Source organism: Gorilla gorilla, chromosome 10, assembly GCF_029281585.2.
Source record: "Gorilla gorilla gorilla isolate KB3781 chromosome 10, NHGRI_mGorGor1-v2.1_pri, whole genome shotgun sequence".
Classification (NCBI taxonomy): Eukaryota; Metazoa; Chordata; class Mammalia; order Primates; family Hominidae; genus Gorilla; species Gorilla gorilla.
The window spans coordinates 22,152,377-22,268,960 of record NC_073234.2 but is presented as its reverse complement, the minus strand read 5'-3'; the positions used below and the strand labels follow the sequence as shown (position 1 = coordinate 22,268,960).

At 49.6% G+C, this 116,584-nt stretch overlaps 6 protein-coding genes and 2 non-coding genes across 53 annotated transcripts; 5 read left to right on the top strand and 3 right to left on the bottom strand.

Annotated features, from left to right (window-relative positions):
• Positions 1–1,728: 1,728 nt before the first annotated feature.
• Positions 1,729–38,001, top strand: CHD4 (chromodomain helicase DNA binding protein 4). Of its 32 annotated transcripts, none has more exons than XM_055358498.2 (40): positions 1,729–2,001; positions 2,852–3,029; positions 6,811–6,932; positions 7,154–7,348; positions 7,542–7,660; positions 7,780–8,021; positions 8,257–8,384; positions 8,641–8,776; positions 8,915–9,093; positions 9,298–9,537; positions 10,888–11,091; positions 11,214–11,419; positions 13,427–13,558; positions 14,128–14,224; positions 14,909–15,100; positions 15,943–16,143; positions 16,331–16,468; positions 16,742–16,863; positions 16,994–17,167; positions 17,503–17,644; positions 17,735–17,866; positions 17,977–18,094; positions 19,718–19,842; positions 20,191–20,428; positions 20,581–20,756; positions 24,739–24,919; positions 25,004–25,090; positions 25,180–25,268; positions 25,368–25,501; positions 25,835–25,979; positions 26,302–26,467; positions 26,729–26,826; positions 26,946–27,075; positions 29,183–29,254; positions 29,555–29,692; positions 29,964–30,072; positions 30,184–30,316; positions 34,802–35,000; positions 37,055–37,218; positions 37,394–38,001. In XM_055358498.2, exons 2-40 carry the CDS (start codon positions 2,930–2,932, stop codon positions 37,409–37,411), a joined length of 5,721 nt encoding a protein of 1,906 aa, XP_055214473.1. In that variant the 5' UTR covers positions 1,729–2,001; positions 2,852–2,929; the 3' UTR covers positions 37,412–38,001. The 32 variants fall into 32 exon arrangements, with proteins under 32 accessions (XP_055214473.1, XP_018893674.2, XP_030863102.2 ...); XM_019038129.4 differs by having other exon boundaries at positions 1,817–2,001; positions 34,802–34,997; XM_031007242.3 differs by having other exon boundaries at positions 1,837–2,001; positions 26,946–27,081.
• LOC115933385 (small Cajal body-specific RNA 11) lies at positions 26,507–26,643 on the top strand. The gene has a single exon (XR_004069234.1).
• A 1,660-nt stretch (positions 38,002–39,661) lies between the features above and the next one.
• On the top strand, positions 39,662–51,230 carry NOP2 (NOP2 nucleolar protein). Of its 2 annotated transcripts, none has more exons than XM_063693768.1 (16): positions 39,662–39,911; positions 40,128–40,234; positions 41,221–41,266; positions 41,426–41,514; positions 41,718–41,941; positions 44,126–44,181; positions 44,301–44,460; positions 44,560–44,757; positions 44,902–44,991; positions 46,102–46,189; positions 46,269–46,409; positions 47,004–47,143; positions 47,287–47,376; positions 47,505–47,627; positions 47,748–47,976; positions 50,459–51,230. In XM_063693768.1, exons 2-16 carry the CDS (start codon positions 40,132–40,134, stop codon positions 51,106–51,108), a joined length of 2,427 nt encoding a protein of 808 aa, XP_063549838.1. In that variant the 5' UTR covers positions 39,662–39,911; positions 40,128–40,131; the 3' UTR covers positions 51,109–51,230. The 2 variants fall into 2 exon arrangements, with proteins under 2 accessions (XP_063549838.1, XP_063549837.1); XM_063693767.1 differs by having other exon boundaries at positions 41,706–41,941.
• Positions 51,231–51,999: 769 nt separating this feature from the next.
• Positions 52,000–68,575, top strand: IFFO1 (intermediate filament family orphan 1). 12 transcript variants are annotated; one of them, XM_019038112.4, is made up of 10 exons: positions 52,009–52,844; positions 57,103–57,163; positions 57,314–57,409; positions 58,208–58,348; positions 58,620–58,628; positions 59,264–59,445; positions 59,568–59,688; positions 59,953–60,048; positions 66,481–66,611; positions 67,510–68,575. In XM_019038112.4, exons 1-10 carry the CDS (start codon positions 52,072–52,074, stop codon positions 67,613–67,615), a joined length of 1,716 nt encoding a protein of 571 aa, XP_018893657.1. In that variant the 5' UTR covers positions 52,009–52,071; the 3' UTR covers positions 67,616–68,575. The 12 variants fall into 12 exon arrangements, with proteins under 12 accessions (XP_055214466.1, XP_063549844.1, XP_063549841.1 ...); XM_063693773.1 differs by lacking the exon at positions 58,620–58,628 and having other exon boundaries at positions 52,007–52,844; positions 59,288–59,445; positions 59,956–60,048; positions 67,514–68,575; XM_063693772.1 differs by lacking the exon at positions 58,620–58,628 and having other exon boundaries at positions 52,008–52,844; positions 59,288–59,445; positions 67,514–68,575.
• Positions 68,576–69,732: 1,157 nt separating this feature from the next.
• GAPDH (glyceraldehyde-3-phosphate dehydrogenase) lies at positions 69,733–74,062 on the bottom strand. Of its 2 annotated transcripts, none has more exons than XM_004052561.5 (9): positions 73,574–74,062; positions 73,283–73,334; positions 71,535–71,634; positions 71,320–71,426; positions 71,100–71,190; positions 70,894–71,009; positions 70,720–70,801; positions 70,110–70,522; positions 69,733–70,004 (listed from the first exon to the last, which is right to left on the bottom strand). In XM_004052561.5, exons 2-9 carry the CDS (start codon positions 73,309–73,311, stop codon positions 69,935–69,937), a joined length of 1,008 nt encoding a protein of 335 aa, XP_004052609.1. In that variant the 5' UTR covers positions 73,312–73,334; positions 73,574–74,062; the 3' UTR covers positions 69,733–69,934. The 2 variants fall into 2 exon arrangements, with proteins under 2 accessions (XP_004052609.1, XP_063549845.1); XM_063693775.1 differs by having other exon boundaries at positions 73,483–73,627.
• A 2,123-nt stretch (positions 74,063–76,185) lies between these two features.
• NCAPD2 (non-SMC condensin I complex subunit D2) lies at positions 76,186–113,910 on the bottom strand. 2 transcript variants are annotated; one of them, XM_004052556.5, is made up of 32 exons: positions 113,693–113,910; positions 112,623–112,772; positions 98,095–98,170; positions 97,758–97,816; positions 97,085–97,266; positions 96,643–96,785; positions 93,513–93,640; positions 93,318–93,441; positions 92,985–93,132; positions 90,577–90,774; positions 90,103–90,237; positions 89,919–90,006; positions 89,643–89,823; positions 86,466–86,590; positions 85,537–85,776; positions 84,570–84,744; positions 84,226–84,310; positions 82,428–82,561; positions 81,948–82,080; positions 81,777–81,861; positions 81,533–81,700; positions 81,085–81,257; positions 80,260–80,371; positions 80,057–80,180; positions 79,820–79,975; positions 79,292–79,469; positions 79,109–79,203; positions 78,566–78,646; positions 78,201–78,384; positions 77,342–77,468; positions 77,083–77,238; positions 76,186–76,832 (listed from the first exon to the last, which is right to left on the bottom strand). In XM_004052556.5, exons 2-32 carry the CDS (start codon positions 112,747–112,749, stop codon positions 76,747–76,749), a joined length of 4,206 nt encoding a protein of 1,401 aa, XP_004052604.3. In that variant the 5' UTR covers positions 112,750–112,772; positions 113,693–113,910; the 3' UTR covers positions 76,186–76,746. The 2 variants fall into 2 exon arrangements, with proteins under 2 accessions (XP_004052604.3, XP_063549836.1); XM_063693766.1 differs by lacking the exons at positions 112,623–112,772; positions 113,693–113,910 and adding an exon at positions 105,703–105,965.
• LOC115933387 (small nucleolar RNA U85) lies at positions 97,344–97,673 on the bottom strand. Its single transcript, XR_004069236.1, has one exon. It is a non-coding gene; the product is annotated as a small nucleolar RNA U85 (small nucleolar RNA).
• A 586-nt stretch (positions 113,911–114,496) lies between the features above and the next one.
• On the top strand, positions 114,497–115,684 carry MRPL51 (mitochondrial ribosomal protein L51). The gene is made up of 3 exons (XM_004052563.5): positions 114,497–114,776; positions 114,862–114,972; positions 115,367–115,684. Exons 1-3 carry the CDS (start codon positions 114,698–114,700, stop codon positions 115,561–115,563), a joined length of 387 nt encoding a protein of 128 aa, XP_004052611.1. The 5' UTR covers positions 114,497–114,697; the 3' UTR covers positions 115,564–115,684.
• Positions 115,685–116,584: the final 900 nt, after the last annotated feature.

The following is a 116,584-nucleotide window of genomic DNA, read 5'->3' as shown; positions in this document are numbered from 1 at the left end:
GCCTCTAGAAGGACCACGATAAATCTTATTGGGATATGTTCTCTCTTGGAACCAGTGGGATTTTATTTTCTGTAACAGGAAATTGGGAAACAGTGCTCAGCAGTTCTCCCTTGGCACCATTCTGTCGTGTATCATAGTTTGCTTGGTTGCTTATGCTTTTTGAAGGGAGGCCTCCTGGTCTTCCTTGCTTCTCCATGGTGCGGAGCTCAGCCTTGCTAGGTACTCTGTCAACACAGGTTGAATGAACATGAGTAGTGGTGAGTAGCGGGAGGGCAGGCCTTCACTCTTGGTGTGTATAGAGCAGGAACCTGAGTTCACATCGTGATGGGATGTCCATCCCCAGGAGTGGCCTGGGGGTGTTGGTGAAAGATCCCTGACCTGGGGGTGTGGTGAGGGGGAGGTTTGCTAGAATGTTGAGAGATAGTCTTTGGATGGGAGTTGGTAATTATTATGGGATGCTGTAGGGTGAATTAGACTTCATGTAAATGTTTCATCTGTCAGCTTGGTATTTTGGTTGGTTGGTGTTCCTCAAAACTTAGGAGCTGGAGGTAAGCATCTGGAAAATACCTAGATTTTGGTGGGACTGGGTGGGGCCCTAGGTGGGCTCCCAGCCCCCGAGTGTCTGGAAATGATGGTATGAGGGAAGCTGGGGTCCCAGACATCAGGAGGCTTTTTGCCAGGATACTACTTTGGCCCAGAAAGGGATTAAGGTGTGTGCAAGTGGGGGCGGGGACAAGGAAGCGTGGGTAGCCTGCCTGGCCCTCCCTGCTCTGGGTGTTAGAATAGACTGACAGCGCCTGGAGATGGGGGTGGGAAGAATATGAATATTATGGGATGCCTGGCTCGAAGGGTATAGGGGTGGTAGAGTGGAGATGAAGCATTATGGGATGTGACACTGGGTTGTGTTGGGAGTATTATGGTATGTTTGGTTGACCACGGGCTCCTTGCAATTATTATGGGATGTCAGGATGTGGGTAGGAGAGTAAAATTATTATGGGATAGCTTTCCAGTGTTAGAGGAAAAGAGATTAGATGTCCATCTGTGGGGCGACAGTAGGGCTGTTGATCATTATGGGTTATCTTTTTGATAGAGGAGGGGTACTTACTATAGGCTGTGGAGCTAGAAGAGGGAAGGCTGGGGGTGATGTGAGCCTCTAGACCCTGGCCTGCAGGGACTGAGGGCAGCTCTAGGGGGTCAGTTATTATGGGATGTCAGTATAGAAAGTGGGAGACTGATTATTACGGGATGTGTGTGGGAGGAGGCCGAGTGTCCGTTGTTGTAGTATGGGGGGGGTGAGTTTCTGACTATTATGGGATATCAAACTGGGGGTGGATGAAGGATGGTTATTATGGGATGTCTGTGGGGGATGGGGCTGAATATTATGGGATATGAGGCATAAGTGCTGCGAGGGGTGCTTATTATGGGATGGCCATGGGGAGGGAGGGGTGATGAATTATTATGGGATGTTAGCATTAGGGCCAAGAGTGAAGAAGTTGGCAAAGGATGGCTATTATGGGATGTCTAAGAGGGTTAGTTGCAAAAGGTCTGCAATATTATGAGATGTCAGCAGCCCCTGGCATATGTGTATGAAATGTGGGGGGGCAGGGTGTGTGTGTGTTGTTTGTGTGTGTGTGTGTGTGGGGGGGTCCGTGTGTATTATGGGATGGCCAGGAGGTGGGCGGTTGCCCAGGTGACGCGCGCGCGCGCTCGAAGGGGGCGTGGCCAGTGGTTGCCTGAGCGACGAGGGGGCGGGGGTTGCCCGGGAGACCTGGGGAGGAGGGTGGCGGTAGTGGAAGGGGGGGGTTGGAGTTGGTTGAGGTTATTATGGGCTGTCCGTGGGGGGGCGGGGCCTGTGCGGTGGGATTTCCCGGCCGGTGTTTCAGGCCCTTTAAGAGGCGACGCTGGAGCCGGAGCCATTTTCCCCCCTTCGGCCGCGGCGAGGAGGAGCCGGAGCGGGAGTGACACCGAGCCGGACCCAGCGCGACCTGCGGCGGCTCCGGGGTGAGGAGAGCGCGGGGTTCCCAAAGAGACGCCCCTCACGGCCCTAACCAGCCCCGAGGGTCATCCCGTCACCCGCCCCTTCCTCAGGCGTCTCCGGACCCGCGGACCGCCCCTTGCCCAGAGGAGCCGACCCTTCCTTTCCTGGCCCTGCAGGCGGCCCGGCCTCCTCCCCAGCCCCCGCCCTAACCCTGCCGGAGTCTTGCTCCCCGCGACCCCCCGCCTCCGGCTTGGTCTCCCACAATGCCCGGCGCCCACCCCCTCGCCCTTTGATCACTTGCCCCCCGGGACACGTGGCCCGGCCCCCTTCCCGGTGGGACGCTTTCGCCCCCCGCGTCCCTGCCTCCGGCCCCCCGCAGCGCCCGAGCCTCCACGCCCCCTCGTCCCCGCAGCTCTTGAGGAGAACCTGAGTTGTCCCAGAGGACAGCCTTTGGAGAGCTGCCCTGTCTGGGGACTGGCCCCTCCCCGGGCGCAGGGAGGCGCCCCCCCCACCCCCAAGTGACCTTGTGTCCCCGAGCGCCTCGCCGCCTGCGGCCTCCCCTGGCCCCCCCGCGCCGCTGCCACTCGGACCCCCTCCCCCGTCACACCCCGCTCGGTCCAGCCCGGCGTCTCCCCTCCCCGCGCTTGCACCAGCCTGCCCTCGGAGGCGTCGCTCCCTCGCTCCGTGGGGGCGCCTGCCGGGGAGCCGGCTTCCGGGCTGCCCCCGAGGAGTGTGGAACTAAGTTCAGCCTGAGCGGTTCGGATGCCCTGCTAGGGTGGCTGGGGTGGGGGGCGGAAAGAGCGGGTGGGTGTGGGGGAGGGGGACAGTGCGCGTCACTGACTGTTCTGTGTTTCTCCCCCCTCCCCCGCACAGTGACTCGGGCCAGTGTAGAGGGCCCCAGGCCGCCGGCAGGAGCAGCTGGGCCAATTCCCTGGCCGGGAGCGGAAGGGGATGGCGTCGGGCCTGGGCTCCCCGTCCCCCTGCTCGGCGGGCAGTGAGGAGGAGGATATGGATGCACTTTTGAACAACAGCCTGCCCCCACCCCACCCAGGTAACATCTTCCCCAAGGGCCCATGGCGGGAAGGAGGCATCTGGGGCTCTCCCGAGTGACTCCTCTGGTGAGGCAGGGCTGTGTTGCTCCGCTGTCTCTGTGCAGAGCCGGAGGTGGAGGGTATCCGAAGGGAGTGGTTCCCTTCTGCGGAGCTCTGGTGTGAGGGGGGTGGAAGCCATGTGCCTCCTGGGCACGGAGATGCCAGCTTGCTGCACTCTGTCTTGAGGAATGCTCTGCAGTTCCCAGTTGAGGGAGCTCTCTGGGCTGGCAGGCATTACCTGGTGTATGGGTCCTCGGAGGAATGCAGGTAGCTGGGACCCCTGGAGGCTTGTGGTGGTGGTGGTGGAGGGGGGCGTTGAGGATTCTGTTTGAAAGACCAGCCGGGCATCTGTGCTAGTAGGATCTTGTGGTTGCTGCTGTGGAAAGGAAAGAGGGAGGAGTGCTGGTTACACTCTATCTGATTATTTTTAGCTTCTGATCGGTTACCGGTTTTCTGTGCTGTCTGAACTGTGTGAAGTTTGAATCGCGCTCCTCAGCAGGATCTGGAGTGCTTTTAGCCAGGCAGATTGCTGGAGTGTTTTGAGTAGGGAAGTGATGGGGGCTCGGGGAGGATGTAATAGCCTAGTGAAGAGGGGCAAAAGAAGGGAGGGCACTCCTCCTCCTGGTGAGTGGACATAATTTTGGCTTTTTTCCTAGTGGCTTCTGCCTGTATGAGGTAGCCTGCGGTTTAGGCTGGCAGTGTGAAGTGTCTGTGTAGGTGTGCTAGGGGTTGCGCTATCTGTGTTTTGGGGTGGCTTCATGAACTGGCCAAACCCGTTTGGTTGTAACCACCCTGCCTGATTGGGGGAACTGTTGTCTATCCTCAAATGATGGTTGATGTCATGCTCCTAAGCAGATGTCTTTCTCTTCTGTGTTCTTTTTCAGAGCCCCTAGCTATGTCACCTACTCGTTTCCTTGACCTTCATGTTTTCTAGTTTAATTTTTTTTTCTGCATGTCATTTCTTCATTCCTTCTGCTTCTACTTTTCTTCTCATTCTGGAGCCTGCTGATCCTGTTTTTGTTTCTCATCCAGCATCATTCACTTCTGCCTTCTCTCTTCTTAGCTTCAGTGGAAGTTGAGGTGGTCTGGGAGAGACGCTTTCACATTTGGCACTTTTTAAGTTGGAATTCTTCACTTCAACCTGAGGCCATTTAGGAGAGGGGTTAGTGTTGTCATGGAGTCTGGGCTGTTGGGATGAGAAACTTGGTTTCATCCTTGTGTAGAGTAGGGGGTAGATTTCCATGCCCTTGCCCAAGGTGAGGGCAGAGTTGTGGTGCTGGTAAGGGGACCCTGTCCTTCTGAGAGAGGCATGAGAAACAGTAGTGCTGCCTAAACATTCTGGGTTCCACATCTTGGCCTCCTATTGGCCCCTTGGGCTGGGGCTGCCTTTCATGTTGACCGGGAGCTGCGCAGGAGCTATGAACTCTGTCCTGAGCTGTAGCATGACCCACTTTTTCCACTTGCCACACCCCATTCCTGTCCCTTTCCTAAATCTTCTCTATATCTCAGTCAGTTTGTGGTTTGCCATTTCAGCATATTATTTGCCTGAGAAGTTTGGGGGCTCCATGTGCATGGAAGGATGTCCCCTTTGCCTCCATGGGTTGTCTTTGTCTCCACTTCCAGCTTTTATGGGGGTGGTGAGATGTAGCTGATGGGGGTTGGGGGTTGACTTGGGGATTGGTGGGGAAAAGTCCTTAAGAAAATGATTCTTTCTGGTGAAATCCAGGCTGATGTTCCATTCCCAAGGGGGAATGGGAGGGGCTTTCTTGTGCCTGGTCTTATTCTGGGCTGAGAAGCAGGGAGGCTGATGGTGCTTTGTCCAGCCTAATGTCTCATTCCCTAGTATCTGTCTAGCTCAGGAAGTGGGGAGCCAGAGACATTTTAGGGCTAATTTTGGGGGTTAAGAGCTAAGAACATGTCAGGGATTGAAGGAGGGATATTACTTTCTCTTTTATTTTTGAGACGGGGTCTCACTCTGTCTCCCAGGTTGGAGTGCAGTGGTGCGATCTTGGCTCACTGCAACGTCCGCCTCCCGGGCTCAAGCGATTCTCCTGCCTCAGCCTCCTGAGTAGCTGGGATTACAGGCACCCACCACCATGCCTGGCTAATTTTTGTTTTTTTAGTAGAGACAGGGTTTCACCATGTTGGCCAAGCTGGTTTCGAACTGACCTCAAATGATCTGCCCGCCTCAGCCTCCCAGAGTGCTGCAATTACAGGCATGAGCCATTGCACCCGGCTGGGATATTCTCTTCTACCACTGTCTAGGTCCTGCTCTGTTTTTTTGTGCAGACATTCCCATATGTTGGATAGGAATCTGGGTGGGAGTGGTGAGGAAGCTGAGCTTCAGAGACTTCTTGTGGGCCTCCATTCCTCAGACTAAATCTTTTGGGTATCAGAAATTTGGGGAGAAGGTTGTATGCGCTGACCACAGGTCCACTGAGCCTTTGTTAAATCTCAGCTCTGATGATTGAAAAAATAATTATAATTGAGGGAGTGATCGAGTTCTTCTCTTAGTATTACCTTCATGTTTGTCTCGCTTTCTTTGGGTTTCCTTGCTTAGGATGTTAAGGTGGGCTCTTGTGAACTGTAGTCATCCCAGAGTAGGTGGCATTTGGACCTGGGGCCAGGTAATAATTTGGGGAGGCTTCTATGAGGGCAGTCTCCCCCCCCGCCGCCCCACCTCTCTCAAACCCACCGCCTCCCCTGCCACTTCCTGTCTGTCCTATGTTGGCAGCTGGGTGCCCTGGGCTGGCTTCTGCGGTCAGGAGCCATTTTCCCTCTCCTCAGTGGGTGAGGCACTCCCTTCTTCTCTCCACTCCTTTCTCTACCCACCCCACTTTGGGCGGGGGTGGCTTGGGAAGAGGGAGAGAGGAGGGAGGAGGGAGTCGGAGCTGGTGTGAATGTCTGTTACAAAGGAAGCTGCCTCCTGGCCTTCTCTGTGTCCCTTCCCACCTATCCTTGCCCAGGAGCTTTCAGTCTTACCCCAGGCTTTGTGTGTGCTTCCAGCCAGGGGAGGAGGTGGAGCCAGATGGGAGGAGGCTTGCTGGGGGGCGGGCGCAGGGGGAGATGGTGACAGCTGGGCTGATTTGGGCCCCTAGGGAGCAGAGGCTGCTGACCCAGGAGAAGCTGAGGAGGAACATTAGGGTTGGAGATGGGGAAAGGAAATTGTATTGTAGAAGTGGGCATGAGATTGGGCTGGCACCTGAACCTAGGACTTGGAGGTTCTGGTTAATTTGAGCAGTGATGACTTCAAAGTGGTTAGAGAAGGGTGTGGTTTCCGAGACCCCTGAACTGATCCTGTTCTGGGAGGGTATATTCTATAGTTTTTGCCTTCTGAGTAGGATCTTTCATTCTCATTCCCTGGTTTATAGAATAACTTGGTGGCCAGTTACAGGAAGCCTAAACCTAGTTCTCTTACTTGGTGAACTCTGAGCAGCTCAGTTCAGCTGTACTGGTGAACATCTAGAGGACTGGTAGGAGCGGGAGAGAGGAGGCAGGGGTCTGGACAGCTGCCCGAGGTGGGCCTGGTCTGGCCTGGCAGGCCTATTTTGGGTATATACAGCTCTCTCTTTGTCTGTTTTTGTGCTGGGTATCAGCTTCCTTCTGTACAGAGTATAGCAGTTCTCTTCAGAGGAATCTGGGACAAGAGGTGGGGAATAAAGTCTAAAGCCTCTGGATTAGGGCCTAACCTTTTGCTATTGATCTTTTCCCTGCCTACCACTCTTTGCCAAATATATGTAGAAAATGAAGAGGACCCAGAAGAGGATTTGTCAGAAACAGAGACTCCAAAGCTCAAGAAGAAGAAAAAGCCTAAGAAACCTCGGGACCCTAAAATCCCTAAGAGCAAGCGCCAAAAAAAGGAGGTGAGTGGGTGACTGAATGTTACGGGGAATCAGAGGAAGAAGGGAGGAGCTCTGAGAAGGGTTGAAGGGCTGAGGGCATTTGTTTCTTTCTCAAGAGTGGTGGGCCAGGTTCTGGGGATGAGCCTCAGGGCTGTCCTGAGGTCAGCATGTGTGTAGCATGTGTGTGTCTGTCTCCCTCTTCCCCCCTTTCCCTGCTCCAGCGTATGCTCTTATGCCGGCAGCTGGGGGACAGCTCTGGGGAGGGGCCAGAGTTTGTGGAGGAGGAGGAAGAGGTGGCTCTGCGCTCAGACAGTGAGGGCAGCGACTATACTCCTGGCAAGAAGAAGAAGAAGAAGCTTGGACCTAAGAAAGAGAAGAAGAGCAAATCCAAGCGGAAGGAGGAGGAGGAGGAGGATGATGATGATGATGATTCAAAGGTGCCTGGACCTCCATCCTCTTCTTTGTACTGTTAAACTTTTGTCCTTCTGTTTCCTAGACACCTTACTGCCCTTTAGAACACTTTCTCTTCTTTTCCTCTTAACTCTGTTACTCTGGTTTTTCCACACAAATTTGCTTAGCAAGTGTGGGCACTAGGTGGCAGGTACTTACTTGACTTTGCTCTTTCTGCAGGAGCCTAAATCATCTGCTCAGCTCCTGGAAGACTGGGGCATGGAAGACATTGACCACGTGTTCTCAGAGGAGGATTATCGAACCCTCACCAACTACAAGGCCTTCAGCCAGTTTGTCAGGTAAAACAGAAGGGGTTTGGGGAAGGGGGAGGAGAATCTTTCTGTTATCTCTTCTTACTTCTCTTTCTTTCTTTTATTCTTAAACCTTTCCCTCTGCTCTTGTGCATTTCTCCCCCCAGACCCCTCATTGCTGCCAAAAATCCCAAGATTGCTGTCTCCAAGATGATGATGGTTTTGGGTGCAAAATGGCGGGAGTTCAGTACCAATAACCCCTTCAAAGGCAGTTCTGGGGCGTCAGTGGCAGCTGCGGCAGCAGCAGCGGTAGCTGTGGTGGAGAGCATGGTGACAGCCACTGAGGTTGCACCACCACCTCCCCCTGTGGAGGTGCCTATCCGCAAGGCCAAGACCAAGGAGGGCAAAGGTGAAATGGGGTTCAAATGGGAGTGGGGGTGTCTAGTGTGGGCTTAAGATGTCAAAGACAGCATGGGAATGCTGGTCTGTCAGCCCTAAGGTAGGAGATAGGAGGGAGGAATGAGTCTTGGATTTTGGAGGGAAATTTGGGAATCTGAATGTGGGGAAGCAAGCTTAGGTGGGGAAGATTTTATTTGCCCCATCTTTGGTCTTATGGTATATATTTGGATATATCCTGATTTTAGGTCCCAATGCTCGGAGGAAGCCCAAGGGCAGCCCTCGTGTACCTGATGCCAAGAAGCCTAAACCCAAGAAAGTAGCTCCCCTGAAAATCAAGCTGGGAGGTTTTGGTTCCAAGCGTAAGAGATCCTCGGTGAGAGCCCAGCCCATCGCTTTAGGGAGGATGCCATGTCTAATAGAAAGGATGTGACCTTCTATCAGAACCTGTCCTTCATAGTAGGCATGTAAGAATGTGGGGCGTTTCCCACAGAACAAGATGAGACTAGGCTCCCTGTATAATGGTGCTTGCTGGGATTCTGGTGTCCCCAGTGAGAGAGTACTCCCCTCTCTGCCACTCTGTCCTTCCCCTTGGCTTGAACGTCTAACCTTATTCTTTTTCATCCTGCCAGAGTGAGGATGATGACTTAGATGTGGAATCTGACTTCGATGATGCCAGTATCAATAGCTATTCTGTTTCTGATGGTTCCACCAGCCGTAGTAGCCGCAGCCGCAAGAAACTCCGAACCACTAAAAAGAAAAAGAAAGGTGTGTTTCTCTTCTGTATATTTGTGATGGGATGAGGTGGGAGTGATTGGGGAAGAATCTCCCTAAGGAGATAGGGGTCGGGGGGTGGGGGGAGGTAGTTTTTTTCCAATAACTGGGCTTTCCCTCTTCCTTGCCCAGGCGAGGAGGAGGTGACTGCTGTGGATGGTTATGAGACAGACCACCAGGACTATTGCGAGGTGTGCCAGCAAGGCGGTGAGATCATCCTGTGTGATACCTGTCCCCGTGCTTACCACATGGTCTGCCTGGATCCCGACATGGAGAAGGCTCCCGAGGGCAAGTGGAGCTGCCCACACTGCGTGAGTGTCTGGCCATTGTGGCCCCTTGGAACCCATGAGAAGAAGGGTGGGACAGTAAAGCTCTTCGGTGCCTGGATGGAAATGGAAATGCTGGTGCTGCGGGTTGTGAGCTTTGGGAAGCGTTCAAAGGAATGATGGGCACTGGCTTCAGACTGCGGTGGGCGGGTGGGGGTAATAATCTGAATCTGTGGTCCTTTACTGCAGGAGAAGGAAGGCATCCAGTGGGAAGCTAAAGAGGACAATTCGGAGGGTGAGGAGATCCTGGAAGAGGTTGGGGGAGACCTCGAAGAGGAGGATGACCACCATATGGAATTCTGTCGGGTCTGCAAGGATGGTGGGGAACTGCTCTGCTGTGATACCTGTCCTTCTTCCTACCACATCCACTGCCTGAATCCCCCACTTCCAGAGATCCCCAACGGTGAATGGCTCTGTCCCCGTTGTACGGTGAGTGACTGATCTCAGCCGGGGCAAAAAATGTGGAAAGTGTAGTCTTTTCTGTGTAGGCTATTGTGAGGCTGGGGTGCAGGAGAGAGGAACTATGAGCTTTTCAGCCCTGAGAAAGGTATTTTCCTTCATCCTACAGTGTTGGGATACTTTTGTCCTGGGAAAATATAGGACTAACTTCAAACTGAGGAGTTGATGTTTTGCCAGCTCTCTTAAGAGGAGATGAAGCAATGTTCTTCTAGCTGAGAACATTTGTCCCTGTGTTGACACCCTGCCTCAGGGTCTTGGTAGCTAACAATGTTTTCAATTTTTTTGTTAAAAAAATTTTTTTTTTGGAGACAGGGTCTCATTCTGTCATCCAGGCTAGAGTGCAGTGGTGCAGTCATAGCTCATTGCAGCCTCCAACTCTTGGGCTCAAGTGATCCTCCTATCTCAGCCTCTTGCTGAGTAGCTAGGAGTACTGGTGCATGCCACCACATCCAGCTAATTAAAAAAAAAAAATCTCTGTTGAGACAGGGTCTCACTATGTTGCCCAGGCTGGTCTTGAACTCCTGGTCTGAAACCATTCTGCTCCCTTGTCCTCCCTAAGTGCTGGCATTACAGGTGTTTACCACCATGCCAGCCAGTTTAGAATGTTTAATAGGGCCACTTACTGCTTTTAGATTGCTTAAGGGAGGAATTCTGTGCTCTAAGTCTGTTGATTTCCTGATTGTTCTGGCTTATTGTTAAAGTCTAACTACTGGCTCTGTTAAGCAGATAGGAGTGATGGTGGCACGCAAATCCTGGACGATGTCCAGAAATGGAGAGGGAATTCTATTACAGGTTGAGCACCCTAATCCAAAAATGTGAAATCCAAAATACTTCTGGTCCCAAGCATTTCACATGAGGGGTCCTCAACCTGTATTTTCTCCCTGGAGGAGTCCTGGGATTAGATTTTATTTGAAATGAGATTTTTTTTTATTTTTTTGAGATGGAGTGTTGCTCTGTCCCCCAGGCTGGAGTGCAGTGGGGCAATCTTGGCTCACTGCAAGCTCTGCCTCCCAGGTTCAAGTGATTCTCCTGCCTCAGCCTCCTGAGTAGCTGGGACTACAGGCGCGTGCCACCACGCCCAGCTAATTTTTGTATTTTTAGTAGAGACGGGGTTTCACCATATTAGCTAGGATGGTCTCGATCTCTTGACCTCGTGATCTGCCCACCTCGGCCTCCCAGGGTGCTGGGATTTCAGGCATGAGCCACTGCTCCAGGTCTGAAATGAGATCTGAATCGTCCTTTGATGAAGTTGAGACTGTGGGCTGTCCCTTCTCCTCCCATGGTTATGATTTGAAATTAAGTTGTCTCTTTTTCTCTCAGTGTCCAGCTCTGAAGGGCAAAGTGCAGAAGATCCTAATCTGGAAGTGGGGTCAGCCACCATCTCCCACACCAGTGCCTCGGCCTCCAGATGCTGATCCCAACACACCCTCCCCAAAGCCCTTGGAGGGGCGGCCAGAGCGGCAGTTCTTTGTGAAATGGCAAGGCATGTCTTACTGGCACTGCTCCTGGGTTTCTGAACTGCAGGTAAGTTTAGGATAGGCTGGAGATGTAGGGGCTACGATGAAGAGGATAGTGACAAAAGAGCCTTGTGGATAGAAAGAATGAACACAGCTTCTTGGTGGCTGATTTTCTCTTTCCGCTCAAAGCTGGAGCTGCACTGTCAGGTGATGTTCCGAAACTATCAGCGGAAGAATGATATGGATGAGCCACCTTCTGGGGACTTTGGTGGTGATGAAGAGAAAAGCCGAAAGCGAAAGAACAAGGACCCTAAATTTGCAGAGATGGAGGAACGCTTCTATCGCTATGGGATAAAACCTGAGTGGATGATGATCCACCGAATCCTCAACCACAGGTACCAGCTGAGCACACGGGAGACAGGCAGTCTCCGTGGGAGAGTCCTGCTAAAGGGATTGGGAAAATGGCTGTCACCAGTAACTTAGACTTGGAAGACACTGTTTTGTTTTTTTTTGTTTTTTGTTTTTGAGACAGAGTCTCACTCTGTGCCCAGGCTGGAGTGCAGTGGCGTGATCTCGGCTCACTGCAACCTCTGCCTCCCAGATTCAAGTGATTATCCTGCCTCAGCCTCCTGAGAAGCTGGGACTACAGGCGCAAGCCACCATGCCCAGCTAATTTTTTGTATTTTTAGTAGAGACGGGTTTTCGCCACATTGGCCAGGATGGTCTGGATCTCTTGACCTCAGGTGAAAGTGTTGGGATTACAGACGTGAGCCGCCACACCCCGTTGTTTGTTTTTTTGAGATGGAGTCTTGCTCTGTTGCCCAGGCTGGAGTGTAGTGGTGCAACCTCGGGCTCCTGGGCTCAAGTGAATCTCCTGCCTCAGCATCCCCAGTAGCTGGGCATAGGCACCCACCACCATTCCCGGCTAATGTTTGTATTTTTAGTAGAGACGGGGTTTTCACTATGTTGGCCAGGCTGGTCTTGAACTCCTGACCTCAGGTGATCTGCCTGCCTTGGCCTCCCTAAGTGCTGGGATTAACAGGCATGAGCCACCACACTCAGCCTTATATATTTATTTATTTTGAGACAAAGTCTAGCTGTGTTGCCCAGGCTTGAGTGCAGTGTCGTGATCACTGCTCATAGCTGTCCCAAACTCCTGGGCTCAAGCAATCTGTCTACTTCAGCTTCCCAAAGTGTTAGGATTACAGGCGTGAGCTACTGTGCCTGACACTTTATGTTATTGTTTTTATTTATTTATTTTATTATTATTTTTTTTTTGAGACAGACATGTCACCCAGGCTGGAGTGCGGTGGCATGATCTTGGCTCACTGCAAGCTCTGCCTCCTGGGTTCACGCCATTTTCCTGCCTCAGCCTCCCGAGTAGCTGGGACTACAGGCCATCGCCACCACGCCTGGCTAATTTTTTTTTTTTTTGTATTTTTAGTAGAGACAGGATTTCACTGTGTTAGCCAGGATGGTCTTGATCGCCTGACCTTGTGATCCGCTCGCCTCCTCCTTCCAAAGTGCTGGGATTACAGGCGTGAGCCGCCGCACTCGGCCTATTTATTTATTATATTTTTTGAGACAGAGTCTTGCTCTGTGGCCCAGCCTGGAGTGCAGTGGTATGATCTAAGCTCACTGCAACCTCCGCCTCTCAGGCTCAAGTGATTCTCTGCCTCAGCCTCCAGAGTAGCTGGGATTACAGGCGTGTGCCACCACGCCTGCCTAATTTTTTTTTTTTGAAATGGAGTCTCGCTCTGTCGCCCAGGCTGGAGTGCAGCGGCGCAATCTCAGCTTGCTGCAACCTCCGCCGCCCGGGTTCAAGCAATTCTCCTGCTTCAGCTTCCCGAGTAGCTGGGATTACAGGCACCTGCCACCACGCCCGGCTAATTTTTGCATTTTTAGTAGAGACGGGGTTTCACCATGCTGGCCAGACTGGTCTCAAACTCCCGACCTCAGGTGATCCGCCTGCTTTGGCCTCCCAAAGTGCTGGGATTATAGGCGTGAGCCACCGCGCCCGGCCTGACGCCTGGCTAATTTTTTTTTTTTTTTTAGTAGAGACGGGTTTCGCCATGTTGGCCTGGCTGGTCTTGAGCTCCTGGCCTCAAGCGATCTGCCTGCCTCAGCTTCCCAAAGTGCTGGGATTACAGGCATGAGCCACTGCACCTGGCCAACATTCTATGTTAATTATTAACTGACTGAATTCTGGTGTTTGAGCTCTAGGAAAGTATAAATTAGAGATAATTTTTGGTCAAAGACTGGTATAGTAGAGGCTCTGAAAACGTGTGATCTGTGGCATACCTAGAGGTCTGGTGTGAAACAAACGGTATTGCCAGTTTTTGAGAGGAAGTGAGGAGAGTTGCCTTTTCTGGCTCTGAGGGTTTTCTCTCCTGGACTTGCAGTGTGGACAAGAAGGGCCATGTCCACTACTTGATCAAGTGGCGGGACTTACCTTACGATCAGGCTTCTTGGGAGAGTGAGGATGTGGAGATCCAGGATTACGACCTGTTCAAGCAGAGCTATTGGAATCACAGGTGAGTGATTTTGGGTGAGTAGTAGAGTTGTTTCTTTTTTTTTTTTGAGATGGAGTCTTGCTCTGTCACCAAGCTGTAGTGCAGTGGTGTGATCTTGACTCACTGCAACCTCCGACTTCCTGGTTCAAACGATTCTCCTGCCTTAGCCTCCTGAGTAGCTGGGATTATTTGCATACGCCACCACACCTAGCTGATTTTTTTTTTTTTTTTTGAGACGAAGTCTTGCTCTTGTCCCCCAGGCTGGAGTGCAATGGTGCGATCTTGGCTCGCTGCAGCCTCCGCCTGCTGGGTTCAAGCGATTCTCCTGCCTCATTCTCCCGAGTAGCTGAGATTACAGGCGTCTGCCACCATGCCCAGCTAATTTTTGTATTTTTAGTAGAGACGGGGTTTCACCATGTTGGCCAGGCTGGTCTCGATCTCCTGACCTCAGGTGATCCGCCCGTCTCAGCCTCCCGAAGTGCTGGCCTCCCAAAATGCTGGGATTACAGGTGTGAGCCACTGCGCCTGGCCAAGTTGTTTCTTCTATAGAAAAGGATTTTGGGCAGCTATGTGATGTCTTTCTTCTTTAGGGAGTTAATGAGGGGTGAGGAAGGCCGACCAGGCAAGAAGCTCAAGAAGGTGAAGCTTCGGAAGTTGGAGAGGCCTCCAGAAACGCCAACAGTTGATGTGAGTGGGGGTGGAAGGGACTGTAGAGTAGTTTGTTGGGTAGGACAATGTATCTTTGCTGCAGTCTAATGATGGTACTCTTAAGTAATGAAATGCAGATAGTAACTTTGTAGCTGAGATTACTTCACAAAGTCGGCTTCCCCACTTCTCCACATCTCTATATATCAGAAAGCACTAGGATTACTTTCTTCTTTTGTCATCAGAAAAAAAAGAGGTATATTTTGAATGCCTGAAGAAGTGTTATCTGGGGGGAGGGGCCACATAGCCTAGCTTTTATGAACTTACATTGGAATCTGGCTTAATTCAGGCTCAGTTCCTCTGGGTTTTGTTTGTACAGTGTAATTTGAGGGTGATTAAAGTTAAAAAGATGAATCTAAGAGGGACGTAAAGATTATTTACCTGGTGGATCCTGACTAGTAGAATTATTGTATTGGTAGGGAGTCTGTGATGTGCTTTTCCTCAGTGATCTGTAGGATCAAAATCAGGTCTGGTTAAGCCCTGTTTCCTGGAGGACCCTAAACTGAACATGAAATTGCAGTAATCATAGGGGATCTCTTCCCTCAGAATTTTTTGTAGCTCTTCCCCAAGAGGATCCGTGAAGACTAGTGAGGAGGAAGCAGCTGCTGTATTAGGGGAGGAGGGGAGTTCCTTGCCAGCTCTTGACTTCTCTGTTTCATCCTCCAGCCAACAGTGAAGTACGAGCGACAGCCAGAGTACCTGGATGCTACAGGTGGAACCCTGCACCCCTATCAAATGGAGGGCCTGAATTGGTTGCGCTTCTCCTGGGCTCAGGGCACTGACACCATCTTGGCTGATGAGATGGGCCTTGGGAAAACTGTACAGACAGCAGTCTTCCTGTATTCCCTTTACAAGGAGGTAAGGAAATCTGGGGCGGATAGTTTTTTGTGTGGGTGTTTTGTGTTTGAAGCCTTCACTTACACTGAGTAGAGAGATAAGGGAATAAAAAAATTGGTCTCTGACCTTCAAGAACACTGTGGATAATAGATAAACACATGTACACATGTGTTTAGTAGATAGTAGATAAATGTGATAGTGGATAAACACAGGTACACAGCAGAAGATTTGAGGGCATGGAGCCCTGGGTAGGATTAGTAGTGGGTCCATAGAGTGTCAGTTCTAGGGGAATGATTGTGTGTTGAGGGAAGTAGAATTATGAGTAGAATTAGTATGGAAAGGCTTGGCTGGACACAGTGGCTCATACCTGTAATCCCAGCACTTTGAAAGCCCGAGGTTGGTGGATCACCTGAGGTCAGGAGTTCGAGACCAGCCTGACCAACATGGCGAAACCCCGTCTCTACTAAAAATACAAAATTAGCCAGATGTGGTGGTGCACGCCTGTAATCCCAGCTACTTGGGAGGCTGAGGCAGGAGAATCGCTTGAACCCGGGAGGTGGAGGTTGCAGTGAGCCGAGATTGCACCATTGCACTCCAGCCTGGGCAACAAGAGTGAAACTCCGTCTCAGAAAAAAAGTATATAAAGACTTAATGGGAGAGGTAAGACTTGTAGTTATGGTGGGACCTTGGGTTTTTGGAAAGGAGTGGGCTGGGCACTTGTATAGAGGAAGGTGAGAGCAGGAGCAGCAGCACAGGTGTGTCAGTCCTTGGCTTAGCTTGAGGGGGCAGCAGGGTGGTGGGTGTTCGCTGGGGTTGCAGTGTGCTGGGGCCCTCAGTCCTGACTCTCCTCTTTTTCCTCAAAGGGTCATTCCAAAGGCCCCTTCCTAGTGAGCGCCCCTCTTTCTACCATCATCAACTGGGAGCGGGAGTTTGAAATGTGGGCTCCAGACATGTATGTCGTAACCTATGTGGGTGACAAGGACAGCCGTGCCATCATCCGAGAGAATGAGTTCTCCTTTGAAGACAATGCCATTCGTGGTGGCAAGAAGGCCTCCCGCATGAAGGTATCTCAGGGGAGGGAAGCCACCCTAGAGAAAGAGTTGTGGCTTCTGGCTTAGTTTACCTCCTTGTGATCTGGTCCCTGGTGAGGCAAAAGGGTAACCCTGGGAGGAGGAAAACATTCCATCAGTCTCCTGGTTGTGCTTACACAGAGGAACTGACTAGTAGTGACCAAGTTGCCTTCATGTGCAGAAAGAGGCATCTGTGAAATTCCATGTGCTGCTGACATCCTATGAATTGATCACCATTGACATGGCTATTTTGGGCTCTATTGATTGGGCCTGCCTCATCGTGGATGAAGCCCATCGGCTGAAGAACAATCAGTCTAAGGTGAGGGCTGAGGGAGGGATGTTGGAGCCCCCACTTTGGGTTTTTTCTAGTACTACCAATTCATTAGGGGGAAAACTTGTAGATGGAGAGGAGAGGGAAAAATTGTCTCTGCCTTCCTTCCTTGTATGTGACAGCCCTTGGTGGCCAGGCCTTTAAAAAGAATGTGAGGAGTGGGATGCTTAACTCTTGGGCAGTGAAAAACTTGAAATTTAGTAGAGATTTGCTAGAGCTCTGTTTTCATTGGATTTCACCTTTCTCCATCTGCTTCACCAGTTCTTCCGGGTATTGAATGGTTACTCACTCCAGCACAAGCTGTTGCTGACTGGGACACCATTACAAAACAATCTTGAAGAGTTGTTTCATCTGCTCAACTTTCTCACCCCCGAGAGGTTCCAGTAAGTATGTGTTTATCTGTAATCGGCTCATAATTGTGCTTCTCATTCTTCCTGTTGCCCATTTCCTGTATCACTTTTCTTTCTTCCTTTCTCCTTCTCCAATAACTTTTTCTCCTTTTTCTTTCTGAAGCAATTTGGAAGGTTTTTTGGAGGAGTTTGCTGACATTGCCAAGGAGGACCAGATAAAAAAACTGCATGACATGCTGGGGCCGCACATGTTGCGGCGGCTCAAAGCCGATGTGTTCAAGAACATGCCCTCCAAGACAGAACTAATTGTGCGTGTGGAGCTGAGCCCTATGCAGAAGTGAGTTGGGAGGGACAGAAGCAGACTCCATTTAGACATCTGCCAGTCTGCAGAGTGTTTCCTATTCCTCCCCCACTCAGCTTCAAGGCATCTGGTGACAGGAGCAAGCAAGGCCTGAAGAAACCTGATGCTAGGGCACTGGAGCGCATAGTTCTTACTTGTTTTAGGTTATACCTTTCCTTATTTAAAATGGTGGTGGTGGTAGTGCTTGTGCGTTAGGTGTCCTTAGTTCCAAAGTGGGATGTGTTGGAAGAAGGATCTCAGTTGTTGGCACTGCATCATTAGTCATTGAAAGGCTCTCAAGTCTAACCTGTCTTTCTACCTTGCCCATGTAGGAAATACTACAAGTACATCCTCACTCGAAATTTTGAAGCACTCAATGCCCGAGGTGGTGGCAACCAGGTGTCTCTGCTGAATGTGGTGATGGATCTTAAGAAGTGCTGCAACCATCCATACCTCTTCCCTGTGGCTGCAATGGTATGTAGTGCCATCTCCTGTTCCTCCCTGGGTTGGGTCTTCTCCATGTGGGCTTTCTTTTAATACTTTTTTCTTTGCATTTGTTCTCAGGAAGCCCCTAAGATGCCTAATGGCATGTATGATGGCAGTGCCCTAATCAGAGCATCAGGGAAATTATTGCTGCTGCAGAAAATGCTCAAGAACCTTAAGGAGGGTGGGCATCGTGTACTCATCTTTTCCCAGGTATCATGTGGACTGGGAGCTTTAGGGAACAGTCATAGACAACCCTTAGTGACCTAAGGAAAGGGATTACCATCTGACTCTTCCATAATTAAACCGTGCTTCTTTTACAGATGACCAAGATGCTAGACCTGCTAGAGGATTTCTTGGAACATGAAGGTTATAAATACGAACGCATCGATGGTGGAATCACTGGGAACATGCGGCAAGAGGCCATTGACCGCTTCAATGGTGAGAGAGAAGGAGTTGTTTAGTTTCAGGAATCCTCATTTGCTTATATCTTTGGACTGTAACTTCTTGTGCATCTCCTTTTCTGTGTAGTTCTTTTGGGACTTTGTCATTTGAGATGGAGTAAAGCTTTTGAATGTCTCAATTGGACGAATGTATTGGACTATTCCTAGGAGATTTTTTTCTTTTGGGGTATTTGTTCTTTCTGCTAGAAAGAAGAAAGCATTGTATCTCGAGGGCAAGCAAAGGGTCAGGACTTGTTCAAGCTCAAATAGCAAGTTACTAGCAGACTTGTCTGCCTCAGTAGACGCTACTAGGTTTTGTTTTGTTTTGTTTTGTTTTGTTTTGAGATGGAGTCTTGCTCTGTCACCCGGGCTGGAGTGCAGCGGCACGATCTCGGCTCATTGCAACCTCCGCCTCCCGGGTTCAAGCAGTTCTCCTGCCTCAGCCTCCCAAGTAGCTGGGACTACAGGCGTGTGCCACCACGCCCAGCTAATTTTTGTATTTTTAGTAGAGATGGGGTTTCACCATGTTGGCCAAGATGGTCTCGATCTCCTGACCTCATGATCCACCCACCTTGGCCTCCCAAAGCGCTGGGATTACAGGCACGAGCCACCACGCCCAGCCTGTTTTGTTTTGTTTATTTGAGATAGGGTCTCACTCTGTTGCCGAGGCTGGAGAGCAGTGGCACAATCATGGCTTACTACAGCCTGGACCCACCCCCAGGCTCAAGTGATCCTGCTGCTTCAGCCTCCCAACTAGCTGGGGCTATAGGCTTGATCCACTGTACCTAGCTAACTAAAAAAATTTTTTTGTAGAGATGGGGTCTTGCCATGTTGCCCAGGCTGATCACAAAGTTCTGGGCTCAAGCAATCCTCCTGCCTTGGCCTCCCAAAGTATTGAGATTATAGGTATAAGCCACTGTGCTCAGTATCACTACTCCTTGTTTAAAAAAAAAAAAAAAACTTATTTTAATTTTAGACTTAGAAAAAAGTTGCAAAACAGCAGAGAGAGTTCATATATACTGTTCAACTAGCTAGCTTCTCTTAATAATAACGTAACTGCAGTACAATGATCAAAACTAGGAAATTAACATTGGTATTGTACTATAAATGACAGAACTTCAATGAATGTCACCAATTTTTCTTGATGTCTGTTTTCTGTTTCAGGATCCAATCCCAGGTCCCATGTTCCATTTAGTTATTGTGCTTCCTGCTATCTGTGACATTTCTTTATTTTCTTATATGATACAGATTTTTTTTTTTCTTTGGGATGGAGTCTCACTCTGTTGCCCAGATTGGAGTGCAGTGGCGCGATCTTGACTCATTGCAACCTATGCCTCCTGGGTTCAAGCAATACTCATGTCTCAGCCTCCTGAGTAGCTGAGATTACGGGTGTGCGCCACCACGGGCCCAGCAGATTTTTGTATTTTTAGTAGAGACAGGGTTTCACCATGTTGGCCAGGCTGGTCTCGAACTCCTGATGTCAAATGATCCACCTGCCTCTGCCTCCCAAAGTGCTGAGATTACAGGCATGAGCCACTGCCCCCGGCTTAATTTTTTAAACTACATTTATGAATTGGAATTTAGGAGACACTTCTAATGGTGTTTTTGGTTCCTTTATTAGCACCGGGTGCTCAGCAGTTCTGCTTCTTGCTTTCCACTCGAGCTGGGGGCCTTGGAATCAATCTGGCCACTGCTGACACAGTTATTATCTATGACTCTGACTGGAACCCCCATAATGACATTCAGGTGAGCAGAGGCAGCAGGCAGCCTTAATAAGTAACATGTTATGCTAGAAAGGCATAGTGGCCTCTATGAGGGCTCCACCATCTGGAATTAGGTTTTTAAGTGAGAAACAACAGATTCTTTTTGTGTTATTTACCTTATTGTAAGCCAGAGTTTGGTTAGCTGTGATCCTGTTTTGGGTAACATGATAATAGAGGGTGGTGTCTGGAGGCAGGGGTGCAAAAGGAAGTTTCCTGTGAATGTAGGCTGTGGACCTTGCCCTGTACTGAATTTAGAATATTCTGTGGAAGTCAGGATAAGAGTGGCACCAGGAAAATACAATTTCTGGCTTTATTTCCTGTTCAACTCCAGGCCTTTAGCAGAGCTCACCGGATTGGGCAAAATAAAAAGGTAATGATCTACCGCTTTGTGACCCGTGCGTCAGTGGAGGAGCGCATCACGCAGGTGGCAAAGAAGAAAATGATGCTGACCCATCTAGTGGTGCGGCCTGGGCTGGGCTCCAAGACTGGCTCTATGTCCAAACAGGAGCTTGATGATATCCTCAAATTTGGCACTGAGGAACTATTCAAGGATGAAGCCACTGATGGAGGTGAGGTAGTCAGGAACTTACGTTTTGGTGTGGGGCTTGGCCTCTCTAAAGGTTAGGGAGAATCTTTGATACCAAGGGTCTTGTGGGACCTGCTTTTTCCACTGCAGCTGCTGAAACTGACTTTGGGGATGTGGGCCCTTGATTTTTTACAGGAGGAGACAACAAAGAGGGAGAAGATAGCAGTGTTATCCACTACGATGATAAGGCCATTGAACGGCTGCTAGACCGTAACCAGGATGAGACTGAAGACACAGAATTGCAGGGCATGAATGAATATTTGAGCTCATTCAAAGTGGCCCAGTATGTGGTACGGGAAGAAGAAATGGGGGTGAGTATGAATCCAAGGCAATCCTGTGCTTGGTAATTGGTCTGAAAATTGGAATTGAGACCAAGGTGGTATTTGAGACAAGAGGAAAATATCTGTAGGCAAATTCTTATGTTGATGAATTGATCCTCTTCCTTTGAAAACAAAGCTGATAACATGACTAATCAGATTTTCATCTTTGCCTTGGTTGTCAGAAAACTTACAACCAAATATCATGCTCACAACAGTTATTTTGGCTCTTTACCAGAATGTCATTTTCTCTTATGTGTTTTATTAAACCTTAACAAATAAAATTTTGAATGCTACCTCATCTCTCTAGAGAAAAGGCAGAAGATCCTAGGTAATCTATCTCTTTGTGTTTTCTGGTTTTTATTTAAGAGACAGGGTCTCTACCAGGTGCAGTGGCTCACATCTGTAATCCCAGCACTTTGGGAGGCCGAGGCAGGCAGATCACTTGAGGCCAGGAGTTTGAGACCAGCCCGGCCAACACGGTGAAACCCCGTTTCTACTAAAAATAAAAAAATTAGCCAGGCACGATGAAGCACACCTGTAGTCCCAGCTACCCGGGAGCTGAGGCAGGAGAATTGCTTGAACCCAGGAGGCGGAGGTTGCAATGAGCTGAGATTGTGCCACTGCATTCCAGCCTAATGACAGAGCCAGACTGTGTTTGAAGAAAAAAAACAACAAAAAAAGAGACAGGGTCTTGCTCTGTCACCCAGGCTAGAGTGCAGTGGCACAATCATAGCTGAGTGCAACCTTAAACTTCTGGGCTGAAGAGTGACCCTAGTAAATGTGTGCTACCACACCTGGTTAATTTTTTAAATGTTTTTAGAGATGTCTTGCTATGTTGCCCAGGATGGTCTTGAACTCCTGGCCTTAAGCAGTCCTCCAAAGTGCTGGAATTACAGGTGTTAGCCACCACACCAGGCCTCCTTGTGTTTTTATTTATTTATTTATTTATTTATTTTGAGATGGAGTCTCACTCTCTCCCCCAGGCTGGAGTGCAGTGGTGCGATCTTGGCTCACTGCAAGCTCCGCCTTCCGGATTCATGCCATTCTCCTGCCTCAGCCTCCCGAGTAGCTGGGACTACAGGCGCCTGCCACCACACCTGGCTAATTTTTTTTGTATTTTTAGTAGAGATGGAGTTTCACTGTGTTAGCCAGGATGGTCTCGATCTCCTGACCTTGTGATCCACCCACCTCTGCCTCCCAAAGTGCTGGGATTACAGGTGTGAGCCACTGCCCCTGGCCTTATGTATTTTTTTTTGAGACGGAGTCTTGCTCTGTTGCCCAGGCTGGAGTTCAGTGGTGCGATCACAGCCTACTGCAACCTCCACTTCCTGGGTTCAAGCAATTCTCCTGCCTCAGACTCCCAAGTAGCTGAGATTACAGGTACGCACCACCATGCCCGGCTAATTTTTTTATAGTTTTAGTAGAAACGGAGTTTCACCATGTTGGCCAGGATACTCTAGAACTCCTGACCTCAAGTGATCCGCCTGCCTCGGGCTTCCCAAAGTGGTGGGATTACAGGCATGAGCCATTACGCCTGGCCTCTTTGTGTGTCTTTTTTTTTTTTTTTTTGAGACAGAGTCTTGCTCTCCCGCCCAGGCTGGAGTGCAGTGGCATGATCTCGGCTCACTGCAACCTCCGCCTCCCGGGTTCAAGCAGTTCTCTTGCCTCAGCCTCCTGAATAGCTGGGACTACAGGCACGTGCCACCACACCCAGCTAATTTTTTGTATTTTTAGTAGAGATGGGGTTTCACCATGTTTTTTTAAAGATTAGAATTGGGCCGGACGCGGTGGCTCACACCTGTAATCCCAGCACTTTGGGAGGCCAAGGCGGGTGGATCACGAGGTCAAGAGATCGAGCCCATCCTGGCTAACACGATGAAACCCCGTCTCTACTAAAAATACAAAAATTAGCTGGGTGTGGTGGCGGGCGCCTGTAGTCCCAGCTATTCGGGAGGCTGAGGCAGAGAATCACTTGTACCTGGGAGGCAGAGCTTGCAGTGAGCCAAGATTGCCCCACTGCACTCCAGCCTGGGGGACAGAGCCAGACTCCATCTCAAAAAGATTAGAATCGGTATATACCTTTTTATTCTCCTCCCTTCTTTTTCTTGGTCTTTTATAGTAAAAAAAGAAAATAGTATGTGAGGAATGTGTGTGTGGCTTGTTTTAATGTTTTTCTCTCCTAAATGATATAGAGGGGTATGAAATGGAAAAATAAAATTTCCTTTTTCTTGTCTTCTGTAAACCACTCAGCTCCGGGTTCTTTCAGTTGGCATTGGTTCTGGTGGTCATTGTCATCTTATTCTTCCACCTCAGAACCATCCCCCTTGCTGTGTTTGCCTGATGCTTACCTGTGATTTTGTTCTCGAAGGTAATGCGTCCAACCTCAGTTTATATGTAAGTGTGGCTGAATGGTCTGACATAGGTCTGTGTACCGTAGTGTTCAATCAGAAACAACCCTATTGATAGAATGCTCACATTCCTTTCAGTGGCAGTGAATGTAATAGAAGTGATTGATGGGAGAGCACATGCTAAGTGGATCATCCTTGCTGGTGACTACATAAGTATACACATTGTTCTTTGATTAGTGACTACAGCTGCTGTTGACTTCTTTTAAAATATTTTTAAGTTTTATTTTTAATAGATAGAATTTACATAGTTCAAAATACACAAAAGGGCCAGACACGGTGGGTCATGCCTAGAATCCCAGTACTTTGGGAGGCTGAGGCAGGAGGGTCGCTTGAGCCCAGGAGTTGGAGACCAACTTGGGCAACATGGTAAAATTCCGTCTCTAAATAATAAAAACATTAGCCGAGTGTGGTTGCTTACGCTTGTGGTCCCAGCTGCGTGGGAGGATCGCTTAAACCTGGCAGTCGAGGCTGCAGTGAGCCGTAATGACGCCACTCTACTCCAGCCTGGGCAACACAGCTAGACCCTCTCTCAAAAAAAAAATATATATTTACATGTACACACACGTATCTCTTTTCTCTCCTGTCCTCTAACAATTTAGTTCCCTTCTTGGGGACAACTAATGTTTTCAGTTCCTTTTATATATTTCCAAAAATATTTTATGTGTATACAAATTATACATATATTCATACACATATATGTACACTCACATATATGTACCCAAAGACTTTTTTTTCCTTGTAAACATAAAAGTAATACCAATGCAATGTAAATGCTACATTGGTTAGGGAATAATGACAAGAAAAAAGTCTGTACATGTTGAATACAGACATAATTTTGTTTTTTCTCTGAATGTTTTCCATCTATGGTTGTTTGAATCCACAGGTGCGGAACCCGTGGATACAGAGGGCCGATTGTAATTTAATTAGTTCCATAATGATGGGCTTTTAGGTTGTTTCTAATGTTATGCTATTAGCAGCTGTTTAATTCCAATATAAGGGATGTGGAATCAGTGAGTGGTCCTCAAGTGTCTGAAAAAAATTCACTTTTAGAGGAGTATCAACATTTTTGGGACATAAGAGGCTATATATAATTCTTTTCGTTTTGCAGACAGTTGGTAAGCTTTTATGAAGTTTATGAAGAATAGAAAGGCTTATAGTCATCCTCTCCTTCCTTCTCTCTTATGAAAATCTTTTACAGTACTTCAGAAGCTTCTCCATTCTGCCTTGCTAAGGCTCTGACCTCTTTTCTTTTTGCTATCTTTCAATTGTATATGCATCAGTGCAAGGGGTTAGAAGAAAGCATTCTGTCTCTTCATCCTTACCTGTGATAATAGCTCTATCCCATGTTTTTCTTGAGTTATGCTGACTGCTAATCTATACGTAATTATGAGGAGCTGTGTACTCTCAATTAAATTTCTTCTAAGTTCTTAGATCCAAACAGGCACACCAAGTATTTAAGAGTCCAGTCATGAAAAGGAGCTAGCAGAGTGGGAACTGTGAGGACCAGGGGTAGCTGGTGGTGCTGACTTCAGCACTCCTGAGTCCTGGCCCTCCCTCTGTCCCAGGAGGAAGAGGAGGTAGAACGGGAAATCATTAAACAGGAAGAAAGTGTGGATCCTGACTACTGGGAGAAATTGCTGCGGCACCATTATGAGCAGCAGCAAGAAGATCTAGCCCGAAATCTGGGCAAAGGAAAAAGAATCCGTAAACAGGTCAACTACAATGATGGCTCCCAGGAGGACCGAGGTGTGTGTGGCCGGCCCCGCCCCCCACCCATGGGCCGTTCCACTAGAGCAGTGGGCCCCGCTCATCTGCCCTCTCTCCCTCCAGATTGGCAGGACGACCAGTCCGACAACCAGTCCGATTACTCAGTGGCTTCAGAGGAAGGTGATGAAGACTTTGATGAACGTTCAGAAGGTGAGGGCCGTGCTTTTTTGTTGCTTTTCTAAATGTTGCTTTGTTTAATATCCTACCTGTGTGACTCATTCATCTTTTTCTTCTTGCAGCTCCCCGTAGGCCCAGTCGTAAGGGCCTGCGGAATGATAAAGATAAGCCATTGCCTCCTCTGTTGGCCCGTGTTGGTGGGAATATTGAAGTAAGTGCCATACGATTCTAAGGAGGGGTGAGTGTCAGATATTGCATCTTTGGTGGAATGCGACCTGCTGCCTCTCACCTGGGTTTCTTCTTCCCCTAGGTACTTGGTTTTAATGCTCGCCAGCGAAAAGCCTTTCTTAATGCAATTATGCGATATGGTATGCCACCTCAGGATGCTTTTACTACCCAGTGGCTTGTAAGAGACCTGCGAGGCAAATCAGAGAAAGAGTTCAAGTGAGTTGAGGGCTGGAGTGGACTGATCTAGAGCAAGGGCTTCTGCTCTCTATCTGGTCACTCCATGGTTCTAGGCCCAGCCATGCAGGGAAGTGGGCTATTTTCTTTGTTGAAGTTGGCAGGTGAAGCTGTTAGTAATGTGTTCCTAGCTTCCCTGGAAGAGAACCTGGGTCTTCTTGTGGGGTCTAGAGATCAGCCTTCCCGTGCAGCGGTGGTTTTTACCTCAAGGTGGAGCCATAGTTATTGCCTGTGATAATGCCTCACGAAGGGATGGAAAAGAATCTAAGAGTCAGCATGATCCCTATTTAACTCTTTCTCTGCTTCTTTACACAGGGCATATGTCTCTCTTTTCATGCGGCATTTATGTGAGCCGGGGGCAGATGGGGCTGAGACCTTTGCTGATGGTGTCCCCCGAGAAGGCCTGTCTCGCCAGCATGTCCTTACTAGAATTGGTGTTATGTCTTTGATTCGCAAGAAGGTGAGCCCTGAGCCTCTTGCCATTGTTTCTAGGGGGCCAGGCGCAGTGGCTCACACCTGTAATCCCAGCACTTTGGGAGGCCAAGGCGGGTGGATCACTTGAGGTCAGGAGTTAGAGACTAGCCTGGTCAACATGGCGAAACCCCATCTCTACTAAAAATACAAAAATTAGCTGCATGTGGTGGCGGGCACCTGTATTCCCAGCTACTCAGGAGGCTGAGGCAGGAGAACTGCTTGAACCCGGGAGGCGGAGACTGGAAGGCCAGTAGGAAAGGAGCCTGTAGCTGGAATTGGGTCTTCAACTTCTTGTCCCATTGCTACAGGTTCAGGAGTTTGAACATGTTAATGGGCGCTGGAGCATGCCTGAACTGGCTGAGGTAGAGGAAAACAAGAAAATGTCCCAGCCAGGGTCACCCTCCCCAAAAACCCCTACACCCTCCACTCCAGGGGACACGCAGCCCAACACTCCTGCACCTGTCCCACCTGCTGGTAAGTCTGCCTGTCCTATCATTTTCTGTCCCTCTCTTTTTGTCCTGGCCTATTTTTCTGCTCCCCTGTGCTCAGTTCTAACAGGGTAGTCTGGCAGGACACACAGCAATTTCCCTCTCAGTTTAGGAGGGCCGTCCTAAGAATAGGGCTGGCTCTTAAAGGCACGAGAGGACAATTTAAGATGAGACAAACTGGGAAGAAATGACCTTCTCTCTGATCTAGTACCTTCTTCCTAATTGATTGTCTCTTATTGTTCTGCAGAAGATGGGATAAAAATAGAGGAAAATAGCCTCAAAGAAGAAGAGAGCATAGAAGGAGAAAAGGAGGTTAAATCTACAGCCCCTGAGACTGCCATTGAGGTAAGAGATGAGGGTGACTGAATGCGATACTAAAGACAAATGTGTAAGTCCAGTCTTCCTTTTAGTTGCTGGCCTGTCTGCTTCATCTGTTTTGTTTTTGTTTTTTTTTTCCTTTGAAGTGTACACAGGCCCCTGCCCCTGCCTCAGAGGATGAAAAGGTCGTTGTTGAACCCCCTGAGGGAGAGGAGAAAGTGGAAAAGGCAGAGGTGAAGGAGAGGACAGAGGAACCTATAGAGACAGAGCCCAAAGGTAAAGGTATCCACGTTTTTTTGTTTGTTTGTTCTGAGACAGTCTAGTGCTGCCGCCAGGCTGGAGTGCTGTGGCGCGATCTTGGCTTACTGCAACCTCCACCTCCCAGGTTCGAGCGATTCTCCTGCCTCACCCTCCCGAGTAGCTGGGATTACAGACAGACGCCATCATGCCCAGCTAATTTTTGTATTTTTAGTAGAGACAGGGTTTCACCATGTTGGCCAGGCTGGTCTAAATCTCCTGACCTCATGATCCACCTGCTTTCGCCTCCCAGATTGCTGGGATTACAGGCATGAGCCACTGTGCCTGGCTTTTTTTTTTTTTTTTTTTTTTTAAAAAAGGAGTTTCACTCGTTGCCCAGGCTGGAGTGCAATGGTGCGATCTCGGCTTACTGCAACCTCCGCCTCCTGAGTTCAAGCGATTCTCCTGCCTCAGCCTCCTGAGTAGCTGGGATTACAGGCATGCACCACCATGCCCAGCTAATTTTGTATTTTTTAGTAGAGAGGGGGTTTCTCCATATTGGTCAGGCCAGTCTCCAACTCCTAACCTCAGGTGATCCACCTGCCTTGGCCTCTCAAGGTGCTGGGATTACAGGCGTGAGCTACCATGCCTGGCTGGTATCCATATTAAGCACTACAGATCCCTGTGTGAACCATGGTCACTCGTGAATTTTCGCTGGGGCTGTAGAGATATCAGGAGGAAGCGACACACTGAAGAATCCTGCACCCTTGATTTTAGGTGGCAGGTTTTCCCCTAACTTAAGGTATCTCTTATGACTTTATTTGTTGTTGTTGTTGTTGTTGTTGTTTTTCGAGATGGAGTCTCACTCTGTCACCCAGGCAGGAGTGCAGTGGCACGATCTCTGCTCACTGCAACTCCCACCTCCTGGGTTCAAGTGATTCTCCTGCCTCAGCCTCTGAGTAGCTGGGATTGCAGGCGTGCCACAACCATGCCCAGCTAATTTTTTTTGTTTTGTTTTGAGATGGAGTCTTGCTTTGTCGCCCAGGCTGGAGTGCAGTGGCGCCATCTCGGCTCACTGCAAACTCCGCCTCCCGGGTTCACACCATTCTCCTGCCTCAGCCTCCCGAGTAGCTGGGACTACAGGCGCCTGCCACCACGCCCGGCTAATTTTTTGTATTTTTAGTAGAGACGGGGTTTCACCGTGTTAGCCAGGATGGTCTCCACCTCCTGACCTCGTGATCCGCCCGCTTTGGCCTCCCAAAGTGCTGGGATTACAGGCGTGAGCCACCGCGCCTGGCCAAAATTTTTTTTTTTTTTTTTTTGAGACGGAGTCTCACTCTGTCACCCAGGCTGGAGTGCAGTGGCACCATCTTGGCTCACTGCAACCTCCGCCTCCTGGGTTCAAGTGATTCTCCTGCCTCAGTCTGCTGAATAGCCACCATGCCTGGCTAATCTTTTTTTTTTTTTTTTTTTTTGAGATGGAGTCTTGCTCCGTCGCCCAGGCTGATGTGCAGTGCAGTGGTGTGCTCTTGGCTCACTGCAACCTCCACCTCCTGGGTTCAAACAATTCTCCTGCCTCAGCCTCCTGAGTAGCTGGGATTACAGGCATGCGCCACCACACCCGGCTAATTTTTGTATTTTTGTAGAGATGGGGTTTCACCATGTTGGCCAGGCTGGTCACGAACTCCTGACCTCAAGAGATCCACCCATCTCGGCCTCCCATAGTGCTGGGATTACAGGTGTGAGCCACCACGCCTGGCTAATTTTTGTACTTTTAGTAGAGACAGGGTTTCACCATGTTGGCCAGGCTGGTTTCTAACTCCTGACCTCAGGTGATCCACCCACCTTGGCCTCCCCAAGTGCTGGGATTACAGGCATGAGCCACCGCACCCAGCTAATTTTTGTATTTTTAATAGAGATTGGGGTTCACCTTGTTGGCCAGGCTGGTCTTGAACTCCTGACCTCAAGTGATCTGCCTGCTGCTGTCTCCCAAAATGCTGGGATTACAGGCATGAGCCACCGTGCCCAGCTGACATTACTGTAATTGCAGACATTTAGATGTGGGTCTATCCAATTGGATAATAGTGTGCAACAGAGGAGAATGTTCTTCCTTTAGGTATAGTCTCAATAACATTTCTTCCCCTAGGTGCTGCTGACGTAGAGAAAGTGGAGGAAAAGTCAGCAATAGATCTGACCCCTATTGTGGTAGAAGACAAAGGTGGGTGTTTGGAGAAGTTGATTGTGGTTTAGAAGAACTCTAAAACCAGAAGCAAGGACTGTTATCTGCCCTGCCTCCCTGTCCATACTCATCCAGCCATTTTATCCCAAGATAAAAGACTGCACCTGTCCCCACATTTAGTTATCAGTGGGCCAATGGCACCATTTTCTGGGTCTGAGAGACACCCAGGTGGAGAAGGGGTGTAGGTGGATGGATTCTTGTAGCATACAGTGTTCTGGGTAAGGGCGATGGTGCTGGGCTTTGGCTGGAGCTGACATTTTTCTTCCCCATATTCTGTAGAAGAGAAGAAAGAAGAAGAAGAGAAAAAAGAGGTGATGCTTCAGAATGGAGAGACCCCCAAGGACCTGAATGATGAGAAACAGAAGAAAAATATTAAACAACGTTTCATGTTTAACATTGCAGATGGTGGTTTTACTGGTATGGAAATGAGGGGCCCACCAGGGTTAGAAGGATCTGATGTGAAATTGGGGTTCTTGTCAGAAACCACGGTACAGGGACTTTACCTCTTTACCTCTGTTTGATGAAGGAATGCCAAACTGATAGTGGGTTCTGTGGAGAAAGCCAGAAGCAAATTATATGAAATGGATCCAGGGGTAGGGGATGGTGGGGGACAAGAATAAGTAGCTTTTTCAATTCTCACAGATGTTTGCTTCCCCCCACCCCCAACCTTCCCTAAATTCCTCCTCAGAGTTGCACTCCCTTTGGCAGAATGAAGAGCGGGCAGCCACAGTTACCAAGAAGACTTATGAGATCTGGCATCGACGGCATGACTACTGGCTGCTAGCCGGCATTATAAAGTATCCTTTGCCTGAATCTGTACTGAGGCTTTTGGTGAAAGGTTCTGAAGGTCTTTTAGTTTGAGGTTCTTACTTCCCTTGTTTTGTTTTTCCTGAGCACTTTTCCAATAGCCATGGCTATGCCCGGTGGCAAGACATCCAGAATGACCCACGCTATGCCATCCTCAATGAGCCTTTCAAGGGTGAAATGAACCGTGGCAATTTCTTAGAGATCAAGAATAAATTTCTAGCTCGAAGGTTTAAGGTGAGCGGTTGGGGAGGAATATATTGCTTAAGTGACAAACTTGAAAGTGCATAACGTCCTGCAGCAGAGGGAGTCTCCATCCAGCGCACTGTTCTCACTTTCTTCATTCTATGGAAGGCTTTGCTCCCAAGTAACTTACACATTAGGGTTGAAGACACACAGAATTGAAAGTTAACTAACTGTACATGAGCTGTAGGTGACTATGTGTCCAATCAGTGACACAGTAGTGCAGAGGGGTTTGTTTGGGGAACACTGCAGATTGGAGTATTCAGGAAAGATATAGAGGTGGGATTGAATTGCATCTCTGAAGATGTAGAGCTATTAGTCAGTGGGCTGCTGGTTCTTTTTTTTTTTTTGAGCAGAATCTCTGTCGCCCAGGCTGGAATGCAGTGATGCAGCCTCTGCTCACTACAACCTCTGTGTCCTGGGTTTAAGTGATTCTCCCACCTCAGCCTCCTGAGTAGCTGAGATTACAGGCGCCTGCCACCACACCCAGCTCTTTTTTTTGTATTTTTAGTAGAGATGGGGTTTCACCATGTTGGCTAGGCTGGTCTCAAACTCCTGACCTCGAAGTGATCCACCTGCCTTGGCCACCCAGATTGCTGGGATTATAGGCATGAGCCACCATGCCTGGCCTGGTTCTTTTTTCTGGGCTAAAAAGTGCCTGTGTGGGCCAGGTGCGGTGGCTCACGCCTGCAATCCCAGCACTTTGGGAGGCTGATGCAGGAGAATCGCTTGAAGTCGGGAGGTAGAGATTTCAGTGAGCTGAGATCGTGCTACGGCACTCCAGCCTGCGCAACGGAGTGAGACTCTGTCTCAAAAAAAAAAGACGTGTCTGTTGTCTCATACGCTGAGTATAATCGGGGAAGAAATGGTACACTAATAAGCCTTCAGGTATTATGTACTAAGCAATGATGTGCCCAGGGATAAAAAGACAAAGCATGGTATCTGTTTTCAGGGAGCTTTCAGTTTCAAGTAGGAGCACATGTGTAATCAAATGAATGCCATTCTGCGTATCAGGAGAGAGACTGCTGATTGGCATAAGAAAGTTCTCCAGAATCGCTTGAACCCGGGAGGCGGAGGTTGCAGTGAGCCGAGATCGCACCACTGCATGCCAGTCTGGCGACAGAGCGAGACTCACCTCAAAAAAGACAAGAAAAGAAAGTTCTCAGAGAGGTAGACACAGTGGCTAATCCCAGCATTTAAAAGAGCTGATTGCTTGAGTCCAGGAGTTCAAGACTAGCTTGGGCAACATGGCAAAACCCCATGTCTACAAAAAATACAAAAATTAGCCAGTTCTGGTGGCGTGCACCTGTAGTTCCAGCTACTTGGGAGGCTGCAGTGAGCCTAGATTGTGCCATTGCACTCCAGCCTAGGCATTGGAGTGAGACCCTGTTTTGTTTTGTTTTTTCCTGAGACAGTGTCTTGATGTGTTGCCAGGCTGGAGTGCAGTGGCAAGATCTCTGCTCACTGCAACCTCTGCCTCCCGGTTTCAAGTGATTCTCCTGCCTCAGCCTCCTGAGTAGCTGGGACAACAGGCGTGTGCCACCACGCCCAGCTAATTTTTGTATTTTTAGTAGAGACAGGGTTTCAGCATGTTGGCCAGGATGGTCTCAATCTCTTGACCTCATGTTCTGCCCGCCTCGGCCTCCCAAAGTGCTGAGATTACAGGCGTGAGCCACTGTGCCCATCCAAGACCCTGTCTTAAAAAAAAAAAAAGTTCTCGAGAGGGAATTGGAGTAGGGAGGGAACTCACAAATGGCTTTATGGAGAAGATGGCATTGGAATGAAGTTCTGAAGAATGCGACGGAGATTTTTTTGGTAGAAACAGAAGGGTATCTGAACAAAAGGATTAGGTTGGGCAAAGATGTGAGGCAGCAAAGCTTAGTATGTCTGGAAACAGCAGATAGCCCAGTTGAGCTGTAGGGAAACATTTGTGTTGGGTGATGGTGGGAGGTAGGTTGGAAAGAGAAAGGTGAACGGGCTAGAGGTCAGTAGGTGGGTTCTTGGCACCAGATAAGAGAGTTTGGACTTTACCCTATCGTTAATGGGCAGCCACTGAAAGTTTGTGAGCAGTTTTGATAGGACCAAGGGAAATGGAAACAGCATTCATAAGATTATAAAACTGTCATATAATCATGAGGTGTTAAGGGTCTGGGCTGTGATGCTGGTTGTGGAAAATGAAAAGGGTAAAGATAAAGGAAACAACACCAAAGAATTTATTGGACTTAGTGACTTACTGTAGGGGTCAGCAAACCTTTTTTTCTCCCCCCAAACCAAAAACGGTTAATAAAACCCTTTTTTTTTTTTTCTGAGACAAAGTCTTACTCAGTTGCCCAGGCTGGAGTGCAGTGGCGACATCTCCTGGCTCACTGCACCCTCTGCCTCCTGGCTTCAACCGATTCTCCTGCCTCAGCGTCCTAAGTAGGTGGGATTACAGGCATGTACCACCATGCCTGACTAATTTTTGTATTTTTAGTAGAGATGGGGTTTTGCCATATTGGCCAGGCTGGTCTCAAATTCTGGACCTCAGGTGATCTGCCCGCCTTGTCCTCTCAAAGTGCTGGGATTACAAGTGTGAGCCACTGCACCCAACCACACCTTTTCTGTTAAAGGGCCAGATAGTCCCTTTGTGGGACATGTAGTCTCTGTTGCATATACTCAACTCCATCTTTGTTGTGTGAAAGCAGCCACAGGGGATACATAAATGAATAAGTTAGGATGTGTTTCAGTGTTTCATCTATGGATATTACAATTTGAATTTTGTATAATTCTCATGAAGTGGCATGAAATAGTCTTGTTTTGACTTTTTGCCAACCATTTTAAAATGTAAAACCCATTCTTAGCTCTTGAGCCATATAAAAACAGGTGGTGGGGCAGATCTGGCCCACAGGCTGTAGCTTGCCAACTCCTGACTTACTGGATTTGAGGTACAGAGTGAGTGAGACTGAAAATAACATTTTGAGCCTGAGTCACTGAGAAAGTTAAATTGTCATTTAAGAAGAGAGGGAGCAGTTTGTAGAATGATATCGAATTTTAGACAAGTCTTTTGGTATTTCTCACAAATCAGCACCCCTCCCACTACCTACCCCCATCACCATACACTAGTGGGATCAGAACCAGTGCTGAAGGCACATGTTTGAGAAGCATCAAATCATCTGCATAGAAGTGCTGGCTGACACTAGGAGAGGAGAAGGGTATGAGAAATCTTCTCTTATGTTGAGTCATATGTTTTATGAATATATTTTTTAAGTAATTAAAATCTTTTCATAAATTAAGAACCAACATTCTGCCTCTTGGGATATATTTCAAAGAATCTTTAATACAGCTCCATCAGATGACATGTGCATGAGTGTTTTTGCAGTATGATTTTTGGTGGTGGGGGCCTAGAGGCAACATAAATGTTCAGCATTAGGAGAATGCATAGGTGAAACATGTATTCATATCATGGGGCATTAAACAACAGAAGCAACAAAATTCATGTGCATACAGCATAAGAGTACCTTTTAAAAAGTATGTAGTGGGAGAAGAAAAAGCATTTTATAGATACAGAAAACATCATTCTGTAACTTAGAAACATACATATGAAACAGAAACAGTTTTTAAAAACCTACACAAAAAGCCACAGTATTACTATATTAGAAAAGTTGCTTTTCAGAGGAATGGGAGTGAGATGGCGATAAGAGGAAATAAAAAACAAAAATATTTTAAAATAGCAAAATAACCCCTTTTTTTTGAGACAGTTTCCCTCTCACTCAGGCTGGAGTGTAGTGGCGCGATCCTGGCTCACTGCAACCTTTGCCTCCCGGGTTCAAGCATTCTTCTGCCTCAACCTCTTGAGTAGCTGCAGTTACAGGTGCGCACTACCATACCTGGCTAATTTTTGTGTTTTTAGTGGAGACGGGGTTTCATCATGTTGGCCAGGCTGGTCTTGAACTCCTGACCTCAAGTAATCTGCCCGCCTCAGCCTCCCAAAGTGCTGGGATTACAGGTGTGAGCCACCGTGCCCAGCCAAAACATGTTTTTGAAGAGTAGTTGATAAAGAGTAGATGATAAAAAGGAAGATGCTTAACTGTGTAACTAAGTGAAAACATAATATGGGTATGTATATAGTATGATCTCAGTTATGTAAAAAACTATGCACAAAAAAACCTAAAAAGAAAAATATCAGGATGTATTTCTAGAAGGTGGGATTATCTGTTGTTAAAAATTTTTGATATTCTATTTTCTAAATTGAGTTTTTATTGCTTTTGTATAAGAGAACCTAAAGGGTAAAGAGTTTTAAAAATGAGGACATTGAAAAAGGGATAGAAAAAAGTTACAAGGCAAAGTTAAACTACTTGGGTGTGGGAATGAGCTGTCCATGAAGTTCTTCATAGGTTCTTATTACCATCTGAAACAATGAGAGGTGAGCTGAGAGGCCAGTCAGAAGTGAGCAAAGTGAGTTATCAGTCGAACTCCCGTTTCCTCTTATCCCTTGTCCAGCTCTTAGAACAAGCTCTGGTGATTGAGGAACAGCTGCGCCGGGCTGCTTACTTGAACATGTCAGAAGACCCTTCTCACCCTTCCATGGCCCTCAACACCCGCTTTGCTGAGGTGGAGTGTTTGGCGGAAAGTCATCAGCACCTGTCCAAGGAGTCAATGGCAGGAAACAAGCCAGCCAATGCAGTCCTGCACAAAGGTAGCCAGTGGCTCCCCTGCCTCCTGCCGATTCGGCCTCCCTGATCTGACTGCATCCTAATGTACATATATTTGTTTTCAAACTTTCAGAGCTCCTTTGTCTGGGAGTTTAGGAGGTGCTAGGGATCTTTGCCATCCTTGGGAAGTTAGTATCTTAGAGGCAGTCAAGGACAGTAGTTCTTTGCCTTTTTTTTTTTTTTTTTTTTAAAGAGATGGACTCCTGGCCGGGCGCGGTGGCTCACGCCTCTAATCCCAGCACTTTGGGAGGCCAAGGCAGGTGGATCACGAGGTCAGGAGTTCGAGACCAGCCTGGCCAACATGGTGAAACCCTGTCTCTACTAAAAATAGAAAAATTAGCTGGGCATATGGCGCACGCCTATAATCCTAGCTGCTCAGGAGGCTGAGGCAGGAGAATCGCTTGAACCCGGGAGGCGGAGTTTGCAGTGAGCCAAGATCGTGCCATTGCACGGGCTATCAGCCTGGGCAACATAGTGAGACTCCAGAAAAAAAAAAGAGATGGGCTCTCACCATTTTGCCCAGGTGGGTCTTGAACTCCTGGACTCAAGTGATCCTCCTGCCTCAGCCTCCTGAGTAGCTGGGACTACAAATATGTGCCACTGTACCTGGCCACCTCTTTTTTTTTTTTTTTTTCTGAGATAGTGTCTAGCTCTGTTGCCCAGGCTGGAGTGCAGTGGTGTGATCTTGGCCCACTGCAACCTCTGCCTCCTGGGTTCAAGCAATTCTCCTGCCTCAGCCTCCCGAGTAGCTGGGACTACAGGCATGCGCCACCACTTGTGGCTAATTTTTGTATTTTTAGTAGAGATGGAGTTTCACCATGTTGGCAAGGCTGGTCTCAAACTGACTTCAAGTGATCCACCCGCCTCCGTCTCCCAAAGTGCTGGGATTATAGGTATGAGCCACTGTGCTCCGCCCTGGCCACCTTTTTTTTTTTGGAGGTGGAATTTTGCTCTTGTTGCCCAGGCTGGGGTGCAATGGCGTGATCTCGGCTCACTGCACCCTCCACCTCCTGTGTTCAAGCGATTCTCCTGCCTCAGCCTCCTGAGTAGCTGGGACTACAGGCATGCCCGGCTAATTTTGTTTTTTTTTTGTTTGTTTTTTGAGATGGAGTTTTGCTCTTGTTGCCCAGGCTGGAGAGCAATGGCGCGATCTCAGTTCACCACAACCTCCGCCTCCCGGGTTCAAGCGATTCTCCTGCCTCAGCTTCCCAAGTTGCTGGGATTACAGGCGCCTGCCACCATGCCCAGCTAATTCTTTGTATTTTTAGTAGAGATGGGGTTTCACCATGTTGGCCAGGCTGGTCTTGAACTCCTGATCTCAGGTGATCCACCCGCCTCTGCCTCCCAAAGTGCTGGGATTATAGGCATGAGCCACCGCGCCCCAGCTAATTTTGTATTTTTAGTAGAGATGGGGTTTCTCCATGTTGGTTAGCCTAGTCTTGTACTCCCGACCTCAGGTGATCCGCCTGCCTTGGCCTCCCAAAGTGCTGGGATTACAGGTGTGAGCCACTGCACCCGGCCACCTCTTTTAACTTTAAACATATTCAGGTTCTTGAGATGGAAAGCAAAGCAGAATAATACAGTGTCATTTGCGATACTTTAGAGGTAACTTCAGGTGATAAAAGATCCCTTCAAATTCTAGACCCCTTTCAACATTTTGTTTCTAATTAAAGTAAAAGGTTATGAGGAGGCGGAGGGTGAAATAAGGAAAAGAATGCTGTTATAATGGAGGTGGGAGACAGATTCTGAAGGTAGAGAAGTAAGAGAAAAAACAGGAATAAGCTTCTCAAGAAGAGGAAATACAGTAATAGTAAGGGATAGTGAAGGTTTAGGTGACTTTAAAAGGCACAAAATCATGGACAGTTGGAACTGGAATATGAGGAGTAGGAATTTGAACATGGTGGAGGTCAGGTCAGATGACAGAAGACAATACATCACAGTTACTTGGTCACTGAGAAGTGATGGGGGGCTGGTCCACTAGGGTAGAGGGAGCTCAGTCTTGGCCACCACAGCTCACCACCTCTTTTTTCTCCCTATGCAGTTCTGAAACAGCTGGAAGAACTGCTGAGTGACATGAAAGCTGATGTGACTCGACTCCCAGCTACCATTGCCCGAATTCCCCCAGTTGCTGTGAGGTTACAGATGTCAGAGCGTAACATTCTCAGCCGCCTGGCAAACCGGGCACCCGAACCTACCCCACAGCAGGTAGGACCATTTTCTTCTTGACACCACCTCTTCCTGCAGAACCATTCTGGAGCTTGTAACTTTGCTGTATGTCCCTAGCTTTACATACTGGGTGGGTGGCCTATCAGTGAATTCCCTTGAGATTGGGTGGATTCCTATCATCTGGAATTCTGACTCCTTGGGTCTCCTTCTCTAGGTAGCCCAGCAGCAGTGAAGATGCAGACTGATACCACCTCCACCGCTGAGCAGTGACCTTCCTCACTTTCTCTTGTCCCAGCTTCTCCCCTGGGGGCCTGAGAGACCCTCACCTTCCTTCTGCCCATCTTCCATGTTGTAAAGGAACAGCCCCAGTGCACTTGGGGAGGGGAGGGAGTGAGGGGCAGTGGTGCCCTTCCTGCAGGAGAGACATGGAGCAGTAGCGCCGGCGCCATCTGCAGGAGCTGGCGGGCTGGCCTTCTGGACCCTGGCTTCTCCCCACTGTAACGCCTGTTACACACAAACTGTTGTGGGTTCCTGCCAGGCTTGAAGAAAATGATCTGAATTTTTTCCTCCTTTTGGTTTTATTTTGTTGGTTTATTTTGTGTTTTCTTTTCTCCTTTTTGGGGGGTATTCAGAGTGGGCTGGGCCCCTGGGCGAGACACAGCTACCTCTGTTGGCATCTTTTTAATACCAGGAACCCAGCGGCTCTAGCCACTGAGCGGCTAAATGAAATAAAGTGGAAAAAAAAAGGAAAAAACCAAAAGCATAAAAAACCACAGCAAATTTCTTGATGAAAATTGAAAATAAAAGTTTCCTTGTATTTTAGTGCTCTGGTTCAGTGTGGGTGTAGGTGCAGGTGGATGAGTGTGTGCGGCAGGAGCCTGGCACCTGTATAGTTGAAAATTAAGGGCTACGTGGTGTCCTGATACCCCACTGAGTAACTGGGTTCTGTGTGTGGGTGCAATATGTGCCTTGCCAACGTTGACTTCCACCTGTGGAAAATGAGAGGCTGCAAAACTGCGGGCACCGCCGCTTAATGGCTCTGTGACCTTCAGCAAGTTGTTTAACTTTGGTGGGATGCAGATATCTCATGTATGCCTCATACGGTTGTCAAGTTAAACCAGTGAAGTACATGGAACGGTTTTAACACCTAACCACTACCTTAATGTTAGTTTCTAGGAAGGCTGAGGGGGGTTTTCTTGCTAAGTTGTGCAAACTTGGGATGCAATTTGTGGAAGAACACAGCCTCAATCCCACACCCCCGGAGGCCCGACCTAACGCCCTCCAACCTTGAAACCCTTGTAGTTCACCCCTCCTCATGTCCCAGACCAGGTCAGCCTTGCAACCCGTTGTTTCCCAACTAATTGTAGACCCACCTGAAAGCGAGTTCCGGCGAAGAGGCCCCCTGCGAACGAGGTGCAGTGCAGCACCTTAATTGAGGGGCTGAGCAGGGGTCAGCGTCAAGGAAGGTGCTGGGAGGGCGGGGCACGGTGGCTCACAGCCTGTAATCTCAGCACAAAGGTGGGGGCAGGAGGAAGGAGTTCTAGACCAGCCCTGGCAGCATAGTGAGACGCCACCCCCTACAACCCGTCTCTATAAAAAGATTTTTAAAAAAGGGGCAGAGAGGAGGAGGTAAGTGGCATGGAATTCCATGTTTTTTGTTTGTTTTGAGATGGAGTCTCGCTTTGTTGCCAGGCTGGAGTACAGTGGCGCGATCTCAGCTCACTGCAACCTCCCCCTCCCGGGTTCAAGCGATTCTCCTGCCTCAGCCTCCCGAGTAGCTGGGACTACACGCGTGCGCCACCATGCCCAACTAATTTTTGTATTTTTAATAGAGACAAGGTTGGCCAAGATGGTCTCGGATCTCTTGACCTCGTGATCCGCCCGCCTCGACCTCCCAAAGTGCTGGGATTACAGGCGTGAGCCACCGAGCCCGGCTGTTTTTTTTTTTGAGGTGGAGTTTCGCTCTTGCTGAGGCTGAAGTGGCACGATCTCGGCTCACTGCAACCTCCGCCTCCCGGGCTCAAGCAATTCTGCCTCAGCCTCTCGAGTAGCTGGGATTATAGGCGCCCGCCACCACGCCCGGCTAATTTTGTATTTTTAGTAGAAGCAGGGTTTCACCATATTGGCCAGGCTGGTCTCGAACTCCTGACCTCAGGTGATCCACCCACCTCAGCCTCCCAAAGTGCTGGGATTACAGGCGTGAGCCACTGCGCCCAGCCTGGAATTCCGTGATCTTGACGCTGGACTAGGGCAGTGGATGCCAGGGAGAGGGCTCCACTGTCGGGCCCTGGTTCGAGGAGAAAGTGCGGCTTTCACCCAACAGAAACCGGCCGTGAGGCTAAAAGCCAACTCCATGAGGGAAGGTCGGTCAAGCTCAATGGTTTCGTCACATTGCTCCCTCCATCCGCCGCGGGTGTAAGCTGCGCGTCTCCTTCGAATTGCCCCCTACTCGCCGCCGCCGGCTCCGCTGGCGTTCCCAGGACGAGCGTAAGTTCCGGGTGCGGCGGCCGACTAGGCGCAACAGGAAGAGGCGGGGCCGCGAGGCTAGCGCTACCCGTGCGCCTGCGTGGAACGATTCTGTGGCGAGTGCCGGCCGAAAGCTAGGTCGGGATTGCACGTGGAGGGCCGCCCGAAGGGCACTCTCGGACATTAACCCGCACTCTGGTGGGTCTAGAGGAAATTGGGGGACGAAGAGTGGCAGCACTGACCTGGTCTGGGACGTGGGAAGAAGGGTGCGCTACCTGGGTTTCAGGTGGGAGGGCGTTCGATCGGGCCTCCAGGGGGATAGCGGGGGTGCTTGAGTCGCGGGTGCTGAGTCGGGAGTGCTGAGTGAGTTGCGGGTGCTGAGTTGAGGCTGTGCCCTTTCCCACTGTAATACGCCAAGCGTGCGTTCTGCCGTTCCCTCCAACACGCGCGACGCCACCTTCTCCCATTTCTGCCTGCCACAGTACCATGGGGCGCAAGTTGGACCCTACGAAGGAGAAGCGGGGGCCAGGCCGAAAGGCCCGGAAGCAGAAGGGTGCCGAGACAGAACTCGTCAGATTCTTGCCTGCAGGTAAGGATTAGTTGTGGCCTCCTGATCCCTCAGCTTTTGCGGTATTCTGTATTATAACCTCTTTTTTAGTTTCTGTTCATTTTCTATTTAAGTGGAATCTTCTCTGTATGAGTTACTAGGAGGTATGAATGAAACAGCCGTTTAGATTGTAGGGAACTGTTTAGGTCGTAGAGATGTGAAGACACGGACACAACTATTATTCATGCAAGGGAAAAGTGTGATTTAAAACATTGTGAGTTCAGAGGAAGGGGGATCCCATGCAGAACTGTAAAAGTTTTTGTTAAGCTGGGTTTTGAAAAATGGGTAACATTGTAGCAAGAGGAGGTAGTGAAGGGGAGGGGTCAGTCACTGATTTGCCTTTTGGAAGGGGTGGAAATGGAAAAGCACGGATCTGGCTGCTGCATGCCGAGTAGTAGTATACTGTGTGGAAGACTGGTGGGAGGTAACACTGGACGGGGTGTTTGTGTTGGGCATTGGATAAAGGATGCAGTTTATTGAGATAGTAGGAAGTCCTGGGCACTGTATTAAACTTGTTGGTCATGTTATGTCGCTTAATCATCTTAGAGTCCTGTGAGAGAGGCACTATTAAGGAAACACTTTGGGAGGCTGAGGCAGGTGGATCACCTGAGGTCCAGTGTTCGAGACCAGCCTGGCCAACATGGTGAAACCCTGTCTCTACTAAAAATACAACAATTAGCTGGGCGTGGTGGTGGGAGGCTGAGGCAATAGAATCGCTTGAATCTGGGAGAAGGAGGTTGCAGTGAGTTGAGATCACGCCATTGCACTCCGGCCTGGAAGACAAGAGTGAAACTCCATTTCAAAAAAAAAAAGAAACTCGTATACAGTTATTAAATAATAACAGGGCTGAGATTTAAATGGACTCCTTTTAATTGGTGTACTAATTCTCTTACCATGTTTATTTCCATTCCCATTTATTTTTAATGTCTCCTGTAACTTGTTCTGCCTCGTTTTTCTTTTTTAAACAGTAAGTGAGGAAAATTCCAAGAGGCTGTCTAGTCGTGCTCGAAAGAGGTAAGTGTCGGTGTCAAAACTTAAGTAGGTTAAATTGGTACTGCTCATCTTTGACCACAGAGTTAATTGTAGACTCTCACATTTCCCTATGGTGGAAATGGCAGAGCCTGGAAGTATCTTCTCATTTCTTCACTCCTTGAATCTCTTGTGTCTTTTCAGGGCAGCCAAGAGGAGATTGGGCTCTGCTGAACCCCCTAAAACAAATAAGTCTCCTGAGGCCAAACCATTGCCTGGAAAGCTACCAAAAGGTCAGTGAAACTAAGAGCTGGATGCTACATGAGGAGTCCTTTGGGTCCTGGGTAGGGAAGGACTCGCTAAACATTTCCGGAGTGAAAGGAACAGCCAAAGGACATTCTGAGGGGTAGAAAGTACAGGCTCCCAGGGTGTGGGGCCAGGGAATGTGTGGCTGCCATTAGTCCAGGACTCTTCAAACCCTTAGGGATCTCTGCAGGAGCTCTCCAGACAGCTGGTAAGAAGGGACCCCAGTCCCTATTTAATGCTCCTCGAGGCAAGAAGCGCCCAGCACCTGGCAGTGATGAGGAAGAGGAGGAGGAAGACTCTGAAGAAGATGGTATGGTGAACCACGGGGACCTCTGGGGCTCCGAGGACGATGCTGATATGGTAGATGACTATGGAGCTGACTCCAACTCTGAGGATGAGGAGGAAGGTGAAGAGGTGAGATTCATCTCTTTGGGCATTCATAGAAGGATCCTTGCTATTTAGTTTCTTTCCCAGATTCTTGAGACTGTTTCTTAGTGGCAAGGATAAGCCTGACTAGAGGAAAGGGGTTTTTGTGCTCCATCACTGTTTCCCTACTGTCTTATATCCTCCCAGTGCACCTACAAGTTTGAAAGAGCTGTAGGATAGAGCATTTAAAAAAATCTAGAAGGCTGTCTTGGTGTAGGTATGGGAAGGTGGACAATGGTGTGCTCCACTGATGGGCACAGAAATGCACTTTTTATAAAGCAGTTATCTCAGAACTTTGAAAAATTTGTTCCTTTTGGCTGGGTATGGTGGCTCACATCTGTAATCCCAGCACTTTGGGAGGCTGAGGCAGGAGGATTGCTTGAGCCCAGGAGTTGGAGACCAGCTTGGGCAACATAGGGAGATCCCGTATCTACAAAAAATTAAAAAATTGGCCTGGCACAGTGGCTCACGCCTATAATCCTAGCACTTTGGGAGGCCAAGGTGGGCGGATCACCTGAGCTCCGGAGTTCGAGACCAGCCTGGACAATATGGCGAAACCCCATCCCTACTAAAAATATGAAAATTAGCTGGTGTGGTGGTATATGCCTGTAATCCCAGCTACTCCCAGCTACCCGGGAGGCTGAGGCAGGAAAATTGCTTGAACCTGTGAGGCGGAGGTTGCAGTGAGCCGAGATCATGCCATTGCACTCCAGCCTGGGCAACAAAGTGAGACTCTGTCTCAAAAAAAAAAAAAAAGTTAAGTTAAAAAATGGTTTAAAAATTAGCTGGGTGTGGTGGCGTACGCCTGTAGTCCCAGCTACTCAGGATGCTGAAGCGGGAAGATGACTGGAGCTTGGGAGGTTGAGGCTGCAGTGAGCTGTGATCTTACCACTGCACTCCAGCTTGGGTGACAGAGTGAGACTGTCTCAAAAAAAAAAAAAAAAAAAAAAAAAACAAAAACTTCTTCCTTTTGACATAGTAATTCCCTATTAAGGAAGATGATCCAAAATGTCAGCAAATAGTTCTTTACTGAGGTGCAGGAAGTTATTATACAATTAGTGTGTGGATGTATTATTAGAATCACATAGAATAAAAAGAAGGTCCCCATGTGCACCCCTTTCCTACATCCCCTTGTATCTACAGGGTCATTATTAGGTTTGCAGGCACCATGTGGATCATAATGCCAAAAACTCTGGAAACTTCCAAAATACACAATATGCTTAAGTTATGGTTCATGCATATGATGCAGTTAACACTGGTCATTATGTCTATGAAAATGCCTGTGATGTAACTGAAGTCTAAAAAGCAAGAAACAAACTTGAAAATGGATTATGTGAAAAATACAGAGTAAGTAAAAAAAAAAAAAAAATGACAAAATGGGCCAGGCACGGTGGCTCACACCTGTAATCCCAGCACTTTGGGAGGCCGAGGCGGGCGGATCACCTGAGGTCAGGAGTTCAAAACCAGCTTGGCCATCATGGCGAAACCCCATCTCTGCTAAAAATACAAAAAATTAGCTGGGCATGGTGGTGCGCGCCTATAATCCCAGCTACTTGGGAGGCTGAGGCAGGAGAATCATTTGAACCTGGGAGGCGGAGGTTGCAGTGAGCCAAGACGCGCCATTGCACTCCAGCCTGGGGGACAAGAGCGAGACTTCTCTCAAAAAAAATATGGCAAAATGGTAGTCAAGGGCAATTTTTGTCCTTCTTTATACATCCAGGTATTTTTCAAGTTTTTTTTTTTTTTTCTTAATGGAAAAGTGAAAAACATAATAGTAGAAAGAAAAATGTAATGAACCCTTTAATTTATTACTTAGGTTTTTTTTTGTTTTGTTTTGTTTTTTGAGATGAAGTCTTTCTCTGTTGCCCAGGCTGGAGTGCAGTGGCTCGATCTTGGCTCACTGCAACCTCCACCTCCCGGGTTCAAGCAATTCTCCTGCCTCAGCTTCCCAAGTAGCTGGGATTTACAGGCGTGTGCCACGATGCTCTCATTACTTAGTTTCAACAGTGAGCAATACTGTGCCCATCTTATTTTCATTTCTTTGCTCCTCTATTTCCTTCTGAGAGCAAGTGTTGGATTTTTATTTAGCGAAAAAATAAGATACAGAGATAGAAGTGCTACAAGGGCTGATGGAAGGGCAGGCCTGTATTAACAGCCCTTGTCTCTCTTCAGTTGCTGCCCATTGAAAGAGCTGCTCGGAAGCAGAAGGCCCGGGAAGCTGCTGCTGGGTGAGTTTTGGAAGCTATTGGGATGGAGCATAGGAAGCCACTGGGGTGGGGAAGCTGTGAGGAAGGAGGAGGTGTCTGTTTTGGTCTGTGAATCACTCTGTTCCTGGACCTGTTTCTAGGATCCAGTGGAGTGAAGAGGAGACGGAGGACGAGGAGGAAGAGAAAGAAGTGACCCCTGAGTCATGCCCCCCAAAGGAGGAGGAGGCAGATGGGGGCCTGCAGATCAATGTGGATGAGGAACCATTTGTGCTGCCCCCTGCTGGGGAGACGGAGCAGGATATCCTTGCAGGGCAGAGTGAAAAGTTAGGAGGAAGGTGCTTGGGAGAGGGATTTCCAGGCCTTAGGACATCATGACACAGTTCCTTAACAGGCCCACATGCCCAGGTTCCAGACCTGCAACGAGTTCACAAGCGGATCCAGGATATTGTGGGAATTCTGCGTGATTTTGGGGCTCAGCGGGAGGAAGGGCGGTCTCGTTCTGAATACCTGAACCGGCTCAAGAAGGATCTGGCCATTTACTACTCCTATGGAGACTTCCTGCTTGGCAAGCTCATGGACCTCTTCCCTCTGTCTGAGGTACTGGATTGCCAGAATGCCTCTTCTGCTTTTCTTTTCTTGCCTCCGTACGCTGTGTAAGGAAGATGTTCGGCCCCCTTGCTCCCCTCTTCTGACTGAGCTCCTTAGCCAGCCTCACTTATTCCCTGCTGTCTTGCCCCGCAGCTGGTGGAGTTCTTAGAAGCTAATGAGGTGCCTCGGCCCGTCACCCTCCGGACCAATACCTTGAAAACCCGACGCCGAGACCTTGCACAGGTGAGGGGTGGCCTTTGAGGCTCACTCATCTCAGAAGGGAAGTGACTTCTGCCAACTCCAGAGATTCCCCTGTGCTACCCTGACTGGGTGGGGCCTTAGGACCTAAGCATGATCCTGGGGGGGCAAACCCAGAGGCCTGATGTCTCTGGCAGGATAGGATCTGGGGGCCTAGGACCTCTGTGGAATGGGAAGTTCATACTCTGCTCCCTGTGACTAGGATGATGAGACTTCAGGATGAGCGTGCTGCCCCCAAGGAAATTGGAGGGAGATCATTGAGGAGCTGGGGAAATATGATTCCTGACTGCACAAAAAAGACACATATGCACAGTCAATATTTTAAACTCATTTCCAAGGGTTCAGGGGCCCCAGGTTAAAGACCCCTGTTCTAAAGTCAGTTGTTGGGTTATATGTGTTGTATATTTCCTGGTGTGAAGAAAACCTAATAATGTAATGTGGTATAACCAATATCATTAAATTTTTAGTATAGTGGAGGGGCTCAGCCTCTTAGAAAATCAGATGCCACTTCTAGGAAATAAAGTAACAGGAGGTGGCATCCTGCTCCATTGGGATGAAGTTCAGACCTTGAGTTAGGAGCCTGAGGTTAAGAAAAAAGGGCACCATAGGATGGAGTGGGAGAGAGAAACTGCTCAATGAGTCCATGATGACTGTGTTTGGAGTAAGCACTATAGGAGTTGTGGGGCATGGGCCATGTTTTTATGAAGCATGTGTTTAATGTCTTCATCTGTTTTCTGGGTAGAGTAGCCTATGAGGTTATTAAAATCTTCATCCCTACCGGGTGCGGTGACTCAACGCCTGTAATCCTAGCACTTTGGGAGGCCGAGGCGGGCAGATCACCTGAGGTCAGGAGTTAGAGACCAGCCTGGCCAACATGGTGAAACCCCATCTCTATGAAAAATACAAAAATTAGCCAGGCATGGTGGTACATGCCCGTTGTCCCAGCTACTCAGGAGGCTGAGGCACGAGAGACTCACTTGAATCTGGGAGGTAGAGGTTGCTGTGAGCCGAGATTGCGCCACCTCACTCTAGCCTGGGCAACAGAGTGAGACTCTATCTCAAAAAAAAAAAAAAAAAATCTTCATCCCTTTTCAGGCTCTAATCAATCGTGGGGTTAACCTGGATCCCCTGGGCAAGTGGTCAAAGACTGGACTAGTGGTGTATGATTCTTCTGTTCCCATTGGTAAGTCTCCCCCACCCAAGAGCCCTTCTATCTCTGTCCCTGTCCCTACCGCATGTCACAGGGTGGTCCTTCTCCATAGGTGCTACCCCCGAGTACCTGGCTGGGCACTACATGCTGCAGGGAGCCTCCAGCATGTTGCCCGTCATGGCCTTGGCACCCCAGGAACATGAGCGGATCCTGGACATGTGTTGTGCCCCTGGAGGAAAGACCAGCTACATGGGTATGAGAGGGGCAGGCAGGTGGGATTCATCGGGCTGTCTTGCTTTTGAAAGTAGATGGGGTTGCTGGGGTTGCTGACTCACTAGTGCTCATGGAACACAATGTGCAGGTAGCTAGCAGGGTGGTGAGGACCAGTTTCTGGAGTCGGCCTGGGTTCCAGTGTGCCACTTACTACCCATCTGACTATGGATTCTCTTTTGTCATCCATAAAATGGGATGGTAATTGTGCTTGGGTTGGCCCTTGTATTACGCTTGGATTGTGAGGGTTAAAATGATGCATGTAGAAGTCCTTGGCAGTGTTCAGCACATAGTCAGCAGCCATAACTTTTATTAAGCTGCTGTCACTTAAAAGAAGTAATTTAGTATGTAGGACCAGATAGGTGTTCGGTAAAAATGGGAAAACCACATCGGTAGACTTGCCGATCACCAGGGGCTAGTGCAGAGTGGATCAGCCTATACAGTAGGCAGGCTTGTTGGGAGCGAAGTTGCCTTGAGGTGATGACACTTCTCATGTGGATTCCTGGACAGGAGGGTGGGAGCAAGTGTGGAGACAGTGGAACTGGCTGATCAGCACTGTTAACTGCCCTCCCTTTAGCCCAGCTGATGAAGAACACGGGTGTGATCCTTGCCAATGACGCCAATGCTGAGCGGCTCAAGAGTGTTGTGGGCAACTTGCATCGGCTGGGAGTCACCAACACCATTATCAGCCACTATGATGGGCGCCAGTTCCCCACGGTGAGGCTCGAGCTGTGTGTCTTCTGAGGCTTCTTCCGGTTGACCTTCTCCCTTCCTGACCTCAATGTTTAGACTTGACTCTAGTAAATATTGCCCTGCTGGTTGCAGAAGAGACATATGATTCATCTGTATCTTTTCTCCAGGTGGTGGGGGGCTTTGACCGAGTACTGCTGGATGCTCCCTGCAGTGGCACTGGGGTCATCTCCAAGGATCCAGCCGTGAAGACTAACAAGGTGAGGAGTCACGTGGTGGGCCCCTGAGAGGCCTTGGCTGGGTCTCGTAGAGCTGGAAACTGAGATGGGGACACCCTCTGGGCTCCCCTCTCCTCCTGAGGCTGCCTTTGGGTCTCTTTTTGGGACAGGATGAGAAGGACATCCTGCGCTGTGCTCACCTCCAGAAGGAGTTGCTCCTGAGTGCTATTGACTCTGTCAATGCGACCTCCAAGACAGGAGGCTACCTGGTTTACTGCACCTGTTCTATCACGGTGAGACCTCTGCCATGGCAGAGCAGGGGAGGCTGGGCTGGGGGGCTCTTTGCCCCTTAGAGCTCCCTTCAGCTCCAGCTCTGCTTTTTCCTCCGTTCTTTGTCTTCCCCCCACATCCAGGTAGAAGAGAATGAGTGGGTGGTAGACTATGCTCTGAAAAAGAGGAATGTGCGACTGGTGCCCACAGGCCTAGACTTTGGCCAGGAAGGTTTTACCCGCTTTCGAGAAAGGCGCTTCCACCCCAGTCTGCGTTCTACCCGACGCTTCTACCCTCATACCCACAATATGGATGGGTTCTTCATTGCCAAGTTCAAGAAATTTTCCAATTCTATCCCTCAGTCCCAGACAGGTAAGTGGTCTTTTTCTACCCTTCGTCACCACCTTTGCTCTTTCCACCTTTCAGGAGGCTTTATGGTGTGACAAGAGGAAGGGAAAGGAAAGATTCATGCATCCCTTACTCCAGCCTTTGCATGCTTGGCTGAGAGAACCCTCTCATTCCAGCTAGAATTGCTTTTGAGTGCTGGACCCCATGTGAACAGGCTAAAGTGTTCATATGGATGGAGGCCTGTTCCTTTGTTCTGCCAAGTGGCTGCAGTTGTTCAGCACTAAATGCATTCCAAATGCAGGTTGTGGTTTCTTTTCCTTCTTGGCACAGGGTGGACTTACTGGTACTGGACCTCTGCTGGTCCAGCATTCTCAGCACTGGGTTGGAACAGAGCTCCACAGAGCTTTGTCAGCAGTTCTCTGAGCCCTTCACACTCATTGCAGATTGTTTTCTCAGCCATCTTGAGGAGTCTGGCCTGGATCTCAAGGGGAAGGGTGGGGTTTTCTGAAACAGCCTTGAGAGCACTGCTTACTGGGATATAACCCTGGGTTTAGTTGGAAGAGGGAGAGAAGTGCTACTTTAGAAATAGTAGAATTTGCCTGGGCGTGGTGGCTCATGCCTGTAATCCCAGCACTCACCTGAGGTCAGGAATTCGACACGGTGAAACCCCATCTCTACTAAAAATATAAGAATTAGCTGGGTGTGGCCAGGCGCGGTGGCTCACGCCTGTAATCCCAGCACTTTGGGAGGCCAAGACGGGTGGATCACGAGGTCAGGAGATCGAGACCATCCTGGCTAACACAGTGAAACCCCCATCTCTACTAAAAATATAAAAAATTAGCCGAGCGTGGTGGTGGGCGCCTGTAGTCCCAGCTACTCGGGAGGCTGAGGCAGGAGAATGGCATGAACCTGGGAGGCGAAGCTTGCAGTGAGCTGAGATTGTGCCACTGCACTCCAGCCTGGGCGACAGAGTGAGACTCTGTCTCCAAAAAAAAAAAGAATTAGCTAGGTGTGGTGGCGCGTGCCTGTAGTCCCAACTACTCAGGAGGCTGAGGCAGGAGAATCACTTGAATCTGGGAGGTGGAGGTTGCAGTAAGCCGAGATCACGCTATTGCATTTCAGCCTGGGCAACAAGAGCAAAACTCCATCTCAAAAAAAAGGAATAGTAAAATTTGCTATAACTTAAAAAGTACATATTTTAATTATCCTGCACTTCATCACAATTCACATGGAAAGAAACTTCTCTGATTTAAAAAATAAATAGGCCAGGTGTGGTGATGGCTCATGCCTATAAATCCCAGTACTTTGGGAGGCTGAGGTGGGAAGATCGCTTAAGACCACGAGTTTGAGACCTGTCTGGGCAACAAAGGGAGACAGTAGTTCCAGCTACTCTGGAGGCTGAGGTAGGAGGATCCCTTGAGCCCCAGGAGTTTGAGGTTGCAGTGAGCTATGATGGCACCACTGTACTCCAGCCTGGGCAACACAGTGAGACTCTACCTCAAAAAAAAAAAAAAAAGATAAATAAAATAAAGCCTAGTGCTTCAAATTCATTTAGAAGACCCTGCGAGGCCGGGCGTGGTGGGTCGCGCCTGTAACCCCAGCACTTTGGGTGGCTGAGGCAGGTGGATCACCTGAGGTCAGGAGTTCAAGACCAGCTGGTCAACATGGTGAAGCCCCATCTCTACTAAAAATACAAAAATTAGCCGGACATGGTGGCGCACGCTTGTGATTTTCAGGAGGCTGAGGCAGGAGAATCGCTTGAACCCAGGAGGCAGAGGTTGCAGTGAGCCGAGATCACACCACTGCACTCCAGCCTGGGTGACAGAGTGAGATTCCATCTCAAAAAAAAACAAAAAACAAAAAAACCCCAAAACCCTGAGATTCACCTCTTCCTTACAGCGTCTTGTTACTTCCTGTCCTCAAGAGGGCGCAGCTTCCTGTAGAAACCTTTTGGCCCAAGGATAGGCAGTGATTTTTTTTTTTTTTTTTTTTTTTTTTTTTTTTTTTTGAGACGGTGTCTTGCTTTGTCGCTCAGGCTGGACTGCAGTGGTGCAATCTCAGCTCATTGCAACCTCCACCTTCCAGGTTGAAGCGATTCTTGTGCCTCAGACTCCCAAGTAGCTAGGATTACAGGTGTATACCACCATCCCTGGCTAATTTTTGTATTTTTAGTAGAGATGGTTTCATCATGTGGGCTAGGCTGGTCTTGAACTTCTGGCCTCAAGCAATCCACTTGCCTTGGCCTCCCAAAGTGCTGGAATTACAGGTGTGAGCCACCACGCCTGGCCTATAGGCAGTGATCTTTTAATACAAGGTTCAACTAGGACTTGAGTAAAGGCCAAGTTATATTAAGTAATGGGAATTTAGGTAATCTGCTCTTCGGCACTGACCTAATTGTGTGGAGTTCCTGCCCAGGAAATGGCAATTCTCATATTTTAATATGAGAATATTAAAATATGGTGATAAGGCCCATTTTCTGACACCATCTGTTTAATTTTAACCCAAGGAAATTCTGAAACAGCCACACCTACAAATGTAGACTTGCCTCAGGTCATCCCCAAGTCTGAGAACAGCAGCCAGCCAGCCAAGAAAGCCAAGGGGGCTGCAAAGACAAAGCAGCAGCTGCAGAAACAGCAACATCCCAAGAAGGCCTCCTTCGAGAAGCCGAATGGCATCTCCAAAGGGGCAGACCCAGAATTGTCCACTGTACCTTCTGTCACAAAGACCCAAGCTTCCTCCAGCTTCCAGGATAGCAGTCAGCCAGCTGGAAAAGCCAAAGGGATCAGGGAGCCAAAGGTGACTGGGAAGCTAAAGCAACGATCACCTAAATTACAGTCCTCCAAGAAAGTTGCTTTCCTCAAGCAGAATGCCCCTCCCAAGGGCACAGACACACAAACACCGGCTGTGTTATCCCCATCCAAGACTCAGGCCACCCTGAAACCTAAGGACCATCATCAGCCCCTTGGAAGGGCCAAGGGGGTTGAGAAGCAGCAGTTGCCAGAGCAGCCTTTTAAGAAAGCTGCCTTCCGGAAACAGAATGATACCCCCAAGGGGCCTCAGCCTCCCACTGTGTCTCCCATCAGTTCCAGCCGCCCCCCACCAGCAAAGAGGAAGAAATCTCAGTCCAGGGGCAACAGCCAGCTGCTGCTATCTTAGATGGTTGAAAACTAGACGGGTGGCTCACTGCCATTGTTACCAGGTTGGAACTCTTGCCTCTGTGAGGATGCCTTCTCCACTGTGCATACCCATGAAATTTAATACACATTTTAAAACCTCTGGCCACTGAGTATTTTTGAGGGAACTGGGTACTGCCTTTGCCGCTTTAAGGGTAAAGATGGGAAGGTGGGACTGGGATCTTCTGAGGAGAGGGAATGGTTGGGTGCTACTGAGAAATAAGGTCAGTTTTAGGCTCCTGCATCCTTGGGTTTTCCCAGGGGAAAGCCCTGGAGTCAGAGCTAGGGGTGATTGAACTCCGGGGAGAGGAGGGCAATAGAAGTGTAGGGGAAGGCGGGGCACACTAGCTCATGCCTGTAATCCCAGCACTTTCTGGGAGGCCAAGGCGGGTGGATCACCTGAGGTCAGGAGTTCGAGACCAGCCTGGCTAACATGGCGAAACCTCGTCTCTACTAAAAATACAAAAAATCAGCCGGGCGTGGTGGCGGGTGCCTGTAATCCCAGCTACTCGGGAGACTTAAGCAGGAGAATCGCTTGAACCTGGGAGGCTGAGGTTGCAGTGAGCCAAGATCGCGCCACTGCACTCCAGCCCGGGCGACAGTGAGACTCGGTCTCAAAAAAAAAAAAAAGTCGCGTAGGGGAGATGGGCTTGCCACCAGAACCCATGGGGTACTGGAGGTCCTGGGCTTTACGCCACCCCGGCTGGATTCCAGGCGGTGGCTCCCCTCATCACAGGGCTCGGCCTCAGACCCGGAAAGGTCCAGGGTCCGGCCTCCAATTGGAGCCTGTCATTGGCTTCCCCCTCGGCCCGCCCCCTGACCTCTGCCCCGCTGCCGAGCCGCCTGATTGGTCGGCTCTGTCCCGCCGGCGCCGCATTGGCTCTTCTGGCTCGCCCTCCATCCCTGCTCCTGCACCGGTCTGCATCTCCCAGCAGAAGGCGCAGCCATGAATCCGTTATTCGGCCCCAACCTCTTCCTCCTGCAGCAGGAGCAGCAGGGCCTGGCCGGGCCACTGGGGGACTCACTGGGAGGCGACCACTTCGCCGGGGGAGGAGACTTGCCCCCGGCGCCTCTCTCGCCGGCCGGCCCTGCTGCCTACTCGCCGCCCGGGCCGGGCCCGGCCCCGCCTGCCGCCATGGCCCTCCGCAATGACCTGGGCTCCAACATCAACGTGCTCAAGACCCTGAACCTCCGGTTCCGCTGCTTCCTGGCCAAGGTGCATGAGCTGGAGCGCCGGAACAGGCTGTTGGAGAAGCAGCTGCAGCAAGCGCTGGAGGAGGGTAAGCAGGGCCGGCGGGGCCTGGGTCGTCGCGACCAGGCAGTGCAGACCGGCTTCGTCAGCCCCATCCGGCCCCTGGGGCTGCAGCTGGGCGCCCGGCCGGCCGCTGTCTGCAGCCCTTCGGCGCGCGTGCTGGGCTCGCCCGCGCGCTCCCCGGCCGGCCCCCTCGCGCCCTCCGCGGCCAGCCTCTCGTCGTCCTCCACCTCCACCTCCACCACCTATTCCTCGTCGGCCCGCTTCATGCCCGGCACCATCTGGTCGTTCTCGCACGCCCGCCGGCTCGGGCCGGGACTGGAGCCCACTCTGGTGCAAGGGCCTGGCTTGTCGTGGGTGCACCCGGATGGGGTGGGCGTCCAGATCGACACCATCACGCCCGAGATCCGCGCTCTCTACAACGTGCTGGCCAAAGTGAAGCGGGAGCGGGACGAGTACAAGCGGAGGTAGGGATTGGGAAAGGGGGACAGGTCTCTCTGTGTCATACCACTCACAACGGCCCGGGAGTCGGTGTGGGTTCCGAAGAATCAGGGGTGAAAAGAATGAGAGTAAAGTTTGTGCTGTATAATGAGGAGCTTGGAAGGAATTGGATGCAGGGAGACTAGAATCCGCAGAGAATGCAGAAGCCCTGCTCGTGACAGGAAGAAGGACGCTGGGAGCGGAACACGGGGGGATTCCTACTTTTCCGGCTTGTCTCTGCCATCCAGGCTTAACTGCGGGTTTTCTGCGGTGTGAAAGGGACTGGGGCTCTGCCCTACCGGTCTCAGCCCTGGGGCAGGTTAGGGATATAAACTTCAAAAGTAGGAAGCAAGGATATAGCGTAAATTTGGGAGACTAAATTGAGTGAAACTGGAAGGGGCTGGTGAGGGAGGGGCTGTACCTTGCAACGAGTGATTTTTTCACAGCCCAAGGTTTCCCAAAGAATATTGATGGAAACCAGGTACCTGCTGTGGTTTCATAGGAAAAGCTCCGGGACCTCAAGCCATTGCTTGAGTAGGTCAACAAACTGGGAAAAGAAAGAGTGAAGGGAATTCCCTAGGGTGAGGGTGGAGAGCAGGGCTGATAGGGGAATCTTGGCAGTATAAAGCGCCAGTGGTGGAGGGAGAGTGGAGAGCCAGCAGGGGACTGAGCAGGGAGAAGCTGGGATATGGGCCCTCCCTAGGACCGCGAGGCCGCGGAGCGGGCCCAGTGCATTCTGTGGATGAAGATTTGGCTGTCTGAGAGGAGCCCGGCCCCAAGGGGCAAGGGGAAGGGATGTGATGCCAGGAGTGCTGGCTGTATACCAAGTGGATTCCTTAGATGGCTGATAACCAAGCCGATAGGACAGGAGTGAGAGCAGAGACAGTGTGTTGCAGACTCCAGCCCAAGCCTTGAGGAGGAAGGGGGTGACTGACAGGCTTTGGTTTGGCGGCATCCCCTCTCATCTCAGCTATTATGACCCCTTGTGGGCGGGCCTGGGAACTACCTATGCAGCCCAGTGTAGCGGAGATTCAGTACTGGGTGAGGATTGGCCGAATGTTCTAGGAAATGACCGCTGGGTCTGGGGGCGACCTTCAGGGATCTCCACCCTGCTGGAGTTTATCAGATCACAGATCAGCAGGCTTTCTTTTTTTTTTTTCCCCATAAATGATAATATTTTATTATAGAAAAAGCATCCCAAATACAGGATTTCGTAAACACTGGTAGGTGAACAAGTGCAATTTTAGAAGTAAATGCAAAGTAAAGAGGCAAAACCTACAAGCATTTTGCCTTCAGAAGAAGATGTAATGTTCTCCTGCACTAGTGGTCCCACCCAGAACACAAATGTGGCTCCATCTCCCGTGAAAGCATTAGATTTGCTTTCTGAGCTCAGTGTGCCCGTTTCAATAATTGCAAAGTGATGGCAAGAAGTGGCATGGAATACATGACTACAGACCCTTGACTTAAAATATTGAGACAGGGTCTTGCTCTGTCATCCAGGCTGGAGTGCAGTAGCGTCATCACGGCTCACTGCAGCCTCATCCTCCTGGGCTCAAGCAATCATCCTGCCTCAGCCTCTTGAGTAGCTGGGACTACAGGTGTTCACTACCATGTCCATGCCTGGCTATTTTTTTTTTTTTTTTTTTTTTTTTTGTGTTGTCCAGGCCAGTCTCAAACTCCTGACCTGATCAGCAGGCTTTCTGAGCTTGAGTCCTGTCCTCGTGCTGGCTTCCTTAGTTGTGGTCCATGTTATGTGTCCTTGGGAGTTTCAGTTGTCCTGAAATCATCATTCTGCCACCCAGAACCAGCCTGCTCTGGAGTTAACTACGCGTTCAGCAGTTGCACAGGCACAGTTCTGGAATACATCCATAACCACAGGAACAACGCTGTTCTCAGGAGCATTTTTTTTTTTAAACTGAAGGAGCGTTTGTCCTTGGTCCAGCTGTCCAGGACAGGAAAGAGTTATTCCTTGGGGACTGATTAGCTCATCGCTCTGCAGCACGCTGCTGTGTAGAGAGCCTTAGCTAGATTTGGATGGTACGTGATACTGGCAGTGACTCTTCTTCCTCCCCAGATCCCCTGCCCTCATTCTGGTCTCTTTATAGCAACACTGTAACTCCTGTCTTCTGCCTGGAAGGCCTGGGATGGCTTGAGCGCTAAACTGGGAGGTAGCTAAAGGCCTCCTGCGTTCTATTTTCAGCTCCCCTGCCTTGTGTGTGACCTTTTTTTGAGCCCCCATTTTCCCAACATAGGAATGGTCCCTGCTTTCTCTCTTCAACCCAGGGATACAGTTTTTTGGAAGAGAGATATTTGGTCCATGCAGAACACATGGAAATCGCTCTCAAATTCTGCCCATGTTAAGGGAACCTTATAAGTGAGACCAGATGGAAATGGAGGTGAAAATGAACCTGTTTGTGTGAAGTCTGGCCAAAGAACAAATAGAACTGTAGTGGGCTTCCAGATGATTCATTTGTAGATTTTTTTTACCCTGTAAGATTTCCTTAGGCTTAACCTTTAGCTATAACTGCCTTACTTAAGTTTCTTCCAGGCTCTGTTGAGCTCACTGTCAGATAGCCCCTCCTGCCCTCTTTCATACATCTTGTCCAGGGTTAGCGTGCCCTTGACAGGCTTACTGTCTCCCTCCAGGGACTCGTGGGCTCCCGGGGCATGAGGGCACCACAGTTCATGCCTTCACATCGTAGATGAAGAAACCAAGACCCAGAAAAGATAAGGGTCTTAGCTAAGAAAACATAATCTGATGCGACTGGGGCCCTTAGTGGCCTGACTGTATGCATGAGAATGCCAGGGAGGAGGGGAGAAGCACCTACGGGACACACAGGGAAGGGGGCTGGGAGCCAGGAAGGCTGGGAGCTGGGCTGTGTGGGGAGCCAGCAGGGTGGTGGCTGGGCTGGCTGCCTCCTCCTGCTCTGCCCAGCAGGGAGGGGCAGCCGAGGTGATGTGGAGGAGTTATTATTAGGAATACTGCAGTGCAGCTGTGAGTGAGGAGATGGGACCCAGAGGCTGACATAGGAAGGAAGATGGAGGGAAGGGGAAGAAAGGGCTTCACCCAAGGCTTCAGAAGCTGCCCACTCAGATTTTAATTTTCTTGCTGTCTTCTTGGCCCCTTCCTAACCACCTTTCTTGTGTTGAAGTTTCTCTCTTGGTGCAGTTCCCCTCCCTTCTCGGGCTGACAGAAGTGATGAGCTCACAGGAACAGGATTTGAGATGTGCTGCTACGCCAGCTAGACTGCAGGGCCCTGGAACGCCGGGCGGGTCCTAAGCAGCACGTTGCCCTGGCTTCCATCTCTGTGATGGAATAGAATATGCACTGCCTGCCATGGCTGATGAGACATGACAAAGCTGGCTCTGGGAAGCATGCCCTACCTAGGACCCTGCCCTGTGGCCCAGGGTGTCGTCCGGCCCACTTGCAGTCTTAATCTCTGAATTCTGGGCCCTGGAACAGGCTGTGTCTAGTTCTCATCTGCCGTACTCACCGGGCCCCTTTACATACTCTACTTTCTCTTTCCCTCTGGGTTTGAGTGCTAGTAATAACCCCAGGCTCGTGTGTCCACTGCTGTCATGCTGCTGTGGGACTTCCGGCCTCTGAGCCAGTCTGGTCACCTCTCTGTGACTCCCTTAGAGGAGGCTCTGGGTGGGTAGTTTCTGGAGCTTGTGGGGAAGGACTTTGAGTGTCTCCTACCAGGCTCTTGACCCACTCTGTTGATACAGTATGTGTCCTGCAGATGCTTTTACAGGGTTAAATGGTACCACAAGAGGCAGGGCAGCAGGCTCGACGAGCTCTGTTCTGGTGCGGGCAGGAGGCAGGAGCCCGGATCTGTGCGACCGAAGGTGGGAGACTGGGCCGGGTGGACCTGGTGGTCTGGTGTGGGCAGGAGGTGGGCAATGAGGCCAGCCGGACAGCTGGCTGAGCTGGGGCCTGAGCGGGGATGGGCGTCACGGAGGACCGGAGCCTCAGCACTTGCCCAAACAGAGCTCCTGGTGCGCAGCCTGGAGGTTCCGGGAAGGCAGCTGGCGAGCTCGACGCCCATCAGGAAGCACAGAGCCACGTGACAGCTGCAGTTGGTCACCAGCTGGCTGGCCAGGCATTCCTGTGCCCTGCTCCTCCCCATCCAGGGAACCAGAACTGGGGTCTGAGGCCTGAGCCAGAGAGGTGGGGACAGGGAGCCATGGGGGCAGGGAAGGACTCTGTACCTAAGCTCTCTCCGCCCTTCCCATGTCTGTCAGGTGGGAAGAGGAGTACACGGTGCGGATCCAGCTGCAAGACCGTGTAAATGAGCTCCAGGAGGTGAGGGTGGCGCCCCACTCGCTGCTGGTGCTTCCCTGGGTACCCCTGTCTGCCCATGACCCTGCTGCCGTCTCCCTGTCCCTCCTTGGCATCTTTATCTTCCTCCCACCTTGGCAGTGCCACCAACATCAGGGTTTCTCCCAACTGCAGGAAGCCCAGGAGGCTGATGCCTGCCAGGAGGAGCTGGCACTGAAGGTGGAACAGTTGAAGGCTGAGCTGGTGGTCTTCAAGGGGCTCATGAGTAACGTGAGTCCAGCCCCAGGCTTCCCGAGGGTCGAAGTGAGGCTTCTGAGGCCAGAAGAGTAGGCCCTTCTAGTGTTGGCCTGTTGGCCTCCCGTCCACGGCTTCTCCCCTTCTCTTTGCTCTCCTTCCCTTTTTCCCCTAGCCACCCCTAACTCCAGAGAAAGACAAGGAACAAAAGTCTCGGTGTTGCGTCACAGAGGTGGCGCAGCTTCTGAGGGCCTGGGGTTGCAGAGCAGTTAGTGAGCAGCTTCTGGGGTGGAGGCTCTGCAGCTGGCGCCGAGGCCCTGGGCCGATTCCTCAGCCTCTGAGGCCTCACCTTTGGCGTGGGGAAATAAACGCGTGCGCTCTGCAGGAGTATTGTGAGGGTGGTCATGTACTCGGGACAGTGCCCGGCATGCAGTGTTAGCCGGAAGAGTGTTAGCTGTTGCGATTATTATAGTCCTTTCTCCACTCTTATAATTCCCAGGAGTCTCTTTCTCTCTTGGCATGTAAGTTCCAGGAGGATGAGGACCGCTAGTGGTTCCAGTGAGCCCCTTGCATGTCCCAGGCACTGGCCATGCCCTCCAGGGCTTCCGTTTGGCCAGGGAGCAGTGGCCCGAGCCGCCCCATGCCCAGCGTATTCACACAGTGCTGTGGGGAGGCCACCGCTACCCAGGAAGAGGGGTGCACTCAGCTCAGGGAGACTCCACAGAAGAGGCACCGGTGCAATGTGGTGGGAAGGATGAGGACCTTGCCAGGCCTAATTCGTCCTTGTCTGGAGAACTGGGCGCCTCCTCACTGTTCCCTGGGCTCCCTGGACAGAACCTGTCGGAGCTGGACACCAAGATCCAGGAGAAAGCCATGAAGGTGGATATGGACATCTGCCGCCGCATCGACATCACCGCCAAGCTCTGCGATGTGGCTCAGCAGCGCAACTGCGAGGACATGATCCAGATGTTCCAGGTGAGGACGGAGCTGCCCTCTGCTCTCAGGGGTGGGTGGGGCAGGTGGATGCTTCCTTGGCGGCTGGCCTGGAACGCAGGCCCTGCCTCCTGCTTGGGGAGCCTTACCTGGCAACTGGGGCCCTCACGGGGCTAGACTGGGGGGTAAGGAGCAGCATCAGGAGGGGCATCGTGGAAGCTGTCTCTAACGCCGTCTCTCCCTTCCCCCTCTCTCTCCTCTGTCTGCTTCCTCTCCTCTCTTCCTCTCATCTTCTCTCTTGCTTCCTCCACAGAAGAAGCTGGTTAGTTTGATCTCACGCAAGCTTATTAATGTCCCAGTCCCAGTTTCTAAGCTGCCTAGGCCTCCTGGCCCTCAGTTTGGGTCCGCTGGGCTCTTGAGCACGGATTTTTTTCTGCCCTTTCTCTTTTCCTTGCTCTTCCCCCTTTTTCTCTCTATCTCTTGTTCTCTTGACTGCATTTCTTTCTCTCCCTTCTCCCCCGGCTTTCCAGATCTGGATGTGATTCAGGTTCTATTTTGTACACATTGCACACTCATCCTCCTTGCGGCCTAAAGCTTTTTTTTTTTAGTTGAGTCATTTAATCAAAAAGACTTTTTTTAGAAAAAAAATTTCCTCTTGAGCCATCATGCACATCTGACTGCGGCCCCAGCGAGCCCTTCCTCCCTTGTCTGACTGCTCTCCTTCTCGATTTCTTCTTGTTCTGCCTTCTCAGTTTGCAGCCCTGACCCCCGCTGTGTGTCTGTGTGTCTGGCCCTTGGTGACTGTCCGTGTTTCTGTTCCTGTCATTGTAACTGTGACTTTTCTCTCTGTCTGCCCCCCCCTTCCTGCTGGTTCATGCTTCTCCCCCATTCCCACCCTCTCTGCCCGGCCTCCCGCTCCCGCCCTTTCTCCTCATGCACCCGGCCTCGTCTCTGTAGTCTCTGCACTTGTCTCCCATTAAGGTCCCATCCATGGGGGGGCGGAAGCGGGAGCGCAAGGCTGCCGTCGAGGAGGACACCTCCCTGTCGGAGAGTGAGGGGCCCCGCCAGCCCGATGGGGATGAGGAGGAGAGCACAGCCCTCAGCATCAACGAGGAGATGCAGCGCATGCTCAACCAGCTGTGAGTCCGCAGGCCGTGCTCCCGCAGCACCGACACCACAGCAGCCCAGGAGGCCGGAGCTCCCCAGTCCCCCGCCAGGACGAGGCCCCGCCCGCCCTGACACCCGGGTTCCCTGTCTCTAGGAGGGAGTATGATTTTGAGGACGACTGTGACAGCCTGACTTGGGAGGAGACTGAGGAGACCCTGCTGCTTTGGGAGGATTTCTCAGGCTATGCCATGGCAGCTGCAGAGGCCCAGGGAGAGGTAACCTCTGCTCCCGGCCTCAGGGCCCTCTGGCTCTGCCTCTCCAGCCTGACGCCCACTCCCCCGCTCCTCTCCTTGCTCTGTCCCCCCATGTGGCTGTCATCCTCTACCTGCGTCTCCCCTCTTCCTTTATCCTTTTGCTTTTCTTTCTCCAGTTTCTTTAACCCGACTTCCTCTCTCTCTCTCTCCCTGACTTGGCCCTTTGGAATGCGTCCCATCCCATCCCTCCTTGGCTGGCCTCCCCCGCTTCCCTTTCTACTCCAGCAGCAGGAAGATAGCCTGGAGAAGGTGATTAAAGATACGGAGTCCCTGTTCAAAACCCGGGAGAAGGAGTATCAGGAGACCATTGACCAGATAGAGGTAAGGGCAGGAGCGGAAGCCAGAGGGTTTTGAGTGGGGCTGCAGGCGCAGTGGCCTCATCCCTGCTGCAGGACCCTAGAGACCAAGGTCTTGGGAGGAGGAGTGATCTCTCAGCTATAGTCCTTCTGGTGGGCTCTGAAGACCTCAGGCTCTGGAAACAGACAGACGTCGGTTCAAATCTCAGCTCTGTTACTTACAACCACCCTGAACTTGTAATAAGTTACTTGTTCCCTCTGAGCCCCTCCTTTCCTTTCCTTTCCTTTCCTTTCCTTTCCTTTCCTTTCCCTTCCTCCCTCCCTTCCTTCCTTCCTTCCTTCCTTCCTTCCCTTCTCTCTCTCTCTCTCTCCCCCTCTCTCCCTCTCCCCCTCTATCCCTCCCTCCCTCTCTCCCTTGTCTTTCTGTCCTTTCTTTTTTGAGACAAGGTCTCACTCTGTTTCACTCTGTTGCCTAGGCTGGAGTGATCCTCCCACCCCAGCCTTCTGAGTAGCTGGGCCCACAGGTGTGTGCCACCACACCCAGCTAATTTTTATTTTTATTTTTTTGTAGAGATGGGTCTCCCTGTGTTTCCCAGGCAGGTCTTAAACTCTTGGGTTTAAGTGATCCTCCTGCCTCGGCCTCCCAAAGTACTAGAATTAGAGACATGAGCCATGTGTCCAGCCCTATACCTGTTTCTTTTTCTTTCTTTCTTTCGAGACAGGGTCTTGCTCTGTCACTCCAGGCTCACTGCAGCCGTGATCTTCTGGATCCAAGCAATCCTCCTACCTCAGCCTCCCAAGTAGCTGGGACCACAGGCATGTGCTACCACACCCGGCTAATTTTTTGATTTTTTTACAGAGACAGGGTGTCACTATGTTTTCCAGGCTGGCCTCAAACTTCTGGATTCAAGCAGTCCTCCTAACTCGGCCTCACAAAGTGTTGGGATTACAGGCATGAGCCACTGTGCCGGGCCTTTTTATTTGTAAAATGAGGAATTTAATAATACCTCACCTATAGGGTTGTTTAGAAGATCAGATGAAATAATGCATATATAGAGCTTAGGGCAGTGTCTGGCTCATAGCGAGTGTAGCATAGTGGGGACTGTTTTATTATTATTAACACTATCAGTGCCATGGCACTCAGAGATGGACTGGGACTTTCCTGTTTCTTCCACTCAGCCTTTGAGATAACAGAGAAATCTCCATGCTTTTTCCCAAGCCTTGAAGTACCTTCTAAAGGTACCTAGAGGCAAGTGGAGCTGGTGCTTTAACTCAAACTCTAGGCTTTAGGAGCTGCAAGAAGGATTTGTGGAGGCCGGGCGCGGTGGCTCACGCCTGTAATCCCAGCACTTTGGGAGGCCGAGGCGGGAAGATCACGAGGTCAGGAGATCGAGACCATCCTGGCTAACACGGTGAAACCCCGTCTCTATGAAAAATACAAAAAAAAAAATTAGCTGGGCGTGGTGGCAGGCACCTGTAGTCCCAGCCACTCGGGAGGCTGAGGCAGGAGAATGGCGTGAACCCGGGAGGCGGAGCTTGCAGTGAGCCGAGATCGCACCACTGCACTCCAGCCTGGGTGACAGAGTGAGACTCCGTCTCAAAAAAACAAAGAAAGAAGGATTTGTGGAACCACAGAATGGAGGTTGCTGTTGCTGTGGGAGGAGGGATGGACGGGACCCCCGTGAGCTCTCCTGGCCTGGTGAGGTGGTCCTTTCCCGACGCTCTGACTTTGGGAGAGGCATGGAGCCTTCTCTGCGTCTCAGCCTCTCTTCAGGCCCACATGGGAGATTCATATGTAGTCCCCCCTTATCTGCAGGGCATGTGTTCCAAGACCCACAGTGGATGCCTGAAACCAAAGATAGCACTGACCTCCTGATAGCTTGGGTCCAGTTGCTGTCAACTGGAACGTGTTTCTGTTCATGTCTCCCACCCATACATTCAATGCCTTTTCTATCTTAACTAAGCACTTAGCATGCGCTGTGGCAGTACCTTTTGCAGTTCGAGGTGTGACAGCAAAACTGGCACAAATTTCTTTTTCCTTCTTTACAATTTCACGGATAAAAGATTCATTCTTACTGTAGAGCTTAGCAACCTCAGCATCGGATTCTTTTTCTTATTAAGTTGAAAACTTTTACCTTTTCACTTAAAGGGAGCATATTTTGGCTTCTCTTTCACATATCCAAACTGCCAGCATCACTACTCTTGTGCTTTGGGGCCATTATGAAGTAAAAATAAGGGTTCCTTGAACACGGGCACTGCCATACAACGACAGTCAATCTGATCACTGAGATGGCTCCTAAGTAACTAATGGGCAGGCAGTGTAGACAGTGTGGATCCTTGGGACAGAGGGAGGGTTCATGTCCTGGTCTGGATAGAGTGAGTTTTTTTTTTTTTTTTTTCGAGACGGAGTCTCGCTGTGTCACCCAGGCTGGAGTGCAGTGGCTTGAACTCGACTTACTGCAAGCTCCACCTCCCGGGTTCACGCCATTGTCCTGCCTCAGCCTCCTGAGTAGCTGGGACTACAGGCCCCCGCCATCACGCCCGGCTAATTTCTTTTGTATTTTTTAGTAGAGACGGGGTTTCACTGTGTTAGCCAGGATGATCTCGATCTCCTGACCTCATGATCCACCCACCTCGGCCTCCCAAAGTGCTGGGATTACAGGCGTGAGCCACCGCGCCCAGCAGAGAGAGTGAGATTTTATCGGGCCACGCAGAACAGCGTGCAATTTAAAACTTAGGAATTGTTTATTTCTGGAATATTTCATTTAATATTTTCAGATGAAGGTTCACCTTGGGTACCTGAAGCCGGGGAAAGTGAAACCAGTGGATAAGGAGAGAGTGACTTTATTCTTTTTATTTATTTATTTATTTATTTATTTTTTTTGAGACGGAGTCTCGCTGTGTCGCCCAGGCTGGAGTGCAGTGGCGCGATCTCAGCTCACTGCAAGTTCCACCTCCTGGGTTCACGCCATTCTCCTGCCTCAGCCTCCAGAGTAGCTGGGACTACAGGTGCCCGCCACCACGCCCGGCTAATTTTTTGTATTTTTGGTAGAGACGGGGTTTCACCATGTTAGCCAGGATGGTCTCGATTTCCTGACCTCGTGATCCACCCACCTCGGCCTCCCAAAGTGCTGGGATTACAGGCGTGAGCCACCGCGCCCAGCCTTGACTTTATTCTTATTGCTCTCACATTGGAGGTGTTTGAGAAGGAAGTCGAGAAATTATTTTCCTATATACTCATTCTCCCAACACACATCAAACTGTCCTGCTCCTGCATCAAACCTGGTTTTCTTGGCCAGGTAGATGAGGTTTCCTGGATTTGTGCTGCTAGCTAAAGATATGGCAAGGGAAACCAGTCCTCCCCACCCTCCTGTCTACCGCAGCTCACTGTTTCCTCCTCCTGCCTGACCTGATTCTTGCCTCCCTCTTTTGGATGGTGGATTTAAGGTCTGTGTTTTCACTGTGCCTTCAACCAACTAGGGGCCTTTGTGCGGCCATCTTCGTGAGAAGAGATCTCGGGCTGCCATCTCTCCCTAGTCTTCCCTGGACCTCAAGTGCCCAGTGTAAAACATGATCTGAAAGAACGAAAATAATATCTTAAATGGAATCATGCCTTTTAAGCTATTTTTGGCCGGGCGTGGTGGCTCTCGCCTGTAATCCCAGCACTTTGGGAGGCCAACGCGGGCAGATCACTTGAGGTCAGGCGTGTGAGACCAGCCTGGCCACCAACATGTGAAACCCCGTCTCTACTAAAAATACAAAAAGTAGCCAGGCATTGTGGTGGGCACCTGTAATCCCAGCTACTTGGGAGGCTGAGGCAGGAGAATTGCTGGAATCTGGGAGGTGGAGGCTGCAGTGAGCTGAGATCATGCCACTGCACCACAGCCTGGGTGACAGAGCAAGACTGCATCTCAGAAAAAAAAAAAAAAAGTATTTTCAAATCATCGGACTCCTCCTCTCTCCCAGTACAATGACTTTAGGCAGCAGTCCCCAACCTTTTTGGTACCAGGGACTGGTTTGTGGAAGACAGTTTTTCCACTGACCCGGGGGAAATGATTTTGAGATGATTCAAACATTACATTTATTGTGCACTTTATTACTATTTTTAAAAAGTATTATTATTATTTTTTGAGACAGAGTTTTGCCCTTGTTGCCCAGGCTGGAGTGCAATGGCGCAATCTTGGCTCACTGCAGCCTCCGCCTCCCGGGCTCAAGCAATTCTCCTGCCTCAGCCTCCCAAGTAGCTGGGATTACGGGCATGCGCCACCATGCCTGGCTAATTTTGTATTTTTAGTAGAGACGGGGTTTCTCGATGTTGGTCAAGCTGGTCTCGAACTCCCGACCTCAGGTGATCCACCACCTCAGCCTCCCAAAGTGCTGGGATTACAGGCATGAGCCACCACACCCGGCCTGTGCACTTTATTTCTATTATTATTACATTATGATATATAATGAAATAATTATACATCTCACCATAATGTAGAATCAGTGGGAGCCATGAACTTGTTTTCCGCAACTAGACGGTCCCATCTGGGGGTGATGGGAGACAGTGACAGGTCATCAGGCATTAGATTCTCATAAGGAGCACGCAACCTAGATCCCTCGCACGCACAGTTCACGTAGGGTTCAGGCTCCTGTGAGAATCTAATGCCGCCGCGGATCTGACAGGAGGTGGAGCTCAGGCCGTAATGCCAGTGATGGGGAGCAGCTGTAAATACAGATGAAGCTTCACTCGCTTGCCCACTGCTCACCTCCTGCTATTCGGCCTGGTTCCTAACAGGCCACAGACAGGTACTGGTCCATGGCCTGGGGTTTGGGGACTTCTGCATTAGGGGAACCGTTAGGAGGACTTGCTGACCTCAGGAGTACCCAAGGTGCCTTTATCTTTGTGACCTTTGATCTCTCAGGGTCACTAAGATGGAGCAAGGTAAAGCCAAGGCTCAGAGTGGTGGGCGGGAGGCAGTTCTTCCCCACCGCTCCTCACCTCTCTCTGTCTCCTCCTGTCCCACCCCCAAGTCTGTTTACACAGCGAGCCTGCAGTTTTCAAGGTGGCTTGTCAAGGACATCTCCTGACATGGACGTTCACCTCCTGACCTTGTTCCTGCTGTAAATTTGTGAATTAAGTGTGGACATAGACATATGCAGAGACTACTGGTGGCAGTACTAGCCTTGTATTTCAGTAGAATATATTTGGTTCATTTCCTTCTTCCCAGTCTCCCTGAGTGATGGTTCCAGAACCCAGCTCTCTGCACTCCGGTTCTTCCAAGGTAGAGAAATTGGGGTGTAGGCAGCTGATCTGAACAAGGGCTGGTGGCACTGTATTTTCCCCCTGGGTTGAACAGTCACCGTGTCCTGCTCCTCCCACTACTGTGGGGCCCCAGCTGTGGATCCAAGCCTGCCAGGGAAGCTGTCCCCACTAGGGCTTCTCACCCAGCCAGCCGCCATCTCACCCCAAATGTCACTGTCCTGACCATCTCTGTTGTCTGGCCCTGTAACCTGTTTCCTTCTTTCTCTAAGTTCCCACCCTCTCTGTCCAATCCACATTATCACAGCTGGTATCCTCCCCGTTCCCTTCACTCAGGCAGTCACGAACGTCATCTCCAGGCAGTTTCATTTTGCCTGCCCTTGTGGCCCCTGCCCTTTGTACCCAAAACAAAGAGAGGCAGTCGACTGTCCCTGGCACTGAGTTTGTGCTGCCTGGGCCCTGCCTCTCCGCCTGCCTCAGAGTGTGGGCTGCAGAATGGGCCCGGGGAGGGAGACCGGATTTCTTTGATTCTGAGCCCCGTGTTTTCCACGTGTGACATTTCTGAAATCAGGACACGTCTCAGAATCAATGGCACCTCCAATATGGGAGTCTTCCTTTTAGTGTCTGAAAATGGCTTTTAGGTGAGAAAATAAAGTGATAAGGAGAGAATGGTAAGAGGATTGGGCCCCTTTCAGCAGTGAGCCAGGCTTCTATGCCAGGGGTCTCATCGGCACGTCACAGAGTTAATTCCCTTCGAGGTCAGGGTCTGCCAGGATGAGGGAGACCTGTCGCTAACCCTTACGGGAGCTCACAGTGCAGTGAGGGGACAGCCCAGGACCAGCGCAGTACAGGGGATGAGGGGTGAGCTGGGCCCCACAGGAACCTGTGTGGCCCTGGGAGCCTGTGGATCTGCTCTATCCCGCCCACACTGACTTTCCTCACCACTCTTATCAGTCTTAAAAGAACACAGCCTGCAGCAGTACCTTTGCATTCCTCCATAGGCAAAGATTTCCAGGAAAAGCAGAGGAAACAATGGTGTATTCGCTGCCTTCTGCCTTGGTCTGATTTATTTTAAAATCCGAGCCTTCAGTAATGGCTGCCTGGGCCCCCGGCCCAGCCACTGCTCTTGGCGTGTTAGCTTCCTGGCGGGGGCAACAGAGGCGCTGTGAACCCCACCTGTTAACCCCGATGGCCCTGCCTGCCCCACCACAGCTGGAGTTGGCCACGGCCAAGAACGACATGAACCGGCACCTGCACGAGTACATGGAGATGTGCAGCATGAAGCGCGGCCTGGACGTGCAGATGGAGACCTGCCGCCGGCTCATCACCCAGTCTGGAGACCGGTAGGCGCCTCCCCTGGGCATGGGGCCTTCCGGGGGGACACAGCCCCAAAGACCCTCAGGCAATGACTGGGTCACATCTTGCTGTGGGGCTGCCCTTTGGGAGTTACCTGGTGTGGCTGGCCCAGCCCCACAGCTCTCTCCCTTGGCAGTTGGATGAGCTATGTCCATTCATGACGGGAGGGCTGAAACCTCCCAAGGCCACCAGCTCTGGTGGTTCCCCTGGTTAGAGGCAGTTTAAAAACTGGCAAGGAACAGAAGGGTTGTGGGGGCAGATTTTTATCTAAAGTCAGGGCCATGATTTGTGCATTTGACCCTGTGTAAGTTACACCGCAACAAGAAAGTGAATTTTTAAAAATCACAAAAATACTGCGGATAGACATAAAGCCAAGGCCCTAGAGTCAGGGTGCTGGAGGCTCAGCAGCTTCTCTCCTACTGTGACTTCAGCTATTTCTTTTTTTTTTTTTTTTTTGGCTCACTACAACCTCCGCCTCCCAGGTTCAAGTGATTATCTTGCCTCAGCCTCCAAGGCGCCTGCCACCACACCTGGCTAATTTTTGCATTTTTAGTAGAGATGGGGTTTCACCATGTTGGCCAGGCTTGCCTTGAACTCCTGACGTCGTGATCCACCTGCCTCTGCCTCCCAAAGTGCTGGACTTACAGGCGTGAGCCATCATGCCTGACCTCAGCCTCTGAGTTCCCAAGACACAGGCGGGGCCCATTTCCCTGTCAGGGTGGGGTTGGAGAGAGTTCAGTCCCTGCCGCTCCCTCGCCATCCCGCAGCCCCGCCCTCGCTTCCGGTACTTCTCACCTGCTGCCAGAGGATGAGGCAGCAGGAAGAGGAGTGCCGTCTTCAGGATTCCTGCCTGCCCCAAGGTTGACAACTGGTGTTTTTTTCTAGAAAGTCTCCTGCTTTCGCTGCGGTCCCGCTTAGCGACCCGCCGCCGCCGCCAAGCGAGGCTGAGGACTCCGATCGCGATGTCTCATCTGACAGCTCCATGAGATAGAGACCTGCCTCCCCCTTGCACCCGAGGCCCTCGCAGCTGGGAGCTCAGCGAGGCAGAGGGTGGGGCTGCACAGAGGGGAACATCAGCTGCAGCTCTGCACCAGGCCGGACCCTGGGGACTGGGGCGCTCCTCCCTCGGGCTTTCTCCCTCGGTCTTGGCTTCTCCAGGGCTCTGGGGTGTCTGGAGCTAGGCTTGGCCCTACCATTCTGGGGCCATTTCCACCACAGTTGGGGCTCTCCTGCCTTCACGCGTAGGTGTCTGCTACTTCCCCATCTTTAAAATGCTGCCAGAGCAATTGCGGCCCCTCACCTTGTCCACGTATCAGGAATGTGAATGTGGGACCTTTCCTCCATCCCTGTTGTCCGGAGCCAGCTCACTGTCTTCCACACTGGTGCTAACTGGCCCAGGCACTGGAGTGGAATAGAATGCAGCTGGAGGCTACGCATGGCCTCTGCAGCACACGCAGCTGGAGAGGGCTTCTGTCCCTGTCAGCGGCAGAGGGCGTTGGGGCTGGCCGGGGCACCTTGTCCCTGCTATGGTCCACATGCTCACGCTGTCCACCTGCCAGGTGGAGTGTATGTGGCTGTGGCCCTCCCTCGTGGAGGTGCCGTGCTTTAAAGAGGCCTTAGTGCCCGGGATGGGCACAGTGTTTTGAAGGGAGGTGGGAGCTCTTGCTCTCCTGGTCACTGCAGAATGACAGAGAAGGTGAAGCTCCGTGCATGTGTGCGCGGGTGTATGTGTGCGCGGGTGTATGTGCGCTCAGGGTCTCTGTTTAAGTATCAGCTAAAGATGTGCCTCCTCTGTGTCTGTCATACACTGAGACCAACAGGCTACAGTGTCCCTGATTCTTGGAAAAGCCTGGAGAAGCTGGGGAGATGCGGTTCACAATGCCTCGGTATAGGAGGCTGTGTTGAGCTGACATTCAAATGGATTCTTTAATAATAATGAAACTGGCGAGTCTTTATTGTGCACTTTGGTGTCCCTATCAAGCACTTCCTAATATTCACTAGTTTGAACTCTGAGGTAGGTACTTTTTTTTTTTGAGATGGAGTCTCATACTCTGTTGCCTAGGCTGGAGTGCAGTGGTGTGGTCTCAGCTCACTGCAGCCTCTGCCTCCGGGGTTCAAGCGATTCCACTGCTTCAGCACGCCTGTAGCTGGGACTATAGGCATGTGTCATGAAGCCTGGCTGGTTTTTGTAATTTTAGTAGAGACGGAGTTTCACCATGTTGGCCAGGCTGGTCTCAAACTCCTGACCTCAGGTGATACACCCACCTTGGCCTCCCAAAGTGCTGGGGTTACAGGCGTGCGCACTCTACCGAGGTTATGTACTTTTGTCTCCACTAGGTAAGCGCACGTGCAAAGTGAGGCCCGGGAGTAACTGCCCAAAGCAACTGAGCCGTTCAGTGGCAGAGCCAGGGGTCTGGACCTAGGTCCCAGCTACACGCCTTGCCCCTACCCAAGCTCCCCTAAGGACGATGATGGAAATAAGTCACCCTGACACATCTCAGTTCATCTTCCTCAAAACTATGCGAGGTGGGCATTTTTACCGATTTTTAAACATTATATAGTCCTTACCGCCTTGGGCATGGTTTTAGGTACTTGGTTTACCTAGATGAATCCTGCTTGAAGACCTTAGGGGCTGGCCACAATGACGTCCTCTAAGACACGAGGGCACAGAAAGCAATAGAGCACGTGCTCAAGACCTCACAGCTGCAGAGGCCAAGCCGGAATTGCCCGCTGCAGCTCAGCTCCAGGCTGAGCTCCACTCACCAGTCAGCGTCAGAGCCCAGTGCGAACCCTGACTTCCTCCACCTGTCAGCCTCCCTGGGGCTGCCCACAGAATAGCTTCTTCCATGTTTGGCCAACAGCAGATAGCCTAGGACTGGGGCGAGGAGAGGAAAAGGCCTTGTTCTCTGAAGTAGTGGTGCCAGCTTCCTATAGCACTCAAGACGTCTGAAGCAAATGGTTCTCGAAGCAAGCAAGGCTGTTTGGAGGCCCTACCCTCAGTGTGAGGAGAACATACCAGGTCCCTCCCAGCAAGAATGTCTCACCTTGACACAAGCCCAGCTTCCCTCCTCTCTGCCCTAGACCCTAGGATAAGACAGGACAAGTAACTGGTTGAGTACAGGGTACTTTATTGATGGTACACGACAAGGTGTGGCTCCCTAGGCCCCTCCCCCTCTTCAAGGGGTCTACATGGAAACTGTGAGGAGGGGAGATTCAGTGTGGTGGGGGACTGAGTGTGGCAGGGACTCCCCAGCAGTGAGGGTCTCTCTCTTCCTCTTGTGCTCTTGCTGGGGCTGGTGGTCCAGGGGTCTTACTCCTTGGAGGCCATGTGGGCCATGAGGTCCACCACCCTGTTGCTGTAGCCAAATTCGTTGTCATACCTAGAAGATGAAGAGTTGTCAGGGCCCTTTTTCTGAGCCAGCCACCAGAGGGCGCCAGACCCTGCACCACTTTTTAAGAGCTAGTCTCTGGCCCCAGCCACATACCAGGAAATGAGCTTGACAAAGTGGTCGTTGAGGGCAATGCCAGCCCCAGCGTCGAAGGTGGAGGAGTGGGTGTCGCTGTTGAAGTCGGAGGAGACCACCTGGTGCTCAGTGTAGCCCAGGATGCCCTTGAGGGGGCCCTCTGACGCCTGCTTCACCACCTTCTTGATGTCATCATATTTGGCAGGTTTTTCTAGACGGCAGGTCAGGTCCACCACTGACACGTTGGCAGTGGGGACACGGAAGGCCATGCCAGTAAGCTTCCCGTTCAGCTCAGGGATGACCTTGCCCACAGCCTTGGCAGCGCCAGTAGAGGCAGGGATGATGTTCTGGAGAGCCCCGCGGCCATCACGCCACAGTTTCCCGGAGGGGCCATCCACAGTCTTCTGGGTGGCAGTGATGGCATGGACCGTGGTCTGCAAAAAGAGGGAGTGAGGCCCTGCAGCGTACTCCCCACATCACCCCTCTACCTCCCTCCCCACCTTGAAAGGAAATTATGGGAAAGCCAGTCCCCAGAACCCCCAACCCCAGGGTTGCATGCAGCCCCGGCAGGGAGGAGCCAGTCTTGGATGAGAAAGGTGGGAGCCTCAGTCCCATTCCCCAGCTCTCATACCATGAGTCCTTCCACGATACCAAAGTTGTCATGGATGACCTTGGCCAGGGGTGCTAAGCAGTTGGTGGTGCAGGAGGCATTGCTGCAAACAAAGAGGGAGCGGGGCGCAAGTCAGGGGAGCGTGTCCATAGGGTGCCAGGCTGGCCGCTTCTCCACGGGCCCTGCCTTCCTCACCTGATGATCTTGAGGCTGTTGTCATACTTCTCATGGTTCACACCCATGACAAACATGGGGGCGTCAGCAGAGGGGGCAGAGATGATGACCCTTTTGGCTCCCCCCTGCAAATGAGCCTACAGCAGAGAAGCAGACAGTTATAAACCCGGGTTCTGCCTTTGCAGGACTGAGTCAGCTTCCCCTCCTGCGGGCCCTCCTGCACTCACCCCAGCCTTCTCCATGGTGGTGAAGACACCAGTGGACTCCACGACGTACTCAGCACCAGCATCGCCCCACTTGATTTTGGAGGGATCTCGCCTATGGGGGTGGGGGGGAGATGGGGACAGGACCATATTGAGGGACACAAGGTTACCATATACCCAAGGGAGCCACACCATCCTAGTTGCCTCCCCAAAGCACATTTCTTCCATTCTGTCTTCCACTCACTCCTGGAAGATGGTGATGGGATTTCCATTGATGACAAGCTTCCCGTTCTCAGCCTTGACGGTGCCATGGAATTTGCCATGGGTGGAATCATATTGGAACATGTAAACCTGGGGGAATACGTGAGGGTATGAAGGGGCTGCCCATCACCCAGGTGGCTCCTCCCACACCAGCTTTGGGGCTCACCATGTAGTCGGGGCTCACCATGTAGCACTCACCATGTAGTTGAGGTCAATGAAGGGGTCATTGATGGCAACAATATCCACTTTACCAGAGTTAAAAGCAGCCCTGGTGACCAGGCGCCCAATACGACCAAATCTAAGAGACGAGAGGCAAGAAGGCATGAGGAGGGGAGGCTCCTCCAGAATATGTGAGCAGCCCTAGGCCACCTCCCCATTAAGAGGGCGAATGCGGCATCTCCTTACCCCCAGGAGGGCCCAAGAGGTTGAATTTTATCTCCCTTGAGCTTCCCTGCCAGGCTGGCCTGGCTTTACGGCATGGCTGCAACTGAAGGCTCCACTGCTGCCCAACACCCCCAGTCATACGAAGCCCTTCCAGGAGAAGCAGCCATGTGGGGCACTGCCACCCACAGTCTGGGCACAAGCTTTGTACATGGTATTCACCACCCCACTATGCCACCCCAGGAATGCTTGCTGCTGCCTAGCTCAGCTGCACCCTTTAGGGAGAAAACGCTTGTACACTCAGCACCATCAAACTCACAGGGCAGGAGTAAAGGTCAGAAATTAACTGGACACGGCAAGCCCACCCCTTCTCTAAGTCCCTCCTACGAAAGGGACAGAGATTGGGGCGGGGGGGAAGAGGGGAAGCTGTATTTTAACCCCCTAGTCCCAGGGCTTTGATTTGCCAAGTTTCCTGTCCTTCCTAGCTCTTTTCCAGAAATCAGGAGTGGGAGCACAGGTAAGTGCATGTGTGTGGGGAGAAGGGATGGGAGAGAGCCCCAGCCCAGGCCCCCAGCTACAGAAAGGTCAGCAGCTATATTTAACCTCAGACCAGGGTGCGGTGGGAGATCTGGTTTCCGGAAGACGGAATGGGGAGAAGGGCAGGTTTCCCGAGGCGCCCAGACACCCAATCCTCCCGGTGACATTTACAGCCTGGCCTTTGGGGTCGGGTCAACGCTAGGCTGGCAGGGGAAGGGCGGGGCCATGAGGTGAGCCGGCGCTGCAGGAAGGGGCCACCGCCAGAGGGGCCATTTTGCGGTGGAAATGTCCTTTTCCAACTACCCATGACTCAGCTTCCCCCGGCTTGGCACCAAGCCACAGCCACACCTCTGCGGGGAGGGGACACAAGAGGACCTCCAAAAACCCACTTCTTTGATTTACCAGAGAATAATCTAGGAAAAGCATCACCCGGAGGAGAAATCGGGCTTGCGGCTCAGGGGCCAGCTAGCCTCGCTCCACCTGACTTCCCCGCCACACGCGACTCCACCCATCGAGGCAGGAGCGCAGGGTTAGTCACCGGCAGGGTTTCCTAACGGCTGCCCATTCATTTCCTTCCCGGTTGCAACATGGCGGCCGCTCTACCGCAGGCGCAGCATCCGGACAGGGATGCACCCGCTGCGCACTAGCATCCCGGGGCCTGCGGTGCCGGAGGCCATGGGGGAGGGGCTCCTCTGCGACACGTGACCCCGCAGAGCGCGAAAGGAAAGAAAGCGTCCCCACCTAGGGGTCCGGGTCGGGATCTCGGGCGGGAGTAGAGACCTCCTGTTCCTGGGGACTAGGGGAAGGAGGCTCCGGGCAGATGGCGCCGCAAGGGCGGAGCTGCACAGGGCGCCACGGCCTGGGTGCGGGGCTCCGCCAGGTCCGAGCGCTGACCTTGAGCTCTCCTTGCTTGCGGGGAACAGCTACCCTGCCCCCATACGAGTGCAAAGACCCAGAGCCCGCAAGGCTCGTAGACGCAGTTCGGGGGCGGTCGCAGCCCAGGGCCCCCCAGCCACCCACGAACTCACCCGTTGACTCCGACCTTCACCTTCCCCATGGTGTCTCAGCGATGTGGCTGGGCTGCGCGGAGGGAGAGAACAGTGAGCGCCTAGTGGCCCCGGCCGACACCCACGCCTCCCCTCCCCTCCCCCACCAGGCCTCCATGCCCAGCCCGCGCCGCATCACGTCCTCCGCCCGCCCCTGCAATGCGGCGGCCGCCCGGGCCCACCCCGCAGCGGCGCGAACACGTCCGGCCTGCGCCCTCCCTGCCGCCTTCAGGCCGTCCCTAGCCTCCCGGGTTCCTCTCCGCCCGTCTTCACCTGGCGATGCAAAAGAAGATGCGGCTAACTGTCGAACAGGAGGAGCAGAGAGCGAAGCGGGAGGCTGCGGGCTCAATTTATAGAAACCGGGGGCGCGGCGGCAGGCGGTGACTCGGACCCCGCCTCCCGCCGGGCTCAGCCAGTCCCAGCCCAAGGACTTGAGGCCTGAGCTACGTGCGCCCGTAAAACCGCTAGTAGCCGGGCCCTACTTTCGCCCCGCTTTTTTTTTTCCACAGCCGCCTGGTTCAACTGGGCACGCACCGAGCGTGTGGGCCCCGACGGAGGGGGGAAGGGACTGAGATTGGCCCGATGGGAGGTGATCGGTGCTGGTTCCCAGGACTGGACTGTGGGCAGCAGGAGACTAGGGAGTCCAGGACGGGGGCCCTTACACGCTTGGATGAAACAGGAGAACTTTGGGAGCGACTGAGATGGGGAATTGGAGCCGGAGCCCAGCACGGCTCGCGGCTGCACGCGGCCTGCCCCCTCCCCTTTCTTTCTTTCAAAGGCTGAGAGGCGGGAAAGTTGGGGAACTTCTCCTCGAGGCTCTGCGGTAGTGACACCGGACTGCTCAGGCAAAGGCCTAGGAGGGGCCCATGGGCCTCGGGCCGGGGCCCGTGGTCCCTTCCCAGCCCCCACTTCCCCCTCCCCATCTCCTGGCTCCTGGCCTCTCTGGGACCGAGGCCTGGGCTGGGCACTGGGCAGTGGGGGCCTGGAGAGGAAGGAGGCTCGGGAGGCGGCTTGAGGGGGAGGTTTCTGCACGGAAGGTCATGATGTCCTGCAGCCCTGTAGCCTGGACCTGATAATTAGGGCAGACAATCCCGGCCCTGTGTGCACCAGCGGCTCTCTCCGGGCTGGGGCCCCAGGCGGAGGACAGGATGGCTGGTGGGGGCCCAGAGGCCTCCCACAAAGGCACTCCTGGAAACCTGTGGGCTGTGCTGCCTAGGGTGAGAGACAGTGTGCCTTTCATTCCATCCAGCCTGGGGCGAAGAGCGGGACGTGAGGGCGGAAGTCCCTCCCCGCTCTGGGACGTGCAGGCGAGCCAGGAGCCAGGGACTCCCTTTCACTGGCTGCGCCGGGGGATATTGAGGGCAGGGTGAGTCAAGCAGAGGGAAAAAGTGGGAAAAGATGTCTTGGGCACACGGTGGGAACAGGTCCCCTGCCCCTTCCCACAGGGGATCCATTCTTCTGGTAGGAGGGCAGAGGGCCAGGTTTGTGAGTGTGGGATGGGAGGGTGCTGAACACTTGTAAGGAAGGGGGTGGGGTGGGGTGGCCTTGGCCCATCAGCAGGTGCATGGGAGGGGGATCCCGGGCCTCTTTGCTGGCCCAGCATAACCTGACACCAGCCCCCTGCCCTTCTAGCTAAAAGCCGGTTGCTAAGTTTAGCCTGCCTGGTGATAATCTTTGCTTAAAAAGCACCCACAGGACTCCAGTCCCTGACCCTGCCTTTCTGGGATTGCCTTTCCTGCTGGGACCCAGAGCCAGGCTGTGTCCTCGTCTGGCTGCCATTGGCATGGTTGGTGCGGGCTTTTCACAATGACCACCCAGAGCAGAGTAGCAAGAGCAAGGCAAGAAGGTCCCTAATGGTGAAAGGGGTGGGGTGGGGGAGTGGAGGAAGCCCCACCTGACTCAGCTATTCCTGCAACCAGGACCGTTAACCCTTTCCCATCGAGAGCATTAAGAGCACCTCCACGCTCCTGCACCACCCAAGCGTGATTCGGAGGCGCCATCTTCCCCTCTGCCTCATGCTTGTCATTTTTCATTACTGTCTTCTCCCCGCAAAGAGGGAGCTCAGTGCCCAGGGAGCACTACTGACGTAGTGTGCTGTTGTCATGACAGCAGAGGCACCAGTGTGGTCACGACAGCCAGCTCACAGCCTCCGGTTCTAAGGTGACTCAGCAGAGAAGACTTGAGGAGCTGGAGAGGGGTGCGCAGGCTTCAGGGGGCAGCCCGCCTGCGGCACAGCTCACGCCCTCTGCAGACCCGGGAACAATGAGGAATGCTGGGAGACAGGTCTTGTCTGCCGCAGAGCTGGAGGGGATCATGATCTGAACTTCCACGAGCCTGGGCCGGTCTGCTGCCAACCTTTGGAGATGGGATTAGGGAACACGAGTGGGGGTGGGGTGAGGCACATGGCGGAAAGCAACCCTTGGTCTAGAGCAGGTTTTCTCAACTGTGACGCTATTGACATTTGGGGCCGTGTGATTCTTTGTTGAGGGGCCGTCCTGTGCGCTGCAGGATGTTGAGCCACATCCCTGGCCTCTTCCCACAAATGCTGGTGGCATTCTTCCCCTACAGGCTACGACAACAAAACAGGCCCCAGGTGTTGTCAGATGTCCTCCGGCAGACAAAATTGCCCCCGGTTCAGCAGCACTGATCTGGAGCCTAGGCACTGCATAATTCTCCCCAGAGAGGCTGTCTGGTCACTGTGCAGGGTCCAGAGGTTGAGAGGGGAAAGGTGGCAGTGACGGGGCAGGAAGCTCATCTGCCATCCCGGGACAGGCCTTAGGACTCTGGGCTCACTCCTCTCTCTCTGCACTGATAACCCTCTCTCTGCTGCATGAAATTGGGCTAATGTGAAAGACGAAACAAAGACAAGCTTAGGAAAAAATGTCTAAAAGTATATAAAAACATTTATTCATTAGAAAACAAGGAGATTGGCAAACATATATTCCAAAGTTGAAGCAGCTCAACGCAGTTCAGTTAGGCTAATTTAAGAGAAAGCCTTGCATTTTAAAGATCGTGTAGGCATTTTTTTTTTTTTTAATTTGAGGTGGAGGTTCGCTATTGTTACCCAAGCTGGAGTGCAATGGTGTGATTTCGGCTCACTGCAACCTCCGCCTCCGGGTTCAAGCGATTCTCCTGCCTCAGCCTCTTGAGTAGCTGGGATTACAGGTGCACGCCAATACGCCCGGCTAATTTTTTATTTTTAGTAGAGATGGGGTTTCTCCATGTTGGTCAGGCTGGTCTCGAACTCCCTACCTCAGGTTTTCCACCCGCCTTGGTATCGCAAAGTGCTGGGATTACAGGCATGAGCCACAGTGCCCGGCCTTTTTTTTTTTTTTTTTTTTTTTTTTTTTAAAAAGAGACAGACAAATATTTTACAAGGGAAACAGAATTCGAATTCCAGGTCACCCTACAAGATACCCTGCACAGGGAGGACAGGAACAGACTTCCTAGGATCTGTGCCTGCGAGCCGATGCTCTGAGAATGGGGGTTGTTTTCTTGGGTGTCTCGTCTTCTGTCATCTCTGCTGAAAGATCTATGCAAAGAATTAAAGGAATAAGAAAAAGCTGAGTCACAAAGATGGTGAAAAAATAGATATCAGAGAACAAGTGAGACAATCCCACACCACACAGAAGAAATAAAATCCAAGCTGTACAGGAGAGGCCCTTCTGCGGCAGTGGGGCAGAGCATCTACACTCAGGCCCCCGCAGCAGGTCCTATGGAAACCAGCCCTCCGCACCCTAGCTGTGTGCCTTCTCGGCTGGGAACAGGCGGGAGCATCATACCTTCCTCACTGGACTCATCACTTGAGAAGACAACTTTGGGCTTCTTTTTGGAAGCTCGCTGCTGGGTGTTTGGATGCCGACGGGTAGTACGGCGGGGCTCTGGTGTGACAAAGTCATTGTCTGAGGCTGTAGAAGCCAGAGGCTGGTGCCTAGAACCTAGAAAAGGCAGGAAAACGTGATTTAAAAAAGAAGAAGATACAAATCACTGCAGGAGGGGAGGGCCCAGTCTGGTCTCGCCCGCACAGGCTGCCTTACGTACCAGTGGATGGTTTCTTGGCTGATGGCGCTCTCTGGCTACCTGCTTGGCCAATCTCAAGCTCCTCGATTCCATCCAAACCTCTGGTATGACAGGCCCGAAGCTTCTGCTCAAATTCATCTATTATAGCCTGGAGGGAGAAAAGGAGATTCAGAGCAGGCCTGAAAACAGTTACTTCTGATTAAAAAGAAACAAGGCCATGGAAGACATGGAGGCCTTAAACGCACATTACTAAGAAGCCAAGGTGAGAAGGCTCCATACCGGATCATTCCAATGATACATTCCAGAAAAGACAAAGTGATGGCAACAGTAAAAAGATCAGGGGTTGTGGGGAGAGAGGGATAAACAGGTGGAGCGCAGGGGATTTGTAAGGCAGTGAAACTCTTCTGTATGATACTGCAATGGTGGGTACATGTCATTACGTGCAGTGAACTCCAAGGTAAACCATGACTTTAGGAGATGATGTGTAAGTGTAGGTTCAGCTGTAACAAATGTGCCACCCTGGTGCAGGATGTTGAAGGTGGGGAAGGCTGTGATGTGTAGGGGCAAGGGGTAGAAGGGAACTCCCTGTACTTTCTGCTCAATTTTGCTTTGAACCTAAAACTGCTCTGAAAAATAAAAACTATTAAAAACAAACAAACAAGAATTGGATGAGATGCTGCTTTGGTTGTGTTTTTGGAGTAATAAAAAAAGAACTGGAGACAAAGATCTGGTCTTGGGTCACTCTGGCAATTTGTTTGCAACCCAGCTGGGGATAAGTAGGACGGGAATGTGACTGCAAGAGCCGGATGCTGCCCAGGGCCGGCAGATGTCTTAGCCAGCCCAGAACCCAACAGGCATTGAAGTGTCCCGTGCTGCTCACCTTGCCCTCAGGCTTGGCCCCACGTCGCAGCTTGCCCACAACTGACAAAAAAGCACTGAAGATGGACTCATCTGACAGTTTGTCTCCAAAACAGTCAAAATTGTCAAGCATCTTACGGAGGCCTCGCTCTGTGAGGGGCAGCTGTGACACACAGTAGGCCAGGTCTCGGTGCTGCCGCTCAGTTCTGCAAATAGGAAGGGCTTTGTGAGGAACTGGGAGATCCAGCTAGTAAAGGCTCAACCTTCCCCATCAGCCTCCCCAGTCCCAGGGATGCCACAGTGGGGGCACTGAAGGGGTGAGGGATGGGCCTTTCTCCCCTGCAGGGCCCCGCTCAGCACAAAGAACCCTCAGGGAGGGCAGCATACCGGGATGTGCGGAACCGCTGACACAGCTTTTCCACCAGGCTCTCTGTCTGCTTGTCCTTGGTGATGTAGGAGAGGAGCTGTCTGCAGGAAGGGGAGATGAGGATGTGCGATGGCCCAGGGCCAGCTCTGCCATCCACTAAGACCAACCCTGGACCCTCCCCCAGCACTCGTCTTCTCTGATGTTTTCTGCCACGGCCCCTGTCTGCCTCACCACTCCCCTTGCCCTGTCCTATTCAGCAGAGAGGGACCCCCCCCCCTCCGGAATTTTCACTGTGAATGGAAATTAACAGGGCAGCTTCTAGGGAGTGAGTGCTACTGTATGTCTGCCACCATGTTAGGATCTTTATCTTATTTAATATTTTCAAGAACTAAGGGTTAAGTATCATCAGCCTCAAAAGAAGAGGAAATAGGCACAAAGAGAGGCTAAGTTATTGCCAAAGGCTGTACAGCTAGAGTAGCCGAGGTGGAATTCAAATACAGGTGTGTCTGATTCCTAAGCCAGTGCTATGTGGAAAATGTGCCCCAGGGCCCGGGGAGCAATACTTCATGATGGTGTGGAAAGGCTCTTCCTCCACCCCCAGCTCGGGGTCTGACAGGCGGCTGATGATATCTGGAAGGAGATTATAGATTGTGTTGCCCTGTAAGACAGAGAGAGCCATGTTAAGGAGATGAGGTGACCTACATATTCCCTCTGCAGCAAGCCCTCAGTGCCTCTCTGCCTCTCACCTTGTGGGAGAGCTCGTTGAAGAAGTTCTTGGCCAGGGCAGCAATCTGAGGCTCGGGGTCGATGAGCAGCACCGCCATCTCGCTGACCTGCCCCTTCACCTTCACCATGTCCTTGAGGATCAGGTGGGTCATCACCAGCCCCGCTGTTTTCCGCACTTGCTGAGCAGGGTCCCGGAGGCTAGGAATGGAATTGCGGGTCATGGGGACCGAGACCTCCGGACTACACCCTAACACTGGTAGAAAAGGCCCTCAGCAGGAATCAATTATCCCATGCTCCGCCACTCCAGAAGCAGTCAGAAAGCTGTCTAGAGTTGAAAGCTGGAGTGGGGGAAAGAGGTGAAGCTTCTAACCAGAAGTGTCAGTCCCACTGGGGTGACTCTTAGCCAGGGGCCTGTACAGGTCAAGTATCAAGCAGATGTTCGCGGTGATGCCAAAGCCTAGGGGAAGAGCCCTGGTGATTCTCACACTGACTCTCAACAGACTCTGGGGCTCCTGGGAACTGCCACCATGTTGTGAGGGGTCTCTTACCGAGCATACAGATGAGGAGTCCAGGGGTCCACCAGATTGGGAAAGCGGATGGCCAGATCCCCAGTGGCAACCATGAGGTTAGACCGGACAATGGGAAGTGGAGACTTTTCCAGCATGGTGAACAGAAGACGAAGCTGGGAGTCGCAGAAAGTGGCACTAGGAGCAAGAAGAGGATCATTAGGGAAGCCATTTCATCCCCATCTTCCTTGAGAAGGGGGTGCCAACCCCACGGCCTACCTGATCATGCAGAACTTGCCAAGGGCAAGTGAAGCAGCTGCAGAGAGGTCTGGGTTGCTATAGAGGCCTGGGTTGTTACAGACTTTAAGCAAGAGTGGAACAAAGGCAGCCAGTGTCTGTTTGCCTGTTGGAAGAGTAACTGCAGGTTTGGGACAGGTTATCTCAACTGGGAAGAAACTGCTGAGTGCAGCCATTTTTCTTACCATCCAACAGTTCCATCTCGCAGATGCCACGGATTAGTTCTGCCTCTGTGTCATCTGCTGTTGCCCCAACCAGCCCCAGCTCCTCCTCCATGGTGGTCTCAGAGCTCGTATTCTAAAGGGAATGAAATCGGGGATCATGGATAAGCAGAGACAACATTTTTGATTCCAGCCCATACTTTGTTTTGCATGAACAAAGTGAGGAAGGGCAAATTCTACAAAACCATTTAGAGAATTGTCAAATGTGTCTGTAAAGAGAAAGGATTCCTGAATTAAGCAGGGAAACAATGAGGTCCCTATTTGTTTTAAGATGCCAAAGCGTGTTTCTGCACCTCTTCCTCATGGAAGACATCGTTTCCTATATATGGTAAACAGATGGATCACGCCAGACAATGGTTCAAAGTCACAGAGGTCAGACTTTTCTCCAGCGCTGCAAGGCTCTGTGTCTTATTTGTCTGCAAGACATCACTGCCTCTAGTGGAGAGAACACAAGGCCCCATCCGGGGCCAGGCCGGCAATGGAAGCTGATGGAAAAGGCCGGCGGGTACGTGCGTGTTCTAACAAACCCTGCCTCAGACACAAAGCCTCTGTTTTATGCTGAGGTCTCTAACTCCACACTCTGCATTTACCTAAATCTTTCCTTCCTGGGTGATCACTGACAGTTTCGTCATTGTTCACACGAACCTTTCCTAGGGTAGTAGCCACAGAGAGGCAGAAACTCTTCGCTTCATGTAATAGCAGAGGAGCAGAGATTGCCGGAAGGCGATCAGCTCAGTTCTGAGCTGAGGTTTGAAATAAATCTGGGAAGTGCTGAGGACATTCACACACCTTCTCCTTGGGATCTTTGGTCTTGTGCTCCTGTTCTTCCCGGAGAACTCGGCGCCGACAGAGCTCTCCACTCACTGCCTGCTCCAAGTGGACCAGCTGCTGCAGAGCCACATCCCCAGCCAGGGACAGCAGGTTCATCAACAGGAAAGTGGGGAGCATTGCGGGGGACTCCTCTGGAGGAGAGGGAGAGGGAAGGTGGGGCAAAGAGACATTTTTAAGTCCCACCAAACCTGAATCCGATTTTTACTGATCTTCCCCTTGCTCACGTGCTATTCAAACTAGTGAAGTAGTAAGAGTTGGGGGTAGGAACTGGCCCAACTTCAACTTGGACAAAAACGACACAGTGTACACTAAGGGTTGTTGCAGATAGTGGTGGTGGCAGTGGCTCCTGGCCCTGCAGGGAGAACAGAAGCTGGCTGCCGCAGTGGGTCAACCCCTGCCCACTTACTCCGGTCCTCCTGACTGGTTCTCTTCTCTTCTAGCTTCTCCAGGGCCTGTTTTGCACAACCCTGCAATATCTGGGCACAGATCACTTCGGGGCCCTCTGCCAGTTGGTAAATGAGGGTCACTGCCACCTCTTTGAATGGGATCCAGAGTGGGTCTGGGTGGACAAAGCCTGCAGAGGAGGAGGGAGAAGTTGTTCACTGCAACAAAGGGCCCAAATCTGCCCAAGGCCTTTCCTGAGAGCTCACCTTTTGTGACTGTCTCCCGCAGTCGCTCAAACAACCTGTGTTCCTGAGGCAGCCGGAAGGGGGGGTGACGTTTGCCCAGAGAAGGCTGTGGAGAGCAAGACAACGTGGGTGTGTGTACAGGGTAGACACGAGGATCTCCACTCTCCTTAGTTTGGGACCACCCCCACATACCTTTCTCCTATCCGAGATGTTGGCAATGGCATGGCACACCTGCTGGGCCAGCCTGTAGTCCTGTGGAAACTTCTCATCCAGCCCTATGCTCACCAGTGTGTCTAAATTGCTTCCCACAATTTCTGGCTTTCCTCTAGGGGAAGGAAGCCACAGAGTTAAAGGCAGTCATGGATTGGACTCAACGGGGGAGAAAGGGCCAATAGGGATAGGTACCAGCACCTCATGTGGTGTCTAGAGCCGTGGAGCACTATAGCGTGGCTCTGCCGCAGGGCCAGCCTCTTGGGTCCTGTTGCTTTACTGAATCCCACTACTACTAGGCAGGAGGGCTGGTCCTCTATTTGCTTTTCCATTTAGGTGGCGTTATAACTCACGGCAGAGCTCAGTTGGGCCTCACTGTGACAATGTCACTGAAGGAAAAGGAGCCTTCTCAGAACCTTCCTTTGCTCTCCCACCCCATTGCCTGCTGGATTTGAGCCTCACCGTGCCATCATGCCAAGAAGGATGACAGAGGAACAGCGCTCCAGAGGACAGCAGGCGACCTTCTCGGTGGCCCGCTCCCACAGCAGCTGGGTCACTGCTGGTTTCAACTCATCCTTCTGCACAAACTCACAGAGCTAAGGAGAAAAGAAAAAGGGCTCAAGCCAAAAATGAACAATTCCTTGATCTTTGGTCTGCTTTTCTGAAGATGATATTGAGAACCTGAAGTAGACAAAAGTAATACTTAGGAAGGGAAAAAGAAAGAGGAGGTTCAAAATGTACAGCAGGGTCTTGAGAGGCTTTCCATTCTCTACTTTTCTACTCTCATGCCTTCAAAACTATTTTATTCAAGTGACATATCGAAACTGACCTTTTGAGTTCCACGTGGGTCCATAGTTCTAAGTCTGGAGATTTCTAACAGGTTTTCTTGCCGTTACCACAAACTCAACATGTCTAACATGGAAGCCATCATCCTTCCTTGCCTTTTCATTTTGCCAGTGGTATCAACACTTTATCAGTAATATGTGCTTAAAATTTCGGTCACCTAATTTCGGCTCACTGCAAGCTCTGCCTCCCGGGTTCACGCCATTCTCCTGCCTCAGCCTCCCGAGTAGCTGGGACTACAGGTGCCCAGCACCACACCTGGCTAATTTTTTTGTATTTTTAGTAAAGACGGGGTTTCGCCATGTTGGCCAGGCTGGTCTCGAACTCCTGACCTCAGACCTCAGGTAATCTGCTGCCTTGGCCTCCCAAAGTGCTGGGATTACAGACGTGAGCCATCACGCCTGGTCTTTTCCAGATAATTTGAACCAGAACACAATCTTCTTTGTTCTACAATGTGAACTGTGCTCTTTCTTGGGTTCTGTTTGAAATGCCCTCCCTCCTTGCTCTGATTCTCTAAATCCTACTCATCTTTCGAGACCCAGCTTAAGTCCTACCACCTTCAGGAAGCTTCCTTGACCATTCTACCCCAAACCGCTGTTTCCTACTCTGTATCCCTCAGTAGAACACAGAAGTTAAGAGTATGTTTTCTAGAGCTCTTATTGCCTGAGTTTGAATCTCAAACTTTGCCACTAGCTGTAACCAGCCAAGTTCAGTAACTTCTCTGTGCCTCAGATTTCTCATTGTAAAATGCAGATAATGCTACCTCACAGGGCTGTCGTGAGGATTAAACAAGTTACTGTGAGTAACGTGTGAGTGCCTGTCATATATTCAATGCCATATAAGTGAGGTTGTTATTATTGCTATGACAACCATTACCCATACAACTCATTCTGGCACTTTATTATCTACCTGCTGCATTGTTCTAAAAATGTTCTGTGGTTTTTCACTACCAACTAGACTGTTGGCTCCTTTAAAGTTGGGAACATGAAAGCAAATAGTCTTATACTTCTTTCTGGAGCTAAGTAAATTGCTAAATACATAGTAATAACTCAATAATACTTGTTGCCAGGCGCTTTGGCTCACGCCTGTAATCCCAGCACTCTGGGAGGTTGAGGCGGGTGGATCACGAGGTCAAGGGTTCGAGACCAGCTCGGGCAACATGGTGAAACCCCGTCTCTACTAAAGATACAAAAAACTAGCCGGGCATGGTGGCACATGCATGTAATTCCAGTTACTCAGGAGGCTGAGGCAGGAGAACTGCTTGAACCTGGGAGGCGGAGGTTGCAGTGAACCAAGATTGTGCCACTGCACTCCAGCTTGGGCAATGGGGCGTGACTCCGTCTCAAAAAAAAAAAAAAAAAAAAAAAACCACAATACTTGTTGAATGAATAAAGAAAGAGAAAGCAGGAAGCCTTACAATTTCCTCAAGACACTGAATGGTCCCAACCGAGGCATCCACTAGCAGCAGAGAGAGATTCTGAATCAAAGCCTGGGCCTTGGCTCTGTGGGAACAGCAGAGATCAGCGGTCATTATAAGATTGGGAAGCTGAACTTGGCAAACAGTGATTAGGGCTATCCCACCACAGTGCTACAAAACTGCTCTCCCTGGAAACCGAGCCCCACCCTAAGCCCCACTATGATGGACTGTCTATGGATCTGGAACTCCTCTGGAGAAATGCACCTCTTCCTTTAGGAGACAAGGGAAGTCCTGTGAGAAGCTGACCTTGGAAAAGTCAGCAAAGGCAAAAGCACCCCATATACCTGGCAGAGTCCCCTTTGGGGTTGAGGTAGAGTTGGCGGTAGGCATTAAGCACGGCTTCCCGGACACCAGGCTCCTTAGACCAGATGAGAGGCAGCATACGGCGCACCCCAAACAGGGCCTGGGGTACCCCAAATTGGAAGACCATCACAAAGAATTCAATCACCTCCTGCACCACTGAGAGAACATGTACAAATGTTACCTATCTACTTCGCAAAACTCCCCCAATACCTAACGACAGAACCTTTCTGAATGTAGCAAGATGCAAATGGAGGCCTTCCGCATTTTCCCCGAGAATGTCGACTCCTCCTATGATGCCTTATCATGAAATACTATATGCATTAAAAAAATGTATAAGCTGTAAGTGGCTAGAGGAAGCAAACAGAAAAAAAGAACCCCTGCCTTCTTTTTTTCTTTTCTTAAGACACAGGTTCTTACTCTGTTGCTCCGGCTAGAGTGCAGTGGCATGACCACAGCTCACTGTAGCCTCAAACTCCCGGGCTCAAGCAATCCTCCTGCCCAGCCTTCCAAGTAGCTGGAACTACAGGTGTGTGCCATCACGCCCAGCTAGTTTTTGTTTCTTTGTAGAGATGGGGTCTTGCTATGTTGCCCAGGCTGCTCTCGAACTCCTGGCCTCAACCTTTCCTCCTGCTTTGGCCTCCCAATGTGTAGGGATTACAAGCATGAGCCATCGCGCCCAGCCGAGAACCCCTGCCTTTTAAAGGAGCAGATAGATATATCAATAAAATATGGAAAAGAACTCCAAGATCCATGGCCGGGTGCAGTGGCTCACACCTGTAATACCAGCACTTTGGGAGGCTGACGCAGAAGAATTGCCTGAGCCCAGGAGTTGGAGACCAGCCTGGGCAACAAAGGAAAGCCCCATCTCTATTATTAATAAAAATTTTAAACATTAAAAAATCCAAAAGAACCCCAAGGCTGTCCTTACAGAAAGGGACTCTGGCATACCTGTAGTTGTGTTTTCATACATCATCTTGCTGATGATGCCAATGGCCTCTGTAATCTTCCGGGAGAAGCTGTAGGCATCCTGCAGATACTGTACCAGCATCTCCTGCTTCACCAGTTCATCATTTACCCTGGATTCCTCAGGATCCAACATATTGGGTTTATTTTTACAGACAGTCTGTCCTGTGACCATGTTTCCTGTAGACTCCCGGGGATTCTTTTCTTGTGTGGAAGCTGCTGGGCCTAAGGAGTTAGAGAAGTACAGGATGGTTTCGTTCAAGGGGATACAGGGGAATCCAACAGCTGTCAACATTCCTGGATATTTACTTATTTATTTTCCTCCTTCTTTTCTTTTGAGATGGGGTCTCACTCTGTTGCCTAGGCTGTGCAGTGGCAATGATCACCGCTCACTGCAGCCTCAACTTCCCTGGGCTCAGGTGATTCTCTCACTTCAGCCTCCTGAGCAGTTGGGACTACAGGTGCGTGCCACCGCACCTGGCTAATTTTTTTTTTGGTATCCCTTGTAGAGATGGGGGTTTCGTCATGTTGCTCAGGCTGATTTTGAACTCCTGGGCTCAAGCAATCCTCCTGCCTTGGCCTCCCAAAGTGTTAGGATTACAGGCATAAGCCACGACATCTGGCCCTGGATATCTCTTTTCACAATGTGAAGATATGAAATTAAAACTTACTCTAAAATATCTAAATTTCTCAAAAACCATACCTAAAGACCGCTATGGTCTGGACAGTCACCCTGTGACTATCAATCTTAGGCCCGTGGGCTGCTTCCATTCCAGAGCAAAAGTAATGCCAATTCATCTCTGGGCTCTTCAGCACCAGGTTCTGTTAACCAGGCCAATGATGGCATAAAGTTAATGCTCAGTAAATACCAGTTGACATGTGTTGTTTATTGACTGAAGAAGGAAAATGATTACCTTTGAAGATAAGTCCTAAGATATTCAAGAGCCTGGTCTCCTCTGACTCCTCTGGGTCTATATGACTGAAGGGTTCGGACTCCTGGAAGTGGCCTGTGGCTTCTCGAGTGAGAATGATGGCCTGTCTGAAAGAACACCAGCCTGTCAGTACCCAGAAGAATGTCACTGCAGCCGTTTGTAAGGGAGCTTACCTCATGATTCTATCAAGTCCCTGGATCTACTGCCCAGAGAAAAGGAGCACTTAACACGCTTAAAAAGTTGTTACAGCACCTACTAAGGGGTAGGGCTCAAAACACTTTGCCTATTTTTTCCCCCGACTGCTCATCTGCAAACACTTTTCCTATTTCTGAACCTACAAGGCATTACTACAGTCTTCAAAAAAACTCCAATAAGGCTTTTTAAAGTTTTAAAATCATAAACCTACTCCAAACACCTGTTTAAAAACTTTCCTAAGTTTAGAAACAATAAACTTTCAATAATTAGTTAATTCAGGCACATCCAGACAATAAGATTCTATGTAGTCATAAAAAATAATGGGGACACGTGAGCCCAGGAATTTGAGATCAGTCTGGGCAACACAGGGAGACCCAACTATACAAAAAGTAAAAAAAGTTAGCCGGGTGTGATGTTGTGTGCCTGTGGGTGTGATGGTGTATGCCTGTGGGTGTGATGGTGTGTGCCTGTGGGTGTGATGGTGTATGCCTGTGGGTGTGATGGTGTGTGCCTGTGGGTGTGATGGTGTGTGCCTGTGGTCTCAGCTACTCGAGGGAGCTGAGGTGGGAGGATCACTTGAGCCTGGGAGATCAAAGCTGCAGTGAGTTGTGATCATACCACTGTACTCCAGCATGGGCAAAAGAGTGAGACACTCTCTCTCTCAAAAAAAAGAGGAGAGTGGGAAACTAGTTATGTATAAATATATGTGTGTATATATATATATATATATATATTTTTTTTTTTTTTTTTTTAGAGACAGAGTCTTGTTCTGTCACCCAGGCTAAAGTGTAGTGGCATGATCTTGGCTCACTATAACCTCTGCTTCCTAGGTTCGAGTGATTCTCATGCCTCAGCTCCCCAAATAGCTAGGATTACAGGTACGTGCCACCACACCTGGCCAATTTTTGTAATTTTAGCAGAGATGGGTTTTGCCATTTCGCCATGTTGGCCAGGCTGGCCTCAAACTCCTGGCCTCAAGAGATCCACCAGCCTTGGGCTCCCAAGGTGCTGGGATTACAGGTGTGAGCCACTGCACCTGGCCATCTATAAAATTTTTTTTTTTTTTGAGATGGACTCTTCCTCTGTCACCCAGGGTAGAGTGTAGCGGAGCGATCTCAGCTCACTGCAACCTCTGCTTCCTGGGTTCAAGCAATTCTCCTGCCTCAGCCTCCCAAGTAGCTGGGATTACGGGCATGAGCCATTGTGCCCAGCCATAAATATTTTTAAAAACCACTGAGACACATAGTTAAGTGAAAAAAACAAGATGGTAGATCAGTGGGCAGAGAATTCTATCAGTCATATAAAAGGGGGAAAAAAAGAATATATGTTTGACTGCTTGTCTACATGTTATCTTCTTGCCACGTTGCCCAGGCTGGCAAAAGCCAGGCCTGGTGGTGTGTACCTGTAATCCCAGCTACAAATTATAAATAAATTAACCAGGCTACTCAGGAGGCTAATGTGGGAGATCGCTTGAGCCCAGCAGGTTGAGGCTACAGTGAGAGGCTGCAGTGAGCTGTGATTGCGCTACTGTACTCCAGCCTGGGCAACAGTGAGATTCTGTCTCAAAAACAAACAATCCTTTTCTAATTGACAGGAGAAAATACTAGAATGCTTGATGGAACATGCACTTATAAAACTATAGTCTCTATTTTTGCTTTAGCAAAATAAAAAGAGAGACACTAAAGTAACATAAGGGAGTCATAGGGCAAACAAGCCTCTCTCTAGCCTTTTAAAAACAGCCCAAGCCGGGCGTGGTGGCTCAAGCCTGTAATCCCAGCACTTTGGGAGGCCGAGGCAGGCGGATCACGAGGTCAGGAGATCGAGACCATCCTGGCTAACACAGTGAAACCCCGTCTCTACTAAAAATATAAAAAAAAAATTAGCTGGGCTTGGTGGCGGGCGCCTGTAGTCCCAGCTACTCGGGAGGCTGAGGCAGGAGAATGGCGTGAACCCAGGAGGTGGAGGTTGCAGTGAGCCAAGATCACACCACTACACTCCAGCCTGGGCAACAGAGCAAGACTCCGTCTCCAAAAAAAAAAATTCAGCCCAATTAGGTAAGAAGTAAATAAATAACAAATAACTTGTGGCTGAGGTTTAAGAATACTTGTTGGCAGCTGAGTGCGGTGGCTCACGCCTGTAATCATGGCACTTTGGGAGGCTGAGATGGGTGGATCACCTGAGGTCAGGAGTTCAAGACCAGCCTGGCCAACATGGTGAAACCCTGTCTCTACTAAAAATAAAAAAATTAGCCTGGTGTGGTGGTGCGCGCCTGTGGTCCCAGCTACTTGGGAGGCTGAGGCACGAGAATTGCTTGAACCTGGGAGGCAGAGGTTGCAGTGAGCCAAGATCGTGTCACTGTACTGCAGCCTGGGCAACAGAGTGAGTGAGACTCCATCTCAAAAAAAAAAAAAAAAAAAAACTTGTTGACGGCTGTAAGGGCTTTTGTTGTTAAGTTCTAGAGTCACAAAAACACTAGGAGAAATCTTTTCTCTAAGATCAGGATTCATACTAGGTTTGAAGATTAAGGTAGTATTAAGCATGTTTGATATTATTAGCTCACGAAATTTAGAATTAGAAAGTCCTTAGGGATCATAAGATCTAATCAACTTCTTATTTTATAGATAATGAAACCGAGGCACAGAAAGTTAAGCAACTTATTCAAGATCATACAACTAGAACTTATTTATAGATGCTCTTCTTCAATTGAAGGAGGACTCATGTTTGATTATAATATTGTTCACATTTAATTGTTTCAGTAGTTTTTTAAAACATTTATAAAGTAGAAACACATGCTTAATTGTGGACTAGGCCTATGGTCAGACCATTACTACATGAAAACATCTACCGTCACCTGGTGGCAGCATATCTGTGTGCAGTTCATTTAAAAGACACATTATGTAAGTTTCTCAAAGGTTAACTCTAAACATAAACAGATCATGAAGAATATCCCATTCTTTTGCCTACTTGTAACTAGCTTTGGCAAGCAGTTGATAGATGTGTCCTTTCACATCTTCAGTTGTCTCTGTATTGGCAATTTGCTCAGGAATCTCCTCCTCTCCCTGGGGAAGCTGTAGAAGCTGCTGCAGGGTAGACTTCAACTCTGGCAGCATGGCTTCCCACTCCTCCTCTGGGTCCAGCACTGCAGCTAAATGAGAGTGTCACTTAGTCTCTTTCACTAGAGTTTCTGACTGCAAGGAGAAGCCTGTCTGGCATTAGGACTCCAAGGCAGTAACTACTTACAAGCTGCTGCAGTTCGCCTCTGGGCCCTCATCTCTTGTAATTTCTGGGTCTCCTTCTGCAGTGGTCCGGCAAGGTCAGTATCACTAAGCTATCAGGTAAAATGAATAGCAGGGTCAGTAAATGACATAATTTCATCCCTGTTTCCATTTAATTCCTTCTCTTTTGGTGGACCAAGTCTACTTACCTTGCAGGAAAAAGGATTATTGGCTAGAAAACTGGCCAGCAGCTGGATGGCATTTTTACATACTAGCACTGACTTGTCTGCCAGACGTCCCACAGCTAAAGCCACCACTGCCTGGAAACGTGTCAGGGGGAGAGCCTGTGTAGGGTAGGAAGAGAAGAATCTGCTCAAGTCCCACATCATCCATTTTGTTCAAGATGATCTTTAAGTATACTCTAAACTGAGCTGCCCACTCACTCTAAAAACCCTTTCTACAGAATATAGATTAGCAGTACTCCTTGTAGTGGTAAGACACATTAGAGTCCTTAAAGAGAGCCAGATATCCTTGTCCTTGGTAGAGGAAGACTTTTACTACTGATAATAAAAATGTGAATTCTAGACCTCTTTGGGGCAGATATTTATCTTCAACACTGGACTCCTCTTTACACTGGTATATGGAGAGGTACCATATGTTTTTGCCACATAGAAGTTGGTTACCTTCTGCTGGACAATTCGGGTGAAGAGCTGCAAAACACGGCTCCGCACAAAGGAGTTGACATCATGGCCATGGGCTTGTAAAGTATCCAAGAACTGGTCTCTGGTGTCTCGGGCTGCTGCTTCCAGTTGATCGCCACTGAGAACCTGCAGCACCATCTCCGCCATGGCTGCCAGCACAGCATTGCGCATCATGTAATTCTGAGAGAGAGAAGCATAGAGGGTCGAACCTTTAGTCAAGGCGAAGCTTGCTTGTGCTTGGCCATAACTTTTTCCATTAACTGCCTAGGTATTCACTCCCAAGGTCACAGGAGAAAGCTGAATCCAAAGAGGACTTGTTGCTCAGACAATGCTAGAACAAGAGCCAAAACCAATTTTTCCTCATAGGGCTCACACAGGAAAGCATGGTAGTAGCTGAATAAAAAAATCACATCCACTCACCAACACACATTTGAAAAGCATTTATTAACTACCCTTCAGCTGAGGTCTCAAAGCTTTTGTTATTGTGGTTTTTTGTTTGTTTGTTTTTGAGATGGAGTCTCACTCTGTCACCAAGCTGGAGTGCAGTGGCGCCATCTCGACTCACTGCAACCTCTGCCTCCCTGGTTCAAGTAATTCTCCTGCCTCAGCCTCCCAAGTAGCTGGGATTACAGGCATGAGCCACCACACCCAGCTAATTTTTGTATTTTTAGTAGAGACGGGGTTTCACCAAGTTGGCCAGGGTGGTCTCAATCTCCTGACCTCATGTTCTGCCTGCCTCAACCTCCCAAAGTGCTGGGATTACATGCGTGAGCCACAGCGCCTGGCTGTTTTTTTTTTTTTTTTTTTTTGAGACGTTGTCTTGCTCTGTTGCCCAGGCTGGAGTGCAGTGGAGCAATCTCAGCTCACTGCAACCTATGCCTCCCAGGTTCAAGTGATTCTCCTGCCTCAGCCTCCCAAGCAGCTGGGATTACAGGTGCCCGCCACCACACCCAGCTAATTTTTGTATTTTTAGTAGAGACAGGGTTTCACCATATTGGCCAGGCTGGTCTCGAACTCCTGACCTCGTGATCCACCCTCCTCAGCCTCCCAAAGTGCTGAGATTATAGGCGTGAGCCACCGCGCCCGTCTGTGTGTTTTTTTTTGGTTTTTTTTTTGAGACAGAGTGTCGTTTTGTCACCCAGGTTGGAGTGCAGTGGTGCGATCTCGGCTCACTGTAACCTCCATTTCCCAGGCTCAAGCAACCCTCCCACTTCAGCCTCCCGAGTAGCTAGGATTACAGGCGTGCGCCACCACACCCAGCTAATTTTTTTTGTATTTTTAGTAGAGATGGAATTTCACCATGTTGGCCAGGCTAGTCTTAAACTCCTGACCTCAAGTGATCCGCCCACCTCAGCCTCCCAAAGTGCTGGGATTACAGGCGTGAGCCACCACACCTGGCCTCAAAGTCTTTGATCCTTACTAATAAATATCCCCTCCTTTCCCTCCCACTCTCCTTCCGATGCTTTACTGACAGAAAATGAGACAGAAACATGGAAATCAGCCTTAGAGTGCCAGCAAGCCCAATACGTAATCTAGTGGAGAGCAGGGTTAAGGTTTTGCCAGGCTAAGAACCAAAGAATAGGGTCTTGCACAAAAAGTTAAAGTAAATTAGATGAACAAGTGGACTGTCTTTGCCCTTGACATTCACCTAGGAGTGCCTAACATCAGTACGGGAATCAGCCAGGTTAGCATTCAGGGATAAAAGAGAATTGAGAGAGATGACATGGGTTGATTTGAGAAAGTTCATCGTTTGAGGAAGCAAGGCAAGCCAGCTGGTGGGAAGACGCTTTATCCTGAGGAATAGATGGGACTCAGAATCAAAGCTGAAGGCTAAGCATGGTAGCGCCTGCAATCCCAGCACTTCGGGAGGCTGAGGCAGGAGGGTTGCTTGAGACCAAGAGTTTGAGACTAGCCTGGGCAATACGGCAACACCCCACCTCTACAAAAACTAAAAAAATTAGCCAGGCATGGTAGTATGTGCCTGAAGTCCCAGCTACTTGGGAGGCTGAGGTGGGAGGATTGCTTGAGCCCAGGAGATCGAGGCTGCAATGAGCTATGATCGTGCTCCAGCATGGGTGACAGAGCCAGATCCTACCTCCAAGAAAAAAAAAAAAAATCAAAGCTGAGTTGCTCTTACTAGACTTAAGCTGCAGAAATGTCATCTCCCTTACCAGAACTGGATAAAAGCAATGTGAACTGAAAGATTAACAGATTAATAAAGAGCTCCTTATTCAACAAACTTGACCTGCTTCTCTAGAGAAAGGAAATGTCACAGTGATAAATCTAGACAACTTGTGAAAGCCACTTTCTTGTTCTGTTAAGAAACAGCCTTTCAACACTGGACTTAAAATCCCCAGAAAAAGCTCAGTGACCCCTAGTGGACCACCTACTTCTCCATCCAGGTGATCTAGCAAAATGCACATGCTGGACATCAGGATAGCTGGGACACGTTCTGCTAGTTCTGTCAGGAATGCTGCAAAGCCCTTTGTCCCTGAAGGGTCTCGACTCAGCTCTTGGGGACACTTTTGTCCAATCTCTCTACACAGGGAAGAAAACACAGCCATAGCAACATAGATCAATTATTCAGTTCCCAGTAAGGGAAGGTAAGACAGGTATCTAATATCTGAAGGAATCTACTGTTGCACAGATAATGTATTTCCAATCTTTCTTTATTCCCTCCCCAAGGAAAATAAGCATGAGAAACTTCGAGAAGGAAGAGTCACCTTACAATCTCTCCCACTATGCTCTTCATTCCGTAGTCAGTTGCCCATAGACTCACGGCTGCAACCAGTACAGGTGCCAGGTGTTCAAAGTGCTGCAGCATCTGGATGATCTTCACTGTAGCACCTGTGGAAGCACTAAACATGAGAAATTATGGGCAATACAAAAAAGGCGGGGCAAAGCGACTGGTAACTTACTGAGCATATGGTTATAACGGGTCAAGGCTACACCAAGCAGGTGTGTTATTGCTTCCCGAGTGGGGCGGTTCTTCTGGTGATTAATGGTGGGATTCTCCAGAAGGCGGTAGCAACAGCCAGTAACCAAACTGAGAAAGGAAGAGTTTGAGATGATGAAAGCAGCTGTCTGGATCCAATTGTATCACAGCCCTGCCTCATTCATTCTATCCCTACTGCTCCCAAAGTCAGGGTTTTCTTTATTCTAGCCATTACTTTCTATAACAAGTTGCTTTGCTTTGCTGACCCCAGTTAGGTACTCCTTCCTTCAAGATTACCAACTTTCAACCAGTTGTGATGCTGACAAAGAACCTGAATATATGATAAAAATATGACAGAGTTGGCCAGGTGTGGTGGCTCATGCCTGTAATCCCAGCACTTTGGGAGGCCGAGGCAGGTGGATCACGAGGTCAGGCATTCAAGACCAGCTTGGCCAACATAGTGAAACCCTGTCTCTACTAAAAATACAAAAAATTAGCTGGGCATGGTGGTGGGTGCCTGTAATCCCAGCTACTTGGGAGGCTGAGGCAGGAGAATCCCTTGAACCTGGGAGGTGGAGGTTGCAGTGAGCTGATATCATGCCACTGCACTCCAGGCCAGGCGACATTGCGAGACTCCATCACAAAAAAAAAAAAAAAAAAGACAGAGTCACCAATGACTTCTCATTCCTAAATATAACGACTGATTCAATCTGCATCGCAAGTGATCTTTCACAGCTGCATGTGATACAGTTAATCACTCACTTTCTCCTTGAAATATATGCTTTATCTCGCTTCCAGGACATAAGAACAAGACTCCTTTCTCAGTTTCTTTGGCTAGTTCCTCCTCAGACTCTTTTTTTTTGAGACAGGGTCTGCCTCTGTTGCCCAGGCTGGAGTGCAGTGGTGCAATCATGGCTCACTGCATCCTTGACCTCCTCATAGCTCAGGTGATGCTCCCACCTCAGCCTCCACCATGCCCAGCTAATTTTTCTATTTTTTGTAGAGACATAGTTTCACTATGTTGCCCAGGCTGATCTCAAACTCCTGGGCTCAAGTGATCCTCCTGCCTCAGCCTCCCAAAGTGCTAGGATTATAGGCGTGAGCCATGCACCCGGCGTCCTCACTCGTAATGCTGGAGTGCCCTAGGGTACCAGTCCTTGGATTCCTGCTCTCTTTTAGCTACACTTACTGATTTGGTGATTTCATTCAGTCTCACGGCTCTGAATACTATTATATTCCCAAATGTGTTATCTCTAGCCCAGACCTCTCTCCTGAACTCCAGATCTATATATTCAATGGCCGAATCTGACTTTACGTGGCTAATAAACACCTCAAACTTTGTACATCCAAAACAGAACATCTGATCTTCCTCCCAAAACACCTATTCACAGCCTTCTCCCTATCTCAGTTACCATTAACTCCAGTCTTCCAAATGCTCAGACCAAAACCCGGGAGAGTCATCCTTGACTGAACTCTCCCTCACACCTCACACCCAGTCTGTTAGCAAATCCTGTAAGCTCTACCTTAAGGAAAAAGAATAGAATCCAACTACTTCTCCCCATCTCCACTGCCACGCCTTGGTCTAAGAGACCATCATCTCTTGCTTGAGTTATTGGAACAGCCTCTTAACTGGTCTCTTGCTTCCCCTTTCCCTCCACAGTCTATTTCAATACAACAGCTAGGATGGCCCTGTTGAAGTACAAGTCAGATGACCTCACCTCCCTGCTTGTGGCTCCCCAGTGGCTCCACTTCATTCTGAGGAAATGCCAAAGTCACCATGATGGCCCACAGGAACCTGCGGTCTGGCTCCCCACTGCTCCCATGGCCTCACGGCCTAGCCCTCGTACTTGCTCTCAGCTGTCAGCTCTCTGGCCTCCTTGCTATTGCTCGTACATGCTGGACACGCTCCCTCCTCAAGGTCGTTGCATATGCTATTCCTTTTCCCTGCCCTTGCTATTCCTCCACATATTCTCATAGCTCTCAGTCACCTCCTCTGGGTCTTTGCTCAAATGTCACCATCTCAAAGAAGTCTTACTAGAGTAGCTTGTCTGTCTGTCTGTCTGTCTGTCTATCTATCTATCTATCTTTTTTTTTTTTTTTTGAGATGGAGTCTTGCTGTGTTGCCCAGGCTGGAGTGCAGTGGCGCGATCTCAGGTCACTGCAAGCTCCGCCTCCCGGGTTCACGCCATTCTCCTGCCTCAGCCTCCTGAGTAGCTGGGACTAGAGACGCCCGCCACCATGCCCGGCTAGTTTTTTTTTGTATTTTTAGTAGAGACGGGGTTTCACCGTGGTCTCGATCTCCTGACCTCGTGATCCACCTGCCTCGGCCTCCCAAAGTGCTGGGACTACAGGCATGAGCCACCGCGCCCGGCCCTATCTATTTTTTTTGAGACGGGATTTTGCTCTTGTCGCCCAGGATGGAGTGCAATGGTGCGATCTCAGCTCATTGCAACCTCCCTCTCCCAGGTTCAAGTGATTCTCCTGCCTCAGCCTCCCAAGTAGCTGGCATTACAGGCACACACCACCACGCACAGCTAATTTTCATATTTTTTTAGTAGAGACAAGGTTTCACCATGTTGGCCAGGCCGGTCTTGAACTCCTGACCTCAGGTGATGCACTCGCCTCGGCCTCCCAGAGTGCTGGGATTATAGGTGTGAGCCACTGCACCAGGCCTAGAGTAGCTGATTTAAGATCACAACCTTCTTCCATCAAACTTATTTTACTTATTTTAAAAATAGACTTCTGGCTGGGCATGGTGGCTCACACCTGTAATCCCAGCACTTTGGGAGGCCAGGGCGGGGAGATCACCTGAGGTTAGGAGTTCAAGACCAGCCTGGCCAACATGGCAAAACCCGTCTCTATTAAAAATACAAAAATCAGCTTGTGGTGGCGGGCACCTGTAATCCCAGCTACTCGGGAGGCTGAGGCAGGAAAATCGCTTGAACCCAGGAGGTGGAGGCTGCAGTGAGCCGAGATTGAACCACTGCGCTCCAGCCTGGGCGACAAGAGTGAAGCTCTGTCCCCACCCCCCCCCTCCAAAAAAAAAGGCATATCTATCAACAGAGCCTCACTCTCACAGCTCAGTATTATCTGTAGCCATCCTCCCTACCCACCTGACAAATTCTTCTTCAATTATTGAGTGGTTCCACAGGTGACGGATGTCCAACTGAAGTAGCTGTGTTAAAAGCTGAAGAATTGGTTGCCTCTCTTCTTCCCAGTCAAAGCCATGGGCTGCCTTGGTCCGAGCTTTCTTACCCTAAAAAGGATCATGTATACGTTGAGGAAAAAATAAGGGAAAAAAGTGGGTCAAGATCTGTCAGTCTGAGTGCCCAAACAATCTAGTACCAAGACAACATAGAAGGTAATATGGAAGAAATATTACAAGTTCCACAGCGCTACTTGTCCAGGAAGAAAACGTGTGACACTTTTGAGTTCTTTCTCCTAAACTCTCAATGAGGACAGAAAGGATTTGTGGATCACTGGATTCCCTTCTTTTCCATCTATTCCCCTATCTCCCCAGACCCCATATAACGTCAGCCCAAAACTCCAAATTACCTTCCCACCAAGGTCCAGGTCCACAAGGTTTGTCTGGCTGGCCATGGTCTCAAAGGATTCCAGGAGACGTATCAGAGCATAACAGTTCATTTTGAGGGCATTTAGATGGGCGTTTCTATCTGATCCACTCAAAGTTGTATCATCCAGGATAGCTGGAAGCTCCTGGGAGTGGCGGGATACCACTGTGAGGGGCAGAATCTTGGAGTCAGTTTCACTCACTTCTTTCATATACCCCAACTTCAAAACACCCAGCACTTGCAGCCATCAGATTACCAAAGATCTGTGTTTCATCTCTCAGTGGCCGTAACACAAGCTAAGTCCTTTAGGACCCTTGGCCCTGATACCCTGAACATGCCCTGTTCCTACTCTCTCACTCCAGTTACCACAATTTCTCTCCAGCAACTGGAAGAATCACCCCTATTAAAAAGAGGTAGCTCAAAAGTAGGAAAAAGTTCTTGTTGGTCTGCCCTTACAGTGAACACACATAACTCTGTATCGCCCACCAAGATTACAGACCTTTAACAGGCCAAAGGTCCCTGGGCTTAGCCAAACCAACTGAATCACAACAGCCTTGATATCATCATGTGGCTGATAAAATGCAGGAAAAACAAACAAACAAACAAACAAACGATAACAAACACCTTCCATCCCCTACCCCCTGACCCATAAACACCTTTTATCAGGAATTCCAGAGTATCTTCTTTGAGGCCAGGATCTATACTTCGAAAGTGACTATGAGGGAAAGAAAGTGTGGGGGTGAGACAGGAAGGAGCCTGCAGAGCCCTTTCTAACAGATCAGATCTAACCCGTGGAATCTAATGTTTAAAAATACACGTGAAATTGTTCAACTGAATAAATACGGTGGCAAGCTGGGTACATGCTCATCAGTAGAGATATCAATATCCAGAGGCATTTATCAGTGAACCCATAACTTGGAATTTCAGGACTAACATGCACAGTTAGGACAGTCACCAGTTCTTTTTAAAGTACCAGTTGGGTGTTTCACTTACTGCAAAATGCTGTAGATAGTATCAAAGTGCTGCAGCATAGCCAGGGGCCCCTGAGCTCGAAAGGCAGCCTGAAATGCTATGAAGATGGAAAAAACAAATCAATTTGGAGGGAAGAGAAACCTTTTCAGTAAATTCTATCCATGGCGGAAAACTAGGTTTATTGCTTTTATTGGTAGAATCACAAAAAAGAGACAAACAGTTCACTTCAATGTAACCTATAATGACGATGAGAGCCGGGCATCGTGGCTCACGCCTGTAATCCCAGCACTTTGGGAGGCCGAGGCGGGTGGATTACCTGCGGTCAGAAGTTGAGACCAGCCTGGCCAACATCATGAGACCCCATCTCTACTAAAAATACAAAAAATTGGCTGGGTGTGGTAGCAGGCACCTGTAATCCCAGCTACTAGGGAGGCTGAGGCAGGAGAACTGCTTGAACCCAGGAGGTGGAGGTTGCAGTGAGCCAAGATCGTGCCATTGCACTCCAGCCTGGGCAACAAGAGCAAAACTCCGTCTCATCTCAAAAATAAAAATAAAAATAAAATAATGATGATGATATCTTATATTTGTGTTACAATTAAAGCCTTGTTTGAGCTTCACCACACCTGAGCAAAAGCAGACAGTACCACGCCTACTTTACACCTTAGAGTAGTTATACGACTTGTCCAACTTACAGTAGTTAGGAGGGAACACAAACTCAGGATGTTTAAAAAAAAAAAAAAGTTTATCCTATTTGTGTCCTTTTTCTGCTTCAGGATCCCACAATGCACTTAGTTGTCAGGTCTCCTTCCTCTCCTCCAGTCTTTATCTTTCATCATCTTGACACTTCTTTGAAGAGTACTTGTCACTTATTTTGTACAATATCCCTCAATTTGGGTTGGCCTGTTTTCTCGCGATTATATTGAAGTTATGTATTTTCATAAGATTAGAGCAGAAGGGAGGGTTGGTCCTCAGGCATCGTATCAAGAGGTGCGTGAAGTGAATGTCTTATTACTGCTGATGTTAACTTTGATCACTTCGTAGTGTCTGCCACATTTCTCCACTGTAACATTATTATTTTCCCCTTTGCAACCAGTATTTTTGTGGGAAGATACTTTCAGACTACGTAAATATCCTGTTTCACATCACATTTTTGCCCACTAATTGAAGCATCCATGAATGATTCTTGCCTGCCACAATTACTGCTGTGGTGTTTACTAAATGGTGATTTTCTATCTCTATTATTCCTTCTACATTTACTAATGGGAATGCTATTGTAACGATTAGCTGTCCCTTTCCCTTTATTTAGTTATTCACTTATTTATAGCAGAATGGACTTAGGGATATTTGTCTTATTCTGTGCTTTAATCCATTACTATTACTATTACTATTTATTTTCCTGCTCAAATTGTCCCATACTTGGTCTCTGCGATCTCCTTCAACTTGGCCTGTGTCCTTTGAACATGCTTCCATTTTTTTGTTTTTTTCAAGATAGGGTCTTGCTTTGTTGCCCAGGCCAGAATGCAGTGGTGCAAACATAGCTCACTGTAGCCTTGACCTCCTGGGCTCAGGCGATCCTACTGCCTACTCCCTACTGCCTCAGCCTCCCACGTAGCTGGGACTACAGGCGCGTGCCACCACGCCTGGCTAATTTTTTTTATTTTTAGTAGAGACGGGGTTGCACCATGTTAGCCAGGATGGTCTTGATCTCCTGACCTCATGCTCCACCTGCCTCGGCCTCCCAAAGTTCTGGGATTACAGGCATGAGCCACTGCGCCCGGCCCAGCTAATTTTTTTTTCTGTTAATTTTTTGTAGTGACGGGGTCTCACTTTGGTGCCCAGGCTGGTCTCGAACTCCTGGGCTCAATCGATCTGCTGCCTCAGCCTCCTGTGGGATATGGTGAGGTTTCTCTTCAAATAGCCTGATCAGTCCTTTATTCTTTAATTCATAGTACTCCCCCACAACCTTTTTTCCTTTTTCTCTTTTTTTCCTTTCTGCCTTTGTTACACGCCTGGACACGCCACAGTACCAGGCTTAGCAGTACCAGCTCACATTCCTTTCCTTATTTGGAAAGAAGACTAGCTTTCCTTTATTACTATTTCTTTATTTTCTTTATTACTATTTCTTACTATTACTTTCTTACTATTTCTTACTATTACTACTCCTTCCCTTATTTGGAAAGAAGACTAGCTCTCTAGATTGTGGCAGACGCCCCTTCACCATTTCCCCTCTCTCCCTTATGTGCCCACCTTATCTAAAGAAAGTTCAGATGTTTAGCCAATTGGGCTAATTGTGCAACCCGACCCTGGCAAATGGGAAAAGGGTACAGGGGCAGGACTTGCGTCAGGAATAAAGGCTCTCATGCCCCTTTGTTCAGGTGTGCTTTCACGGCGACTGGCCAAGGAGAGGCACCCCTCTGCAGAGAAGTAAAATTGCTTTCCTAAGAATCCTTTGTTTGAATGTTCATTTTCCTTAGGATTTTGAGTGCTATTCCCCAACACTCCCAAAGTACTCGGATTAAAGGCATGGGCCACTGCACCCAGCCTCCCTTCACTTTTGTTCCCTGACTGTCTCGTGTATCATGAAATGGGCTGGGCTCGAGCCTGTAATCCCAGCACTTTGGGAGGTGAAGGCAGTAGAATCGCTTGGGCCCAGGAGTTCAAGATCTGCCTGGGCAACATGGTGAGGCTCCATCTCAAAAATAAATAAATAAAATAAAAGATGTTCTGGGCTTATCTTGTATTTTCCCTGGCCCAGTCCTGTAATCAACCATTCTTGGTGGAATCCTGGCTATTATGGAATAATGGTATGTAGAAGCCAAACTCTAGGCACTACTTGCACTCACTTCTATTACAGTATTACTGCCTTTAGGCCCTCTCACTGGAGAAAAGTAGGGCACATATGTATGTCTACAATTAATCTTCGAACAATACGATTTGAATTGTGTAGGTCCACTTATATGCTAATTTTTTTCAGTAAATATACTGGAATTTTTTCTTTATTTCTTTTGAAACGAAGTCTCACTCTGTCTCCCAGGCTGGAGTGCAATGGCACGATCACAGCTTACTGCAGCCTCAAATTCCTGAGCTCAAGCAATCCGGCTGCCTCAGCCTCCTGAGTAGCTAGAACAACAGGTGTGCTCTACCATATCTAGCTAATTTTTTTTTTAAAGCTACGTATGTCATGAACGCATAAAATTTATGTAGATCCTAGTCTATTTTATCATTTACTACCATAAAATATATATGTCTTTTTTTTTTTTTTTTTGAGACGGAGTCTCTCTCTGTCGCCCAGGCTGGAGTGCAGTGGCGCGATCTCGGCTCACTGCAAGCCCCGCCTCCCGGTTTCACGCCATTCTCCTGCCTCAGCCTCCCGAGTAGCTGGGACTACAGGCGCCCGCCACCATGCCCGGCTAATTTTTTGTACTTTTTTAGTAGAGATGGGGTTTCACGGTGTTAGCCAGGATGGTCTCGATCTCCTGACCTCGTGATCCGCCCACCTCAGCCTCCTAAAGTGCTGGGATTACAGGGGTTGAGCCACCGTGCCCGGCCAAATATATATGTCTATTATAAAGTTAAAACTTATCAAAACTTGATGCAGGCTGGATGTGATAGTTCACACTTGTAACCCCACCACTTTGAGAGGCTGAGGCAGGAGGATCACTTGAGGTCAGGAGCTCAAGACCAGCTTGGGCAACATGGCAAGACCCCATCTCCACAAAAAATAAAAAATTAGCTGAGCACAGTGGGGTGCACCTGTAGTCCTAGCTGTTCTGGAGGCTGAGGCGGGAGGATTGCTTGAGCCTAGGAAGCTGAGGCTGCAGTGAGCTGTGATCACACTACTGCACTCCAGGCTGGGTGACAGAGTGAGACTCTATGTAAAAAAAAAAAACCAAAAAACCTCATACACAAACACAGACGGTACATGACATCATTCACAGCCCAAGAGAAACGGAAATAAATATAAAGATGCAATATTATTTGTTTTTGTTTTTTTGAGACAGGTTCTTGCTGTCACCCAGGCTAGAGTATAGTGACACAATCTCAGCTCACTGCAACTTCTGCCTCCCAGGTTCCAGCGATCCTCCCACCTCAGTCGCCCTGGGAGCTGGGACTACAGACGCATGCCACCACACCCAGCTAATTTTTATATTTTTAGTAGAGACAGGGTTTTACCGTGTTGGCCAGGCTGATCTTGAACTCCTGATTTCAGGTGATCCACCTGCCTAGGCCTCCCAAAGTGCTAGAATTACAGGCGCGAGCCACCACACCTGGCCTAAAGATGCAGTATTAAATCATAACTGCATAAAATTCACTTCAGTACACACTGTACTACTGTACTAATTTCATAGCCGCCTCTTGTCGATACTATGGTGAGCTCAAATGTTGCAAGTATCTGCTTAAAAACTCTGTGATGTTAGTCATCTTCCAGTGAGCAGTTCATCTCTCCAGTAAACTGCATATGGCAGACCGGGCACGCTGGCTCACACCTGTAATCCCAGCGCTTTGGAGACCGAGGCGGGTGAATCACTTGAGGTCAGGAGCTCGAGACCAGCCTGACCAACATGGGGAAACCCTGTCTCTACTAAAGATACAAAATTAGCCAGGCACGGTGGTGCATGCCTGTAATCCCAGCTACTTGGGAGGCTTAGGCAGGAGAATCGCTTGAACCCGGGGAGGCGGAGGTTCCAGTGAGTCGAGATCATGCCACTGCACTCCAGCCTGGGCAACAAGAGTGAAACTCTGTCTCAAAAAAAAAAATTGCATATGGCAGCAAGAAGTGATCTCCTGTGGTTCCTCAGGTATTTTTCATGTGTCTAAAGCAGTATCATAAACCTTACATAACACCATGGGACCCAAAATGAAGTGCCACTAGTGATGCTGGAAGTGTTCCCAAGAAGCAGAAAAGAGTCATGACATTACAAGAAAAGTCAAATTGCTTCATATGGTACCATGGATGGAGGTCTGCAGCTGTGGTGGCCTGCCATTTTACATGATTCATCACATAAACTTATGGTATCGATAAATACAGCACAATACTGAACATGTATTTTCCTTATTATTTTCTTAATAACATTTCCTCTAGCTTGACTGCAAAAATATAGTAAATAATATACATAACATAAAAAAATATACGTATTAAGGCTCGACGCGGTGGCTCACACCTGTAATCCCAGCACTTTGGGAGGCCGAGGTGGACAGATCACTTGAGGTCAGGAGATTGAGACCAGCCTGGCCAACATAGTGAAACCCCATCTCTACTAAAAATACAAAAATTAGCCAGGTGCAATATTGCATGCCTGTAGTCTCGGCTACTTGGGAGGCTAAGGCCGGAAAATCACTTGAACCCAGCAGGTGGAGGTTGCAGTGAGCCGAGATCGCGCCACCACACTCCATCCTGGGCCACAGAGCAAGACTCTGTCAAAAACAAAACAAAACAAAATAAAACTGTTATGTTACTTGTAAGGCTTCTGGTCAACAGTAGGCTATAAGTGTTTAAGTTTTGGGGCAGTCAAAACTTACATATGCAGATTTTTGACTGCACAGGGGTTGTCATCCCTAACCCCCACGTTGTTCAAGGATCAATGGTATATATACACATATGTCAAAACTGAATGAGATAGTCCATGCAAACCAGTCAGAACAACACTTAGCATGCTGTATGGTTTGAATGTGCCCCTCACAATTCATGTGTTGGAAATATAATCCCAAACATGACAGTGTTGGAAGGTGGAGTCTAATGGGAGGTGCTTAGGCTCCACCCTCACAAATATATATACATATTTTTGAGACGGAGTCTCGCTCTGTCACCCAGGCTGGAGTGCAGTGGCATGATGTTAGCTCACTGCAACCTCCGCCTCCTGGGTTCAAGCAATTCAGTGCCTCAGCCTCCCGAGTAGCTGGGATTACAGGTGCCTGCCACCACACCTGGCTAATTTTTCTATTTTTTAGTAGAGACGGGGTTTCACCATCTTTTTAAAAAAAAAAAAAAATAGATGGAGTCTCGCTGTGTCGCCCAGGCTGGAGTGCAGTGGCACGATCTTGGCTCACTGCAACCTCCAGCTCCCAGGTTCAAGTGATTCTCCCGCCTCAGCCTCCTGAGTAGCTGGGATTACAGGCACGCGTCACCACATCCGGCTAATTTTTTGTATTTTTAGTAGAGACGGGGTTTCACCATATTGGCCAGGCTGGTCTCGAACTCCTGACCTTGTGATCTGCCCGCCTCGGCCTCCCAAAGTGCTGGAATTATAGGTGTGAGCCACCGTGCCCAACCCCTCACCGATATATTCATACTATTATAAAAAGGGCTCTGGGGAGTGGGTTCACTTGTGCCCTTCTGCCTTCTGCCCTGTGACAATGCAGCAAGAAGGCCCTTGCCAGTTACTGGTGCATTGATTTGGGACTTCCCAGTCTCCAGAAAAAAATGTGAGCCAATACATTTCTATTCATTATAAATATCCAGTCTCAGGCATTCAGTTATAACAGCATAATTTTTCTCAGTCCATTTTCTATACATCGTATTTCCATTGTTGAGCTCATATCACATATTCACTTCTCTGTCCTGCTTTTTAAAATTTAGCATTACAGTAAGTGTATTAGAAACCTTTGTAGGCCAGACGTGGTGGCTCACGCCTGTAATCCCAACACTTTGTAGGCTGAGGCAGGTGGATCATCAGGTCAGGAGTTCGAGACCAGCCTGACCAACATGGTGAAACCCCGTCTCTACTAAAAATACAAAAAAAAAAAAAAAAAAAAAAAAGCCAGGCGTGGTGGCATGCACCTGTAATCCCAGCTGCTCAGGAGGCTGAGGCAGGAGAATTGCTTCAACTGAGGAGGTTGCAGTGAGCCGAGATAGTGCCACTGTATTCCAGCCTGGGTGACAGAGTGAGACTCCATCTCAAAAAAACAACAACAACAACAACAACAAAAAAAACACCTTTGTAAACAATTTTTTTTTTGAGACAGGGTGTGCTGTGTTGCGCAGGCTGAAGTGCAGTGGCCGGATCATAGCTTACTGCAGCCTCAAACTTCTGGGTTCAAGCGATCCTCCTGCCCCAGCCTTCTGAGTAGCTGGGACTACAGGCAGTGCCACCACACTCGGCCTTATATCTATCTTAATTTACTATTCCCCTATTGTTAGATACTGTGATACTTGTAACTTATTCCACTAATTAACAACAACAACAACACATACTCCCCTGGCAAATCTAGGTTAAATCAACTTTCTGGTTACTCCATTCATGTGACCACACAAATAAAAATGGCCTGAGAAAAACACAGAAACAAGCTGACTACTCTTACGTTAAACTCATGACTACTAACCTGAAGTGGGCATTCGTACTCCCAAGTCTATTCATTTTCTTCTAGGCAATTATTTCACACCTATCCTCTGCTCATAACAGCATGACCTTCTTCCCAAACTCACTCTCAGTTAAAGGCTTTCCCTTCCTATTGAGGAAACAGCAGCAGACAGAAGAGAACTTTCAACTGCCCCAAACTCTATATTTACCTGCACTAGTTGCATCTATGCCCATACATACACTCTGCCTTTTTTTTTGCTACTGTGGATAAACTGTCCATGTTCTGACAAAGCCATCTCCTCCCCGTGTACCAGATCACGTACTCTCTTACCTACTAAAGGCACTGCTCCAACAACTGTTCCCTCTTCCTTCCGCATCATCAGCTTTTCCCTCTCTGATCATTCCTACTCAACATAGACACACATAATGCTGCCCATCTTAAAAGAAATACATTATGTAAATTCATCATCTCTAATCTCTGTCATTCCATTTTCTTAAAAACCTATTCCAAGCAGGCTTTTGCCCCCACCATCTCCTGAAACAGCTTTGTCAAGGTTACCAGTGACTATGACATCAATAAATCCAGTAGTTAATCTGCAGTTGACCTCTCCTTTGTTTTTGAAACACTCTCTCTATTTAGCGTCCATTTAGCTCCTTCATTCGCGTTCTGCCCCAATGACTGCTTCTTAATTTCTTCTACTGGTTCTTCTTCATCCTCTTAGCCTCTAAATGCTGGACTGTCTCAGGTCTTGGTCTTCAAACTGCTGCTCTTCTCCATCTACACTCACTGCAATCTCATGGCTTTAAGTGCTGTCTACACGCTGAGTATTAAATCCTAAATGTGTATCTTTAGCTGACAACCTCTCCCTTGAACTCCGCACTCACATAACCAACAATCTAAACCTCTCCCTCCCATATGCTACCCCATCTCAGTAAATGGCAACTTCATTCTTCTAGTTGCTCAAGTCAAAAAGCCTTGTAAGGCCGGGCGTGGTGGCCCACGCCTGTAATCCCAGCATTTTGGGAGGCCGAGGCAGGCAGATCACTTGAGGTCAGAAGTTCAAGACCAGACTGGACACCACGGCAAAACCCCATCTCTATTAAAAATACAAAAATTAGCCAGGTGTCGTGACCCTGGGAGGTGGAGCTTGCAGTAAACCGAGATGGTGCCACTGCACTCCAGCCTGGGCGACAGAGTGAGACTGCCTCAAAAAAAAAAAAAGAAAAAAAAAATTAGCCAGGCGTGGTGGTGCACACCTGTAATCCTAGATACTCAGGTGGCTGAGGCATGAGAATTGCTTGAACCTGGGAGGCAGAGGTTGCAGTGAGCCAAGATCACGCCACTGCACGCCAACCTGGGTGACAGAGCCAACACAGCAAGACTGTCAAAAAAAAAAAAAAAGTATTGTAATCATTCTCATCTCAGATTCCTTTACTAACCCTATAATCCAATCCAATCCATCAGCATTCCTGTAAAAGCTCTACTTTGAAAATATATCCTGAATCGTTTTATCACCACTTCCCCTGCTATCCCTCCAGTCCAATCTACTTGGTATTACTGTATTAGCCACTTAACTAGTATCCCTGCTTCTCTCCTTGCCTCTTATAGTCTCTGCTCAACCCAGTCGCCAGTGAATCTTTTAAAATGTCAGACCATGTCACTCCCGTGCTCAAAACCCAATGGCTTTCAAGTTCATTCACACTGAAGTTCAAGTTTTTGCCATGATCTACGAGGCTCTAGAGATCAGTGCTTCTCAAGCTTATAATTGCATCCAAATTGCCTGGGGGAATCTTCTTAAAATACAGATTTCCTGATTCAGCAGCTTTGACATCCTGGGCCTTGACATCCTGCATTTCTAATAAGCTCCCAGATCATGAGATCATGATATTAACACTGCTGATCTGAGAACCACATTTTGAGGAGCAAGATTCTAGAATAATCTGTACCACTTCCTACCTAATCTCTTTTTCCTAGCTTACTGCACTCCAACTCTATTGGCATTTGCCCACCTCAAGGCCTTTGCATAGGCTTTTCTGTTTGCTTGGAATGCTCTTCCCTAACAATCTGCATAGTTTATTTCCTTACTTTCTTAAGGTCTCTGCTCAAACGTGACGTAACAGCAAGCCTTCTCTGATGATCCAACATGAAATGGCAGGTCCTACTATCTTCTTCTTTATATTATTTATTTTTAAGCTTTGTATAATTAATTTTAGAGACTATGTTGCCCAAGCTGGTCTTGAACTCCTGGCCTTAACAATCCTCCTGCCTCTGCCTCCCAAGTGGTTGGGATTACAGGGACAAGCCACCATTCCCAGTACACTTCTTTTTTTTTTCTTTTTTGAAACAGGGTCTAGCTCTGTGGCCCAGGTTGCAGTGCAGTGGCATGATCATGGCTCACTGCAGCCTCTGCCTCCTGGGCTCAAGCAATTCTCCCACCCCAGCCTCCCAAGTAGCTGGAACTACAGGTGTGCACCACCACGCCTGGCTAACTTTTTTGTAATCTTGGTAGAGATGGGGTTTCACCATGTTGGCCAGGCTGGTCTCAAACCCCTGAGCTTGAGCAATCCAACCACCTTGGCTTCCCAAAGTGCTAGGATTACAGGTGTGAGCCACTGCGCCTGGCCACACTGTCTTCTTTATTTTTCTCTTTGGCTCTTACAACCATCTTACATACGGTGGTCCTCACCAATCTGTGTTCTCACTTTCTGGGGTTTCAGTTACCCGTGGTCAATCTCAAGTCTGAAAATATTAAATGAAATATTCCAGGAATAGGCTGGGCACAGTAGCTCACGCCTATAATCCCAGAACTTTGGGAGGCCGAGTTGGACAGATCACCTGAGGTCAGGAGTTCGAGACCAGCCTGGCCAACATGGTGAAACCCCGGCTCTACTAAAAAATACAAAAAAAATTAGCTGGATGTGGTGGTGGGCACCTGTAATTCCAGCCACTTGGGAGGCTGAAGCAGGAGAATTGCTTGAACCCGTGAGGTGGAGGTTGCAGTGAGCCGATATCTTGCCACTGCACTCCAACCTGGGCGACAGAGCAAAACTCCATCTCCAGAACAACAAAAAAAACCCCCCAAAATTAGCCAGGCGTGGGGTGGCACTTACCTGTAGTCCCAGCTGCTTGGGAAGCTGAGGCAGGAGAATTGCTTGAGCCCAGGAGGTGGAGGTTGCAGTGGGCTGAGATTGAGCCACTGCACTCCAGCCTGGTCAACAAAGCAAGACTCTTATCTTAAAAAAATAAAAAGAAAGAAAGAAATATTCCAGAGATAAACAATTCATAAATTGTAGGTTGTGTGTCATTCTGAGTAGCATAAAATCTGGTGCTGCGCTGCCGCCTCCTGCCTGGGATGTGAACCATCCCTTTGTCCAACATATCCACACTGTATATGCAACCCTACTCACCCATTAGTAGCCACCTTGGTTATCAGATCAACTGTTGCAGGGCTTCTGTTCAAGGAACCTTTATTTTACTTAATAATGGACCCAAAGTGCAAGGGTAGTGATGCTGGCATAGTTACAATTGCTCTATTTTATTAATATTGTTGTTAAACAGGCCAGGCGCAGTGGCTCACACCTGTAATCCCAGCACTTTGGGAGGCCGAGGTGGGCAGATCCAAGGTCAGGAGATCGAGACCATCCTGGCCAACATGGTGAAACCCGTCTCTACTAAAATACAAAAAATTAGCTGGGTGTGGTGGCAAACGCCTGTAGTTCCAGCTACTCGGGAGGCTGAGGCAGGGGAATCTCTTGAGCCTGGGAGGCGGAGGTTGCAGTGAGCTGAGATCACACCACTGCACTCCAGCCTGGTGACAGAGCAAGACTCCATCTCAAAAAAAAAAGAATTGTTGTTAATCTCTTATTGTATCTAAGTTGTAAATTAAACATTACCATAGGTAGGCAGGTAGAGGGAAAAAACCATAGTATATACAGGGGTTGGTACTATTCCAGTTTCAGGCATCTAATAAGGGTCTTGGAATGTATCTCCTGGGATAAGGGTCCTACTGTACTACATATTTACTTGTTTATTACTTGTTAAGAACCTTGAAAGGAAGAACTTTGTAATTTTGTCTGTTTTGTTTACTGTTGTATTACCAATGCTTAGAACAATGCCTGGCACACAGCATATGATCAGTAAATATTTGTTAAATGAATTAAATGATTTGATCTTATTTATAGGAGAAGTTATATTCAGGGTTCTAAACACCAAAATCATCAAAGCAATGCAATTGTTTTAAAAAGGACTCTTGGCTGGGTGCAGTGGCTCACGCCTGTAATCTCAGCACTTTGGGAGGCTGAGGTGGGCAGATCGCTTGAGCTCGGGAGTTTGAGACCAGCCTGCGCAACATGGCAAAACCTCGTTGCTACAAATAACACAAAATTAGCAGCGCATGGTGGCACACGCCTGTAGTCCCAGCTACTCGGGCGGCTGAGCGCAAGAGGTTGCAGTGAGCCGGGACGGAGCCACCGCACTCCAGCCTGGGCAACAAAATGAGACCCTGTCTCCAAAAAACAAAAGACTCTTTAAAAAAAAAAAAAGTGGCTGGGCGCCGTCGCTCACGCCTGTAATCCCAGCACTCTGGGAGGTCGAGGCGGGTGGATCATGAGGTCAGGAGTTGGAGACCAGCCTGACCAACATGGTGAAACCCTGTGTCAACTAAAAATACAAAAATTAGCCGGGCGTGGTGGCATTGCCTGTAATCCCAGCTACTTAGGAGGCTGAGGTAGGAGAATCACTTGAACTCGGGAGGTGGAGGCTGCAGTGAGCTGAGATTGCGCCACTGCACTCCAGCCTGGGTGACAGAAGGAGACTCAGTCTCAACAACAACAACAAAAAAAAGTGACAGGAACAAGATCATGTCCTTTGCAGGGACTCAGCAAACTAACGCAAGAACAGAAAACCAAACACTGCATGTTTTTACTTACAAGTGGGAGCTGAACAATGAGATCACATGAACACAGGGAGGGGAACAACACAATGGAGCCTGTTAGAGGGTGGAATGGGGGGAGGGGGAGCATAAGAAAAAAATAGCTAATACATGCTGGGCTTAATACCCAGGTGATGGGTTGATAGGTGCAGCAAACCACCACAGCACGTTTACCTATGTAACAAACTTGCACATCCTGTACATGTACTCCGGAACTTAAAAAAAAAAAAAGGTGACCATTTAAAAAAATGATGCATCATTATAATAAGTGAAGAGTAATTTGTCATAGTATGCAGCATGTTCAATTGGTGACACATACATCCACATGATATGGACAGAATAGTATACCTGTGGACACTGTTGGTTTGCCATCCATTAGGCAACCTCCACACTCTGCCTTCTTGCTTGCTTACCACCAAATGGTTGATATGCTCAAGTTTAGGGAGGCTCCTAGGTAATAATCTTGATCAGTTTAACCAGTCTGGGTAATTCTATTTCTCTTACCTGTACAGTCCTGTGCCCTGTAACATTTTGGTAAACAATAGACCACATATGCGACAGTGGTGTCATAAAAATATAATACAGCTGAAAAATTCCCATCGTCTAGTGACTTCTTGGTGACCTTGACCCTGCGTAGGCCTAGGCTAATGTGTGTGTATGTTTTAGTTTTTAACAAAAAAGTCTGGCCGGGCATGGTGCCTCATGCCTACAATCCCAGCACTTTGGTACATGTCTGTGGTCCCAGCTACTTGGGAGGCTGAGGTGGGAGGACTGCTTGAGCCTGGGAGATTGAGGCTGCAGTGAGCTGTGATCAGGCCGCTGCACTCCAGCCTGCAATCCCAGCACTTTGGGAGGCTGAGGCGGGAAGACTGCTTGAGCCCAGAAGTTCGAGACCAGCCTGGGCAACACAGGGAGACACTGTTTCTACAGAAAATTAAAAAATTAGCCAGGTATGGTGGTGCATGTCTGTGATCCCAGCTGCTTGGGAGGCTGAGGTGAGAGGATTGCTTGAGTCTGGGAAGTTGAGGCTGCAGTGAGCCGTGATCATGCCACTGGACTCCAGCCTGGGCAAGAGAGTCTTTACCTTGTCTTTCAAAATAAAATAAAGAATAAAAAGTAAAAAATAGAAAATTCCTTTTTCCACTTCTGGACATTAGAGCAAGAAGCTGCCATCTAGACTGGTGCAGTGGCTCACGCCTATAATCCCAACACTTTGGGAGGCCAAGGTGGGTGGATCATGTGAGGTCAGGAGTTCAAGACCAGCCTGGCCAACATGGTGAAATCCCGTCTCTACTAAAAATACAAAAATTAGCCAGGCAGTAGTGGCGTGTGCCTGTAATCCTAGCTACTTGGGAGGCTGAAGCAGGAGAATCGCTTGAGCCTGGGGAGGCGGAGGTTGTGGTGAGCCGATATCGCACCACTGCACTCCAGTCTGGGCAACAGAGTGAGACCCTGTCTCAAAAAAAAAAAAAAAGAAAAACAAAAAGAAGTTGCCATCTAGCAACCATGAAAGAAAGGCCAAGAGGAGACAAGCTGGGACCATATTGTCGAGCTGCTGCATTAACCAACCCTTCTTCTTGTAGGTGATAACAAATGAATTGGTTATTATCTCTATATTTACAGATGATGAAACCAAGGCACTGAGATAATTAAGTAACTTGTCTAAGGTCAGAGTGGTAGAACCAGGATTCAAATCCAGGCAGCCTGGCTCCAGTCTTTAATCTCTATACCTCTCCAAAGCAAGCTAACTGCTACAAGACCGCTCCCAACAAGTACAAGGACATTATGAAGTCTTTCTGGTAATGCAAAAGGTGCTTTTGATCATTTACAGGTTTCAGTAGGTGACTGCACTGTACATATATTGCTCAGTGTTGCAGTGGTACATATATATTATGGGTTTTTGTCCCCATAATTGGGCATCTTGGAAGGAAGATACCTAGACTCTAAAAAGGTATTACCAAAAACAAGTCGGGTTAAGTCCGAGACATTCTGAAAAAGCGATCCACTCCTATAACTCTTAAATCCACCAGGACTTAATTTTGACACACGGTAAGGGGTAAAGATGGAAAATAACTTTTCCCCAAAGAGTAATCACATACACCAAGACTGTTTTTGACTAATCCAGAAAAGGAAGTTAATGAATGTACTCTTCGGGTCATGCATCCCATGCAATGTTAGGATAAAACAGCAAAATAGGAAAAACATGTTTTTTGCTCTTATGATGCTTCCTGGTGTAGTGGAACAGAAATGACAATGTAGCAATTCCATGTGAGACGGTCCTTTGAAAGAGCTAGGTACAGTGACAGCTATGGACTCTTACCTCTAAGCTGTGGTGGAAGATGTTTGATGGACAGTACCTCTTGCACAACATACTGATTCACCCCTCCACTTTTCAACAACTCCTCTGGGGATAATGGCAGATGGAACTCATACATTTGGGGAGCCATTCTACTCCTACAGGCTCACAGGGCTAGAAACCAAACAGTGAAAAGGTCAGGGTCTATATTCAAGACCTGTCTTCGTATCTGGTTCTATTACTTTCCCATCCCCAACATATATAATGGCTTTTAGTTTTATAGCAAGCTAGTAACATCATCTGGTTTTGTTACTTCCCCACCCCCAACATATATAATGGCTTTTAGTTTTATAGCAAGCTAGCAACATTATCTTACGGGATCTGAGATTGACCCTGGACTAGAAACTAATTCTAGTAGTGACTTTGGCACTTGGTCTTGACACTTAAACCCCTGGGCTTTATCTGTAAAAACAGGGTTACTAAACTCTGATTACTTCACAAAGTTGCTCTGATGATCAAACAAATCAAGCAATACGAAGGTGTTTAAAGAACTATAAAGTGGCATATTAATGTGCAAAGTATTATTATTTCCATTTTTATGTGCAAAGCTCCTTAAGTATAGAGAGAATGGTCTGATCTCATCTGAGGCCAAAACAGTGCCCCAGCATGGGCTAGTGGGCTTCCTGCACCAGAATGGTAAGAGCATTAACAATGATGATTTATTTATCCTATGCCAAGTCTGTTAGGCTGTTTGCATGTATCATATCTGATCTAAGTCTCCTAACCTCAATCCCATGAGGTGCATAATAATACAAATGAGTTTACAGAGCGGAAATTGAAGTAAGAAAGTTAAGCGATTTGCTTAACATCTTCCGTTGCGGATCTGTTAAGCGATTTGCTTAACATCTTCCGTTGCGGATCTGTTAAGCGATTTGCTTAACATCTTCCGTTGCGGATCTGTCAGACTTACAGTTTCTCCCACATCGCGCCCAGGGATATACCTACTAGGCCTACTGTATTTTGCCCAAGACTGGGTCACACTGCCATGTACTCGACTTTCCTACTCTTTTACGACCTGCAACACCACATCTTACCTGGGGATCTCACCCGCGGCTCTGATTCCGGCAGTCAGGCTGAAATGAAAAGGAAAAAACACGCGTGCACAACACGCACCAATTAGCAAGGCAGTTTTCAAGTCGGCGGAGAATCCGGCCAATCCCCGGCAGGCAGAAGCAAAGGGCCGCCTCTGAGTCTGGCAAGGCGCGGGCAAAGCCACAAATACCGAGTTCAAATCTCAACGGCTGCAGGAGGGCCAATCGCGACGCTCGCCGGAGCGGCCGGCCAATCACAGCGCCGCCCGGGGGCGGGCCAAGGCTCCGGCTCCGGCCCCCGCTCCCACCCCCGGCCCGCCTGCGAATCCCTCCTTGGCCGCAAGGTCCCCCGGGGAGGAGGCCGTATTTCTGCCGGCCAGAGATGTCGCGTCCCTGGCTGGGCATTCAGTCACCCCCAGGAAAGGAGGCAAGTCCACGCTGGGAGTTAGAAGGCATCGCCTCTAATCCAGGTTTCGCCATCTCCTCTGCTAAGTGACGTCCAGCAAGTCACTTCGCTTTCAGGACCTCAAATCTCCTCCCCAGTAGTAAAATAGGGGTAATAAAAACAGCTACAGCGCAAGACTGTTGTGAGGCACAGAGAAAGGGCTTGGTCTTTGGAAGCGGGTTCCAGGTTCTCAACCTTCATTTCCTTCACGGTTGAAGGACGCCAAAGAAAGCGGAAAGGGTGAATTTTCTTGAAATCTCAGTTTTGGGGAATCTTAGCGACGAGTCGCGGACCTCAGCTTGTCCGGCGCTCCAAAACTTCCGGCAGGCGGACCGGAAGCACTGAGGCGGGAAGGGTGGTAGAGGCCCCTCCGGCCGGAACCCGGGGGGGCGGGGCTTGTGGCTGTTGCGGATGGGGCGTAGGTGGGCGGTGCGCCCACAGCTGCTTGGGTAAGGCCCAAGATGGCTGCCTTCGCCTTAGTACTCGTGTGAAGTTGGCGGGGACGGTTCCTATCATCTTCTTGGGCTTATTGGGTGTGCTGTTGAAGGGGGGAGACTAGAGAAATGGCAGGGAACCTCTTATCCGGGGCAGGTAGGCGCCTGTGGGACTGGGTGCCTCTGGCGTGCAGAAGCTTCTCTCTTGGTAAGTGGCTGATGTAGACACCCCGATAACTGCTTCGTAGTATAATAGGCGGCTCAGATTAATTCCCTCCCTTCCCCATCCCCAGGTGTGCCTAGATTGATCGGTATAAGGCTCACTCTCCCGCCCCCCAAAGTGGTTGATCGTTGGAACGAGAAAAGGGCCATGTTCGGAGTGTATGACAACATCGGGATCCTGGGTAAGACTTGACCTTCGACGTGGTACACAATTTCAGAATGGCAATTACGCTGTAACGACTATCTTTTCCTCCTGTGTAGAGAGTGGTACTGTGCTCAATAGTAAGAGCAAACACTTATGTAGCTGTTTACATTGTGTTTGGCACTGTTCTGAGTGCCCTCGTATAATTTTTACTTCATAAGTAAAAATAAACAATTTTCCCAAAGTTAATAAATGGCAGCATCAGAATTTTAACCCCAAGCAGTCTGGCTCCAGAGTCTGTGCTATTGTTCTGTACTGTAATGTGCCTCGTCTATAGGTGCTGCTCAGCAAGATGCAACCGTGGGTTGAAAGCTTAGCTGGTGTAGGATGAGTTCTCTTGTCTTGGATCTAATGTGTTCTCTCACATTACACAGGAAACTTTGAAAAGCACCCCAAAGAACTGATCAGGGGGCCCATATGGCTTCGAGGTTGGAAAGGGAATGAATTGCAACGTTGTATCCGAAAGAGGAAAATGGTTGGAAGTAGAATGTTCGCTGATGACCTGCACAACCTTAATAAACGCATCCGCTATCTCTACAAACACTTTAACCGACATGGGAAGTTTCGATAGAAGAGAAAGCTGAGAACTTCGGAAAAGGCTCATCTGTCACCCTGGAGAAGGGAAACTGTACTTTTCCCTGTGAGGAAACGGCTTTGTACTTTCTCTGTAATAAAATGGGGCTTCTTTGGAATTTGATAGCCACATACTTTTGTTTTCCTCTAGATGCTGCCTCTACTCACTCATGTAGACTATGAAGTCTTGACTCATCCTAGATCTTAGGATCTTAGGTTTGGGCTTCACACCACTTGCCTTTTACAGTCTAGCTATACCTAATGCCTTTAAAAAGAAAAGTTGGTGAGAATGTTATTGGCGCTTTTTGACATAATGCTGTTATGTTAATAGTGTTTCTAAAGAGCCTTCCACACTGAAATGAAATATAAGAGAAAAATGGAGTCATACTTCTGTACTACTCTCATAAAATATTTATTAGGCATATTCTCTGAGTAGGAACTATAGGAAAAACAAAAAAGTGTGAGGTGTCCTTTCCATTTAAATATGAAACATTAAGTACCATATGAGTGGTAGAGATGGGGGATACTAAGCCTGACTGGTCATCAGTTTTCTGGGTGTTTTAACATTTCAAAAGCCTAGTCCTAACCCCTAAAGATTGATCAGTAGAGCTGAGTTGAGTCTAGGGCATCTATGTGTTTTGTTCTTTTTTAATAATAATTTTTAAAAGTTACAGATGGGCAGAATGGTGCCCACATGTAATCCCAGCATTTTGGGAGGCTGAGGTGGGAGGATTGCTTGGAGACAGGAATTTGAGACTGGTCTGGGCAACATGGTGAAACTCCGTCTCTACTAAAAATAAAGTGGCCGGGTGCAGTGGCTCATGCCTGTAATCCCAGCACCTTGGGGGGCGGAGGGGGGCGGACCACAAGCTCAGGAGATCGAGACTATCCTGGCTAACACAGCCCTGTCTCTACTGAAAATACAAAAACAAACAAACAAATTAGCCAGGAGTGGTGGCGGGCGCCTGTAGTCCCAGCTACTCAGGTGTCTGAGGCAGGAGAATCGCTTGAACCTGGGA

What these genes read in the sequence shown, in the direction of transcription:
- IFFO1 (XM_063693769.1), top strand. Translation starts at nt 52,072, where the DNA reads ATGAATCCGTTATTCGGCCCCAACCTCTTCCTCCTGCAGCAGGAGCAG. An exon ending in TCAAGGGGCTCATGAGTAAC is followed by an intron (nt 57,410 to 58,207) that starts GTGAGTCCAGCC and finishes CTCCCTGGACAG; the next exon opens with AACCTGTCGGAGCTGGACAC. An exon ending in CAGCGCATGCTCAACCAGCT is followed by an intron (nt 59,446 to 59,567) that starts GTGAGTCCGCAG and finishes CCCTGTCTCTAG; the next exon opens with GAGGGAGTATGATTTTGAGG.
- MRPL51 (XM_004052563.5), top strand. Translation starts at nt 114,698, where the DNA reads ATGGCAGGGAACCTCTTATCCGGGGCAGGTAGGCGCCTGTGGGACTGG. An exon ending in GTGCAGAAGCTTCTCTCTTG is followed by an intron (nt 114,777 to 114,861) that starts GTAAGTGGCTGA and finishes CCCCATCCCCAG; the next exon opens with GTGTGCCTAGATTGATCGGT. An exon ending in TGACAACATCGGGATCCTGG is followed by an intron (nt 114,973 to 115,366) that starts GTAAGACTTGAC and finishes CACATTACACAG; the next exon opens with GAAACTTTGAAAAGCACCCC.
- NOP2 (XM_063693767.1), top strand. Translation starts at nt 40,132, where the DNA reads ATGGGGCGCAAGTTGGACCCTACGAAGGAGAAGCGGGGGCCAGGCCGA. An exon ending in ATGAGGAGGAAGGTGAAGAG is followed by an intron (nt 41,942 to 44,125) that starts GTGAGATTCATC and finishes GTCTCTCTTCAG; the next exon opens with TTGCTGCCCATTGAAAGAGC. An exon ending in GACGCCGAGACCTTGCACAG is followed by an intron (nt 44,992 to 46,101) that starts GTGAGGGGTGGC and finishes ATCCCTTTTCAG; the next exon opens with GCTCTAATCAATCGTGGGGT.
- GAPDH (XM_004052561.5), bottom strand. Translation starts at nt 73,311, where the DNA reads ATGGGGAAGGTGAAGGTCGGAGTCAACGG. An exon ending in CCACCATGGAGAAGGCTGGG is followed by an intron (nt 71,010 to 71,099) that starts GTGAGTGCAGGA and finishes TCTCTGCTGTAG; the next exon opens with GCTCATTTGCAGGGGGGAGC. An exon ending in TTTGTCAAGCTCATTTCCTG is followed by an intron (nt 70,005 to 70,109) that starts GTATGTGGCTGG and finishes TTCATCTTCTAG; the next exon opens with GTATGACAACGAATTTGGCT.
- CHD4 (XM_031007236.3), top strand. Translation starts at nt 2,930, where the DNA reads ATGGCGTCGGGCCTGGGCTCCCCGTCCCCCTGCTCGGCGGGCAGTGAG. An exon ending in GGCTCTGTCCCCGTTGTACG is followed by an intron (nt 9,538 to 10,887) that starts GTGAGTGACTGA and finishes TTTTTCTCTCAG; the next exon opens with TGTCCAGCTCTGAAGGGCAA. An exon ending in AGAAGGCCTCCCGCATGAAG is followed by an intron (nt 16,144 to 16,330) that starts GTATCTCAGGGG and finishes CTTCATGTGCAG; the next exon opens with AAAGAGGCATCTGTGAAATT.
- NCAPD2 (XM_004052556.5), bottom strand. Translation starts at nt 112,749, where the DNA reads ATGGCTCCCCAAATGTATGAGTTCCATCTGCCATTATCCCCAGAGGAG. An exon ending in TTCAGTGTCTTGAGGAAATT is followed by an intron (nt 82,562 to 84,225) that starts GTAAGGCTTCCT and finishes TTTTCTCCTTAG; the next exon opens with CTCTGTGAGTTTGTGCAGAA. An exon ending in CCAAAGATCCCAAGGAGAAG is followed by an intron (nt 80,372 to 81,084) that starts GTGTGTGAATGT and finishes CATTCCCTTTAG; the next exon opens with AATACGAGCTCTGAGACCAC.